The 144,179-nt window shown below is 39.1% G+C and overlaps 1 protein-coding gene across 1 annotated transcript; it reads left to right on the forward strand.

The window, feature by feature from the left end:
• The first annotated feature begins 38,888 nt into the window (after positions 1–38,888).
• On the forward strand, positions 38,889–106,531 carry CNOT11 (CCR4-NOT transcription complex subunit 11). The gene is made up of 7 exons (XM_053707647.1): positions 38,889–39,460; positions 45,857–46,021; positions 51,399–51,551; positions 57,425–57,627; positions 65,518–65,720; positions 88,698–88,794; positions 105,043–106,531. Exons 1-7 carry the CDS (start codon positions 39,139–39,141, stop codon positions 105,238–105,240), a joined length of 1,341 nt encoding a protein of 446 aa, XP_053563622.1. The 5' UTR covers positions 38,889–39,138; the 3' UTR covers positions 105,241–106,531.
• Positions 106,532–144,179: the final 37,648 nt, after the last annotated feature.

Genomic DNA, 144,179 nt, shown 5'->3' on the forward strand with positions numbered 1-144,179 from the left:
AAACCATAATCCATATTAAAAGTTGTCAGAAACATAAAAAAAATAAAAAAAATTATATATAAATCTGTATCTAGCCATTTCATCTAAGACATGCTACATATGCGTATTTCTCCTAAACCAAACCTTGTGTAAAATGCTAACTACATGTTTACATTGCATTCTCTATATGAACACTTAAGGTAAGACATGCTACATATCTGCATTTCAATAAAACTAGACATTAGCAGAAATAGACAATGACAGGGTTAAATTGCATGAGATAATATCTTGCTATTTCATCTAAGACATGCTACATATGCGTATTTCTCCTAAACCAAACCTTGTGTAAAATGCTAACTACATGTTTACATTGCATTCTCTATATGAACACTTAAGGTAAGACATGCTACATATCTGCATTTCAATAAAACTAGACATTAGCAGAAATAGACAATGACAGGGTTAAATTGCATGAGATAATATCTTGCTATTTCATCTAAGACATGCTACATATGCGTATTTCTCCTAAACCAAACCTTGTGTAAAATGCTAACTACATGTTTACATTGCATTCTCTATATGAACACTTAAGGTAAGACATGCTACATATCTGCATTTCAATAAAACTAGACATTAGCAGAAAAAGACAATGACAGGGTTAAATTGCATGAGATAATATCTTGCCATTTCATCTAAGACATGCTACATATGCGTATTTCTCCTAAACCAAACCTTGTGTAAAATGCTAACTACATGTTTACATTGCATTCTCTATCTGAACACTTAAGGTAAGACATGCTACATATCTGCATTTCAATAAAAATAGACATTAGCGTCGGTAAATAACAAATGGTTAAATTTAATCCTATAGCTGAACATGACGCTAACAGTTAAAAAATACAGGGGCAATTGTCAAAATAATTAACCATGTTGTGCACTAATACTCACCAACGAGATAACCAGGGGGCATTTGTCTTTCCTCAAACTGTCTCCACAGGGACGACAGAGAGAGGATGCGGGCATCATGACAAGCACCTCCAAAATTCGCATACACATGCATAATCCTCATCCGTGCGTCACAAACATACTGCACGTTGAGGCTATGAAAATGTTTGCGATTTCTGAAGGGCAAGTCATCAATTGGAGCACGCAGCGCAATGTGGGTACAATCAATGGCTCCCAAGACATTGGGCAATTGAGCAATATCAAAGAATTCCCGCTTCAGGCGCCTCCAATCACCATCATTCTGTGGGAATCCTATGTATTGCTTACTGATACGTACCATGGCGTTCAGAAAGTTATCAAACACCCCAGAGAATGTACCTTGAGACAGGCCATGCATGTACAGTTCTCCGGATTGAAAACTCCCGGAGGCCAGGACGTATAGACAGCTTAGCATCTTACTCATGGGGGGAACAGCAGTCCTTATTTGTATACGTGGCTCCAAATGAGGTTTAAGAAGATCGTAAAGGCCAATGAGCTGTTCGCGATCGAGCCGATACTTATCATAAACCTCAAAGTCACTCATGTTTTCCAAGGTGGGTCTCACCCTGTAGACACGAGGACCTCGAACCAGACGACCCCTTCGTCTCGGTCTGAGCCGCCGAGGCTGCCTGATTCGACCAACAGCTAGTTCGCCAATAGCACCACCAGCAGCGTCTACCATGTCATCGTCATCCATCTTTCAAAACAGCGTAACAAGGTAAGCACTTGATCTGATGTGGATCACAAGTGATGCATTGGCCATGTTGTTTGGGGGATTTATAGTACAATTAGTCCAATGGTAGTGAGTTTGTAATGATTGCTGATTGTATTCACCTGTTTGTATGTGAGCGGCGCGAATGCTTTGACAGTGGGCGTTTATTTGTTGTTTGCTGAAATGTTAGTTTCAAACAATGATTCTCAATGTGAAAGTGTCAAATATCACACATACAGTGCATGTTTGTAATGTTTGATCATATGCGTAATCAATATTTCCTAAACGCGATGTTATAGTAACAAGCACACGTCCAGGCTAACATGAATGAAAGTGCATAGTTGTGTATAATGTGCATCGAATGTGATCGATCAATGTTGCTGCAATATTGTTTGTAAATGATAAAGTAACATCTGTAGTATTGTATATATAAGTGATTTCAGAGCTGTCAATATTGTATGCGTCCCTTTAAAATCGCAATAATAATTCAGAACTTCCCGTCTGTCATCTGTAGTATTGTATATATAAGTGATTGCCGAGCTGTCAATATTGTACGCGTCCCTTTCAAATCGCAATAATAATTCCGAAATTCCCGTCTGCCATCTGTAGTATTGTATATATAAGTGATTGCCGAGCTGTCAATATTGTATGCGTCCCTTTCAAATCGCACTAATACTGAATAACTTCCGGCTGTCATCTGTAGTATTGTATATATAAGTGATTGCCGAGCTGTCAATATTGTACGCGTCCCTTTCAAATCGCAATAATAATTCCGAAATTCCCGTCTGCCATCTGTAGTATTGTATATATAAGTGATTGCCGAGCTGTCAATATTGTATGCGTCCCTTTCAAATCGCACTAATACTGAATAACTTCCCGTCTGCCATCTGTAGTATTGTATATATAAGTGATTGCTGAGATGTCAATATTGTATGCGTCCCTGTAAAATCGCAATAATACTGAAGAACTTCCGGCTGTCATCTGTAGTATTGTATATATAAGTGATTTCCGAGCAGTCAATATTGTATGCGTCCCTTTCAAATCGCACTAATACTGAATAACTTCCGGCTGTCATCTGTAGTATTGTATATATAAGTGATTGCCGAGATGTGAATATTGTACGCGTCCCTTTCAAATCGCACTAATACTGAATAACTTCCGGCTGTCATCTGTAGTATTATATATATAATTGATTTTCGATCTGACGATATTGTATGCGTCCCATAAAAATTGCACGAATACTGAATAACTTCCGGCTGTCATCTGTAGTATTATATATATAATTGATGTGCGATCTGACAATATTTCTGAATTGTCCCATTGAAATCTCCATAATAATGCTGTTCAAAAGTGTGTTTTACGTATATGTTGTATTGTAGTATTGAGTGTTAAAGTTCCTAAAGGGGCGGTACAGTGGTGAATCTGTGATGTGTATGGTTGAATCTTCTAATGACGTCATGATATTATTAACCTGCCTATGTAGTTGTGAAATCCTCATTGTGTTGTTGTATTGTGCTACATTGTTATTGTGTGCTGAATAAAATCTAAATGTGTGCTTTGTGGTTGCGTGATGGGTGATGCGTGTTATGTACATGTACGTATATATTGTGATTGTGTCCCACATATGCTGACTTCTATATAGCGGTCTGGCATTGTTGTTCCTTCCCATAAAGTGACATCTGTAATCTGGTGTAATGATGTTCTTGTTGTACGTAATTCCTAATGGTTTCTGGTGATGGAATCATGATGTTAAAAGTACAGTAAAATCCATATGTTGTGTTTTGTGATTCCTAGAGAGAATGTAATGTGTTTTTCCCCCATCATTTGAATGCACATGTATGAGTGAATGTTAAAAGTAATGTATGTGCATCCATGAGTGATCATGTGTTAAGCCTATGTAGATATGCAGTTGCTGCAAGCATATGAGTTGAATAACAGAAATGCAATAATAAAGGTAAATGAGAGATGTTTCCCATTGTGTAGTGTTTGTGAATCCAGAAATGTGTATTGAATTTTATTTTAATTGTAAATGTAATTTTATTGAAATAATAATGTGTTACTAGTGATGGGGATTTGTAGTTGATGTAATCTAAAAGTGTTAAAAATATTTATGGTGTGGTGAATATTTAATATTAAAAAACATAAGTCCACCATAGGGAAATAGTCATTTCTTTATCTATTTATCATAGCTGGGTCTAACGCATGAAATCATGTATTTTCTAGCGCTGGTATTTGGAGTTTTTCAGTCTACGCTATTTGCGTGCGTTAGGGAAATGAGGGTTTCGCGTGCACGAGCACGTCTTCCCAATAGAAGTCAATGGAGGCTCCAAAGATTTCTATATTTTTTTTTCTAAGACTGGTTTTCCTCGTAAAGTGAGTGACGTCATGAGCTTGTGTGAAAAAGTAACTAAATCGTGTTCTTTTTGTAATAAATAAATATTTTGTGTATGTAATGTGGTGTATATTGTTTGTATGCATCGATGAGTGTATGTTTGTGATAATGTTATTCGTTAGATGTAGGTATATGAGGGTCTTTTCCCGTATGTCCATGTAAGTCAATGGGAAAATGGATTTGTGTGGATTTTTTTCAAACACCCGAGATCTCGCAACTTTAATCCTTTGTATTTTAAAGAAAAAATAAAAAATACGAAAAATAAAGATAGTGTTGTGTTTGTATGAGTGTAAGTGTACTTTGTGTAATATTTGTTTTGTGATTCGTGGATGTTTTTTTGTGCGGTATATGTTTACTACTGGGTCTGAGGTGGCGGTAGAAAGTTGAGCGTTAGGTGTATTTTGAGTCGCGGTAAATAAACTCTAAATACCGGAGTGCGTAAAAAACCCGCGTTAGGAGCCTCTAACGCTGGTTTTGACGGCTACCGCCGAACTCTAAATCTAGGCCATATAGTTTAGTGCTGCACGCCACGCATTATGTTATGATAACTAATTGACCTAGTCAATTAACATTTCTATGGTCTTCCGCCCCCCCATTGCAGTTGACCATTGCTATTCTTTTTATTCTCATCATATAATTTCTTATTATTTTCATCACATAGCTCAAGTATAATAATATTGCTACATAGAAAAATTATCTATATAGCGGTGCTTACCCGCTGATATATCCCCAACTCCCCCCTTGCTTTATATTTTGCTCTTGGTATCAAGACCCTTTAATAACGAGTAGTTATTTAAGCTCTCAAGAAGTTCATAATAAATTGGGTCTGCTTAGTAGCTACAGTGCTCTTTCAGATCGTCTTTTACCACAATGGCCTGGAATAATAGCTACTACCATTATGATATAAAAAACATAAAAAAGGTTTTCAAATATATTTTGACGTATATTATATGTTTCCTTTTCTTTTGTCATATTGTTGTTGAGACAATCTCTGTTATGTTCTATAAAATGTGTATGTCATATTTTTATGATGTCATTATAAAAAATCCTCAATAAAAAATTATTAATAAAAAAAAAAACAAAAAAAACCTAATTTGTAAATATTAATGCCTTTCCCTTTTCTCAATAATAATTGACTTAGCGCTAATATATTTAATATATGAAATACACTGGTCTATGAGATATGAATTATAACTATAAATTACACATTTAAATACAGATTAAATTAAACTATGGCTATCAAGAATATATTTGCCATAAACTTTTAAAAGTATTAGACCGCAATACTATACCAGATACCAATAAGAGAGTTCAAGATCCCAGATTTTTCTTATGGTCATACGTGAAGGGATCACTATTTTGCAAAGGGAACAGGTCACAGTTATCTCTCTTGCCCAAAGAGAGTTTTCCAGCCAGGGTTCAGAGACTTTCCAAAAGAAGGCCCAAACGGTGTGTATCTCTGTTTACCAAAGTGAGTCTGTCCTCCTCTTGCATAGTGTAAAAGCCTATATCAGTGATATAGACTCCTCCTTCATTCTCTGAATCATTCCAATTAAATTCTGGGTACGCCCTTAGAGTCGGGGCTTAGCTCTCATTGGTTACTGGGAAATCCCACTTTGGGCTGTAATTCCCATATTGGACACTGGGGGCAACAGGAGTAGGAATGTAGTTTCATTTGTCAAAGATATTAACTGTTTAAAGATATATATATATTTGTATAGAAATGTACGTTTAATACATCTATAATTTCCTAGCTTTAATAAACTATTTGTTCAGTATATGGCCCATCTAATATAACTGAGTGTGTATTTTCAAAACCAAACATGGGTAAACTTAGAAAATATATATATATATATTAGTGTACACCATATTTCTATTAGGGTACTTAAAAGGATTTTAATAATTCTAGTACCATGTTAATAACTAATATTTTATGAAGTTTAATAATATTAAATATTCTGCTGTTATATCGCCACATTTTCCAGTAATTTTCATATTCCATACGTACCTGCACTTAGAATTATGTGGGAACCAATATCATTATATATATATATATATATATATATATATATATATATATATATATATAGTTGACTTCATTATTATTGACTATTTAATATATATATTTTATTTGAATCATTCCTTAATAAAATATAGGAGTATGGACTCATATCTATGATTATAGTCATAGGACAATTTATCTAGTATGTATCAGACATATTTGGAAACTCACTGGCATACCAGATTTCTGAAACAAAGAAAAATAAATGTAGTTTTATTCTGAAACAGTTTGCTAAACATTTTAAATTGACCAATACAATTATTTGTTTAATTATCAGACACTTATTTAATATAGGATATTAAGCATTTCTCTCATACTTATATATACATGGATATACATTTATATAGTATATCAACTTCTATGAAACTTTACAAATACCAGTTATACTTTAACATCTGAATTTTTATAAATATTTAATTTCCCCCCAGAGTATGAGGGTAATATCTCTGTTACACCCAGCACAGACACAGGTCTGGGTTTTGTATATTGAAACTCAGTGTGGAATAATTAACACTTAGATTATAAGGGCTACATCCCCTGAGAACTTGTGTTTATTCAAATATCTGTTCAGACGGAACGTCTGTTGTCCTTGGATGGGGTTATTATCTATTCGTACATTTATTAGGGCAATTATTTAAGTCATAGATTTTGATCTAAGGAAAGGCATATAACAAAGACCCTTTGAAGTTTGTATGTTTGAGACATCCTGTGAAGTGTATCTTACTTAGTAAGGGGGGGGGGGGGTTGTGTCACCCACCTCAGTTAGTTACAAATGGTCAGAGCACTTCATATAATGCTGAAATATTACATATATTATATGTTGATATATATATCAATTAAATATCACTCATCAATACCCTGACAGAGTGGATGGCTCATTGATGGATGGGGAGATAGAGGGTTCCCAAAACTACAGTAAATGATCACGGGAGAAGAGAGGGAGGGATGGGACCTATACTACAGACATTGTGTTCTCAGATGGAGGGGGGAAGTGGCCCTTACACTACAGAAAAATTATTATAAACTATATGATTGTTTGTAGGGGGAGGTGGGGGGGTTTAGGGGTTCCATATACTAAATGTGCTCCCTTACCATATGAAGCGCGATTGCATATCAATAAAGACAGTGACACAGCAGTAGGGAGGGGTGGGCGGTTAATAAATGAGGTGAGTGGACAGCTCATCGATGAAGGTGGGGGGCAGAGGGTTCCCTAAACTACAGCAAATGATGATGGGAGGAGAGAGGGGGGATGGGCCCTACACTACAGAAATTGTGTTCTCAGATGGAGGGGAGAAGTGGGCCCTACAATACAGAAACTGTATAAATTATATGATTGTTTGCAGGGTGATGTGGTGGTTCCCTAAACTAAAGAAAATAAAATAAAAAATGAAAGTTGGAAAATGTTACAGGCAGCAAGTCTGCAGGTAACAAAAATGGTGTTAACCATGGGAGGAAGGGGGAGGAAAGAAAGTTGTTAGGGAGGGATCAGGGAGGTGGTAGGGTGAAGATGGATCCCTACACTTCAGAAAATAATAATAAAAAAAATACTAATAATTAAAAAAAACCCTTAATTGTATACTGTCAGACTGGCTGCCAGTATCCAAGATGGTAGTGACCAGTGGGGGGGAAGAGACCTTTTTGGGAGGAATCAGGTACTGGTTAGGGTGTGGGAGGTGTCAGGTGGGAGGGTAATTCCTAAACTAGGGCAAATATAACCTTTACAAGCTCACTGACTAACCTCTTAACTGACGGTAATTGTAGAAGTTTGGTGTGTAGCTGCAATAAGCGGCCTTGTAATTGCCAAAAAAACAATGGCATGTCTGCTATTTCTGAACAAAGGGGATCCCAGAGAAGCTTTTACAATAATTTTTCTTATGATTACAGTAGTAATATAGTAGTAATCATGTGTAAATAATTTCAGTGAGAAAACCAAAGTTTGTGAAAAAGTTAACTTTTTTGTTTTATATGATTATATTTAGAGGCTCAGTAGTGGCATCAAGTATACCAAAATGGGCCTAGATCACTGGTTTTCAAATCTGTACTCAGGCCTTCCTAACAGGCCAGATTTTAAGGATATCTGAACAGGTGAAATAATCAGCAGATTAGTAAAAATGGTTATTTTACCTGCTCCCACCCAAGGTAATTCTGAAAATCTGGCCCTTTTGGGAGGCCTGAGGACAGGTTTGAAAAACAATGGCCTAGATCAATACCTTGGGTTGTCTACTTTAAAAATATATATAGTTTTAAAAGAGAAATAAAAAACAAAAACAAACAAACAAAGGCGCTATTTCTGTTTAAACTGAGTGATAGCAACAATGCTAAAAAATCTCTGGTACTTTGGGCAATTGTTTCTCGTAAATTCCCGATAGTGAAAGGCTTAAGCGCTATGATGAAACAGGCTTTCATGAGGAACACTAGTGCAGTAATTTTCAATATTGTTTTATTATAAATCATAACAATTTAAGTCCTTTTAATACAATTAAAAATATATACATTTGCTGGCCATTTGGCAAATTGTATAGACGGCATTTATCTCCCTTTCACATAATGCAAAGTTGTGTAAACAAAGGCAGGTTCAATACAAGGCATGGCCCTGCAGACCTGGGCTCTAAGGGATGCTACTTTATTTGGTAAGATTTTAGTTTTTGTATGAATGTCAATTTCAGTAAGTTTGTACACAAATAATGCTCACTGATACAGTTGTGATTTATAAAAGAAATAAAAAATTAAATTAATTTTGTTTTTTAAAGTGTGTTTTTATCCTGCATTTTGTAACTCATGACCAGTTGACTATTCAATGTAGAGCTGAAATTCAAATACCCCCTGCTACGGCTGCCATCTTTAAAAGGATTTTTTTTTTGTGATCTAATGGTTTGAAATGTTCTCCAATTGGCACGCTAGCTGTATGACACTCACACAATTTTTTTTTATAGCTAGAGAGAGCCGATTGGAAAACAGTTCAAACTGTTAGCTGAAATTGGCGGCTGGAGCATACAGTATTTTTGGTGGAATTATCTTAAAAAGGGGCAGTCACTGTGAGTGACGAAATGTCTCCTATTGAAAGTAATGGAGATCATTGAAATGGGACACTTCGCTCCGTAGAGCGTACTTATCAGTGAACAAGGGGCACACTTTAAAAATTAAATCCTGGAGCCAATATAAAACACATTATTCTGTTTTCTGCATATAGTATCTTAAAGTGCTCAACCAGGGAACAAACAATAACTAGATAGCTTGTTCTATGGCTAGGTACCACCCCAGAAGCAGACTCTTTGGCCCAGCATGTGTCTTTCACAGAGAAGAACTTTCCTGTAGTATAAAAGTCTGATCCTGACTAAACAGTACAGTCCAGCCCCGAAATACCAGGCAATCCCTCTCTAAACAAAAGACTTGGCAAATCCCAGACATACGATTTGGCCTAGTATGGGCCTAGTTAGTGAGGTTGCAGTCATATCTCTCTAGGCACATTGGGCAACCGGTCCACGTCTGGTTTCCCATCATCACCCTTAGGGAGACTTCCCCAAAGTTCATCATTTGAATACACAAAAATAGAGAAGCGCTCAACCAGGGAAGGAGCAATAACAATAATATCTTGTTCTATGGCTAGTTAACACCCCAGAAATAGCCTATGTTTGCCCAGCATATGCCTTTCACATAGAAGAACTTTCCTGTAGTATATCAGTTTAATCCTGACTAAACAGTACAGTCCAGCCCTAAAATACCAGGCAATTCCTCTCTGAACAAGAAACTTGGCAAGCCCCAGACATACGCTTCGGCCTAGTCTGGAGCCCATCAGTGAGTATTTTGAGTGTTTTGAGAAAAGCTCTCCACCTTTTAGAACAGCTTTACAGAATTATGTTGGGATTAGAGAGACAATTTCTTATACGCCCATGTTCTGCCCATTTTACGAAAAAACAACAATTAAGCTTTGTATTTTGTACTTATAAGTATGAATTTCTGTGTTTTTTTGTGCATCTAGTGCACTTATATTATGATTTCCGCTGTGCATATTTAATATGATTTATTCCTCTGTAGTTTACATACAAATTTCAAGTTTTTGATAAAATATGATTTTTGTTGAAGAATTTTGTTACAATTTTGATTGCACCTTAAAAATATTTTTTTGTGCATTTTTGTGGTTTATTTGTTTTGTAAGTTTTTTAAAATACAAATTTTATTGTGCACTTTTGTAATGTCTGCATCTCTTTCCAATTTGAAAATGTAATATACACCCCTTAGACCCCAAGGATCGAAAGTGCCACAAGGCGTCAAAATATTCTAAGGGATCTGCCACTATGTCGAGCGAGCTTGTTGGAATATTCCAAGCTCTCGACATAGCAGCATCGCCGAGAGGTGTTTACTATACATGCCATTGGTTGGCGATTCTGGCTTTAGACAACACCCAGCATTGCTGACCATATTGGCGATGTATAGTTAACGAGTCCTAGAATATAACTGCCGTTTTGTTTTGGTTGGGTTTTTTATTTTATGGATAAATCACAGTCAAACAGAAATCCAGGCCACTTGAGTATCAACTGCTCGCTGCCAGGGTTCCTGCAAACCCCTAAACAGATAAATGCAAAAAAGGCAGCAGCATGGATAATAACCAAGTTTTATTATGGCAATGAAAGTCCACAACGTTTCGGGGTGTTACCCCTTAATCATGTGAATACAGAGTGGCACACAGTCTTGTCCTTAAGTACTTACACACAGGTGTAATTAACAAACAATTAGCAAACAGCTAATTTCTTTAACTATTAAGCTTATACTACACCCTCTAGTGGTAGTCTCCTACAATTGCATCATAACATTTTATTATTTCCTAATCCTTCAACAAATGATATAAAAAGAACAAGGTGCACACAAATGACTTAAAAATTAAATTTAAAAACATGGAAAGCAGCCTATCAGTGTAATATCATCTATTTCACAAGAAAATAGACCAATCCAGGTCTCTATTCATACATTTTGGTTGTAAAGTCCCTAATTTGAAGATCCAAAAAGCTTCTCTTCTTTTTTAGTAAGTTCTCCCTATTGCCACCTCTCCTAGGTCTATGTACTTGCTCAATGATCTGAAACCTAAGTTGTGAAATATTATGTTTTGCCTTAATGAAGTGGTATGCTACAGGGGCATCTAAATCACCTCTCCTGATGCTAGACTTATGTTCATTCATTCTTTCACGTGCCTTACGTGTCGTCTCACCCACATAGAGGAGCCCACATGGGCATTTAATGAGATAAATTACATACTCGCTATTGCAATTGCAGTAGCCATTAATAAAAAACTTCTTTCCCATATGTGGGTGAAAAAACACTTCACCTTTAATCATGTTGCCACAGCTAAAACACCCCAAACATGGGTAACAACCTTTATTAGCACTAGTAATATACCTAGTGCCACCTGTTTTAGCTGTACCAACATAATTTCTGACCAGCTTATCCCTAAGAGAGGGAGCACGTCTGAAAGCAGGCATAAAATACTCCTTAAAGGCCTTTACATCAGGATTACATTCATGTAATATATGCCAATGCTTCCTCAAAATATTTACCACTTTGCTACTCTGTCTGTTGATTTCAGTGATAAAGGTTATCCTATCATCTGTCCCTTTATCCTTCTTAACTTTCTTGTTATATAGAATATCTTGTCTAGACCTCCCTTCAACCTTTTCCAAATTAGATTTAATTATTGTATCAGGGTAGCCACGTTCACTGAATAGTTGGCCCATTTCATTAAGTCTTTTATCAGACAAAACTGGATCAGATACAATTTTTTTAACTTTAAGGAACTGACTATAGGGAAGAGAATTCAGTAAAGCAGGAGGGTGAGCACTTTCATAACGCAAAAGGTTATTGCGATCAATACTTTTCCTATAGATATCTGCTCTCAAAGAATTCTGCTCCCTATATTAGGCCAATATATACATGAATATGTATGAATATGTATGAAGAACGTTTTGTTTTTGAAAATTTGTTATTTCAGCAATATGGCGCCACCTGGTGGCGCTATATTGATGACATTTTCGGCGTGTGGCGGGGCGACATTGGGACCCTGCTTAAATTTGTTAATGACCTAAACAGCTGCTCGAGGTACATACAGTTCACCCTTACTTGGAGTGAAGAACGTATAGAGTTTCTGGACACCTTTATCTATAGGGAGCAGAATTCTTTTAGAAGTTTTTTATTAATGGCTGCTGCAATTGCAATAGCGAGTATGTAATTTATCTCATTAAATGCCCATGTTGGCTCCTCTATGTGGGTGAGACGACACGTAAGGCACGTGAAAGAATGAACGAACATAAGTCTAGCATCAGGAGAGTTGATTTAGATGCCCCTGTAGCATACCACTTCATTAAGGCAAAACATAATATTTCACAACTTAGGTTTCAGATCATTGAGCAGGTACATAGACCTAGGAGAGGTGGCAATAGGGAGAACTTACTAAAAAGAAGAGAAGCTTTTTGGATCTTCAAATTAGGGACTTTACAACCAAAAGGTGTGAATAGAGACCTGGATTGGTCTATTTTCTTGTGAAATAGATGATATTACACTGATAGGCTGCTTTCCATGTTTTTAAATTTAATTTTTAAGTCATTTGTGTGCACCTTGTTCTTTTTGTATCATTTGTTGAAGGATTAGGAAATAATAAAATGTTATGATGCAATTGTAGGAGACTACCACTAGAGGGTGTAGTATGAGCTTAATAGTTAAAGAAATCAGCTGTTTGCTAATTGTTTGTTAATTACACCTGTGTGTAGGTACTTAAGGACAAGACTGTGTGCCACTCTGTATTTACATGATTAAGAGGTAACACCCCGAAACGTTGTGGACTTTCATTGCCATAATAAAACTTGGTTATTATCCATGCTGCTGCCTTTTTTGCATTTATCTGTTTAGGGGTTTGCAGGAACCCTGGCAACGAGCAGTTGATACTCAAGTGTGCTGGATTTCTGTTTGACTGTGATTTATCCGTTACCTGCATGATCCTTTGCACCTTGGTATCATGGAAGGTTATATGCCTGATCAAGAGACCAATGTATTTGGCTACAGTGAAATGGAAGCAGCCAGGATCACGACTCTGGTGAGGGGTTCAAGAGACTTTCTAAAGACTACCCCGGCAGAGATTTCTGGCAAAGAATATACCAATTTATCTAAGAAACATCTGGCTTATGAGCTACATTCCACAACTCTAGCTGAATATCATAGAGTTAGAAGAATACCCGGGGACTGAGGATGATGGCTCGTCCAACCTTGATGCTGACAAATAAAGATTACTGTGAGAAGTTTAAGCGCATCCTCAATAAATGTTCCCTGGATTTGATAACTCTTACGGTGGAATGTTTACAGAAAGAAATGGAGGAACAAGATAATACCTTAAAAGAGATGGAAAAGAACTTACAAGCTACATTACCAGCTGATGGGGCCGCTAAAGTGCTGACAGATACCAAAGAATTGGTTGATGAGCTACGGAAGCAGCTGGAACAGTGCAAGCGTAGCAAGTTCCTGAGAGACACAGAGGATTACCTGACAGGTCATGTGTATCGTTGGACACGTGACCCAGCAGCGAGAGACCGGAAGGAAGGGGTTCCTGGCGTAGATACGCACGCAGAGGTAACGGTAAAGAGAGTGGATCCTCTTCATCCGGTTCATTAGAAAGGCCGTCAGGGGACTCAGACAGCGATGCCGCCGTGCCGGCGTCAAACACCACCGGAGAAAAGGGAAAAACTGGGGTACGCCCCACTCGCCAAACCAGGTCGAAGGTAAAGAACTACCCTCACTAAATGTAAATACCTCACCTGTGACATTGGACCGAGATGAACTATTAATTCTTGAGAAAGGACTTTCTTATGTCCCTAATAAGGCATGTGATTATTTTGTACTTTATCAAGATCTATACCGTTTATTTCTAACATTGAAATTAAAAACATATTTTGCAAATATTGATGGTAGTAATGAAAAAATTGTACAGGATTCACTTAGTGTTAAAACATTGGGGCTCAGGAATAAAAGCACCTTTACCCCGGGTGCACAGAATCACAGTATTGAAACATTTTCTAAATTAGTCCTCCATGATATTGAGGCTTTACGTGATTCTAAGAAATGTCATAGTGAGAAGTATTGTCACAATTTTTCTAAAACTGAGTATGCTGCTGTGGGGTCATTAAAGGATAGGAAAGATATTATTTTAAGGCAGGCTGACAAGGGAGGTGCCACAGTTATACTTGACAAGAGATATTATATTGATGAGATCTTGGTTCAGTTAAGTGATCAGGAGGTTTATGGCAAATTAGACAGGGACCCTGTATTTCAGATTAAGAAGGAGATATGGCATGTGATTAAAAAAGCAGAAAGAAATGGGATTATTGATGATAAAACTTTAGAGTACCTTTGTGTGGATGATTGTAGTACACCTATTTTTTATACTTTGCCAAAGGTACATAAAGATGATAAAAGACCACCAGGTAGACCTATTGTGGCAAGTACCAACTCAATATTTTATAATATCGCCATATTTTTAGATAAGATACTAGGACCTTTTGTTATAACCTCACAATCATATATCAGAGATACTGATGATTTATTGGTCAAATTGGAGAATTTGCAATTAGAGGATGGGAAATTTATCCTTTATTCACTTGATGTGGTAAGTCTATACACCTCCATAACCCACTCTAGTGGGATGGGGGCGGTGATTAATGTTTTGAAATCTAGTGGCAAATACTCTGACCAACAATGTGAATTCCTTATGGAATTATTGGATATTATACTGAGATGTAATTATTTCTTATTTCAGGACCAATTTTTTATCCAAAAGCAAGGCACTGCCATGGGTTCCAATGTCGCCCCGAATTACGCCAATATATACATGAATATGTATGAAGAACGTTTTGTTTTTGAAAATTTGTTATTTCAGCATTATGGCGCCACATGGTGGCGCTATATTGATGACATTTTCGGCGTTTGGTGGGGCGACATTGGGACCCTGCTTAAATTTGTTAATGACCTTAACAGCTGCTCGAGGTACATACAGTTCACCCTGACTTGGAGTGAAGAACGTATAGAGTTTCTGGACACCTCTATCTATAGGGAGCAGAATTCTTTGAGAGCAGATATCTATAGGAAAAGTATTGATTGCAATAACCTTTTGCATTATGAAAGTGCTCACCCTCCTGCTTTACTGAATTCTCTTCCCTATAGTCAGTTCCTTAAAGTTAAAAAAAGTTAAAGTTAAAAAAATTGTATCTGATCCAGTTTTGTCTGATAAAAGACTTAATGAAATGGGCCAACTATTCAGTGAATATGGCTACCCTGATACGATAATTAAATCTAATTTGGAAAAGGTTGAAGGGAGGTCTAGACAAGATATTCTATATAACAAGAAAGTTAAGAAGGATAAGTGACTGTGCCTACTACAGATGATGACATCTGAATCCTAAATCAACTTTTAACCAATCTCTGAGGTAACCCGGGTTATTCTGCTACGTTCTGAATCATCAATATTTGAGTCTAATCTATCCCTGCGTGCATTGGCACTAGGTGCAGGGTGTAATATTAACTGGCATATAAAGAACTTATCTCCCAAATCATATCTGGATACAACATATATTACAGCTGAGAGTTTCTTCTTTTTTTGACAACCGGTAAATTTACCAGTGACGTCAGACGCCAAGATCCATGCGGCGTACTGACTCAGCTGAGAGATAGCCGACGGACACAGGCTCCAGAAGTTCTTCCAGGATTCAGAAAAAGTAAGCTTTACAATTTGACTTTACCACAATTGAAGGGAGTGTGTAATCACCCCTAGAAAACATACCTTTGTTTGTCAATATAACCTAACGGAACTTGTATAGAGACTCTGTATTATCTACCTGTAAATTTAAGGTGATAAAAAATTCACTCCGGACAACGAATTCACTATAACAATAGTCATCACGAGAATTAACAATATAAGATTTAACTGTGCTTACATGATATACAGTTTTTGACTATTTGCTGACAACTACAGAGATCGTTTTATTTAGAATTTTTAGGCTGTGCAATTGGGGAGACGTCCCCTTTCTAATTGTTATATTTTAAAACTTTTTATTCGATAATAAATATGTAAGATTTTTACATCTGTGTGCATCTATTGTATAAGGGCTATCTGATAGGTTCTTTGGAACCTGCTATTTTTCAGTTTTTAACCTATGAATATATAATCTCAAATATTGCTATTGATATTCCAATTTTTCTTTATCATCTAACTTTTTGACTACTTAGTCTCTAAGAATCTGTATCCCCCTATGCAAGGAGTTTTCACACATAAAGAAATTGTAAACACTGTTAACGATACATTTATTCACATGATCTTTTTTTTAGTAACATTTTTTAGTAACATTCTTATGACACCACTTAGATAAGTTTAAATCCACCTCTAATCTTAGCACATAAAATCTTAAGAACAACACTTTTTTTCTCGACTATTGTTTTATGCAACAAATTAACTAATTTTTACTTCAGCAATTCTAGCACATATATATTTCAAAAATCACATTTCATTTTTTCCATTTTCTAAACATAGCCAAGCATAAACAACCTTCAAATATTAATCTAACACTAATGACCACTAAGAAAAACAAAAAAAAAAACAAAAAACTTTGTTCTGATACCTTTAGCTTCTTTTAGCGCACTTACCCCAACCCCTTTACACTCAAGAAGGATAAAGGGACAGATGATAGGATAACCTTTATCACTGAATTCAACAGACAGAGTAGCAAAGTGGTAAATATTTTGAGGAAGCATTGGCATATATTACATGAATGTAATCCTGATGTAAAGGCCTTTAAGGAGTATTTTATGCCTGCTTTCAGACGTGCTCCCTCTCTTAGGGATAAGCTGGTCAGAAATGATGTTGGTACAGCTAAAACAGGTGGCACTAGGTATATTACTAGTGCTAATAAAGGTTGTTACCCATGTTTGGGGTGTTTTAGCTGTGGCAACATGATTAAAGGTGCAGTGGTTTTTCACCCACATACGGGAAAGAAGTTTTTTATTAATGGCTACTGCAATTGCAATAGCGAGTATGTAATTTATCTCATTAAATGCCCATGTGGGCTCCTCTATGTGGGTGAGACGACACGTAAGGCACGTGAAAGAATGAACGAACATAAGTCTAGCATCAGGAGAGGTGATTTAGATGCCCCTGTAGCATACCACTTCATTAAGGCAAAACATAATATTTCACAACTTAGGTTTCAGATCATTGAGCAGGTACATAGACCTAGGAGAGGTGGCAATAGGGAGAACTTACTAAAAAGAAGAGAAGCTTTTTGGATCTTCAAATTAGGGACTTTACAACCTAAAGGTATGAATAGAGACCTGGATTGGTCTATTTTCTTGTGAAATAGATGATCTAGAGAAATCAAAATAGAGGGCGCCACATGGTGCAGATCAGATGGTAAATGATATAACAGACTAGGAGCACAAAAGAATCCTACTCACGAGATGTGGAGCACAGATGTGCAAAAACAGCAGTCCGGAACCACTTGTCGTCCGATGGACCAAATGGATATGATCACAGGAGCGAATCCTCGTCTCACCAGGGAGAGTCCAGGGATGCCTTGGGGCAGGAGTCGGTCAGCAGATAAGAATCCAACAGTGTCCAGTCCCACACCTCAAATGACTAGAGAGGAGGCATTGTCAGCCTAAGGATTATAATATTCAATTGCAGCTTCTACGAAATATGGCGTCACTCCTGTCTCACAAATCTTTTTGCTTCTTCTAGTTGTCACCATACTGCTGATCTGAAAAATTGGCGTTCTAATTTGGGCAATTACTGTTTTTTTAAATTCAACAAATTTTGGGGCATATGTAGCTTTCCATGTTTTCAGTATAATATTACGGGCTAATATCAATAGTATATTGATAAGTTTATGATTTTTGCATGCCGGTGAATACTTGACTAAAAAAAAGATATCTTGTGGCCGAATTCTGAAACCTACCTCCATAATTCCATTCAACCAATAATTTATCCTGCCCCAAAATTGTACAATCTTGGGGCATGACCATAAACAATGAAAAAGATCTGCACGTCCACTATTACATTTTGTACACTGATGCAGTTTTTTTATACCAACTAGCCAATTTTTCGGGCTTAATATAGACATCATACAATAATTTTATATGCGATTCCCGCCAAGCCGTAGGGACCCAGGTGCCATTAATTATTTTAAGACTCTCCTGAAGATCTTGTAATTTGATATCTGGGAAATATCTTCGCCAAATCAATTGTATATACTTTATTTGTGTCAATTTGTTGTATGTGAGAATATATACATTTTAATTTATATATCCAATTCCTAAAATAATATGCATTATACATGACCATGCATTTTATTTCAAAGATTGTAGATATAATGTAGTCAGCTCTTGTATTGATAGTCAATATTTAAACAGTTATGTATGTATATTGCATAATGGTTTAAGTATTGCCTATACATTTAAATATATTTATGTTAGCTTGTTGTGTTTATTAGTGATAACATAGATATACTGTATATGTTAATATATATTTATGTTATAGAAGTCAGTATCATTGAATTATATTTTTACATAACAGGCATGCAGTTTTGTAGACCTATAATATTAATGATACTGTCTTTAATTACAAATAATAAACGCAACAAGCAACATTACTTACATTTCAATTTATATGCAAATATTTAAACATTATACATTCTACATAACAAATTAACAATGCATCATTTTAAATATTGAATATTTATGTATAGGGCCTTAGCTTCTACAGTTAGTTTTAGGTTATGGCAGATTAGGGGTCAATGTTTAAATAATATGCATAGTCATGCACAATGCATATTGTTTAAAGTATTGTAGATATCTTAAAAGGGATTTAATGGTTGCTTAATATTATTTGAAACATAAACATATATTTTCAAATTAAATCCATTGTAAGTTATTTCCAATACTTTAAATAATCCATATTTTTTCTAGGAGATGAGGTAAACACCGGAGAGCAATGGAAAACCTTGCCGGTCTTGCTGGGCTCCTGGAACTGAGCACTGGTCAGAATTGAGCCTTGGGCCACCACTTCTTAAAAGGGGTGTCAATCGAGTAGGGTGCAAGGGGTCTTTTAATATGTTGTCGGAAATTTGATAAGGCACCTAGAGTTACCACTTGTTTGGGGGTGCTACCTTCTGGGAGGAATGGGGGACTGGATTTGAAGTGCCCCCCCCCCCATTCTCCTAGATGGTAGCACCCTCCAACAAGTGGTATTCCTAGGTACCTCATCAAATTGCATATTATTTATTAGGTACAGCCCTGCTGTTTACACAAATAGTTTGTTCCACTGCATTGCATGTCGCATGGCCACAGTTTTGGTATAAATACAGCAGAACAAGCTTCCTACTATCAGTTAAGAGTACAAACCACAGTGAGAATGGGGAAGGGCAGTGATCTAATTGACTTTGAACATGGCATGATAGTAGGTGCAAGATGTGTTGGACGAAGCGTATCTGAAACGGCAGAACTCCTGAACTTTTCACGTACCACAATTTCAAGGGTGTATCGAGAATGGTGTAATGAGCAAAAAAACATCCAGTCAGCGGCAGTCCTGTGGAAGAGAAACGCTTGTTGATGAGCGAGATCGGAGAAGGATGGCTAGACTTGTGCAAGCAAACAGACAGGTCACAATTTCGTGAATCACATCAGAATTCATTCTTGGTGTGGAGATATCGCAATGCACCACTAGTCACATCTTGTCGCGGATGGGCTATAACAGCCGGCGGACACATTGGGTGCTGTTGTTATCAGAGAAGAACTAGAGAGCCTTCTGTAGGCACAACAACATCAGCACTGGACCATCGAAGACTGGAAAATATGTTATCTATCTTATCACATGGCAATGCTGTTTTTTGCAATACATTGGGATCACCACAAGACCCCTAAAGGAAATAATATGCCAACATATTTTATCATTAGATGAGGAAGAAGCTAAAACCCCAGTAGCTAAACACTTCAGATTACATAGTAGGGGTGCTAGATATGTCTCATTCGTAGGTATAGAGAACATAAAAAAATCCACCAGAGGAGGAGATAGACTAAATTTGTTACTAAGGAGAGAAGTATATTGTATAATAGAATTAAAAATTAGAGCACCAGATGGCTTGAACAAAAGACTAGATGTAGATTTATTTATTAAATGAACTGGATTGCTTTTTTAATGTCTCTCTTCCTTACCCTCCTTACCTCCTCAAACTCCACCATTCTACTATTTTTCTCTCATTTTTATAATCTCTCTCCTAATTACTTTATATCTCATCCACTAATATCCTTGCCATAGTGAAGAAACATACTTATAAATATATCCTCTCCTCTTTTGTGTATAGTTATCTTTTACTTTTTATTGCGTTGTACATATTCCTTATGTTCTTATTCCTATTATTAATTATTTTTTCCCCTTTTATATTTCATCATTTTGAAGACTTATACCTTTTAATATGAGGGGCATCAATATTATTGAGTTTAATAACAACACATTAGCATTGCCTCTCTTGATATAAAGAACTAAATCATATCTTCTAATACAATAATCATGACGCTCCGTAATACAATAATCATGACACTCCGTAAAATTAACATCACTGTCCATATACACATTGCTTAATACATACTGTAGGAGTGTTTATTGTATTTAAAGGGACATTATACACTCATTTTTTCTTTGCATAAATGTTTTGTAGATGATCTATCTATATAGCCCATAAAGTTTTTTTTTTTTTTAAATAAATGTATAGTTTTGCTTATTTTTATATAACATTGCTCTGATTTTCAGACTTCTAACCAAGCCCCAAAGTTTTATGTGAATACCGTCAGCTACCTTCTCCAGCTTGCTCCTGTTTGTGTAAAGGGTCTTTTCATATGTAAAAGAAGGGGGAGTGGGGGAGTGTCTTATTTGCCACTTGCAGTGGGCTTTCCAACTACCTTTTCAACAGAGCTAAACTGACAGCTTCTAAGTAAGTTTTTAAACAGTTTTATACAGGATTTTTATATCAGTATCTGTGCATCTTATTCTTTATAGTAGTGTCTATTACATGCAGTTATATGAAAATGTGTATACTGTCCCTTTAAGATTTGATTAACCTATTTTTTCCAAGTTGAAATTTATATATTTTATAAGTTGTATTATTATTCTTGATATATTTTATGTATGGAGGTCATATACTTTGTGGTTATACTGTACTAGTTTTCACTTTTAAATTATATTATAATACTTTACTTTATCTATAGATTTAAATTGATGATGAATGAATCCCAAACCTTCCCTCTATCTACAGGGAGTGCAGAATTATTAGGCAAGTTGTATTTTTGAGGATTAATTTTATTATTGAACAACAACCATGTTCTCAATGAACCCAACAAAACTCATTAATATCAAAGCTGAATAGTTTTGGAAGTAGTTTTTAGTTTGTTTTTAGTTATAGCTATTTTAGGGGGATATCTGTGTGTGCAGGTGACTATTACTGTGCATAATTATTAGGCAACTTAACAAAAAACAAATATATACCCATTTCAATTATTTATTTTTACCAGTGAAACCAATATAACATCTCAACATTCACAAATATACATTTCTGACATTCAAAAACAAAACAAAAACAAATCAGTGACCAATATAGCCACCTTTCTTTGCAAGGACACTCAAAAGCCTGCCATCCATGGATTCTGTCAGTGTTTTGATCTGTTCACCATCAACATTGCGTGCAGCAGCAACCACAGCCTCCCAGACACTGTTCAGAGAGGTGTACTGTTTTCCCTCCTTGTAAATCTCACATTTGATGATGGACCACAGGTTCTCAATGGGGTTCAGATCAGGTGAACAAGGAGGCCATGTCATTAGATTTTCTTCTTTTATACCCTTTCTTGCCAGCCACGCTGTGGAGTACTTGGACGCGTGTGATGGAGCATTGTCCTGCATGAAAATCATGTTTTTCTTGAAGGATGCAGACTTCTTCCTGTACCACTGCTTGAAGAAGGTGTCTTCCAGAAACTGGCAGTAGGACTGGGAGTTGAGCTTGACTCCATCCTTAACCCGAAAAGGCCCCACAAGCTCATCTTTGATGATACCAGCCCAAACCAGTACTCCACCTCCACCTTGCTGGCGTCTGAGTCGGACTGGAGCTCTCTGCCCTTTACCAATCCAGCCACGGGCCCATCCATCTGGCCCATTAAGACTCACTCTCATTTCATCAGTCCATAAAACCTTAGAAAAATCAGTCTTGAGATATTTCTTGGCCCAGTCTTGACGTTTCAGCTTGTGTGTCTTGTTCAGTGGTGGTCGTCTTTCAGCCTTTCTTACCTTGGCCATGTCTCTGAGTATTGCACACCTTGTGCTTTTGGGCACTCCAGTGATGTTGCAGCTCTGAAATATGGCCAAACTGGTGGCAAGTGGCATCTTGGCAGCTGCACGCTTGACTTTTCTCAGTTCATGGGCAGTTATTTTGCGCCTTGGTTTTTCCACACGCTTCTTGCGACCCTGTTGACTATTTTGAATGAAACGCTTGATTGTTCGATAATCACGCTTCAGAAGCTTTGCAATTTTAAGAGTGCTGCATCCCTCTGCAAGATATCTCACTATTTTTGACTTTTCTGAGCCTGTCAAGTCCTTCTTTTGACCCATTTTGCCAAAGGAAAGGAAGTTGCCTAATAATTATGCACACCTGATATAGGGTGTTGATGTCATTAGACCACACCCCTTCTCATTACAGAGATGCACATCACCTAATATGCTTAATTGGTAGTAGGCTTTCGAGCCTATACAGCTTGGAGTAAGACAACATGCATAAAGAGGATGATGTGGTCAAAATACTCATTTGCCTAATAATTCTGCACTCCCTGTATACCCCTTTACCTACGAAATGCATAGACACTTTCAGTGCCTACAAAAGGGGTTAACAGAGGAAAGTATGGAGACACCTTATTAAGCAAAAAGTGCTATTTGATTGGTCAACACAGCCTATATAATCCAGAATTAATCACCTCTGATGAAGCACAGGTGTGTCTGCGCGAAACATGAAGGTTTTCCAGTCTGTGATACCCCTTAGACTGTGGTTGAATAAACTTGGACTCCTTTAAGCACTAATGTTGTCTGGCAGCAGTATTTTCTTCTATGTCTTTCGTCTTATTCAACGGCTGAAGAGTGCCGTTTATACTGCTCCTACATACAACCTTAATTGCAGCCCTATTAACTGAATACTTTCAGTGGCACCTTGTATTACTTCACCTCCCGACCCATCTACATACACCTGCAGTGGCGTATTTTTTTTAGCCATAATACTTTTTGGTCAGGGTGTAACATGCCTTTTTTATTTTCCATGGCATTTTCAAACTCAATCAGAATAGAGGAGGGAGAGCAAGGAAGAGAAGGGAGGAGGTGGGAGGGAAGACAGATGAGGGAGAGCAGGGAGAGGAGATAACGCTGATTTCCATCAGTGGATTTTATCAGCAGCTTTATTAAAGGGACAGTCTAGTCCAAAATAAACTTTCATGATTCAGATAGGTCATGCAATTTTAAACAATTTTCCAATTTACTTTTATCACCAATTTTGCTTTGTTCTCTTGGTATTCTTAGTTGAAAGCTAAACCTAGGAGGTGCTAATTTCTAAGCCCTTGAAGGCCGCCTCTTCTCTCAGGGTATTTTGACAGTTTTTCATCACTAGAGGGTGTGAGTTCATGAGTGTCATATAGATAACAATGTGCTCACGCACGTAGAGTTCCTAGGAGCCAGCACTGATTGGCTAAAATGCATATCTGTCAAAAGAACTGAAATAAGGGGGCAGTTTGCAGGGGCTTAGATACAAGATAATCTATCTTTTAAAACAATACAAATTCTGGTGTAGACTGTACCTTTAACTGTTGTTCCCAGTAGTTCAGTGAGTCATAACTACTAGGTCATCAAATATACCAGTTAAATGTGACAACAGCCCATTTGACAAATAGAAATACACACAAGTACTATAACTCTCACAAACACTGACACTCTCACATACGGACACAAGATACTCACTTGCACACATAAAGACACTTTCACACACACAAAAGACACACAGATATAAAGACACTTTCACACACACACAAAGATACACAAAGAAACAGACATGTTCACACTCATAAATACACAGACATAGACACTTACACAGAAATAGACATCTTTACACTCACACAGACATAGACACTTTCACACTCACAAAGACACACACAGTGTTTGTGAGTGTGAACGTGTATTTTTGTCTGTGTGTGTCTTTGTGAGTGTGAAAGTATCTTTATGTCTGTGTCTTTGTGTGTGTGAGTATGTAAGTGTCTTATGTCTGTGTCTGTGTGCAAGTGTGTAAGTGTCTTTATGTTGTGTGTATGTGTAACTTTGTGTTTGAATATAAGTGTCTTTATGTCTGTGTGTCTTAGACAAAAATACACTCACACTCATACACACTAAGACACACAGACATAAAGACACTTACATTCACACACAAAGTTACACAGACATAAAGACACGTGCACACACACACACACACACACTTACAAACTCACACACACAAAGACACAGACATAAAGACACTTACACACTCACACACAAAAAGACACAGGCATAAAGACACTTTCACACTCACAAAGACACACACAGACAAAAATACGCTTTCACACTCACAAACACTGACACACAGACATAAAGACACTTACATTCACACACAAAGTTACACAGACATAAAGACACTAACACACATACACACAGACATAAAGACACTTACACACTCACACACACAAAGACACAGATATACAGACACTTACACACTCACAAAGACACAAACATAAAGACACTTTCACACTCACAAAGACACACACAGACAAAAATACGCTTTCACACTCACACACTCACACACAAAGTTACACAGACATAAAGACACTAACACACATACACACAGACATAAAGACACTTACACACTCACACACACAAAGACACAGATATACAGACACTTACACACTCACAAAGACACAAACATAAAGACACTTTCACACTCACAAAGACACACACAGACATAAATACACTTACACACACAAAGACACAAACTCTCTCCCAAACACACACTGGGCATTATCCATTATCCATTTGGCACCATCACAGTTCAACTTGTGTAACAGAGAAAGGAGCACAGTGCACACTTATCTGTCCTTTTAGCTTTCTGGTGAAATTAGTATCCAATTAAACTTACTGATAAGTCCTTTATGCTCCCCTTTCCCTGGTCTTTAAGAGCACACAGTATAATTTACCTGCAGTGGAGAAAGGCCATAAAAACAGGAGGGGGAAAAAATCAGATATTTTTTAAAGTCATAAACATACCTTGCCTCATGGTCTGGTCTTCTCTGTCCTGAAAGCCCCAACCGCCGCTGTCTTCACGGCTACATTCCAGCAGGGAAGTTAGACAGCGTGAGAAACTAGCCCAGCTGTCAAAGGTTCCACCGCACCGGTGTTCTATCAGATTCTGCTTCTTTGTCAGAATCTGCTCCCTCTGAGTGTGCATGCTCTGTATGACGTAATTGCACTCACATATGTTAATTAATAATGTGTGGAATGCGATTATGTCAATCAGCAACATGCGCACTCAGAGGGAGCAGACTCTGACAAGGAAGTTGTGTTGAAGTGTTGAATCTTGTTGCTGCTACGAAATGGGCGCATGCGCTGTTGAAATGTAATACTGTCAAGCAAATTAATAGTGCATAATATATATATTTATATATATATATATATATATATATATATATATATATATATATATATATATATATATATATACAATATATATACATACATACAGGACACAGTTCAATGAAATGTCATGGTGATAAAAAAAAAAACAATGAAAGCACATTGTCACATTTCTCATTACCCTGAGAAGTGATTGAACTTTGCCCTGTATATATATATATATATATATATATATATATATATATATATATATATAAAATATGCACTTTTAATTTGTTTGACAGTATTACATACATCCCGTAGTGCGGCAGCAAGATCCGACACAACTTCCTTGTCAGAATCTGCTCCCTCTGAGTGTGCATGTTGCTGATTGTCATAATCGCATTCCACACATTCCAAATTACATATGTGGAGTGCAATTATGTCATACAGAGCATGCGCAGAGGGATCAGAATCTGATAGAACACCGGCAGAAGTATCACTCTGATCCCTGCACTTAGTGCCTAAACTGTTATCACAGCTCATGGCACATGGGGCAGAATAAAAAAATACAACCTTTTTAATGTGCTCAGTTTGCGTGGCTAATATACTGCTGCAGTATATAACCCACACAAGCTGAGCACATTAAAAAGGCTGTATGTTTTATATTAGAGACAGCCAGGATGTTACCTCTCCTTATTTTCCTCTGCAGGTTGCGCTCCTTATGTAGCCCTTTTCCCCAGGCTAATGCCGGCTTGCCCGCCACTATAAGAGGCCCTGCTTTCAATACACACTCCCCTGGCCTCTAGGAGGCAATGAATTGCATGCAATATCACCTTTAGTAGTTAGCACGGCTGGATACGCAGCTGTTTGCTGTTACATAGCAAAATACAAAAATTTTTTGCTCACCGGTCCCCTGTTACCCTAAGATAGCGGCCTGGCTGGCAGCATGTCAAATAGTGCCACCCCTCAAAATGTGCCGCCCTAGGCACAGGCCTTGTGTACCAAGGCCATAATACGCCCCTGTACACCGGATACAGTGTGACCTTACACACCCACAGCCAGACTCGGAGCCAATCCTGGGCTGTCTTGGAGGACACCCCCCCCACGACGCAGGTCTTTTGGCATTGCATTGTCTACATGGTGGTTGGTACAGAGGATGGCGGGCTCCATACCTGACATCTTCGGTACCGATCAAGACTTGAGTAATTTACGCTGGAGATCGGGGTGAGTGGTCACATATCACAGGGAGAGACGTGACCGGGGAGGTGACAAAGGTGTTTACACAGGCAACATTGCCGCTTTTGGGAGACAGATTGTCGACGTACAGCACTGACGGCACATTTTTAACTAGGCTGCAATCTTTACATTGGCAATAACTGAGCGGAGTGTCCTATCCCCCTGCCTTTTCTTCATATATCTGGAAAAAGGTTGCTTGGTCTGACAAGTCGATGTTCCTAGTGCGTGATGTTGATGGAAGGCTCCGAATTTGACTAAAACAGCATGAATCCATGGACCCGCCATGTCTGATAAAAACTGTGCAAGATGGTGGGGGCGGTATTATGGCGTGGGGAATGTATTCATGGCACACGTTGGGTCCATTGTTACCCCTAGATTCACGTCTGAAGGCCACAGTGTACATAAAAATCATTGCCGTTGCTGACCAAGTGCATCCGTTCCCGTTGACAGTTTATCCTCAGGCAGATGGTTACTTCCAGCATGATAATGCGCAAAAACCCGCATTTACTATGGGATGGTTCCTGGAACATGAAAATGACTTTTCTTTGCTGCAGTGGCTCGCTCAGTGCTTGGTTCTCAATCCTATTGAACATCTTTGGGATGAGCTGGAAAGGACTATTCACTGCAGACCTACACCTTCGTTGAATCTCCAAGAGTTGCCTTACACACTCATGTCTGCGTGGTACACAATACCTCCACAACGTTTTCAGCATCTTGTTGAATCCATACCTAGACGAATTCAGGCTGTTTGGAAGGCTAAAGGAGGCTCAACACTCTACTAGATAGGTGGTCCTAATAAAGTGGCCGCAAAGTGTAGCTTAATAGTTATAATAAGGAGCTTTATTATTTATAGTATAGTGAGTTATTTTTTTAACAGTAGGCAGTTAGCTGGGCATTTCAGGGGAGTGTAGGTTAGACATGACGTACGTGTAGGCAGTATTAGTGACTTAGCTGGGCATCCAGGGGTGTGTAGGTTAGGTATGATGTAGGTGTAGGCGGACAGGGGAGTTAGCTGGGCAGTGCAAGGGGAGTGTAGGTTAGCTGTGATATAGGTGTAGGCAGTCGGTTGGAGGTAGCGAGGTGGAGCAGGTGGATTGTAGCTAGTGCTAGTGTGAGTAGCCTGCCCTTTGCATCTGACACATCGACACAAAATCGATATGTTCGAAGCAGCGAAGTTTATGTTACCAGAAAGGTAGTGACCATGTTTCTCTCTAGCTATCAGCTGCCAAGACTACATCGCCTGAGCTAGTTAGTGAGGGTGTATTTAAACTTAGTTCCCCACAGCAATATTTGAAGGATGCCTTCACAGAAACTAATTTTAGTTCCAGTGAGAGCACTGTCTGCGCTGTGTACGCACACTTTGAATAGGGCCCCCTCCATAGCAAAATGCTGATGAGCGATGACATCAGCAATGTGGGTGGTGATGTCAGGCTCCTATTGACTTCTATGAGAGAGACATCGCCGCTTGCCGGCATTGCTAGGAGGCGCCCGCTTTTCTTTGAAGTCAATTCTTTGAATATTGGGACCTTAGTGAGACACCCCACTTTCAGGGTAAAAAGCGGCTATATACCATTCCACCAGGGAAATAGAAGTACTGGTGAGCATTCTTTAATAATCTCGCCAGCCCAGAGACCTTAAGATCATCAGGCCCTTAGTGAGAGGTGTGTTTATTTACAGAGCAACCACACAACTAGGGGCAGGGGCCAGCTCAATGTTTGATCCACTTCCGGTCTTAGGAGATGTGGTAGGTAGCCCAACATAAATATACTACTTATACAGATCTAAAATATATATTTAAATAAGAAACTTTCATTAGTATTGATGTTATATTGGAACATACGGTAACATCTTTTTAAAGGGCGATTATTATGGAAAAATTAAATGCTCTAATTAATTAGAAAACCACAGTGACGGTCAACTTCCTAACACATGAGGGCTACAGATCAATATTTTAAAAGCCTTGAAGAAACATGAAACCTCCAAAAAAATAATTAATGGTTCAGATAGAACATGTGATTTTAAGCAACTTTCCAATTTACTTCTATTATCAAATGTGCTTCATTTTCTTGGTATTCTTTGTTGAAAGAGCAGCTATGCACTACTTGGAGCTAGCTCAACACATCTGGTGAACCAACCAAAAGAAGCATATATCTGCAGCCACCAATCAGCAGCTAGATCACAGTAATGCATTGCTGCTCCTTTGCCTTCTTATGTATACTTTTCTACTAAGGATAAGAAGAGAATGAAGAAAATTAGATAATACAAGTAAATTGGAAAGTTGTTTAAAACCGCATGCTCTTCTATTTGAATCATGAAATAAAAATAGTGGGTTTCATATCCCTTTAAGTGGCTATGAATAGGCTTACCATAATTTTTAGAGGTGAAACTGGGACCACCTGGTGTGGTGCCAGTGGGGGTGTGGTCAGGAGCGTGGTCAAGGGGGGTAGCTTTTATGTGTGTAATGTTTTGTGGATACTCTACCCTTCCTCAGTCAAACAAGTGAATCACACAGTTTAAATAAACCATAACACCACCCCCTAGTGAAAAAGGCACCATTACGTAGTCATGGAAAATAAATCATTAATCTAAATCTCAGATTCTAAATAATGCCAAACATCAAGCATAATTACCAATTTCATAAAATAGTGAATAGCATATACATCACACAATTTAATATCTGCAGTGTAATATGTGTTTTATGTGTCTAATTAAGGAACAGAGCCAAATACTGATAAGGCATAAATACAGGGATAGGCAAGGTGTCCTTCACTAAAAGTCTTTACCTTAGAAATTGTCCGCCACAGCCTTGGCTCGTGCCTATCCCTGCATAAATACAACATTGAATGAAAGTAAAAAAGAAACACGTACCTGCTAAAGCTGTTTAAGAGGCTGCTCTATACCATAATGCAGGAAGATTATAGCCAAAATGCTATTCTGCATGAAGTAAAGCAAGATCCAGGCCAAAAATCCTGCCTGTCTGTACTTCCTAGTCATACCCATATGTGGGTCGATCCGATAAAAATCGTTGCCCGCAAAAGTTGGCGACGCCAATATTTGCGCGGGTTTGGTATCCTATATACGGCGTAAGCTAGAAGTTACGCGCGTAGATTTCTGGCGTCGCCCTTAGTTTTTTGGCCCATAGACTGACATACAAAACAAGCGCAATTTGCTATCCAATATACGGCGTAAGGACTTACGCGCGCAGATTTCACAAAATCTACTCCATTCTCAGCTCGTCACAAATTGAAGGTGCAGGAACCCTTGCACTGACTTAGAAACCAACATAACTCTCTGAAGGCCTAACAAATGCATGCTTAACAATATACATAGCAGCAGCTTGTTCACAAATAGTTAACCTCTTAAAAGCATTTATTATTCCTGCCCCTGCAACTGTGTCAAACCAATCACAAACAGCACAACCTCTCACCTGCAGCCTTAAAACACCTGCAAATGCACACCCTCATTAGCCACCATGTTTCCCTTGCAGTATATTGCATTTAGAGTGAGACAGTGTCGTGGGGCACAAGGGGTGCTGGAACCCCTACAAGCCCCTGTTTTGGATGGTATCCCTGCTGCTGAGGTCCCTGGTCATGGTGCTGTAGCTGTCCCTGCTCCAGCTGCTGCTGCTGCCCTCCCTGCTCCTCCTGCTGTTGTCCCTGTTCCTGGTGCTCCCCATGCTGCTGTTGCTGCAGCTGCCCATAGGCCAGCAGGGCCTATAAGATGAAGGCATCAGCAGAGGGGAAGAGCACCAAGGGTACACAGGGTTAGGGTCACCCTGTTTGGGATGACAAAAGTGGAGGTCAGGGAAAAGTATTGCTTGACTTCTGCAAGCCTCATTAACCTATATGAGGTCTTGAAGGATGATATTGACCCTCAAGCGTATAGGAACCGAGCTCTGACTGGTATGCAGAAGCTGTTGTGTGTTGTACACTTCCTGGCAACTGGCTCATACCAGTCAACAGAGGGGCTTGTGTCTGGCCTAGCGCAGTCTACCTTCTCCAGGATTCTAGGGGAGGTTCTGACTGCTCTAGATAACCAGACACAACGATACATTCATTTCCCCCGTACCCCCCAGGAATGGAACCGTCTTAAACAAGGCTTCTATCGACTGGGGGGTATTCCCAATGTCATGGGGGCAATTGATTGCACACATGTGCGTATCGTGGCCCCACATGAGGAGACAATCCTCTATATTAACAGGAAAGGGTTTCACTCATTGAATTGCCAGATGGTCTGCGATACCAATCTGAAATTCTTACATGTGTATGCAGGCTTCCTGGGAAGTGCACATGATTCCTACATCCTGCGCCAGACCTCCTTATTCAATATGTTTGAAAATGGAACACTCTCGGGAGGATGGCTGCTTGGTGAGTACCTTCATTCTGTCTGTATATTTCTACTAAAGGGACACTAAACACAAATTTTAATCTCATGTTTCAGATTGAGAATACAATGTTAAACAGCATTACAATTCACTTCTATTATCTCATTGTATTTATTCTTTAGATATCTTATTTTTAAAAAATAGCAATTCACATATATGAGCCAATCATATGAGGCTTCTATGTGCAGCCACCAATCAGCAGCTATTGAGCATATCTAATATGCTTGTCATCAAAAGTTATCTATAGAATGGAGAAAATGATCTAATCTAAGTAAATTATAAAGCTGATAACAATTGCAGGTTCTTATTAAATGGACAGTCTAGTATAAATTGCACTTTCATTATTCAGACTTTTAATTTTAATAAACTCTCCAAATTACTTCCATTAACAAAATGTGCACAGTATTTGTATCTTTTATATTTTTGAGTCACCAGCTCCTACTGACCATGTGCAAGAATAAGTGTGTATGCATTTGTGAATGGCTGATGGATGTCACATGGTACAGGGGTAGTTTCAAAATACATAACACTTTAAATTGTCATAAAAAATAACTTTGATATTAGACTAAGTGCTATTGCATTGTCTTGTTATCTTGCATTTTTTGATAATGAAAATCTACTGTGTTGACTGGTCCTTTAAAATAGATTTTTGGTCTAGACTAATACTGGCATAAAAGTAGATTGCTTATAATGCACAAATTTAATGTTTTTATTAAATCTATCTTTTATATGAAATTCATGTTGTGTCCCTTTAAAGCACATGATGTACCTGTAGTAATCCAAACACATATGTTACATGACAGGTGACGCAGGGTACGGCTGCAGACCATGGCTATTAACCCCCTTGGTGCACCCCATTACAGAGCCACAACTCAGGTACCAGGAGGCACACATAAGAACAAGGAATGTCATTGAAAGGAGCTTTGGCCTATTAAAAACCAGGTTCAGGTGTCTGGATGTTACAGGCGGAGCACTACAGTATAACCCCAACAAGTGTGTTCCATTGTCAATGCTTGCTGTATTCTACACAACATTGCTGTGGACACACGTTTGTTGGGGGACATTGACCCAGAGCAGCAGCAGCAGCTGGTTCCTGTACCTGAGGATGTGGACAGGGGGACACTGAGGGGGAATGAAGTGAGGGATTATGTCATCCGGGAATACTTCACCTGTAAGTTACTTATTCATAAGTACAGTAAACCGTAACATTCACATGTATTATGATGTTTGACAGTACCTCACCAACCATTGCATGTGTATATATCATGTCTTGCAGAATTTCAAACTTTGGATTTCCACTGCATGTAAGTGAAACTGCTACATCCCAACCCCCTTCCCTTAAAGGGACACTATACCCAAACATATTCTTTCATGATTAAGGATAGAGAATATAATTTTAAAAAAACTTAAAATTTACTTCGATTACCTATTTTCAGTTATTCTTTAGATATACTTTAATGAAGACATAGCAATGCACACAGTGAAACAATCACAGGAGTCATCTATATACTGCTACTAATCAGCAGCTACCAAGCATATCTAGATATGCTTTTCAGCAAAGAATATCAATAGAATGAAGCAACATAAATAATAGAAGCAAATTATTAAGTTGTTTATAATTGTCTGCTCTTTACAAATCATGAAGGAAAACATTGTGCTTTCATGTCCCTTTAACAACCCTAATTACTGTATATTTCTCATTTTTTTCATTCATGTTTAGTTCACTATCATTAAGAATGAGGATAATGGATATTTATACCTTATGTTCACACCTTCTTTAAATACATTATTAGTTATATATACCAACGTGTCAATTTATATTGGATGTGAGAAACCTTGATTTTACTATATGTACCGTTCATACACAACTATGTGATGTGGTTTATCGAACAGGAATATGTCAGAAACATGATAATAATACCTTTTTTGCCCATTTCAACACAGGTATTATTATATGTTTTAACAATATTACTGTACTAAAACACACCTCACATGGATGTGGATGACAATTATATGGTAAATAACAGAGGACAAGATTTAGGATGAAATAGAACAAGATTTATTTTCTTTTAGGCCTCTTAGATGAGGGGGCTGAGGGGCCTGGAGTGGGTCTCCTGCCTCTCCTGGGTTGTGTGGATCCAGTAGGAGTGCTGGTCACAGATGAGATGCTTGAGGCGATGTCCTGCTGGTGGGTGAAATGCTCCACCAACACACCCAACAGTTGGTTCTATTCCCTCCATCTGTGGTCACTCTGGATTTGCATGTCCGAAATGACTCTCAGCATTTGTGATTGGTTTTGTACCATAGCAGTTACAGATGCTGCCATGTCCCTTTGCAGCTCAATGGAATGCTGTTGTAATCGCTGTTGGCTCCTATGGAACCTGCGTTGGTCCCAGGGGCGTATTAAGGCATAGGCCAACAAGGCCGGTGCCTAGGGCAGCAGATTTTTAAGGGGCAGCAGAATTTTGAGTCCCTAGGGCCACTCTACTGAACTCAGGGCCGGGTGTCTAAATCAACCAATTACTAATGACTTAAATGGCTGGCCCGGCTATTGCTATCCTATGGGATTGTATGTGGGTGCGCATGACGTGGTGACAGTGGAGGCGGAGCTCACTTGCGTATCCTGGCCTGGACTGAGAGGGAATGCGGTATTCTTCCTGGCTCCACTGTGTGATTGAGACTCACACAGACTACACAGTGCAGTATGCACTACAACGTGACCACTGTGAAACAGCATATGCCTTTCTCCCTTCAATACATCTTCATTAGGCATTAAAATACTTAAACAGATTAGTCACTAAATACTTGTACATTTACTGTTTGTCTATCTGTCATACATGCAAAGAATGAGTATTTATTGCTGAATCTATACAACTATGTGACTTAAAACACAACTGAAAATATGTTGTATGCATTTAATACATTCAGAAACAATACAAGTATATACGTTATTATGATTGTATCATGTGACTTTATCCCCTAGGATACAATTCCTAAACCTATCATAACTACTTTTAAAGGCCAGTTTGTATATTCATTACATATTTATCCAAGTAGATATTTCGCTTAAATAACTGTCAATCACTAAAGAAGATGTTTAAGGTTAAACAACTACCTACTGACAAACTATCATACAGTGAAGGATATTTTTTTCTGATATAAACACTTTATATATATATATATATATATATATATATATATATATGTATGTATGTATATATATATATATATATATATATATATATATGTGTGTGTGTGTGTGTGTGTGTGTGTGTGTGTGTTTGACCAGAGTGAATGCAAGCCCTGGTGAACATCTACTTAAAAAGACATTATTTTTTTAATTTTTTACACCCTGCCCCAAAAATATTATGTCTAAAAAAAGGCCTTAAACCTGGGGTGGGGGGCAGCAGAATTTTGAGTGCCTAGGGCAGCACAAAACCTAAATACGCCCCTGGTTGGTCCCTCTGCATTCTCTCGCAGGTTGACGTTAGACTCTCACAGGTCAATGTTTGCCTCCTCTGTAGGGAAATGTATTCATCACCCATGGCGGAAGTCAGTGGATCCATGGGCTCTTCCCCAGCAGGGACTATAGGCACTGGTTCCATTTCTTGATCCTCAGCTGGTGGTGCAGGCCCCGGAATCTCAGCTGGGGGTGCAGGGCGAGGAATTTCAGCTGGGGGTGCAGGCCCCGGAATCTCAGCTGGGGGTGCAGGGCGAGGAATTTCAGCTGGGGGTGCAGGCCCCGGAATCTCAGCTGGGGGTGCAGGGCGAGGAATTTCAGCTGGGGGTGCAGGCCCCGGAATTTCAGCTGGGGGTGCAGGCCCCGGAATCTCAGCTGGGGGTGCAGGGCAATGAATTTCAGTTGGTGGAGCTCTTCCAACTGCTGCCGATGGTGCAGATGTCCGGATGGACTGATAGGCCCATTGGCTGCTGGTGTGCATCCACTCAGCCTGCTGGTAGAATCCCTGAGTGGCATGATATTCTTGTGGGGGGGTAAAGACATCTACCCTTCGGGGCTGGCGTGGCTCCCCCTCCAAGCCAAAGGAATATTCCTCCGGCCAGGGCTCCTGCCAGGTATCCTCCTGTAATGCAGGCGGCATAACACTGGGATTCTCAATTGAGGCAGTCCAACCCATGTCATGCCTGGCATACTCCTGCTGGACTCTCTGGACCGGTGGTCGAGGTGGAGATATACTTTGATCCGGTGTTGGAGGGGGATGCATGGGCGTTGGCACCCTGGTGACTGGAGGTTCTGTGGAGGAGTCAAATGATGAGAGGGATTAGTACAGTCAGATATATATCCATGTGGGCATACAATGTACATGCTAGGGCCTATCCACATTCTCATGTCAAACTCTATAACATGCATGTGCACATTGAGATTTGTGATATGATGGGTTTTAATATGCAAAGTATACATGTATGTGCTTCATACAATAGTTCTGTGTACATGTCAGTGATGGAGAAAATGTGTTCTTTAAGTGACACTATGGTTGTGATGACTATAGTGTCCATTTACTGAAAAGTCTATATGTGGCTTGTGGCCTGTGTTACTCTGAGACATGTTAGTATTTCACTATTCCACCTAATATCATGATTTTCAATGTGTTAAGTAGCATTAAATGGACATGCAACCCATATTTATTCTTTCATGATTCAGCTAGCCAAGCATGGAATTTTAAACAACTTTGTAATTTACTTCCATTAGCTAATTTGCTTCATTCTCTTGATATTCTTAGCTGAAAAGCATTTCTAGATAGGCTCATAAGCTGATGATTGGTGGCTGCACATCAATGCCTCGTGTGATTGCCTCACCCATGTGCATTGATATTTAATAAACTAAGATTATGAAAATAATGATGAAAAATAGATAATAGAAGTAAATTGGGATGTTGCTGAAAACTGTATTCTCTATCTGAATAATGAAATAAAATTATTTGGGTTTCATGTCCCTTTAATGTTAAATCTCATTGTATATTTTGTTGTTAGTAAGCAAAATACAATGCTCATCATTGTGTACATGAATGTGTGACAATATAGGATGTTATAACTCAAATACATATAATACTGGTGTGTGGGATGTTACTCACCAGCATGCTGTGCTGATGTTGCAGCCCCTGAGTCACGAGCCCCTGGAAGTCCACCGACTGCTGTGACGCTCAGGGACCTACGAATCAGCTCCTGCCACTCGTTGTATCCCGCCTCATAGTGAGGCCCACCTCCTGTTGCCCTCTGGGACATTGCTTCCTGGCCCATCTTCTCCTTGACTCTCCTTTTACAATCATTCCATCTCTTCTTTAGGCCATCCACATTCCTCCTCTGTTGGGACACACCATTGACGGCCTCCACCACCTTCTGCCAAGCATCTTTACGCCTACGGGCAACTCCTTTGCCCTTCTCTTGTCCAAAGAGGGCATTATGGTTCTCCAGGACAGCCTGGACTAGAGCGAGGTTTTCTGCAAAACTGAAGTTAGGACACCTTATACGCTCCTCGTCCTGGGCCGCCTGGCTCCCTGCCTGGGATGTCCCTGGCGTGGGTTCCTCCCTATCCTCTCCCTCCTCCCCCCTTCTATCCCCATGTGCACCCTCTATCCCTCTTCTAAGTGTGCCTGGCCTTGGGGCAACCCCACTCCCATCCTCCCTTCTGGCTCTCCCTCTCCGCTCACTCCCTGACGGGGACCCTGCTGCTCCTCCTGTCCATAATCCTCTCCCTGCAACTCCCCTCCCCTCCTCCCCCCAGCCCTAGCTCTCCCTGACATCCTCACACTACACACACTCACACACTCACACTCACTCCCACTTCAATCACACACAATCACAACCAGACACTCAGCCTTTCAAACTGTAAAAGATAAATAAAATGTGTAAGGTGTTATAAAAAAAAGTGTTGTGTATTTTGTATATGTGTGTATGCAAAATGTGTGCAATATGTAAAAAAGTGACAGTAAATGTACAAGCTTATCAAATCCTCCAAATCCGACCTAACTAAATATTATGCAATGCGCCTCTCTCTCTACTCTAACGACTTTCTCCTACTCACTGTAGTGTGCTGTAGCTCCAAGAACCAACCAAACACACTAAAGAAAATGGCGGCTGCGCAGGGGTTTAAGTCTGAATTTTGAATCTCGTCATTACATGGCGCATCTCTTAGAACTGGCGTTATTTTTTACGAGTCGTAGGCTAATTTGCATAAAACTACACTTTATTGAGACTTTACGTGAACAAAATACAGGCGCAAGTACTTGCGACGACTGAAATGTGTATTTGCGCACATTTTGCCTGCTCGCCGGTTTTTCCTACTTACGCCAGTTTAGCATCTGACGGCGCTGAATTTTGGATAGCTAGAGTTGCGAGCTGAAACTGCGGGCGACGCGGGTTACCTCGCTTGCGCCGCAAACTACGATCTATATCGGATCGCGCCCCTGATTCCCATAAAGGTGTATTACCGGCAATGACACCAGGGGTCGGGGGGGGGGGGGTGTTAAATGCTTAGAAAAATAAACCAAGTAGTACTACAAAATTTAAAAAAACCCTATGCTGCTCACTCAGCCTGTATTACTAAATGTGAACTTTGAAGGACACAAACGTTAAGCTAAGCAGGGCTGTATGTAACAAAGTACCAGCATCCAACTATGCTGGAGAGCCACAGTCTGGTCATTTCTAATAATGTGTCTGGGTTTCAGGTGGTCTGAAACCAGGACACATGATTTGAAACCTGGAGGTGGCAACCCTACTGGGACAGAATGAACAACTGGGTGGGACACTGGGACAGCGCCTCCAAACCGGGACAATCCCAGTAAAAGTGGGACTTCTGGTAAGCCTAGCTATGAACCCCATTTTTTTCTATTAGGATGATAGAGCATACTATTTTAAACAACTTTACAATTAACTTAGATTTGCTTTGTTCTAATTGTTTACTTTTGTTGAAGAGCTAACCTAGGTAGGCTCAGGAGCTGAGCGCTAGCTGCTGATTGGTGGCTGTTGTTTACATATAACTTAGCATTTTGCAATTTGAATTTGCATGGATTGCTTTTTAGGTTAGATTGTGCCATTTTTTCTGTCCTAATTCTAGTTATTGAATAAATGTTGAGTATTTAGTGTAAAATTGTATGTTATTTTTTACTTTGAATTCCTTTAAAACAAACAATAAGTAATAAAATGTTAGTTCCCTATCATTAGCTTTTAACTATTATTTGAAAAATTATATATATATATATTTATATATATATATATATATATATAGATTAATGTAGATTTATACGTTCGGAGTCTAAAACACGTCGTGAATTACTAATGTATTTTGAAAAATAATACCAACATGCATTTATTACATACTACAAATCCCATAGGTCCAAACTGACAGCCCCGCGAGACTTGAGTAGTACGTCACACTCATCGCGCCACTTCCGGTAGTGCTGGTATCGCTGTCCTGTGTTACATACATAGAACAGGCTCCTGTTTCTGTTCAGATACTGGGTACCCGTTCTTCTCATGTCGCTTCCTCGCGGGGTTTTGGTGAATCGGTTAAATAAACTACCGAAAAAGAAAGAGTGCGTTGCAGCTTTGCTACATGTGGTAACCGGGGTTCACGCAACCTTTCGTTACGCTCTACCTTATTGATCAGTAGCCTGTAGAGGTCCAGGTCCGAGGAAAGATGAGCCTGTGCGGCAAAGAGTTGTCCAACTTGCTGGGCATCATGACAGAGGAGGCTTGTGGAAACACATTTGAGGGCCTCTCCTCCGCTTTCCACCACTACTTCTCTAAGACGGACCACTTCCGGGTAGGCTCGGTGTTAGTGATGCTACTGCAGCAGCCCGACCTGCTACCTACTTCTCCGCAGCGCATTACCGCTCTCTACTTGCTGTGGGAGATGTACCGCACTGAGCCGCTAGCCGCTAACCCTTTCGCTGCTATATTTGCACATTTACTAAACCCGCCACCGCCAGCTACAGAGGAGGCAGAGAGGCTGCTGTCAGGTAAGGTCTGGGTTTTTATCCTTTAGTCTGTTGTTAGACAGGCTTTTTTAAATTATGTAGTTGCTGAACAATTTTGTAGCATCACTGTCACAGCTGTCGTGGAGCATCAAATTGGAATTAGCTCAGGTTGTGTTAAATACAGGCTTTTATGGCTCCTAATTTTCAAAAAGTACTTGTGTGTGTATATATGTATATATATATATATATATATATATATATATATATATATATATATATTAATTTTAGTTTGTTACCCATGAGTTTAGGGTAGTCCGGAATATTGATGTGCATGTATATATAGTCCACAGCACAATCTGTTAAAATGTGTTCTTTATTAATCCACAGACACCATAAAACAATGCAACATTTTGAGACAAGCTCTTAAAGGGACAGTCTAGTCAAAATTAAACTTTCATGATTCAGATAGGGCATGCAATTTTAAACAACTTTCCAATTTACTTCTATTATCTAATTTGCTCAATGCTTTAGATATCCTTTGTTGAAGAAATAGCAATGCACATGTGTGAGCCAATCAAACAAGGCCTTTATGTACAGCAACCAATCAGCAGCTTTTGAGCACATCTAGATATGCTTTCAGCAAGTGATATCAAGACAATGAAGCAAATTAGATAATAGAAGTGAATTAGAAAGTTGTTTAAAATGACATGCTCTTTCTAAATCACTAAAGAAAAAAATTGGGTTTCATGTCCCTTTAATCATGCAGGATTAAAGGGACATGAAACAACTTTCTAATTTACTTCTATTATTTAATTTGCTTCATTCTCTTGATATCACTTGCTGAAAAGCATATATAGATATGCTCAGAAGCTGCTGATTGGTTGCAAATTAGATAATAGAAATACATTGGAAAGTTGTTTAAAATTGCATGCCCTATCTGAATCATGAAAGTTTAATTTTGACTAGACTGTCCCTTTAAGAGCTTGTCTCGTAACGTTTCATTGCTTTATGGTGTCTATGGATTAATAAAGAATAACACCTTTTAACAGTTTGTGCTGTGGACTATATTGTATGTAAATTCACATGCATTGTGGGGGGCATGGGCAGATACCCTAGTCTACAGCAGCACTTAAAAGTTACTGAGATAGAGCTGCTGTTGCAATATTGACTATGGAGACTAAGTCCTACATATTGATGTGAGAATGGTGTTGACAAAACTTTTGCTATGTGAATTTACAAAGTGATACGTTGCATGATTTTTAGTAAACCTGTCAATCATTAGTAGACTATTTCAACTAAAGGTTTCAAGATTAGTTATTCAAGATTCACAAAGCTCAGTATTTTAACATCGTTTTTGCTTTAACTGGCTAGCCCAAGGGATCCCATCTCGACAGGCGTTTAAGTAATCTGAATCAGAGTTCCACTCAGAATGTGGTGCTTCAAGAGTTTTTTTCTTGTTGTACATCAGCCTTTAAAGTAATAAAGGGTCCATAAACATAGCTTCACTGCAGTGCTGAAAAGGAAAACCTCCATTGCAATCAACGAGATGAGCATCTACATGATTAAAAACAGTGCAATTTATTTAATGTTCTTTTAAAGTGAACATTACCCTATTTGATTCCGAATAATATTTTGTGCCCTTCCCCCCTTTTTTTTTTACCCCACTAAAAGAAAGCCTAGAGTAGATCTCTGATGTATTGCCTTAATGTTTAATGCATTTTATAAAAACTTCAGACAGCTAGAGTATTTTTTATAGTCGGTGATATTTTAGATAAACTTTAATTGATCACTTCTAATGAATAAGCGCTTTTTAAACTTTTTAATCCAACTGTTTGAACTGTTCTCCAGTCAGTGCTCTATATCCCTATGGTAGTTTTATTGTAGCTAGAGCACTGATTGGATAACAGTTCAAACAATTAGCTCACAAAAAATATTACTTTTGAAGTGTACGACTGGAGCGAGCGGTATTAGATTGGCACGGCGATTGAAAATTAAGTTTTATAGCGCATCTTCATTAGAAGTGATAAATTAAAATCCATCTAAAATATCACTAACATTTAGGATCTGATTATAAAAATTGGACAGTTTACCATTGTTTTAAGGAGGAGACATACATTTTAGACACTAGGAAAGGAATTTATCAAAGTTAAAGGGACACTGTACACTATTTTCTGTATATGAACCATTTATATAACCCTTCTGGAAGTGTTTTTGTAACAAAGTATAGTTTTGCTTATTTTTTTAATAGCATTTTGCTGATTTCCAGACTCCTAACCAAGCCCCAAGTATCAGATCTTAATATATATGGGGGTGGTTGCTCTTCCTGATTTCTCAGCCTCTTTCAGTGGGTGTCCCAGCCTAACCTCATCAATATTGCTAAACTGGGAGCTTCTAAGTAAGTTTTTGAAAAAGGTTTTATACTGGATTTTTAGATCAGTATCTGTGCATATTCTTTATAGTAGTGCCTATTACATGCAGTAATATAAAAATGGGTAAACTGCCCCTTTTAAAGGGACATTCAACTTCTGAGTACTCCTACAGTGGCAGGGTTACTACTCACCAGGTTATTGTTTTGCCTCCTGTGTCTGTAGCTGTTTTTAGTTCTCTTATTTTAACCCCTTACAAGTATAAGTTAGTGGAGCTCTGCATCGTCGCACTGGGCGCCGCCATCTAGGAGCTTATATTTATGTGACTTTTAAACTGGTTTCTGTTAAGAGTTAAAATAAGAGAACAGCTTTAAAGAGAGCTGCATGTACAGTAAGAAAAACAATAACATGGTGAGAAGTAACCATCCTACTGTAGTTGTGCCCAGCAGTTTAAGAACACAGAGTATACTTTTAGGAACTGTAGTTTTATGGTCCTTGGAAAATGGCAGGTCAGCTTGTTACTAGATGTCAGTGTGCACTAAGATTATTTGGAAGATAGCTTCCTTTGGCTTTTATTCTTGCCATATAGTGAAGCTCTCTTCAGAAATATATGGGGAAATCACTGTTGCTTTTATGGTGACCTGGGATAAAATATGTCCACAATCGGCAAAGTTGTATTTTGATTGTGTGCATGTTATTAGTTGCCAGAAAATCATTGGAGAAGTCTTTCAGATACTAAACAAACCTGTTTGTGAAATACAAGCTCCTATACTGGGCAAGTCCTGCATCAGTGGTTTCCAAAGAAGACAATACAACCTAAATTTGAAGTATGTCCTTTTTTTTTTTTTTTTTTTTAATTTTTTTTTTTAATTCTTTATTAGAAAAATGGTATAAAATGTACAACAGAGAAAAAAAAAGATAAGATTGTGAGCAAAACTTCAAACACATAACAAGAAAAAAGTCATTTGGGATATTATTACATCTATAAAAATAGTTCACCATCACTGATTTATGGTATCCCACTGTTCCCCCTTCTTTCGCTTCACTCTCTTTCCACTATAATTCAACAATCTTTAATCAAGACGCTAAATATCTTCGTACTATTATCTTATCGGTTCAGACAAATATGGAACCTGTCCATTCCCCACTCATCCCTACCACCTCAAAGCATAAAAGAAAAGAGAAAAAAAAAAAAACGAAAAAGAAAAAAAAAGGGGCAAATTAACCCAATACTTCCTCGCTTCCCTCGGACAGTGGGATTATTTGTGATATACTTAACACAACATATTCCCCCATATACTTAATAAATCCTGGCCATGTTTTCTTGTAACTCAAAACATTTCCTTTGTTATAAAACTTAGTATCGTAGACCTCCGGGAACGCCTGTCTGAGTAGCGTTTTTTTTTTTTTTTTTTACTGTTTCTATGGAGGGAATCTTATCATTGACCCAATTTGCATAGAGTAAGGATCTCGTTAAAATTATGACCCACTGTATAAATTTAGTGTTTACCCCCCAGTTAACCTCCTTATTTTAACTTGATAGAATTTTCTCCCAATAAGTGAATCTTTGTAACCATAAGAAGGAAATATTCAATTTTACCCCACATCTGTGTAACCTTGGGACATGAAAACACCATGTGGATTATAGATGGATCTACCTCCCCACATTTTACACATTTATTTACATTTAATTTGAAGTATGTCATTGTTAGTACTGGATTGCTTGTCCATGTCTGTCTCCTAAAAAAATACAACAAATACATGATTAGAGTATGTATACAACAAAGTAAGCTCTCAAATGGTACAGCAACATACCACATTAAGACACCCACTTTACCTTGAAATTGAAATAACATGTCTATTATGAAACGATTTATAAATTTAAAAGGGCATGAAACCCCCCAAAAATCTTCCATGATTCAGATAGAGCATACAATTTTAAATAACTTTCCAATTTACCTCTTATATAATTTGCTTTGTTCTTTTGATAGACTTGGTTGAAAAACATACCTAGGTAGGCTTAGGCACAGCAATGCACTATTGCGAGCTAGCTGCTGGCTAGAGACTGCACATATATGCCTTTTGCCATTGGCACACCTGCTGTGTTCAGCTAGCTCCTAGTATTGCATTCATTCAACAAAAGGTTACCAAGGGAATTATGCTAATTTGATAATAAAAGAAAATTAAAATTTCATGATTCAGATAGAACATGCAATTTTAAACGACTTTCCAATTTACTTTATTCTCAAATTTGCTCTGTTCTCTTTGTACTATTGGTTAAAAGCTAAATCTATGTAGGCTCATAAACTGATTCCTAAGCCGTTGAAGGGCTACCTCTTATCTTAGTGCATTTTGACAGTTTTCAACAGTTAAATAGCACTATTTCATGTGTGCGAGTAGATAACATTGTGCTCTCTCCTACAGAGTTATTTATAAGTCAGCACTGATTGGCTAAAATGCAAGTCAGTCAAAAGCACTGAGATAAGGGGGCAGAGGTTTTGATACAAGTTAATCACAAAGGTAAAAAGTGTATTAATATAACAATGCAGGTTACGCAAAACTGGGAAATGGGTAATAAAGGGATTATCTATCTTTTTAAACAATAATACATTTCAAGTAGACTCACCCATACATAAACAGACAAACAGGCCTTTCTAGTGATACCCTCTATGGGTATATAAATTAACAATAAATAGAAAGTTAATACTGAAAAATGGAGGGGAATGGAAAAACAGCATTGTTTTTTGTAGTTTTCTTTATAACGATTTCTACAAAACTAGTATAGCTAAAGATAAATATAGCCAAGCAGCTTCATTAGGTTGTGCTTTATTTTAGGAATACCCCATATGGCTATGCTTACAAGTAGTTTATAGCAAATAGAGCCCAAATACTACAAAGAAGGAATTATTGGTTTAACTCTAAAATTTGCTATGCTTTGACTGTAAGATAAATAGTTGTCAGCCAATTCAAAATTGCTACACAAAAGTGTATATTTATATAATTTAGACATCCAGGGTATTTATCTAGAGGTTTTTTGACGCATTATGTTTAACCCTTTTATCTCCAAAGGCAGAAAATAAAATTTAGGGTTAAAAAAAACACACAAAAACTCCACTTTATAAAAATAAAATTATAAAAAAATAAACTTTATTAAAATAAAATGTATTAAAAAAAAAAAAATATATATATATAAAAACACTTCATTAAAATAAGTTTTACACTTGGAGGGGCAAAGACAAGCTATTGTTAACAAACAATGGCTTGTCATCTTTGACATGTGATCACTGTAACTGGCTGTCCCAGTGATCACATGACCATGGGTCACATTTTATGTGCATCACTGGACTTCACTCACCTCCTAAGCCATCCAGTGATTTGCCACTGAGCCTGATACCAGCATGCATTGCAGCATGCTAGTATCTTGGCTAATTTTTAAGTATACTCTATACCAGGGGTCAGCATCCTTGGCACCCTATGTTTTGGAACTACATTTCCCATGATGCTCAGACACACTCTAGGCTGGCTGAGTATCATGGAAAATGTAGTTCTGAAACATCTGGGGTGCCAAGGTTGCTGACACCTGCTCTATACAATCACTGGCTGTCACAGTGATTGAATTAACAGTATCTGTCACTCTTGACTACTGCTGCTGGCTCGCTTCACATGCAGGCTTCCAGCAGAATCATGAAGTACACGCTGATCACAGCGTGTATCTCATGAAAGGAGGCACCCCACTGACAGGCATGGGACCACAGTGACACCCTGTCCCTGCAATCGCTAGCCTGGGCTTTTCTCCATTAACCTATTTATGCTCTGCCTCACTCCCGAGGCCTGCAGAAATATCGCAATCGTGCCAGCAAGGCAAAGAAAGGCATGTCAGCAACACAGGGTACAGCGCTGGTCCTTAAGGGCTAATCTACCAGTGCCGTACTGTGTATGGCGCTGGTTAAGGGCCTAAAGGGAGACGGGTACATTCCTGAATTTTGATGAAAGGGGGACATGATAGCTGAAACAATTGTTGTTTTATTTTTTGTCTAAAAATGTAGACTTTTTTTTATGTTCATTTTAATAGGGTTTTTACCACCTATAACACCTCCCGAAAAATTCTTCCTTTCTCAACTGATGCTGGCACCACCAAGGGAACTGTTTAAAAAGACACCTCGTCAGATCGCTGTAATTGATGTAACCAACCTTGCTCAACCAGTGGACATCAGTGGGCTCCAGTTAGCCCTTGCTGGTAAGGCCTAAAATGTCGTAATATAAGTGCTAAACATATCCAGCATCTAAAGGTTACATTTAAAGGGATACAAAAGTGCAAAAATAAAATGCTGTATTTTGTTGAAACATTTTATTATTGCACTGTTGCTTGCATTTAAAGTGATGGTAATTCCTAGCGTTTGTGAAACGCTAGGATTCCCCTTTGGTACAAATAAAGGGGACTTTCAGTCATGAAGTATAAATTACTTTATGCTGAAAATTCCTTTATTTGTTTGAAGCTTTCGCCACACTGAGCTCCTCAAGCAGCCCACGGCAGAATGCTATTTTGCTGTGAGGTGATGTTTTCACCTCTTAGACAATAGCCATGTGGGCCAGCTGGTGCCAAGCCAGATAGCCTGCACGGCTATTGGCTAAGAGGTGGAAACGGAGCCTATCAGCGAAATAGTGTTCTGCCATGGGCTGCCTGACTGAAAGTCCCCTTTTTTTTGTTCCACTGGTATATCCTAGCGTCTCACACACGCTAAGATTTACTATCACTTTAACTATGGGGTTGATTCCAATCTTTCTGATTCAATTTATTTGTTTTTTTCAGTTATCAGTCTGGATTGTGATCATTATAATTTAAAAAAACAAAACATGTGTAAACATTTCAGATTTGGGAAAAGTTCAGATTGTATCTGAGCAGAGTGCAGAAAAATCACCCATACAATGCATGAACAGCAACTACTTTGGTGATCAGAATCCTCCCAACCACAGTTTTTGCACTTTATATTGGCTACATAAACGTATAAATTCAACACATTGATAAAGTGCAAGACTGGACTGAAACGCAAAAAAACATAATTTATGTAAGAACTTACCTGATAAATTCATTTCTTTCATATTAGCAAGAGTCCATGAGCTAGTGACGTATGGGATATACATTCCTACCAGGAGGGGCAAAGTTTCCCAAACCTCAAAATGCCTATAAATACACCCCTCACCACACCCACAATTCAGTTTAACGAATAGCCAAGAAGTGGGGTGATAAGAAAGGAGCGAAAGCATCAAATAAGGAATTGGAATAATTGTGCTTTATACAAAAAAATCCTAACCACCATAAAAAGGGTGGGCCTCATGGACTCTTGCTAATATGAAAGAAATGAATTTATCAGGTAAGTTCTTACATAAATTATGTTTTCTTTCATGTAATTAGCAAGAGTCTAGTGACGTATGGGATAACAAATACCCAAGATGTGGAACTTCCACGCAAGAGTCACTAGAGAGGGAGGGATAAAATAAAGACAGCCAATTCCGCTGAAAAATTAATCCACTACCTCAATCAAAAAAAGTTTCAATTTTTATAATGAAAAAAACTGAAATTATAAGCAGAAGAATCAAACTGAAACAGCTGCCTGAAGTACCATTCTACCAAAACTGCTTCTAAAGAAGAGAAAACATCAAAATGGTAGAACATAGTAAAAGTATGCAAAGAAGACCAAGTCATTGCTTTGCAAATCTCATCAACAGAAGCTTCATTCTTAAAAAGCCCAGGAAGTAGAAACTTGCCTAGTAGAATGAGCCGTAATCCTCCGAGGCGGGAATCCACCCGACTCCAAATAAGTATGATGAATCAAAAGTTTAAGCAAGATGCCAAAATAAATGGCAGAATCCTTTTGAACTTCCTAAAACCAGAAAAGATAACAAATAGACTAGAAGTCTATCTGAAATCTGAATAGCTTCAACATAGAATTTCAAAAACTCTTACCATAAAAGAAAATAAGAATCTCATCAAAGAAGTCTTAGGAAAACAATAATTCCTCCCTAATGTTGTTAGAATTTACAACTTAATTAAGAATTGAAATGAGGACAGCAAAAACCACCTTATCCTGATGAAAAAATCAGAAAAAAGAGATTCACAAGAAAGAACAGATAATTCAAAAACTGTTCTAGCTGAAGAGATGTCCAAAAAGAACAATACTTTCCATGAAAGTAATTAATGTCCAGAGCAAGCATATGCTCAAATAGAAGAGCCTGAAAAGCCTTCAGAACCAAATTAAGACTCCAAGGAGGAGAAATTGGCTTAATGACAGGTTTGATACGAATCAAAACCAAAAATGATGAATATCAGGAAGTAATACTGCCTTATCCTGATGAAAAAATCAGAAAAGGATATTCACAAAAAAGAGCAGATAACTCAAAAACTCTTCTAGCAGAAGAAATAACCAAAGGAACAATACTTTTCCAAGAAAGAAATTTAATGTTCAGAAAATGCATAGTTTCAAACGGAGGAGCCTGTAAAGCCCTCGGCACCAAATTGAAACTCCAAAGAGGAGAGATTGAATTAATGACAGGCTTGATACGGACCAAAGCCTGTACAAAACAATGAATATCAGGATGATTAGCAATCTTTCTGTGAAAAAAGAACAGAAAGAGTAGAGATTTGTCCTATCAAAGAACTGAAGACAAAACCTTATCCAAACCAACCTGAAAAAATTACAAAATTCTATGAATTTTAAAAGAATGCCAAGAAAAGTAGGTCTTCCAGACTCGACAAACAAATCTTTCTAGAGACAGATTTACGAGCCTGAAACATAGTATTAATCAATGAGTCAGAGAAAACAACTTCCGGCGCCAACTACGGCGCCGGAAATGACAACATTTTTTGTGCCAAAAAAGTCAGCGCCAAGAATGACGCAATAAAAAGAAACATTTTCTGCCCCCGCGAGCCTAACAGCACGCAGAGAAAATGGTCAATTGAAAATTTTCAAGGTAATGAAAAATAAATTTGAATTAAAATGCATTATCCCAAATAATGAAACTGACAGTCTGAATTATAAAGGAATACTGATTATCCTGAATCATGGCAAATATAAGTTTAAAGACATATATTTAGAACTTTACATATAAAGTGCCCAACCATGGCTTAGAGTGTCACAAAAAATAAGATTTTACTTACCCCAGGACACTCATCTACATATAGTAGATAGTCAAACCAGTACTGAAACGAGAATCAGTAGAGGTAATGGTATATAAGAGTATATCGTCGATCTGAAAAGGGAGGTAAGAGATGAATCTCTACGACCGATAACAGAGAACCTATGAAATAGATCCCGTAGAAGGAGACCATGGTATTCAAATAGGCAATACTCTCTTCACATCCCTCTGACATTCACTGCACTCTGAGAGGAAAACCGGGCTCCAGCCTGCTGCGAAGCGCATATCAATGTAGAATCTAGCACAAACTTACTTCACCACCTCCACGGGAGGCAAAGTTTGTAAAACTGAATTGTGGGTGTGGTGAGGGGTGTATTTATAGGCATTTTGAGGTTTGGGAAACTTTGCCCCTCCTGGTAGGAATGTATATCCCATACGTCACTAGCTCATGGACTCTTGCTAATTACATGAAAGAAAATTGAAATCACAATGGTGTTTAGCAATCACGCTCTTAATGTCCGTTTTTATTTCATACTCAAAATTTTGGGATTGGAAGTACAGTATTCTCAACTTTATGAAAAAGGTTTTTCTCAGCAATTTCATCTTTGTGATCAGAATGAAGTATTTGCCACTCAGTCTTGTTTGTTTAAAACCAATGTCATCCTTACAGTTATAGAAATAAAGAGAAACCTGTACAGTGAGAAGTGAGGTTTGGAAATTGCAGTCTGTACACTGAGTTCTTCAACAAGAACATTGGACCATCTTTAAAAGCTTGTCACTTAGTAGTTTCCTGATTTTTTTTTTTTGATTTTTTTTTTCAGTGTGAGAACTGTTAAAATCCCATTGTAGATGATGTCATAAGTTGCGGTAACTTTCTTATGGAAATTAATATCCAGCACTGTTCTTTATTTTAGACAAATATCTATCCAAAATGCAAAACAAGGTTTACTTAATGAATTTAAAAAAATATATAATTTTAACCGTTTTCAATACATCATTGAATAAACATGCCTAGTGTATACCCATCATGCCCACATATAAATTACTTTCATGTTGTTAAACACTTATCATAAAGAAAACGCTATCCAATTGCTAAACACACAGAGAGACCTAACTAACCCCTTTAACCCAAATATTATTTACTAGTCTCATTGTGAGAAAATTGAGATTAAATCTTGTGTTAGCAGTGTTTGACTTGTTAAGATTGTGATCGCTTTGTTAATGGGAGGAGGTGGAGTGACACTTCCCATTTTTCCAGCATTGGAAGAAAAAAATCATACAAATTTGATCAACCCTTTTATGTTTAATCCCTGCAAATGGGTTAGGACCAATTTTGAGTGCTGTATTTATATTCAGGGGTTCAATCCCAGAAGCATATAAACAAACACTTGTTTTAAGAAGACACGCAACCTTTATTTACAACAAACTTAAAATGGCTTTTTTTTTTTTTTAGTTGTCACATTTATTTTCTGCACTTCCACTTCAACTAATGATTCAATGTAACTACATTAGAATCCCAAACACTTACTATTCACATTAGAGCATGACATGAAAAGATTTTACAGGTGGATTTTAAAAACCTACCATGGACTAGCATAAAGGAGTTAAGAAAATGTATTCACTATTTTTAATGGTCATCCTAATTCTTCTGTTACATACAATTCATATTCTAACTTTTAAGACCACTTTGTTTACTTAAAGGGACACTGTACCCAAAAAAATTCTTTCGTGATTCAGATTGAGCATGAAATTTTAAGCAACTTTCTAATTTACTCCTATTATCAAATTTTCTTAATTCTCTTGGTATCTTTATTTGAAATGCAAGAATGTAAGTTTAGATGCCGGCCCATTTTTGGTGAACAACCTGGGTTGTCCTTGCTGATTGGTGGATAAATTCATCCACCAATAAAAAAGTGCTGTCCAGAGTACTGAAACCAAAAAAAAGCTTAGATGCCTTCTTTTTCAAATAATGATAGCAAGAGAACGAAGAAAAATTGATAATAGGAGTAAATTAAAAAATTGCATGCTCTTTCTGAATTACAAAATAAAAAAATTGGGTACAGTGTCCCTTTAAGGCATATCATAAAATGAACACGTTTTTTTATGCTACATACAATTGTGAAACATATCTCTGTTACAGACAGAATGCAGCACTTAAATTAAAACTAAATGGAGAACACTATTGCCTGATTACTTTAGCTTTTGGGATACAATCATGTTGTTAAATGAAAAGTAATCTGGATAAACGATTGATCCTGTATATCAGTTTCCCAACAAGGATTTCTGCATTCTATCATAGAATAGCTCCCTCTCCTTATGACTGAGGCATCTAACAACCAAAGCAAAATAGCTTTATACTTTGGCCTTTTAGGGTATACTATAGTTATGACCTTCTGCAGATTATTGATGTACTATTCCTAAAATTCAATGTGTGTAACTTTTGTGATTGTCAAATTTCCTTAATATTTTTTATTTTCCAGAGCGCCAGTCTGAGCTCCCCACACAAAGCAAAGCCAGTTTCCCCAGCATCCTAAGTGACCCAGATCCAGATTCCTCAAACTCAGGCTTTGACAGCTCTGTTGCCTCTCAGATCATAGAAGCTTTGGTCAGTGGCCCAAAACCACCAATTGAAAGTATGTCATAGGTATTAGTTTGGGTTTTATATTTAAAACTGGCTTTTGTTGCTCTATAATCATACCCTTTTATTTTGTCATTTTGTTTCATGTAATTTATTTGTTCTGCTTTTGGTGTGGTAATTTTAATTTATTTCCTATGCTTTTTGTATAGTAGCAAATTTGCAAACCTTTATGCACCAGGGAGATGATGTCTGCCTCTCATAGAAAGTAATGAAGCTCTCTGGGATAGAAAATCTTAGGGTAGAGTAATGTTAAAGGGACAGTCTTCTCCAGAATTGTTGTTTAAAAAGATAGCTAATTCCTTTATTATTCATTCCCCAGTTTTGCATAATCAACACAGATATATTTATACACTTTTTACCTCTGTGATTACCTTGTATCTCAGCCTCTGCAGAATGCCCCCTTATCGCAGTACTTTTGATAGACATTCATTTTAGCCAATCAGTGCTGACTCATAAATAACTCTGTGAGAGTGATCACAATGGTATCTATATGGAACTAGCACTATCTAGAGATAAAAAAAACCTGTCAAAATGCACTGAGATGAGGCGGCCTTCAAGGGCTTAGCTATTGGCATATGAACCTACGTAGGTTAACTTTCAACAAAGAATACCAAGAGAACAAAACAAATTTGATGATACAAGTAAATTAGTTTAGTTTAATTTTGGCTAGACTGTCCCTTTAACAGGGGAGCACCTACAAATTATATAAATTCTCTAACTCTAGAACTAGTGCATGGATGAGATAGAGAGGGGAGGTTAAGAAAATATAAAATGGCTAAACCCAATGCTGACATTGTTAATGGTATTTTTATTTGTATGTTTCACCACATATTCTATTTGTATATGGAACCAGTAATTTAATTTTTGTATATGCCCTGCGTGGCATAAAATCAGACAAAGTATGTAATCAGCATTGGAAATAAATAAAGTTTAATAAAAATTGATATAAATTCTCAGCTTATAGTAAATACAAATTAAACTGAAAATGTTTTCACTACTTTAACGTAATTTTGCCTCTAGTTTATTATGTATTTCTTTTCTTTCAGTTTAGTAAGTGTATTGTGATTATTTGTTAAAATTACACAAACATTCAAAGCACAATTATAATTTGTGAAATCATAATCCTAAATACACTGCTATATACAAAATCTAAACGCATGAAAGGCAAAATTGAAATGTCCTCAGTTTTAAATGACAACCTTTAAAAAGTTTAATATAAAATACAATGCACAAAGTGAAAATGTAACAGAACTCTCATGCAGTGCTATATTGCAATTGGTTTGTCTCTTCTTCACATGAAAAAGGCGGCGAACGCCCATAGGAGAGAGAGCACAACATTTACTTTTCCATGTACTAAGCAGCGTAAGCTGCTTTGGAGCCATTGCGGGGTAGGATTGCACATTAGAGCCTGCTTCCCACAAAGCAAGAAGCAGTGCTCATGTGTCCGCTGATTCTTACACTTTCTGCAACTTTTGTTTTGACAGAAAGCAATCACCACGAACAACTTAACTCGGGATGGTTGACAGTACCTTCTCTTGCGAGATGAGGTGGCATTACACCCTCGTCAGAGTGTGTACTAATACACGTGGCCGGTGGACAAACAGGGTCCATTGCCTGTATGCCAAGAAGGTGTGCAGACAAGTTCAAGAGTTGAGAACCTTATCCACGGCCCAATCTCATCTAACAGGGAGCTTTTAGACAATTATCCCCCTAGTGTGGGATGTAGAGCCATATTGATTTGATGGCGGTGTTACAAAAATGAATAGGTAACTAAAACAAACATCCTTTAATAATGTGTAATTTAGGATGTGATCTCAAAAATATTCCTGTAACACTTAAAAGGACATGAAACCCAAAATGTTCTTTCTCGATTCAGATAGAGATGTGTATTCAGGAGCTTTGTTCACTGCCGAATGCAGTAGTAGGAGGTTATTTTCGATATTCCGCTCTTTTCGGAGCCAAATATCCTCTGTGCAAGTGAAACACACTAATGTCTGATTTTGCACAGATGATATTCGCCTCTAAAAAAAAGTTGAATATTAAAAATAGCCTTATACTTGGGGGGCGTGTCCGACCAGCGACCAAGATGGCAGCCTTTTAGGTACGGTGGGAAATTGGAGCTGATAAATCTGCTGTTTATCCCTCCTTAGCTCAGCAAATCTTATTTCTACTTAAGGGATATATGAAAAGAAACACTCGTGAAACAGATGTATGAGACTTAATGTGCCAACGTACACAGGCAGACCTTATTAGAGGAGGTGCGCAGCAGAGGCCTAGCTACGGCCTGGACCTTTCTCTACCCCCCCCATTTATTCTGATTAGTCAGTATAGCCAGCCATTTGTGCTGGAGACAGTTCAAAAAGTTTAGAGCACTCTGAGAGACAACTGCATTGAGAGGATGACGGAGCTGCTTTTACAAAAGATCAGCGATATGCTTGACACTTGTGAAAAGGCATTCACTGAAGCCATACACGCGGCCTTTTGCCCTGAGCCGCTAGATGAGGAGTTTACATGTGCGGCCAATAGATGTGAGGTTGGCGGTGATATGGGACCCTGGCGTCGGCCATCTCCTTCCCAGTGTGTGGACAGCACCGCAGACACAAGTTGCCTGGTTTGCGATGTGGGTGTGGAGCCGGAGCTGAGGGACGCCAGCGGAGCTAATATGCCTACGGGGAAGGGGTCTGTGGTGTTAAGCCCCGATGTGGTAGGGAGACCTACCAGAGACATACATGAAACCCCAATTGCATTAGATCAGCGGAGGGGTAATACCCCATCGCGGACAAGGATACAGTCTATTGGAACACGGGTCCTATGGAGCTTAGAAGGGCTGCAGAGATTGTACTTAGAAGGAACTGTGCGATCAGCGTCAGGAAGTTTTTTCAATTCGACCCCTGACGTGAACATCAAGTTGGAGTCCCTACTGTTACAAACGCAGAGCCATAACACCCCGGGGACTTTATATGCTGGTGTGGGGGACATTTTCTATGTTGCTCCCTTTTTTGCATACCTCCTCCGGTTTACCGACTTGTTCTCTCCCACTAGCGCTAGATACCGATTCCTGCCAGATAGAACTGGAGTGGGGTAATTTTATGAAAATATGTGGATAGATCCTTGGACATTTAACCACAATGCTTTCCTTTTCTTTACCCTGCATCTACTGAAGTGGATATTCCTCATAAAAGACTGAGTTTAACCCTCATCTTGCTGGCTCTGGTTTGAAGATCGCAATTAGGGCCAAGCTCTACCCACGTATAACTGCCTGATGCTAGTAGTCACAAAATTTATTATATAAGTAAAAGTTTGCCCATTCTATATATACCATATATGTTAGAAGTTTATGCTAGTCCCATAACTGATGTTTTTCACTAACATATTAAAGGTCCAAAAGTAGCCTTCTACTAATTTAACCTTCCTACTAATCCTTCTACTACATATGTTGGGGGTCCAAGAGAGGCCTCATTGGTGTTATGGAAGTAGTACTCTTATGTTTGATGTCATTAGCACACTAAAGATCCAAGAGTGGCTTGATATTTAAGCTATCCTCCTGTTACTCTTCATAATCTATATGTTGGAGGCCCATTTGGCCTCAGTTATGGTATGGAGGCAGAAAACTGGAGATTTTATTTTATTACTTTCTATTTCACAATACAGGCAGTATTTTTGCATTGAGTTGACTTGCTGTATCACATTATGATTTGTATGTCCTATTTAGGTTTTTTATGCTCTCTTACTGTGAAATATGTTATCGCACATAATGTAATTTGATTCTGTGCCTGTAAACTGTTTTTCTTTTCTCCTCAAAAATATAATAAATAAAAAAAAAAATTGCTGCTCCTTCAATAAGTGATACTAAGAGAATGAAGGAAAAATTGTAATTATAAAGTTGTTTAAAACTGTATGTTCTATCTGAATCATAAAAGAAAAATATAGATTTTATGTAATTTTAATAACTATCTGGTACCAGGGGTTTTGTGTTATTTTCTACCTCTTCTGTTCCATAGTTTTCCTGAAGGAAAACAGCATCCCTGATTATATATAAAAGACAAAACAAAGGAGCACCTCATGTGTAGTATCATCAAATAAGCATAAAGCCACAGAAAAAAAGCCAAATGGGTACTCACAAGGCTCTGGAGCACACCTATGTGCTTGTAGGGACAGGCTGCAGATTTTATCAGGTGTGACAGCTCACCCACAGAGGATATCAGTCATTAACTGTAGTAGGAAAATAAAACACAGGAAAAGCACCAAATTGTGCAGATCACAAAGGATATGGTGTTTGACTTAGCACAAAGGAAGATTGGGTACTCACATATTAGATGAGCATACTTATGTGCTAGTAGGAGCAAGCTGGCATATTAGGGTAAGGTGTGTCAGCTCACCACCAAGGGACTTTTCCTTATGATGCAATATTCTAAAGTGGCAGACTTCAGTGTGTTAGGTTCCACTCCAAGCAGGTGCAGGCAGGTAAAATCACTCAGACGAGTATTTTTTAAAAATTAAAAAGTTCTATTTATTATAAACAAATTAAAATACATATACAAAGGAGTGAACTAGGGGCATACAGTCAAGCCCCCTGTAAATGCAACGCGTTTCTCGGCCCATACGCTGTTTCCTCAGGCATATGCCTTCTAATCCTGAATGGAATTCCTCAAAAAGAATTTATTTTAATAATAAAAAAAAATACTGTTAAAGTTTTTTTTTTTTTTTTTTTAAACATGATTATTTATTTTGGGGGAAAAAAAACATTTTTTTTTTCATCCACAATGCCTGGTAAAGTAAAATTCTCCTAACTACAGTTTAAAACGTGATTGAATTCTGCTTATTAACATCATTACCCACATTATTTCAGACACATTTAATATCTGATATTATAGCTTAAAGTGCAGTACACTTCAGTTAAATTATAAGACCTTTTTGAAAACACATCACTCCAGTAACAATGTGAATAACCATAAAAAATTTAGTAATATCATTGAAAATATAAATGGTGCTTGTTAAATTATATCTACAATATATAGGAGAATACGGACGTATACCTACTCCTGCTTGCTTCTGTTTGTGTAAAGGGTCTTTTCATATGCAAAGCGAGGGGGAGTGTCTGATATTTCCCACTTGCATTGGGTGTTCTAGTAACCTTTTAAACAGAGCTAAACTGGAAGCTTCTAAGTAAGTTTTCAAATGGTTTTATGCTGGATTTTTATATCGGTATCTGTACATATTATTCTTTATAGTAGTGTCTATTACATGCATTTATATGAAAATTGGTGTATACTGTCCCTTTAAGTAGTTTCAGAACTTGGATAAATAGTAGTAGGTTTTCCAGCTGTGTGTATTATTTTAGGATGCTTTGCCAATAAATGTTAAGGTGCTTGTACAGTACTTCACAGATAGGTGCTGCCTTTTAGCCTTCATGCAATGTGAGCCTGTCATTATATGAACTCACATAATCAGTGGCAAACTACCTTTTGTAAGTGAGTGTAAGTCTTATGCACAGCCACATGCTCTCACTCAAAGATGCTGACATCACAGGCAATGTGCATGCTAACCGTTTCTACATTATCCATATGGAAGTGGTGGTGGTAAACTTCATTATTATTATTAACATAACTATTTTAAAATATGAAGCTTTTCCTTTTTAAGGACCTTGCTATTTTAGTTTAACATGTATTAATGAGAATGAGATTCTTTTATACATTTATTTTCCAACATGAAATAAAAAAAGGCAAACTTTCACTGTCCAGAAATACAGACTACTTTAAATGTAGCAAATGTGATGTGCTGATACAGACATATGAAAGTGACTATAACTAGCCTTGTATAAGTAGTGCTGTTTTTTTGTTTGTTTTTTAAATTTTTGCTTTCTTTTAGGCCATTTTCGTCCAGAGTTTATCCGGCCCCCTCCACCTCTTCATGTTTGTGAGGATGAGCTGGCCTGGCTGAATCCTATAGAACCTGATCATGCCGTCAAATGGGACAGATCCATGTGTGTTAAGAACAGTACCGGTGTAGAGATCAAGCGTATCATGGCCAAAGCTTTTAAAAGCCCGTTGTCCTCCCCTCAGCAGACACAGGTAGAGATCTCTTGCACTGTGTAATAGCAGTATAGTTTATTTGTACTGAGCAGTATTTAAGATTTATACTAATATGAAATAGAGATTGAAACATAAAGCTTTTAGTGCTTTATTATAGTAATGACAATGGGTACTTCCTAGACCTGACAGTAGGTGGTGCAGAGCTATAGAGACTTCCAAGGAGCATAACTGCAATTTATACTGATGTGTTTCTATAGAAGAACTGATTTTACTGCAAAATGCTCACTTATTTCTTCAGTCTTTCATGTTTTATCAAATTCATCCAAAACAAAACAATAGTTGTGGTATTTTTTATTTATAATTATATTTTAGACTCATGTTCCCAACACAAAGTAAATCTTGGAGTAGAGAATGCAAAAACACTGTCATCAAAGTGCTTTTTATTATTTCACTTGGATTATAACTTGTAATAACTGGGGTCAGTAATATACTTCAGTGCACTTGGTTAGTTGCATATTTAGATGGCATCTAAAAGGATTGTGTATGTATAAATAGACATACCATCTGCACTACTTGGAGATTGCTTAAAAGAAGACTTTTCTAAATAAAGACAAATTAGGTTGGATATGGATGTTTCAAAAGGAATGTTCAGTCGACTGGTTTGCCTACTCTAAGGCATGCAGGGACGCTTTGTATCACTCCTTTACTTTTAATCTGCTGCTCCCCACAGCTCCATCCCACACCCCTCCTACACTATTGATTTTATAATACATGATGTCTGTTCTGTACGCATTTTATGTATGTGTTTTTCTATATGTAGGCAAAGATTTAGCAGTTATCTTGCTATATAGTTGCATCAGTATTTTTGTATAGAAAAGAATGCGTGGGCTGTCTCACATGTAAGGTGCCATAGATCTTTTTCTTTCTAATGACACGATCAGTTCACGGATCATCTAATTACAATTGGGAATATCACTCCTGCCCTGCAGGAGGCGGCAAAGAGCACCACAGCAAAGCTGTTAAATATCACCTCCCTTCCCTCCAACCCCAGTCATTCTCTTTGCCTACGTTAGAGCAAGGAAGTGGTAAAGTTAGGTGTTGGAAAAAATTCTTCAATCAAAAGTTTATTTTATTTTTTTAACACAAGCTTCTTGTGTTTGTTCTGCTAGGGTGTAGCCGTAGTCCACATCAGTCTCTTCAGTAGAGCAGTGGTGGCTTTCAATCAATGGGAACTTGTGGGACATTAATTCTCACTGCACCTCCCATATATTTACTGCTGCCCTAATACTGAAAGCCTGAGTAAGATTACTCAGACTCTATCTTTTTTTTCCCACAGGTCCATGTGAGGGAGAGGACCTCTCAAACCTGGTGAGCTGCCTTACTGCCGGGCAGATTTCTTAAGGTAAGTGCTAAGGTTATTTTTCTGGGGACACAGGAAAATTGGCACTTTATTTATAATAATGGACACAAAAGGTGACATTATCCTTGGGAGTTGAGGATTACGTTATAAGGGCAGTAATGTCAGGAGCTGGGGACGAGGAGATGTGGCTCATGTGTTAGGTGCGTTTTCATAACTCCCGACGGCTTTATTTTAACAAGTAATTTGCCGACTGGGAGGTTTACTTTGATACGCCCATGGGCGAACTAGCGGCATTGTTTTGCACGCTCTTTTTGTCTCACTTAATTTCCGGTGTTACGGAGAGTGGTGACAAGCGGTTAAGAAGTATTTCTATGCTACGTTATGGTGACGCAGCAGAACAGCCTCAGATACGTTGGTAAAGAGTTTTAGATTGAGTTTGGACGTCTATCTGTGAAATATACGCTCTGGTGGCAGGTAGGCTTAGCTGAGGTGTGGAGATTGTCTGCTGTTTATTGTAAAAAAAATTTACATTTTTCTTGTAAAGCAAAATAAAAACGTTTACATTTAATATTTAAAGACACAGTAACATGTTTTTTTTTAGGTAATTTCAAGTTAAGATATAGGTTTATCCAATTTTAATTTGCTCAAATTGTGAATAAAGATGGACCAAGAGGCCCTGCAAGACTTTACATGTACTTTGTTTTGATGCTAATGTGGAACCACCGATCCCTTTTTGTTCCTCATGTATTGAGAGAACTTTACAGTTCAGGGATAGACTTTTTCTGAGCCAACATTGTCTGGGGCGGGTGCTGTTGAGGAGCCTTCTGACAATGTTCAATATATGACGCAGCTTTCTCCTCAAGTGTCCCAAAACTTAGCGTCCATACAGCCAGTGCCCTGCGCTTCCTCCACTACTCCACCTGGAGTTACCTTGCAAGACATCGCTTCCCTCAAATCCTTTGCGGTTTCTGATGTGTTGTCTGCTTTTCCCATGCTGCAGGGAAAGCTCAAGAGGAAAAGTAAACAATCAGTGAGTGAGGTTAATGACGCAGTTGTTGCTATTTCAAATACCCCCTCCCAGAAGCCTGAGGAGGAGGATACTTCGGTAGCATCTGAGGGTGAAATCTCAGACAGTGTAATTTCTCCTGCTGATACTGAAGTTGTATCCTTCAGGTTTAAGCTAGTACATCTCCGTCTGTTACTCAAGGAGATTTTAGCTTCTCTGGACGACAGCGACACCATGGTCGTTGTCAATCCTAAAAAATCCAGTAAGCTAAATAAATATTTTGATGTACCTTCCATGGTGGAAGTTTTTCCTGTACCAGATCGAGCTACTGAGATAATTGTTAAGGAATGGGCGAGACCGGGTATCCCTTTTTCTCCATCCCCTGTATTTAAAAAGATATTTCCTATAGCTGATTCTATCAAGGATTCTTGGCAGACGGTACCCAAAGTGGAAGGGGCAATTTCCACGCTAGCCAAGAGAACTACTATTCCTATAGAGGATAGTTGTTCCTTTAAGGATCCTATGGATAAGAAGTTAGAGGGGTTACTCAAGAAAATGTATGTACACCAGGGTTTACAATTGCAACCTGCGGTTTGTATTGCTACTTTCACTAGTGCAACAGCATACTGGTTTGATGCATTGTCTGAATCTATTCGGACACTCCCCTCGAAGAAATCCAGGATAGGATAAAGGCCCTTAAGTTGGCCAACTCCTTTATCACAGATGCTTCACTTAAGGTTATTAAGCTGGGAGCTAAGATTTCCAGTTTTGCCTTTCTGGCCCGCAGAGCTTTATGGTTAAAATCTTGGTCTATAAGTCTTAACTTTTGGCGATTCCTTACAAAGGAAAGACTTTGTTTGGGCCGGGGATGACGGAAATAATTTCTAACATCACGAGAGGAAAGGGACAATTCCTCCCTCAGGATAAGAGAAAAAAACAAATGGGACGTCAGACTAATTTTCGTTCCTTTTGAAATTTCAAGGGAAATCCTTCCACTTCCTCCTCCAAGCAGGAGCAGTCCAAGCCTTCCTGGAGACCCAATTAGTCTTGGAACAAGGGAAAACAATCCAAAAAGCCTGCTATTGAATCAAAAGCAGCATGAAGGGTCTGCCCCCGATCCGGGACCGGATCTTGTGGGGGGCAGACTTTCGTTTTTCGCTCAGGCTTCGGTTTGAGACGTTCAGGATCCCTGGGCGGTGGACTTCGTGTCCCAGGGATACAAACTAGAGTTCAAAGCCCTTCCTCCCAGGGGCAGGTTTCTGCTTTCGGGACCTCTCCCACCTGGGAGTGATAGTTCCTGTTCAAATGCAGGAACGGGGTCAGCGGTTCTATTCCAATCTCAGATTGCGGGGCATTGCAGTGGCACCTAATTTGGACGACATTCTAGTTCATGCTCCTACCTTTCAACGAGCAAGATCTCATACGGAAATGTTATCTTTCCTGCGGTCTCACGGATGGAAGGTGAATTTGGAAAAGAGTTCCTTGGTTCCAAATACAAGGGAAATTTTCTTGGGAACCATAATAGATTCCTTGTCAGTGAAGATTTTTCTGACAGAAGTCAGGAAATCAAAGATTTTCGATTCTTGCCTAGCACTTCAGTCCTCTCCTCGGCCATCAGTGGCTCAGTGCATGGAGGTAATCGGACTGATTGTAGCAGCAATGGACATCATCCCGTTCGCCCGTTTCCACCTCAGACCTCTGCAGTTAAGCATGCACAGGGAGTGGAACTGAGATTATGCGGATCTGTCTCCGCGATTACAGCTGGAGCAGGAGACGGGATTCCCTACTTTGGTGGTTATCTCTGGATCATCTCTCCCAGGGAACCTGCTTTCGCAGACCCTCTTGGGTGATTGTGACAACAGATGCCAGCCTTCTAAGATGGGGAGCAGTCTGGGGCTCTCTAAAGGCTCAGGGAACATGGACTCGATTGGAGTCTGTTCTACCCATACACATTCTGGAACTGAGAGCGATCTTCAATGCTTGCCAGGCCTGGCCTCAGTTAGCTTCGGCCCAGTTCATCAGGTTCCAGTCGGACAATATATCCTCAGTGGCTTACATCAACCATCAGGGAGGAACTCTTGAGTTCCTTGGCCATGACAGAGGTAGCCAAGATCATTCAGTGGGCGGTGATCCACATTCCAGGAGTGGACAACTGGGAGGCGGACTTCCTGAGCAGGCAGACCTTTCACCCGGGGGAGTGGGAGCTCCATCCGGAAGTGTTTTCCAGCCTGATTCTCAAATGGGGTCAGCCGGAATTGGATCTCACGGCATCTCAGCAGAATGCCAAGCTCCCGAGGTACGGGTCGAGGTCAAGGGACCCTCGGGCTGTACTGATGGACGCTCTGGCGGTACTTTGGAATTTCAGTCTCGCATACCTATTTCCTCAGTTTGCTCTTCTACCTCGGGTCATTGCTCGAATCAAGCAGGAAAGGGTGTTGGTGATCCTCATTGCACCGGCATGGCTTCGCAGGATTTGGTATGCAGACATGGTGGACATGTCATCTCTTCCACCTTGGAGACTTCCGTTGAGGAATTACCTTCTACTTAAAGGGTCCTTCCTTCATCCAAATCTTGTTTCTCTGAAGCTGACTGCTTGGAGACTGAACGTTTAATTTTATCCATGCGTGGATTTTCGGAATCGGTCATTGAGACCATGATTCAGGCTTGTAAACCTGTGACTAGAAAGTTTTACCATAAAATATGGCGTAAATATCTATATTGGTGTGAATCCAAGGGCTTCTCTTAGAGTAGAGTTAGGATTCCTAGAATTCTGTCCTTTGTCCAAGAAGGTTTGGAGAAGGGTTTATCGGCAAGTTCCCTAAGGGGTCAAATATCTGCCTTGTCTATTTTGTTACATAAGCGCCTGGCGGACGTCCCAGACGTGCAAGCGTTTTGTCAGGCCTTGGTCAGGATCAGGCCTGTGTTCAAACCAGTTACTCCTCCCTGGAGTCTTAATTTAGTTCTTGGAAAGTTTTGTTTCTTGTTGCTATTTCATCTGCTCGTAGAGTGTCAGAGCTCTTGGCATTACAGTATGACTCTCCTTACCTTATTTTTCATTCGGATAAGCTGGTTTTACGTACCAAATTAGGGTTTCTCCCTAAAGTAGTTTCAGACCGGAACATTTAATCGGGAGATTGTTGTTCTTTCCTTGTGTCCTAATCCTCCTCCTCGGAAGGAACGGCTTCTGCACAATCTGGACGTGGTACGTGCACTATAATTCTATTTACAGGCAACTAAGGATTTTCGTCAGTCTTCTGCTCTGTGGTATTCTCTGGAAAACGTAAGGGACAGAAAGCGATGGCTACTTCTTTCTTTGTTGCTGAAGAATGTTATTCGCTTTGCCTATGAAACTGCTGGACAGCAGCCTCCTGAGAGAGTTACGGCTCATTCTACGAGGGCTGTTTCCTCTTCCTGGGCATTCAAAAATGAAGCTTCTGTGGAACAGATTTGCAAGGCTGCAACTTGGTCCTCTCTTCACACTTTTTTTCTAAATTCTATAAATTTGACACTTTTGCCTTTCGGCTGAGGCCGCTTTTGGGAGAAAGGTTCTTCAAGCAGTGATGCCTTCCGTTTAGGTTCCTCCCTTATCTCTGTACTCTAGCTTGGCTATTGATTCCCAATAGTAATTAGATGATCCGTGGACTCATCGTGTCATTAGAAAGAAAAACAAAATGTATGCTTACCTGATAAATTTCTTTCTTTCTTGACACAATGAGTCCACGTCCCGCCCTGTTCTTTAGACAGGTTGTTGGTATGTTATAAACTTCAGACACCTCTGCACCTTGTTGCTTCCTTTCTCTCCTTTACTTTGGTCGAATGACTGGGGTTGGAGGGAAGGGAGGTGATATTTAACAGCTTTGCTGTGGTGCTCTTTGCTGCCTCCTGCTTGGCAGGAGTGATATTCCCAATAGTAATTAGATGTTCCGTGGACTCGTGTCAAGAAAGAAAGAAAGAAAGTAATTTATCAGGTAAGCAATACATTTTGTTTTTCTAGTCTCACGTGGAAATGTGTGTGCCAAGCCTTAGGAAATCTTTGCCTCTATCTGAATCTTGATATAATTGTTACTAAACATCTGATTATTCTGAACTAAGGACAGTATAGCAGCTAATAATTGCCAAAGCCATAAAACCATATCAATCTTTTAATGATATTTTTATTGTTAAAATTAAGTTTAAACGGAAAATGCGTTTTTTTTTGTTTTTTTTTTAATCAAAATTATTATTATTATTTTTTTGTAAATCACTTTCTGTATTGTATGACCCTAGCAAGGGATTAAACACAAAGCTATGTGCCATTAAGGATTTGGACACAACTAATAATTGTATGATGTAATGTTGATTGTATTGCTTGCAGAATCGAAAAAATATATTAATTTTTCATTTTTCTCCCAAAATTGGTCTTAAAATACTAGTAGTTTTCCCCTCATCATGACTTAATTGCTAGAATAGATTTAATAGTACTTACAATATTAAATTGCTGTTCATTTAAAACAGATTTTTAATCTTGGGGAAAACAATATCTGTACTTAGAAATTCCACAGACTATAATAGGAAGATTAAAGAGCAGTGACTTAGTCTTCCTTATCATCATGGCATATGTGTCTACATAACAAATACCTTTTTTAGTTTGGCATTTTTTAAAATGTCATGTTATGCACCAATTATTTATTTATTTTACCTTTTTCTTCTTCAAGCAAAGCACTTTTTTTATTTTGTGTGTGTGTGTAGATCATCCCATGCTTAACTTGTACATCTTTCACAACATTCTCCTTTGAAGACATATCTTGTTGCTTTGGCAGTAACATCTTGTGAGTAAGCAAGAGGAATCGTGTAGAAAACCTTTGCTAGGAATATTCTTGTTGAAGAAAAGCAAATAATGGGCTACAGGGAGCAAGTGGGCTGAAAGAGAGGGTTGAGGGTGAAATCAGAGGACAAGGCAAGAGTTGAGGATACAGATAAGTGCATTAGACACACGGAAACATTGGAATGGTTTTATCAGTTTAAAGTGATGGTAAACTCTCCCCTTTATAGAAACAGATCCGGAAAGTTAGTGATATTTCAGATGAAGTTTAATTCATCAGTTGTAATGAAGTTGCGCTATAACTTTTTAATTTAGATATAAAATTCAAATACCCCTCGCTCTGCCTCCCACTTCAAAAGTCAATTTTTCTGTGAGCTAACGGTTTGAATTGTTCTCTCCCCATATGGCACTTTTATTGTTGCTGGAACGCTAATTGAAGAACAATTCAAACCGTTGGCTCACAGAAAACTGTACTTTTAAAGTGGGTGGCGTAGCATGGGGTATTTGAATTTCATATCTACATTAAAAAGTAGCACATCTTCATAACAACTGATGAATTAAACTCCATCTAAAATATCATTAACATTCCGGATCTGTTTTTATAAAGGGGAGAGATTACCATCACTTTAAGGTTCAGTCCATGAAATACTTTACTACTTTGACTGTGATATGTTGCACAAATTCTTGATACATTTTGCAGCACCCTCATGTGAAATAAATATATATATCTTTATATAATATTCTGCATCTTGTTTTCTGCAGCTCCTTGGAGAATTGGAAAAAGACCCAAAGCTAGTTTATCACATTGGCCTTACTCCTGCTAAACTTCCAGACCTGGTGGAGAACAATCCGTTAGTGGCTATTGAGATGCTGCTCAAATTAATGCAATCAAGTCAAATTACTGAGTATTTTTCTGTACTGGTCAATATGGACATGTCTTTGCATTCCATGGAAGTTGTAAATCGGTAAGTTTTTAATTTACTTCATTTTACTTGTTAAAGTGAATGTAAATTTTGATGCTAAAGTGCCCGGTTTTTAAAAATTCGATTAAAAACAGGGGCATTTTAATTAATCAAAATTGACATTCCATTCGTGTTGTGAAAAAATACTTACCTTTTAAACTTGACGGCTGCTCCAGCTTCCTCCGGTCATCGCAAGCCATTTCTGATGTCAGAAATGATGAATGGGTCATCCTCCAATCACGGCTTTCCCCCCCAGGGGAAATCAGTGTCTGATTCAATGCTGTGATTGGAGGAAGCCGGATTCCTCATTTTCGACCCAGCAAGAGGCTTTGCGACGGATGGAGGAAGCTGGAGCTTCTGTCAAGATTAAAAGGTAAGTTGTTTTTGTTTTTTTTGTTTTTTACAACAGGAGTGAAATGTAAATTTTGATGAATTAAAGTGCCCCTGTTTTTAATCAAATTTTTAAAAACCGGGCACTTTAGCATCAAAATTTACATTCACTTTACCTTAATATTTTAACTTTAATGTTTGAGTAATTAATATTTATGCAGTTTCTTCTTAAGTAGTGTTATAATTTCACTAAACTCTTGTCCAGTTTTGCATATTTGTCTCTTTCTAAATTTATATTATAATACAAAAATGAAAATGTAATTGAAAATTATTTTTTAATTATTTTTCTATTATTGTGATGTATTTCTCTGTCATCAAGACATTGTTATATTTCTTGTACCTGTTGTGTTGTTGTAACTATTTTAGAATTGACTTGTATTGATTTTTAATAGGCAATTTCTCTACATTTCACTTACTTATTCTTATCTTAAAATATCTTAATTTCTTTCATAAGGTGGTGAGAGTCCACAATATTTTACTCATGGGGTTCACTTCCTGGCCACTATGAGGAGGCAAAAATTCCCTAAACCTTTCAAGAGCACTTCATTCCTTCCCCCTCACTAGTATGCCATTCTAAATTGTGCCTTCTAGGAGGTGGGTGAAGAATTGTGGTTCTCGAGATGCCTAATTGAGAGGGGTCCTCATACTGATTTGAGGCCTATTGTCCCTCTCCAAGCGCTGCTACTAAGAGAAAGTGGGGAGTACGGAGCATGTGACATAATCACTTCTAGTTTGAAGTTTTAGTCACAACCCTGCCACTGGTGTCATGGAGAGTAGTCCCTACTGTTGGGTCATCAATACATTCTTCACTTAAATCCTCTGCTGTAATGTTCTCGGCGCTGGATGGGCTATCTACTGAAAACAGTCCTTTCTTTCATGTAATTAGCAAGAGTCCATGAGCTAGTGACGTATGGGATATACATTCCTACCAGGAGGGGCAAAGTTTCCCAAACCTCAAAATGCCTATAAATACACCCCTCACCACACCCACAAATCAGTTTTACAAACTTTGCCTCCTGTGGAGGTGGTGAAGTAAGTTTGTGCTAGATTCTACGTTGATATGCGCTCCGCAGCAGGTTGGAGCCCGGTTTTCCTCTCAGCGTGCAGTGAATGTCAGAGGGATGTGAAGAGAGTATTGCCTATTTGAATTCAATGATCTCCTTCTACGGGGTCTATTTCATAGGTTCTCTGTTATCGGTCGTAGAGATTCATCTCTTACCTCCCTTTTCAGATCGACGATATACTCTTATATATACCATTACCTCTACTGATTCTCGTTTCAGTACTGGTTTGGCTTTCTACTACATGTAGATGAGTGTCCTGGGGTAAGTAAGTTTTATTTTTGTGACACTCTAAGCTATGGTTGGGCACTTTTTATATAAAGTTCTAAATATTTGTGTTTAAACATTTATTTGCCTTGATTCAGGATGTTCAATATTCCTTATTTCAGACAGTCAGTTTCATTATTTGGGATAATGCATTTGAATAATCAATTTTTTTCTTACCTTAAGATTTGACTTTTTTCCCTGTGGGCTGTTAGGCTCACGGGGGCTGAAAATGTTTCATTTTATTGCGTCATTCTTGGCGCGGACTTTTTTGGCGCGAAAAATTCTTTGTTATTTCCGGCGTCGCTCTTGTCACCGGAAGTTGCGTAATTTTTTGACGTTTTTGCGCCAAAAGTGTCGGCGTTACCGGATGTGGCGTCATTTTTGCCGCTAAAAGCATTTAGGCGCCAAATAATGTGGGCGTCTTTTTTTTTGGCGCTAAAAAATGTCTCCACATTATTTACGTTTCATTGTTTATTTGCTTCTGGTTGCTAGAAGCTTGTTCACTGGCATTTTTTCCCATTCCTGAAACTGTCATTTAAGGAATTTGATCAATTTTGCTTTATATGTTGTTTTTTCTATTACATATTGCAAGATGTCTCAGATTGACCCTGAATCAGAAGATACTTCTGGAAAATCGCTGCCTGATGTTGGATCTACCAAAGTTAAGTGTATTTGCTGTAAACTTGTGGTATCTGTTCCTCCAGCTGTTGTTTGTAATGAATGTCATGACAAACTTGTTAATGCAGATAATATTTCCTTTAGTAATGTTACATTACCTGTTGCTGTTCCATCAACATCTAATACTCAGAGTGTTCCTGTTAACATAAGAGATTTTGTTTCTAAATCCATTAAGAAAGCTATGTCTGTTATTCCTCCTTCTAGTAAGCGTAAAAGGTCTTTTAAAACTTCTCATTTTTCAGATGAATTTTTAAATGAACATCATCATTCTGATAATGTTTCCTCTGGTTCAGAGGATTCAGTTTCAGAGGTTGATGCTGATAAATCTTCATATTTATTCAAAATGGAATTTATTCGTTCTTTACTTAAAGAAGTCTTAATTGCATTAGAGAGAGAGGAATCTGGTCCTCTTGATACTAAATCTAAACGTTTAAATAAGGTTTTTATATTTCCTGTAGTTATTCCAGAAGTTTTTCCTGTCCCTGATGCTATTTCTGAAGTAATTTCCAGGGAATGGAATAATTTGGGTAATTCATTTACTCCTTCTAAACGTTTTAAGCAATTATATCCTGTGCCATCTGACAGATTAGAGTTTTGGGACAAAATCCCTAAGGTTGATGGGGCTATCTCGACTCTTGCTAAACGTACTACTATTCCTACGGCAGATAGTACTTCCTTTAAGGATCCTTTAGATAGGAAAATTGAATCCTTTCTAAGAAAAGCTTACTTATGTTCAGGTAATCTTCTTAGACCTGCTATATCTTTAGCGGATGTTGCTGCAGCTTCAACTTTTTGGTTGGAAGCCTTAGCGCAACAAGTAACAGATCATAATTCTCATAGCATTGTTAATCTTCTTCAACATGCTAATAACTTTATTTGTGATGCCATCTTTGATATCATTAGGGTTGATGTCAGGTATATGTCTCTAGCTATTTTAGCTAGAAGAGCTTTATGGCTTAAAACTTGGAATGCTGATATGTCTTCTAAGTCTACTCTGCTTTCCCTTTCTTTCCAGGGTAATAAATTATTTGGTTCACAGTTGGATTCTATTATTTCAACTGTTACTGGGGGGAAAGGAACTTTTTTACCACAGGATAAAAAATCTAAAGGTAAATTTAGGTCTACTAATCGTTTTCGTTCCTTTCGTCACAATAAGGAACAAAAGCCTGATCCTTCCCCTACAGGAGCAGTATCAGTTTGGAAACCATCTCCAGTCTGGAATAAATCCAAGCCTTTTAGAAAGCCAAAGCCAGCTCCCAAGTCAACATGAAGGTGTGGCCCTCATTCCAGCTCAGCTGGTAGGGGGCAGATTACGATTTTTCAAAGAAATTTGGATCAATTCGATTCACAATCTTTGGATTCAGAACATTGTTTCACAAGGGTACAGAATAGGCTTCAAGATAAGGCCTCCTGCAAGAAGATTTTTTCTTTCCCGTGTCCCAGTAAATCCAGTGAAGGCTCAAGCATTTCTGAAATGTGTTTCAGATCTAGAGTTGGCTGGAGTAATTATGCCAGTTCCAGTTCTGGAACAGGGGCTGGGGTTTTACTCAAATCTTTTCATTGTACCAAAGAAGGAGAATTCCTTCAGACCAGTTCTGGATTTAAAAATATTGAATCATTATGTAAGGATACCAACATTCAAAATGGTAACTATAAGGACTATTCTGCCTTTTGTTCAGCAAGGGCATTATATGTCCACAATAGATTTACAGGATGCATATCTGCATATTCCGATTCATCCAGATCACTATCAGTTTCTGAGATTCTCTTTCCTAGACAAGCATTACCAGTTTGTGGCTCTGCCGTTTGGCCTAGCAACAGCTCCAAGGATTTTTACAAAGGTTCTCGGTACCCTTCTCTCGGTAATCAGAGAACAGGGTATTGTGGTATTTCCTTATTTGGATGATATCTTGGTACTTGCTCAGTCTTCACATTTAGCAGAATCGACTTGTATTGTTTCTTCGAGAACATGGTTGGATGATCAATTTACCAAAAAGTTCATTGATTCCTCAGACAAGGGTAACCTTTTTAGGTTTCCAGATAGATTCAGTATCCATGACTCTGTCTCTGACAGACAAGAGACGTCTAAAATTGGTTTCAGCTTGTCGAAACCTTCGGTCTCAATCATTCCCTTCGGTAGCCTTATGCATGGAAATTCTAGGTCTTATGACTGCTGCATCGGACGCGATCCCCTTTGCTCGTTTTCACATGCGACCTTTTCAGCTCTGTATGCTGAACCAGTGGTGCAGGGATTATACAAAGATATCTCAATTAATATCTTTAAAACCGATTGTACGACACTCTCTGACGTGGTGGACAGACCACCATCGTTTAGTTCAGGGGGCTTCTTTTGTTCTTTCTACCTGGACTGTGATTTCAACAGATGCAAGTCTGACAGGTTGGGGAGCTGTTTGGGGGTCTCTGACAGCATAAGGGGTTTGGGATTCTCAGGAGGTGAGATTGCCAATCAACATTTTGGAACTCCGTGCAATTTTCAGAGCTCTTCAGTCATGGCCTCTTCTAAAGAGAGAGTCGTTCATTTGTTTTCAGACGGACAATGTCACAACCGTGGTATATGTCAATCATCAAGGAGGGACTCACAGTCCTCTGGCTATGAAAGAAGTATCTCGAATACTGGTATGGCCGGAATCCAGCTCCTGTCTAATTTCTGCGGTTCATATCCCAGGTATAGACAATTGGGAAGCGGATTATCTCAGTCGCCAAATGTTACATCCGGGCGAATGGTCTCTTCACCCAGAGGTATTTCTTCAGATTGTTCAAATGTGGGGACTTCCAGAAATAGATCTGATGGCTTCTCATCTAAACAAGAAGCTTCCCAGGTATCTGTCCAGATCCAGGGATCCTCAAGCGGAGGCAGTGGATGCATTGTCACTTCCTTGGAAGTATCATCCTGCCTATATCTTTCCGCCTCTAGTTCTTCTTCCAAGAGTGATTTCCAAGATTCTAAAGGAGTGCTCGTTTGTTCTGCTGGTGGCTCCAGCATGGCCTCACAGATTTTGGTATGCGGATCTTGTCCGGATGGCCACTTGCCAACCGTGGACTCTTCCGTTAAGACCAGACCTTCTATCGCAAGGTCCTTTTTTTCCATCAGGATCTCAAATCCTTAAATTTGAAGGTATGGAGATTGAACGCTTGATTCTCAGTCATAGAGGTTTCTCTGACTCTGTGATTAATACTATGTTACAGGCTGGTAAAACTGTATCTAGGAAGATATATTATCGAGTCTGGAAGATTTACATTTCTTGGTGTTTTTCTCATCATTTTTCTTGGTATTCTTTTAGAATTCCTAGAATTTTACAGTTTCTTCAGGATGGTTTGGATAAAGGTTTGTCTGCAAGTTCCTTGAAAGGACAAATCTCTGCTCTTTCTGTTCTTTTTCACAGAAAGATTGCTAGTCTTCCTGATATTCATTGTTTTGTACAAGTTTTGGTTCATATAAAACCTGTTATTAAGTCAATTTCTCCTCCTTGGAGTTTGAATTTGGTTCTGGGGGCTCTTCAAGCTCCTCCGTTTGAACCTATGCATTCGCTGGACATTAAATTACTTTCTTGGAAAGTTTTGTTTCTTTTGGCCATCTCTTCTGCTAGAAGAGTTTCTGAATTATCTGCTTTTTCTTGTGAGTCTCCTTTTCTGATTTTTCATCAGGATAAGGCGGTGTTGCGAACTTCTTTTAAATTTTTACCTAAGGTTGTGAATTCTAACAACATTAGTAGAGAAATTGTGGTTCCTTCATTGTGTCCTAATCCTAAGAATTCTAAGGAGAGATCATTGCATTCTTTGGATGTAGTTAGAGCTTTGAAATATTATGTTGAAGCTACTAAGAATTTCCGAAAGACTTCTAGTCTATTTGTTATCTTTTCCGGTTCTAGGAAAGGTCAGAAGGCCTCTGCCATTTCTTTGGCATCTTGGTTGAAATCTTTAATTCATCATGCTTATGTCGAGTCGGGTAAAACTCCGCCTCAAAGGATTACAGCTCATTCTACTAGGTCAGTTTCTACTTCCTGGGCGTTTAGGAATGAAGCTTAAGTTGATCAGATTTGCAAAGCTGCTACTTGGTCTTCTTTGCATACTTTTACTAAATTCTACCATTTTGATGTGTTTTCTTCTTCTGAAGCAGTTTTTGGTAGAAAAGTACTTCAGGCAGCTGTTTCAGTCTGATTCTTCTGCTTATAATTTCAGTTTTTTTCATTATAAGATTTAAACTTTGTTTTGGGTGTGGATTATTTTCAGCGGAATTGGCTGTCTTTATTTTATCCCTCCCTCTCTAGTGACTCTTGCGTGGAAGATCCACATCTTGGGTAGTCATTATCCCATACGTCACTAGCTCATGGACTCTTGCTAATTACATGAAAGAAAACATAATTTATGTAAGAACTTACCTGATAAATTAATTTCTTTCATATTGGCAAGAGTCCATGAGGCCCACCCTTTTTTGTGGTGGTTATGATTTTTTTGTATAAAGCACAATTATTCCAATTCCTTATTTTTTATGCTTTCGCACTTTTTTCTTATCACCCCACTTCTTGGCTATACGTTAAACTGATTTGTGGGTGTGGTGAGGGGTGTATTTATAGGCATTTTGAGGTTTGGGAAACTTTGCCCCTCCTGGTAGGAATGTATATCCCATACGTCACTAGCTCATGGACTCTTGCTAATATGAAAGAAATGAATTTATCAGGTAAGTTCTTACATAAATTATGTTTTTCTCTTGTTAGGTGTATCCAGTCCACGGATCATCCATTACTTGTGGGATATTCTCCTTCCCAACAGGAAGTTTCAAGAGGATCACCCACAGCAGAGCTGCTATATAGCTCCTCCCCTAACTGCCATACCCAGTCATTCTCCTGCAAGCTCTCAACATAGCTGGAGGTAGTTAGAGGAAAGTGGTAAAATATAGTTAGTTTTTTCTTCAATCAAAAGTTTATTGTTTTTAAATGGTACCGGAGTGTACTATTTTATCTCAGGCATTATTTAGAAGAAGAATCGGCCTGCGTTTTTCTATGATCTTAGCAGAAGTAACTAAGATCCACTGCCGTTCTCACATATGTCTGAGGAGTGAGGTAACTTCAGAGGGAGAATGGCGTGCAGGTTATCCTGCAATAAGGTATGTGCAGTTAAGTTTTTCTAGGGATGGAATTTGCTAGAAAATGCTGCTGATACCGGATTAATGTAAGTTAAAGCCTAAATACAGTGATTTAATAGCGACTATTATCAGGCTTGCTATAAGAGGTATATACTCTGATTAATGTGCAATATAAAACGTTTGCTGGCATGTTTAATCGTTTTTATATATGCTTTGGTGATAAAACTTATTGGGGCCTAGTTTTTTCCACATGGCTGGCTTTATTTTTGCCTAGAAACAGTTTCCTGAGGCTTTCCACTGTTATAGTATAAAAGTTACTGTTGCTGCAGTTAAAATTACAAACTGTGACATTCAGCTTCCCTCAGCAGTCCCCTGCATGCTATAGGACATCTCTGAAGGGCTCAAAAGGCTTCAAAAGTAGGAGCTGTGGCAGTTGTTATGACTGTTTAAAAAAACATTTTTCGTTTTGTTAATCTGTTTTTTGTATTAAGGGGTTAATCATCCATTTGCAAGTGGGTGCAATGCTCTGCTAACTTGTTACATACACTGTAAAAATTTCGTTAGTTTAACTGCCTTTTTTCACTGTTATTTCAAATTTTGGCAAAATTTGTTTCTCTTAAAGGCACAGTAACGTTTTTTTATATTGCTTGTTAACTTGATTTAAAGTGTTTTCCAAGCTTGCTAGTCTCATTGCTAGTCTGTATAAACATGTCTGACATAGAGGAAACTCCTTGTTCATTATGTTTAAAAGCCATGGTGGAACCCCATAGGAGAATGTGTACTAAATGTATTGATTTCACTTTAAACAATAAAGATCAGCTGTTATCTTTAAAAGAATTATCACCAGAGGATTCTGACGAGGGGGAAGTTAAGCCGACTAACTCTCCCCACGTGTCGGACCCTTTTGACTCCCGCTCAAGGGACTCACGCTAAAATGGCCCCAAGTACATCAAAGACGCCCATAGCGATTACTTTGCAGGATATGGCGGCAATCATGGATAATACCCTGTCAGCGGTATTAGCCAGACTGCCTGAATTCAGAGGAAAGCGCGATAGCTCTGGGGTTAGACATAATACAGAGCGCGCAGATGTTTTAAGGCCCATGTCTGATACTGCCTCACAATATGCAGAAGCTGAGGAAGAGCTTCAGTCTGTGGGTGATGTCTCTGACTCGGGGAAACCTGATTCAGATATGTCTACTTTTAAATTTAAGCTTGAGAACCTCCGGGTGTTGCTTGGAGAGGTTTTAGCTGCTCTGAATGACTGTGACACAATTGCAGTGCCAGAGAAATTGTGTAGACTGGATAAATACTACGCGGTGCCGGTGTGTACTGACGTTTTTCCAATACCTAAAAGATTTACAGAAATTATTACTAAGGAGTGGGACAGACCTGGTGTGCCGTTTTTCTCCCCCTCCTATTTTTAGAAAAATGTTTCCAATAGACGCCACCACACAGGACTTATGGCAGAAGGTCCCTTAGGTGGAGGGAGCAGTTTCTACTTTAGCAAAGCGTACCACTATCCCTGTCGAGGACAGTTGTGCTTTTTCAGATCCAATGGATAAAAAATTAGGTTACCTTAAGAAAATGTTTATTCAACAAGATTTTATCCTGCAGCCCCTTGCATGCATTGCTCCTGTCACTGCTGCTGCAGCGTTCTGGTTTGAGTCTCTGGAAGAGGCCTTTCAGACATCTACTCCATTGACTGAAATACTTGACAAGCTTAGAACACTTAAGCTAGCTAATTCTTTTGTTTCTGATGCCATTGTTCATTTGACTAAACTAACGGCTAAGAATTCTGGATTCGCCATCCAGGCGCGTAGGGCGCTATGGCTTAAATCATGGTCAGCTGACGTGACTTCAAAGTCTAAATTACTTAACATTCCCTTCAAAGGGCAGACCCTATTCGGGCCTGGTTTGAAGGAAATTATTGCTGCATTACTGGAGGTAAGGGTCATACCCTTCCTCAGGACAGGGCCAAATCAAGGGCCAAACAGTCTAATTTTCGTGCCTTTCGAAACTTCAAGGCAGGTGCAGCATCACCTTCCTCTGCTACAAAACAAGAGGGAACTTTTGCGCAATCCAAGCCGGCCTGGAAATCTAACCAGGCCTGGAGCAAAGGCAAGCAGGCCAGAAAGCCTGCTGCTGCCTCTAAGACAGCATGAAGGAACGGCCCCCTATCCGGCAACGGATCTAGTAGGGGGCAGACTTTCTCTCTTCGCCCAGGCGTGGGCAAGAGATGTTCAGGATCCCTGGGCGTTGGAGATCATATCTCAGGGATATCTTCTGGACTTCAAAGCTTCCCCCCCACAAGGGAGATTTCACCTTTCGAGATTATCTGTAAACCAGATAAAGAAAGAGGCATTCTTACGCTGTGTGCAAGACCTCCTAATAATGGGAGTGATCCATCCAGTTCCACAGATGGAACAAGGACAGGGATTTTATTCAAATCTGTTTGTGGTTCCCAAAAAAGAGGGAACCTTCAGACCAATTTTGGATCTAAAGATCTTAAACAAATTCCTCAGAGTTCCATCATTCAAGATGGAAACTATTCGGACAATCCTACCTATGATCCAGGAGGGTCAGTACATGACCACAGTGGATTTGAAGGATGCTTACCTTCACATACCGATTCACAAAGATCATCATCGGTTCCTAAGGTTTGCCTTTCTAGACAGGCATTACCAGTTTGTGGCTCTTCCCTTCAGGTTAGCTACAGCCCCAAGAGTTTTTACAAAGGTTCTGGGGTCTCTTCTGGTGGTCCTAAGACCACGGGGCATAGCAGTGGCCCCTTATCTAGACGACATCCTGATACAGGTGTCAAACTTCCAAATTGCCAAATCTCATACGGAGATAGTGTTGGCATTTCTGAGGTTGCATGGGTGGAAAGTGAACGAGGGAAAGAGTTTGCTATCACCCCTCACAAGGGTTTCCTTCCTAGGAACTCTGATGGATTCTGTAGAAATGAAAATTTACCTGACGGAGTCCAGGTTATCAAAGCTTCTAAATTCCTGCCGTGTTCTTCACTACATTCCGCGCCCTTTGGTGGCTCAGTGAATGGAAGTTATCGGCTTAATGGTAGCGGCGATGGACATAGTGCCATTTGCGCGCCTACATCTCAGACCGCTGCAATTATGCATGCTCAGTCAGTGGAATGGGGATTACACAGATTTGTCCCCTCTGCTAAATCTGGATCAAGAGACCAGAGATTCTCTTCTCTGGTGGCTATCTCGGGTCCATCTGTCCAAAGGTATGACCTTTCGCAGGCCAGATTGGACAATTGTAACAGATGCCAGCCTTCTAGGTTGGGGTGCAGTTTGGAATTCCCTTAAGGCTCAGGGATCGTGGACTCAGGAGGAGAAACTCCTCCCAATAAATATTCTGGAGTTAAGAGCAATATTCAATGCTCTTCTAGCTTGGCCTCAGTTAGCAACCCTGAGGTTCATCAGATTTCAGTCGGACAACATCACGACTGTGGCTTACATCAACCATCAAGGGGGGACCAGGAGCTCCCTAGCGATGTTAGAAGTCTCCAAGATAATTCCCTGGGCAGATACTCACTCTTGCCATCTATCAGCGATCCATATCCCAGGTGTAGAGAACTGGGAGGCGGATTTTCTAAGTCGTCAGACTTTTCATCCGGGGGAGTGGGAACTCCATCCGGAGGTGTTTGCTCAATTGGTTCATCGTTGGGGCACACCAGTATTGGATCTCATGGCGTCTCGCCAGAACGCCAAGCTTCCTTGTTACGGATCCAGGTCCAGGGACCCAGAAGCGACGCTGATAGATGCTCTAGCAGCACCGTGGTTCTTCAACCTGGCTTATGTGTTTCCACCGTTTCCTCTGCTCCCTCGACTGATTGCCAAAATCAAACAGGAGAGAGCATCGGTGATCTTGATCGCACCTGCGTGGCCACGCAGGACCTGGTATCAGACCTGGTGGACATGTCATCCTTTCCACCTTGGCCTCTGCCTCTGAGACAAGACCTTCTACTACAAGGTCCTTTCAATCATCCAAATCTAATTTCTCTGAGACTGACTGCCTGGAGATTGAACGCTTGATTTTTTCAAGGTGTGGCTTCTCCGAGTCAGTCATTGATACCTTAATACAGGCACGAAAGCCTGTAACCAGGAAAATCTACCATAAGATATGGCGCAAATATCTTCATTGGTGTGAATCCAAGAATTACTCATGGAGTAAGGTTAGGATTCCTAGGATATTGTCCTTTTTCCAAGAGGGTTTGGATAAAGGATTATCAGCTAGTTCTTTAAAGGGACAGATTTCTGCTCTGTCTATCTTTTTGCACAAGCGTCTGGCAGAGGTTCCAGACGTCCAGGCATTTTGTCAGGCTTTGGTTAGAATTAAGCCTGTGTTTAAACCTGTTGCTCCTCCATGGAGCTTAAACTTGGTTCTTAAGGTTCTTCAAGGAGTTCCGTTTGAACCCCTTCATTCCATTGATATCAAACTTTTTTTTTTTTGCATTGTCGTTTTTTTTTTTTTTTTTTTTTATATAACGTTTTTATTGAGATTATTCAAAAATACAACTTTATGCATACATTCAGAAGTTGGGACATCTAATACTTGATATGGTACAATTATGTCAAACAGTAGATTACATAGACAAGTAAATAACAACCTATTACTCACACCCAACTACTGAACTCCAGCAATGAACCTCCTTTTATATTTCTATGTGTGAGTGTCCCCAAAACTGCAACAGGTCACTCTTGGACCTATGATTATAGAAGTAGCTCAATAAGGGGGCTCTAATGATAAATACGGCCACTTTTGGACCTTAAGTAGTCAATTAAACATAACAAGAAACAAATGTTCTATGATTTGCTCTGCCAGTTAACAAATAGGGAAGCCACATTATGGGAGTGCACAACTACTACACAGAACACCGGGAAAGATATAGGCTAAGATCAGCCATTGCCCTAAGCTGTGGGGTCTTGATAGGTGTACTCTGACCCTTGAATGGTATTATATAGAATATTAGGAGTGAGTTGCTAGCATTACCTTCGCTAGTATAGCTATCTACTACAGAACTAACCCTCCCAAACCACATTTGAACTCTCCGTCTCCCTCAAAGAGCATTAAAGGCACTTTAGAACCCCACAATCTCTAGAAGACTATAGTGCTAAACTTTTTATAGCATGCAGGGAGAGAGCATAGGAAAACACACATACAGGAGTAAACCATAGAAAATCAGGCTATGTACAATTAAACTAAGCAACATTAATTAGTGTATTGCCATTTTCTCTATTGTCGCTATAATAAACAGAATAATAAGCACTCGTGACCAAAGATAAGGTACCTAAACGTTGATCTTGGCAGGTTAATTTAAAGTCCTGTGTAATAAAATGTTCCTGCATTATATCTAACTGCGGTTGTAAAGCTCTGTACGTGCTCTCAGAGTAGGTAAGGGAGATTAAGAAGGAAAAAGGTTGCACGACAGAGCAGTGTGTTCCGGATCGCAATTGGCAGTGACAAAGAGTCTCCGTGTATAGCGTTGTAACGAGGGGAGCGTTCCACAAGACAGGTACCCCTGAGAGTTGAAGTGTATCTTGTAAGTGTTTGCCATCCACTATGGAAAAGGTAGCAACACAACTCGGCCCCATATCCTTGTACCTGAGCAATCGCCATTTTGTTTTCCGGTAGCTCCGCTGTGATCCAAAATCATTACCCCAGGTGCTATCCCTCCTTAGCCGCGAAGTCATCTTGTGGGCTGTGGGAAGTGAGGGAGCAGTGCACAGTGACTTGGCCTGAGGGCCCGACAGCTCCGCTGTGTCATCTGATGCGTTGGTCTGTGCATCAGGTTCCCCACGGCCCTGTGGCGCAATTGAGCTCTGATCGTGAGGGCGCCTGCTCTTGTTAAGATCCAGCTCCAAACTATCTTCCATGTCGGGGCACACATTGTCCAGAGTGGTAAATTGCTCCATATTCCCCTTAGGTGAAGTGTCCCTAAAAGCAGTCTCTGGGAAAAGCAATGATATTGGGTCCCTTTCAAGCTGTTTGTAGGACAGCCTGATCGCAGTTGTTATTGCGTGTTCCAATGCTGTAACGGCTTCTAAAGCATCTCTCCTGTGCTCCATTATTCTACACATATACGAACACACAATAGATTGACTTTATGCAGCTCCTCAGGAAAGGGCAGATTAAGAGCAAGTTGCAAATGAAAAGTTTTTAAATGTTATCACAGTTTTCAGTGTCTACGCACTGCATACCCGGCTTACAAGGTACCGGGGGGGGGGGGGTGTTGAGAGCCTCTCACTGAAGTGACTGCCTTAGGCCTCAACTCTCCGGATCAGTTATTAAGTGTGGTAGTCCCAATGTTGTGGTATCATTTGATTCCTCTTTGTAAGCAGAGCCTAATCATCAGGGAGAGGTAGATGGGAGATCCTCATAAACATCAATAGAAGGCAAAATATTAATGTCTCACACAGAGCAACTGATATTGCGTCCATTCAAGGAGCTGCCCAGAGTCACGCCCCCGATATCAAACTTTTATCTTGGAAAGTTCTGTTTTTGATGGCTATTTCCTCGGCTCGTAGAGTCTCTGAGTTATCAGCTTTACAATGTGATTCTCCTTATCTGATTTTCCATACAGATAAAGTAGTTCTGCGTACAAAACCTGGGTTTTTACCTAAGGTAGTTTCCAACAAGAATATCAATCAAGAGATTGTTGTTCCATCATTGTGTCCTAATCCTTCTTCAAAGAAGGAACGTCTTTTACATAATTTGGACGTAGTCCGTGCTTTAAAGTTTTACTTACAAGCGACTAAAGATTTTCGTCAAACATCTTCCCTGTTTGTTGTTTACTCTGGACAGAGGAGAGGTCAAAAGGCTTCGGCAACCTCTCTTTTTGGCTTCGGAGCGTAATACGCTTAGCCTATGAGACTGCTGGACAGCAGCCCCCTGAAAGGATTACAGCTCATTCTACTAGAGCTTTGGCTTCCACCTGTGCCTTTAAAAATGAGGCTTCTGTTGAACAGATTTGCAAAGCGGCGACTTGGTCTTCGCTTCATACCTTTTCAAAATTTTACAAATTTTATACTTTTGCTTCTTCGGAGTCTATTTTTGGGAGACAGGTTCTACAGGCAGTGGTCCCTTCCGTTTAAGTACCTGCCTTGTCCCTCCCTTCATCCGTGTACTTTAGCTTTGGTATTGGTATCCCACAAGTAATGGATGATCCGTGGACTGGATACACCTAACAAGAGAAAACATAATTTATGCTTACCTGATAAATTTATTTCTCTTGTGGTGTATCCAGTCCATAATGGATGATCCGTGGACTGGATACACCACAAGAGAAATAAATTTATCAGGTAAGCATAAATTATGTTTTTTTCTGGGTGGTTAGCACACAGGAGTTGGTGCTTGTCAGGTAAGTATGATTTCCCATAGCCCAAAGGCTATTAGCAGGTACATTTATACATCATAGCCAGGGGACTTTACTTATTTCAGACATTACCACTTTCACATTAGACTTTTAATGGATGGAAAGGTCAAAAATGAAATGTATAGGTGCATTTAAATTTAAAATGGAAGCATGTTTGCAATATACCTTCATTGGCAAAAACGTTTCTAGTAAAAGTTATTACTGTCTGGATTTAAAGACTCTTAACAAATTTTTCAGGGTTCCTAGTTTCAAAATGGAAACAATTCAAACTATTCTTCCCCTTGTCAACAATGGCAATTTATGTCCACAATCGATTTGAAGGATGCTTACTTTCATATACCTTTTCACAAAGATCATCCGTTCCTTCATTTTGTCTTCCAGAACAAACATTTTCAGTTTATTGCTCTTCCATTTGGTCTGGCTACTGCTCCCAGAATTTTTACGAAAGTTCTAGCAACGTGTTTGTCTGTAATTCAAGCCCAAGGTGTTTCAGTTTCTTTTTATGTGGACAATATCTTGGTACAGGCTTCATGTTTTTCCTTTAGCAGTATCTCATACTAACAGATTTTTGGTGTTTATTCACAATCATGGCTGGAGAATCAACGCTCTATATACTCAAACAAGTCTCCTATTTAGGAGTCGTCATAGATTCGATGACAATGATATTTTCCTTGATAGATCAAAAAAGGACAAACTTGCAGTCAACTTTTATGAAACTACAGTTTATATCCAGTCATACTGTAGCTTTATGCATGGATGCATGGAAGTTCTAGGTCCGATGATTGCTGCATCAGATTCAATTCCATTTGCTTTGTTTCACATGAGAACTGTTCAGTTATGCATTCTACATCGGCTTTCTCTAAGGATCCTTTTGGATCCAGCAACAAGGAATTCTAGTCCATTCCTTAGGCAGCATATTTTAAAAGTCCAACCTGGACAATAAAGACTGATGGAAGTCTTTCGGGTTGGGTTCAGTATGCGGGTCTAGGAGAGAACAGGGAGTTTGGTCTCTTAGGAGGCGAGGTTACCAATAATCATAAAACTCTGGGCTATCATCTCTGAAAGAAGAGACTTTTCACTTCTTAACAGACAATGTCAACGGTGGCATACATCAATCACCAAGGGGGAACTCGCAGATCTCTATCAATTAAAGATATCTCGCGTATTCTATGTTGGGCAGAGAAGAATCTTTTCTCTCTTTCTGCCATTCATATCCCAGGGGTAAACAATTGGGAAGCGGATTATTTGTCTCTTCACCCAGGGGAATGGTATTTACATCAAGAAGTGTTCGGTCAGATAGTCGAATAATGGGGGTCTTCTATAGATAGACCTAATAGCTTCTCCTTTGAATATATATAAATTATCTCTGTAGATTGCATTGTAGTAAGTGCTGTCAAAAGAGTAGGTGAAAAGAGGCTAATTATATCTTCCAGGGCCTGGGGACAACCTTCTCTGACCCTGTAATACTACATAATGTCAGTTTTTAAATCTAAAAGAAAAGTTGATGCTGACTAGAGGAATTTTCAAGAGAGGCGGACAAGTGATTATTTTTTTGTGGAGTTTAATAAGACTGCTACTTGCCTGATCAGCAATAAGAGTTGCTGTTCTTAAAGATTGTAACCTTAAGTGGCATTATACTACTAAACATGCTGATCAGTATGAGGCAGAAAAAAGGAGGCGGCAAATTGCTTAACTTTAGAAAGGCCTGTGCATGCAGCAAAATCTCTTCAAGCATGTAACCTAGGAATGTGATGCAGCAGTTGAGGCTAGCTATGTGGTGTGTGAGCAGATTGCAAAAGCAGGGAAGCCATTTACTGAAGGAACGTTTCTTAAAGATTGCATGGTAAGCATGCACTAACTAGTAATGAATATAGTTAAAACATAGTTTGACATTTTGCCAGTGGCCCCCATAGGAGAAGAACACTTGTCCAGTGGCCCCCAGGTAATTTGACTTTGAGACCCCTGCTTTACAAGTTTTATGTTTTACAATATCAAACCATGTAGCGCTGAAATTCTACCCTGCTCATCAGCCGCCCATTTTAAAAAGTATTTTTTTTTTTTTTTGTGAGCTAATGTTTTTAACTGTACTCCAATCAGCGCTCTAGCCGTATGGCACTCTCACAGTAGCTAGAACACTGATTTGAGAAAAGTTCAAACTGTTAGCTCACCAAAAAAAAAAAATACTTTTGAAGTGGGCGGCTGCAGCATAGGGTATTTGGATTTCAGTGTTACATTAAAAAGTAAGTTATACCACATTACAACTGATGAATTAAATTCCATCTAAAATATCACTAACATTTCTGATCTGTTTATTCAAAGAGTTTACCATCACTTTTTTTTTTTTTTTTTTAATAATTTGTATAGAGGTTTTGCACAGTTAACACAGAACATTGTTCGCCTTTTTTCAATAAAAAAGAAAAACAAACAATAACACAAATAGCAATATAATAGAGGAAAATATGCCAACAATTATAGAATATACAATAGATAGGCTAATGAAACCTCGATTTTACATTACACTAGAATAACTGGCTGACTAGTTAGGAGCCAAATTTATAGGCCAAATGGTCTAGGAATGTAAGATATAGCTGATAGTCAGATGGGCAGCTCTTTGTGAGCTTCAAAGAAGAAATGAATGAATACATAGTAAAGGGGGGGGGGCGGAATTTCGATGTAGTCAATAACAATCAGTGGGTTAGCACCGCTTAAAATGCAAGTTATTGAGATAGTAAATGGAAGAAAAGGTAGAGGGGGGGGGCGCGAAGCCATATATGAGAGTTTTAAGAGGGATGCTGTTAAATCCGTAAAGTAGTTATTGAGGGGGGGTGATTATAGGGTAGAATTTATGAATATATGTATGGAAATATTGCATGAGGGGATTTATGCTGGGTATATATATTAAAGTAACTTAGAGGGGATATACATCAAAACATTGGCATTACGGGAGATCCAGGGCGTAATTTAGTATTAAATACATGGGGTATATAGGCCATTGGATCAACATATGCCTCAAAGCTTGGAGGGGGAGTATGACTGTTTTGCAATTATTTATATTAAATTAGAGCGAGATAGACGGTGTGAGGAATAACTAAGAAATATATATGTATAGACACAGTGAAGAGTCAGGGGAGATAAGCAACCAGTAAATGAGAGATTATCACATAGCATAGTATCTCCTACTAAATCTAAGCTAGCCTACGTCTCTCCTATGCAATGCTTTCAAAGATTTTAGAATGTCATATGTAACTTGCGCTATCCTCTAGGCCCCTGAGCTTAAAAAGTGGATATTTGTGATATATACCTGACATCCAAGTCAACCTACAGTAATAACAATAGTTAATAATCTATTGGATGATAATAAATACATATTATGCTAGCTACTAAACTTAGAGGAGAGAGGTAGCTTTGATTAAATGCTTTGTCTAAAGTTAAAGTGGGATGATATGAGGGGTAGGCGAGAGGTAACTGCTATAGAATACAGTAAGATAAAATATTGGCTTTAAGCAGTATCTATACAGTATAAAGTATACTCATAGAATGGTAAAATAGCTTAAGAAATAGCTATTTTAATGGTATACAATGACACTATTAAGTATAATAGTAATGGCATGTAAAGGTCACCCAAACCTAGCATACATTAAGTATAGAACTATTTTGATTAACCTGGAATGAAAATAATTAGATTATAGATTAATACATTTACTTCAAGTTGCCCTAGTTCAGAATAGGTCTTAGGGAGGTATAAAGCTTAAAAACGAATTGTGTGTTTTGACATGTGAGATAGAGGGCATCTATAAATATCCATATAATGAACATAGTGAGGATAGATAGATAGATCCATCATCCTCAATATAGAATCAAGTTTAACGGGTATAAATGTAAGATAAAACCCCTTATAGGGAGATTTCCCTGTATGTACTGAAGAGGTAATGTCATGAAAAAACTATGTATTCCTCACGTACCAACTTATAATAAGCTATAACTTAGACATACAATATATAACTGTGATTAAGGTGGATTGTAGTAAGTGTTGCCCTTATAGCGCTATGGGGTTGTTATATTCATACTAAATATAAAACGTTGATAAATGCGCAGAAAACACAAACAGTAACAACCAACAGGATAGCCCAAAATAAACAACAAGGTGGGGCAAATGTCTGAGTCTAAATTGCTAGAACAGGCTAAAAACCAATCCAGGTATGACATCATATATATCTAAACAGAAGTACTTTTAATAATATTAGAATATGTGAGCATTGAAGCTCTAGAAAGAGTAGAGATGCTAATATTTCAAATCGGATATCGTCATAGAAAATATAGAAATTGTTCCTTAAGGGAGCACATATTTTGTATACCCACAGTAACGAGTTAAGTCACAGAAATAACTAGTGAAAGATAAGAAAAACTACAGGAGGGAGCTGTGTAGATGCACTAACAGTGATAGGGCATACACCTTAGTCAAATACATAGTTCTAAAATAACATTTCAGATATTGTAAATGTCTTTGAGAGGAAAATATGCATCTATATCTAAGAACATCAGTCTTTTAATCCAATGGCAATCAGATCTCCTGTAGACAGTTGAAAGTATATCAAGCACTCATCTAGCTTTAATGGGTGTATTATGCCTGATCCTTATCGCCATGTAACGGCAGGGATGAAGAACCCATCTGTGTGATAAAACCTCAGTCCGCCTGGGTCCCACAACCATAGCCATAGGAATATCTGCTGTCTGCTTTTCTGTTGATGGTAGGGTGAATGGAACAGATAAGAGTAATTAAGTGGTCTGACCTTCCGCTCAACGTTCCCATTCACGAAGTGCCTCTTATATATGAAACGGAAGCTCAAAGTAAGGATAGTCTCCTTTAAAACATAAGCTATCTGACGTCCCACTGCGGCCTCCATCTTGTCTCTGAGGGTGTGAGAGATTTGTGTTGGGGTTATAAGGAGGAATTCCACATTTCGTCCGATCGTCCCACAGTGAGACCTATTTCCTTGCTGTGCGAGTTGCTCCACCTCGTATATGGTCGTAGCCTCTAAAGAGTTATCAGGCTTTGCTGCAGACACCAAGGGTGCAGGATAGGAGAATGCAGACTTAATGTCTTCGATGAGCTCCCTTGTTTGGCGATCTAGCTGGTCCGTCAAGGCTAGAAGTAAGGAACTTAACTGAAGTTCCATTTCAGGTCGAGTAGTGGTAGGTTTCCCTCAGCGGATATCAGTGATGTACAGTGAGGTCAGAGGCTGGTGAGGCACTAGATATGATACGCCGGAGAAACACATGTACAAAGGGCAGCAAGTACCCCCCAACAGGGCAGGTTTAAATGATAGCTGAACCAGTGCACAGGTGACATAATCGGGTGATGGGTGAGAGCAAGTTAGTAACCACTGAGTTACTGATCAGCTGATTACTTCACCTGTGCACTGATTTGACTATAATGAAAACCTGGCCTGTTGGGGGTACTTGAGGACCATTGTTGAGAAACACTGCACTAAAGCACCAGCTCATCGGAAATGTATTGATTACCTGGAGAGTAAAGCACACATACTCTGCTTACTGACACCCACACACACTCTGCTCACATACACACAATTCTGTGGCACAGTGCCAGTTACTAAGCAATTAGAATGATACAGAATCTCTTCTCTACTCACTACTGTATTGTAAAAATAGAAATAATTTACCATGCAAGTTTTACACAAAGTTATCAATACTGCCAACACAGCTGCTGCAATATGGTGTTCATATGCACGTGCACATCCCACTTAGGTATGCTCTTCAACAAAGGACACCAAAGGATACCAAAAGAATGAAGTACATAATAAAAGTAAAATAGAAAGTTTTTTTTTTTTTTGTGTGCAATTTCTATCTGAATGATGGAAATGTAATTATGACTTTCATGTTCCTTTCAAAAACTAATTTGATTTGCTGACATGGGACCAGTAACAGTTGATGCTAATTCTCAAAATATAAATAACTAGAAAAGTCTATTAAAATAGCATGCTCTACCTCAATCATGAAAGTTTAATTTTAAATGTCTCCCTTTGACTATGTGTTTAACCAGTTACTTTACAGTGGCATTATTTCTAAAAACATTTAACTGCAATAATTACATATATTTTTTAAATGACTCATTATCTCCTTTTTATTAATATAAACTTGTATAAAAGCAGCACATATTAAAAACACAATGCAACAGCTTTCAATTGATTTGTGAATTACAAGTTAACAGCAGTCTTTAAATAAATGGAGACACAGAGAAAAATAAAAATAGATACTGCATCCTCTGACTGAACAGACATAACATATATGGAGTTTGTACCTAATTAAATCAAATAACCATGAAAAAGGGAGGCTTAGCAATATTCAATGTCAAAAACTTTAATTTAAATAATGTGGACACTGCACACTTAACTTCAAACTCTGGGTTTTAAATTATGGATTTAAATTTGAATTGACCCTTTGACTTCCTGTAAGTATTGTGTTATGCTCACTTACTGTACCCCCTGTTAAATGAGCTGTATCTGAACACAATTCAACAAAAACACTAAACCACATTCATTAAATTATCATTTTCACTAACAGAATCCATTTCAGTAAAATCTACGGCTGCAGCACTTACTACAATAAAATGTGGCTGAAACACTGCTCTCTCTGCCTCTCTCCCTTTCCTGCTCTGTAAGGATTCAGGAAGTGACAGTGGAACATTCCACTGCACTTAGAGGGGAAGAACAGAACTCTCTTTTTCACTTTAACAAAGCTGTCAGCTTCACAGGACAGCAATAAAATAAATGAAAGTTGTTTTTTTTCCGTTTTTGTTTTGTTTTTATATGATTTAACATCCAGCACCAACCCTAAATTCCACTTACTAATGCCTCTCACTAGATTGGGTCAGCCCAAATGGGACTGCCTCAAATAAGCAGATAATGGGCCATGCAATGATCTTAACGACTTTCATCCAGTAGATGGCGCAGCATGTTGTGTAATGGTGGGCAGACCTGCTTGTGCCTCTCCATTGCACAACATGTAGCTGTGAAAAAAAAAAAAAAAAATTTTTTTATTGGCTTTAAAAAAATAAAAAAATTGCTATTTTTGCCCATATGAGAGGTGAAGCACTGCCTCTAGTGACTGCACATCACTGGCGGCTATGTTCTGGAGTATTCTATTAGATGTTGCGGCAGCACTTGTTCTCTTTCCGGCCTATAGATCCACATATGGTTTGAAAAATGGCTGCAGCCGCTTAGCTCCCGTTCTGAGTGAAACCAAATATCGAATGCCTATCTCCTCAGGCTGAATATAAAGGTTCAAAACTTTGTAGCGACAGTCTTTGTTATTAGTTGCATCTCATTGAAATATATTAGTAAAGCAGATTTGTCCATAAATTGATATTTTAATGATCAAGCTTCAGGAGCTCTGCAATGGCACGTCTTGTTGCTTTGTCAGTTGGCTCCGCCCCCAACTGTACTTAATTTTAATGTATTTAGTGTGCCACTGGTAATCGGCGTGAGGCACCCTCCACCCGTCCAGGCTGCTGGCACTTCTAGTTCTATTAGGCTCAGGCTGAGCAGATCCTCTTCATCTTCTTCACCTGAGTCATCTGGACTCTGCCTTGAGACTGGCAATTGGCAATGGTTATGGCACTGACAGCTCCGCTCCACACCACAAGTCCGTTAGTCCGCGATTGGTCTGGCACCCTCTTGCTCTCTTCTGCCTGCAACACCTGGTGACCGACTCTCACGGACGTCGATGACACACATTGTCACTCACATGCGACGGCAGCAGCTCCCTCCTGTTGTTCCCGCCAGCGCGGCCAGTATCAGTCCGACAGCCGGCTCTGACTCCAACGTCATCACGACACTCCGAGTTTACCATCACTTTAATTATGTAGCTTGATTGTTGAGTATTTCAGTGACACCTTACAGGTTTATGTGTATTTCAGCGTAAATGTTGGCTTGAAATTTTGGGGGAAGATGGGGAAGGTGTCAGCAGGAAATCATGTGTCCATGTCCGTCAGTCTGTATGCTTCTATATAATTTATTACATTATCTTTATTCTTTGCTTATAATCTGTTTACATTTTTAGGCTCACAACTGCAGTTGACCTTCCACCTGAATTTATTCATCTCTATATTTCCAATTGCATATCTACATGTGAGCAGATTAAGGATAAGTATATGCAGGTAATTATCCTGTGTGTCTAACAAGCTAACCCTTAATACATTTTCTTGTGCTCCCTGCACTATATGCTGAAGCCTTTATTATTCTGATTATATTATTATTCTGGTTAATTATGGCTAAAAGTTAAAGAAACAGTAAACTGTTTGAGGTAGTAATATAAAATGCTTTTTTGTGCATTGTAAACTTTGCAAAACTTGAATGATTTATTTCTTTCCTGTAATTGGCAAGAGTCCATGAGCTAGTGACGTATGGGATATACATTCCTACCAGGAGGGGCAAAGTTTCCCAAACCTCAAAATGCCTATAAATATTCAGTTTTACAAACTTTGCCTCCCATGGAGGTGGTGAAGTAAGTTTGTGCTAGATTTCTACGTTGATATGCGCTTCGCAGCAGGCTGAAGCCCGGTTTTCCTCTCAGAGTGCAGTGAATGTCAGAGGGATGTGAAGAGAGTATTGCCTATTTGAATACCATGCTCTTTCTCTAGGGGATCTATTTCATAGGTTCTCTGTTACCCGTCGTAGAGATTTCTTCTCCTACCTCCCTTTTCAGATCGACGATATACTCTTATATACCATTACCTCTACTGATTCTCGTTTCAGTACTGGTTTGACTATTTACTTTATGTAGATGAGTGTCTTTGGGTAAGTAAGTCTTATTTTATTTGACACACTCAGCTATGGTTTGGCACTTTATATGTAAAGTTCTAAATATATGTTTTATACTTATATTTGTAATGATTCAGGTCAATCAGTTTATTTTCCTTCTTTCAGACTGTCAGTTTCATTTTTTGGGAAAATGCATATGAATTACCTAAAATTTTCAATTGACTTTTTTTCCTTTAAACTGCGGGCTGTTAGGCTCGCGGGTGCAAAAAATACTAGAATTTATTGCGTTATTTTTGGCGCGAGACTTTTTTGGCACGAGATTGACGTTTATATGACGTCAATGACGTCATTTCCGGCGTCTTAGTTGAAGCCGGAAGTTTTCACGTAGTTGCGTCATTTTTGACTCGTGTTTGTTACAGACGTTTTTGGCGCCAAAAAATATGTGGGCGTCATACTTGGCGCCAGTTTTTTTTTACATTATTTAAGTCTCACTTTTTAGTTGCTTCTGGTTTCTTGAGGCTTGTTCTGTTTGCATTTTTTTCCATTCCTGAAACTGTCATTTAAGGAATTTGATAATTTTGCTTTATATGTTGTTTTTCTATTACATATTGAAAGATATTCCAAAAACTGTTCCTGTATCAGAAAATACTCTGATGACTGATATCAGTCCTACCAAAGCTAAGTTCATTTATTTTAATGTTATGAATTTTATCTTTAGCTATGGTTTGTAATAAGTTATCATGATAAAGTTTTGCATGCAGAGTCCATTAGTATTTATGCATTATCTATTGCTATTCTTTTTACATCTAATGTACAAGATATACCTAGGAATCCTATGAGAATGTTTTTTTTCTGATTCTATCCTAAAGGCTTTGTCTGATATCCCGCCTTCTAATAAAATTTATAGGTCTTTTTTAAACTTCTCATTTAGTTGATGAATTTTCAAATGACCGACAACATACTAAATTATCCTTCTCTGATAATCTTTTTTCTCATTTAAAATATACTTCATCAGCATCTGGTGGAGCTGCCCACACTTGAAGGGTTTCTGGAGTGGGGTATTCCAGGCCATGTCGGATATATTGGGCGTAACGGTCTCGTTAGTGCCCGAAACATTACTATTCTGCTCCATGCCCCAGCTTTCAGGAAGGGGTAAACAAGCACTGTTCCTGCTGATGTTGACAGCAGCTAAAAAGATTATTCCAAAATATTGGAAATCACAAACGACCCCCTCTGAACAAGAATGGCGCAATCAGGTGGAAGATCTGCTACTACTCGAGAGATATCACTACCTGAAAAGTCATAAATTAGAAACTTATGAACTTATAATTGCTTACTGGAACAAAACCATATAGTGCCTTTGGCTGGTTTTTTTTTTTTTTTTTTTTTTTTTTTTTCTCCCTCCCTCCCCTCTCTCCCTTTCTTTCTTCTTCTTCTCCCCTTTTTCTTTCCGCCAGAACCTTCTGGCACGTATACCTATCAGTATAAAAAATGTTTTGCATTTGTTTTGAAGGGAAAAAAAAAAAAAATGGAAAATTGGGTTCTATCTTTGAAAAGATGCCCGATAAAGGACCATTCATTCTCTATAACCTTCCTAAATGACTGGAGATTATAAGAGTTTTAAGATTAGCTTTCATTATGTATAGTTAGTTTACCGATCACCCTAATCTAGTACCACTGATTATGTAATTATCACTGTCATTGGAAACTCTGTGTCTTTGTTGTGTATTGATGGATGTTCCATTCTCTTTGTAATGTTTGATGAACCTTAATAAAAAATATATTAAAAAAAAAAAAATATATACTTCATCAGATATTTGACACTAACGAATCTACTTTTTTATTTTTAAATAGAGTACATTCGTTGTTGAAAAAGGTGTTGATTATATTGGATATTGAGGAGTCTATTTCTTTTGATTTAAGACTAGCTAACATCTAAATTCTGCTCATTAACCTCCTGTGGTTTCTTCAGAGGTTTTTTTCCCAGTTCATGATACTAGGGAATGGAATAGGCCTGGGACTTCTTTTATTCCTTCTTTAAGGTTTTTAAATTGTATCCTTTGCTGGCAGTTAGTTTAAAAGTTTTGAGGAAAGATCCCCAAAGTTAAAGGACCAGTCAACACAGTAGATTTGCATAATCAACAAATGCAAGATAACAAGACAATGCAATAGCACTTAGTCTGAACTTCAAATGAGTATTAGATTTTTTTTCTGACAATTTTAAAAGTTATGTCTTTTTCCACTCCCCCTGTACCATGTGACAGCCATCAGCCAATCACAAATGCATACACGTACCATGTGACAGCCATCAGCCATTCACAAATGCATACACACTTATTCTTGCACATGCTCAGTAGGAGCTGGTGACTGAAAAAGTTTAAATATAAAAAGACTGCACATTTAGTTAATGGAAGTAAATTGGAAAGTTGTTTAAAATGGCATGCTCTATCTGAATAATGAAAGTTTAATTTTGATTGCGTGTCCCTTTAATGGGGCTATCTCTACTCTTGCTAAAACATACTACTATTCCTATAGAAAATAGTATTTATTTTTTTCCTTCAGATGGGAAACTTGTATCTTATTTAAAGAAAAATATTTTTTCAGGTCCTTTTCTTAGGCCTGCAATTTATTTGGCTGATGTTGCAAATGCTTCAACTTTCTGGTTGGGTACTTTAGTGCAACAAGTATCGGATTATGATTTGTTTTAGCATTGTTAAGTTGATCAACATGCTAATTTCATTTGTGTCGTCATTTTTTTTTTATATTTTCACAATTGAGGTTAAATCTACGTCTTTAGCTATTTTTAGCTAGAAGAACTTTGTGACTTAATCTTGAAATGCTAATTTGATTTCTAAAATCCATATTTCTTTTTTTCCAAGGTAATCAATTATTTGGTTCACAATTGGATTCAATTTTTTTCAAAATGTTACTCTGGGGAAGGGAGTTTTTTTTTTTTTTTGTTGCTTCAAGATTGAGTTCTAAGAGTAAATCTTAAGCTTATATTAGTTTGTTCTTAATAGGGAACGGAATCCTAATTCTTCCCCAAGTAACAATGTTTATAATTGGAAGCTTTCTTCAACATGGAATGAATTTAAGCTATTTAAAAGATCAAAGTCAGCCCCCCAAATTTGCATGTAGGTGCGTTTTTTTATTCCAGCTTATCTGGTAAGGGGCAGGTTAAGACTTTTTTAAATTTGTTTGGTTTAATTCAGTCCAAACTTCTTAGATTGGGGTACTGAATAGGATTCAGAGTAAAACCGCCTGAGAAGTTTTTTTCTCTCTAGCATGTTCCAGCTATTCCAGTAAAGGCTCACACTTTTCTGAAGTATGTTTCAGACCTGTATGCGTTGGGTACTTGTGAGGCGCAGCTGGTTACCCGTTGGGGTCTCAAGGCGCTGCTCAGACCTGGAGTTATCTGGGTTATTCATACCAGTTCCATTTCAGGAACAGAGTTTGGGGTTTTGTTCAGAACTATTCATTGTCCCAAAGATAGAAAATCTTTTTGATTTGTCATATAAGAGTTCCTTCTTTCAGAATGGTGTTTATATGGTCTATTCTGTCTTTTTGGTCAGTAAGGGCATTATTTGTTTACAATAGATGCATATCTTCTTCTGTTTTCATTCATATTATTTTCATTTTCTGAGATTCTCTTTTTTGACAAGCATTACCAATTTGTTGCTTTTCCTTCTGGTCTAGCGACAGCTCTGAGAATCTTTTCAAGGTTCTCAGTGTTTCCTTATTTGGATGATCTTGTGGTACTGGCTCAGTCTTTTCGTTCTCCAGAATTTCATACGATTTAACTTTTGTTGTTTCTTCTAAGACATGGTTGGAGGATCTTTTTATCAAAATATCCTTGATTGCTCAGACAAGGGTCACCTTTTTTAGGTTTCCAGATAGATTGTGTCAATGTCTTTGTCTCTAACAGACAGGAGACAATTATTTTGGGTTCAGTTTTTCGGAACCTTCAGTCTCTATTATTTCCTTCAGTAGCTATATGAATGGAAGTTTTAGGTCTCATGGCTGCAGCATTGGATTCGATTCCCTTTGCTCATTTTCATATGAAACCTTTCCAGTTTTTTATGCTGAATTAATGGTACAGAGATTCTAGGATATAATTTTTAATATCTTTGAATTCCAATGTTCAACTATCTTTCTCTTGTTAAGTGTATCCAGTCCACGGATCATCCATTACTTGTGGGATATTCTCCTTCCCAACAGGAAGTTGCAAGAGGATCACCCACAGCAGAGCTGCCATATAGCTCCTCCCCTCACTGCCATATCCAGTCATTCTCTTGCAACTCTCAACTAAGATGGAGGTCGTAAGAGGACTGTGGTGTTTTATACTTAGTTTATTTCTTCAATCAAAAGTTTATTTTTAAATGGTACCGGAGTGTACTGTTTATCTCAGGCAGTATTTAGAAGAAGAATCTGCCTGCGTTTTCTATGATCTTAGCAGAAGTAACTAAGATCCTTTGCTGTTCTCACATATTCTGAGGAGTGAGGTAACTTCAGAGGGGGAATGGCGTGCAGGTTTTCCTGCAATAAGGTATGTGCAGTTAATATTTTTCTAGGGATGGAATTTGCTAGTAAATGCTGCTGATACCGAAGTAATGTAAGTAAAGCCTTAAATGCAGTGATAGCGACTGGTATCAGGCTTATTAATAGAGATACATACTCTTATAAAAGTGTATTTTAAAACGTTTGCTGGCATGTTTAATCGTTTTTTACATATGTTTGGTGATAAAACTTATTGGGGCCTAGTTTTTTCCACATGGCTGGCTTGAATTTTGCCTAGAAACAGTTCCCTTAGGCTTCCCACTGTTGTAATATGAGTGGGAGGGGCCTATTTTGGCGTTTTTTTTTGCACAGCAAAAATTACAGACACAGACATCCAGCTTCTTCCTGCATGATCCAGGACTTCTCTGAAGGGCTCAAAAGGCTTCAAAAGTCGTATTGAGGGAGGTAAAAAGCCACAGTAGAGCTGTGGCAGTTGTTGTGACTGTTTAAAAAAACGTTTTTGTCATTTGTTATTCCGTTTTTGGTATTAAGGGGTTAATCATCCATTTGCAAGTGGGTGCAATGCTCTGCTAACTTATTACATACACTGTAAAAATTTAGTTAGTGTAACTGCATTTTTTCACTGTTATTTCAAAATTTGGGAAAATTTGTGTTTCTTAAAGGCGCAGTAACGTTTTTTTATATTGCTTGTAAACTTGTTTTAAAGTGTTTTCCAAGCTTGCTAGTCTCATTGCTAGTCTGTTTAAACATGTCTGACACAGAGGAACCTACTTGTTCATTATGTTTGAAAGCCATGGTGGAGCCCCATAGGAGAATGTGTACTAAATGTATTGATTTCACCTTAAACAGTAAAGATCAGTCTTTATCTATAAAAGAATTGTCACCAGAGGGTTCTGTCGAGGGGGAAGTTATGCCGACTAACTCTCCCCACGTGTTAGACCCTTCGCCTCCAGCTCAGGGGACGCACGCTAATATGGCGCCAATTACATCAGGGACGCCCATAGCGATTACCTTGCAGGACATGGCTGCAATCATGAATAATACCCTGTCAGAGGTATTATCTAGATTGCCTGAATTAAGAGGCAAGCGCAATAGCTCTGGGGTTAGGAAAGATACAGAGCGCGCAAATGCTGTTAGACCCATGTCTGATACTGCGTCACAGTATGCAGAACATGAGGACGGAGAGCTTCAGTCTGTGGGTGACATCTCTGACTCGGGGAAACCTGATTCAGAGACTTCTCATTTTAAATTTAAGCTTGAGAACCTCTGTGTATTGCTTGGGGAGGTATTAGCTGCTCTGAATGACTGTAACACAGTTGCAATTCCAGAGAAATTGTGTAGGCTGGATAGATACTATGCGGTGCCGGTGTGTACTGACGTTTTTCCTATACCTAAAAGGCTTACAGAAATTATTAGCAAGGAGTGGGATAGACCCGGTGTGCCCTTTTCCCCACCTCCTATATATAGAAAAATGTTTCCAATAGACGCCACTACACAGGACTTATGGCAGACGGTCCCTAAGGTGGAGGGAGCAGTTTCTACTTTAGCAAAGCGTACCACTATCCCGGTTGAGGACAGTTGTGCTTTTTCACATCCAATGGATAAAAAAATTGGAGGGTTACCTTAAGAAAATGTTTATTCAACAAGGTTTTATTTTACAGCCCCTTGCATGCATTGCGCCTGTCACTGCTGCGGCGGCATTCTGTTTTGAGGCCCTGGAAGAGCCCATCCAGACAGCTCCATTGGATGAAATTATTGACAAGCTTAGAACGCTTAAGCTAGCTAACTCATTTGTTTCTGATGCCATTGTTCATTTGACTAAACTAACGGCTAAGAATTCCGGATTCGCCATCCAGGCGCGTAGGGCGCTATGGCTTAAATCCTGGTCAGCTGACGTGACTTCAAAGTCTAAATTACTCAACATTCCTTTCAAGGGGCAGACCTTATTCAGGCCTGGCTTGAAGGAAATTATTGCTGACATTACTGGAGGTAAGGGTCATACCCTTCCTCAGGACAGGGCCAAATCAAAGGCCAAACAGTCTAATTTTCGTGCCTTTCAAAATTTCAAGACAGGAGCAGCATCAACTTCCTCCGCTTCAAAACAAGAGGGAACTGTTGCTCATTCCAGAGAGGCCTGGAAACCTAACCAGTCCTGGAACAAGGGCAAGCAGGCCAGAAAGCCTGCTGCTGCCCCCAAGACAGCATGAAGGAACGGCCCCCTATCCGGAAACGGATCTAGTGGGGGGCAGACTTTCTCTCTTCGCCCAGGCGTGGGCAAGAGATGTTCAGGATCCCTGGGCGTTGGAGATCATATCTCAGGGATATCTTCTGGACTTCAAAGCTTCTCCTCCACAAGGGAGATTTCATCTTTCAAGGTTATCAGCAAACCAGATAAAGAAAGAGGCATTCCTAAGCTGTGTGCAAGACCTCCAAGTAATGGGAGTGATCCATCCAGTTCCGCGGACGGAACAAGGACAGGGATTTTATTCAAATCTGTTTGTGGTTCCCAAGAAAGAGGGAACCTTCAGACCAATTTTGGATCTAAAGATCTTAAACAAATTCCTCAGAGTTCCATCATTCAAAATGGAAACTATTCGGACCATCCTACCCATGATCCAAGAGGGTCAGTACATGACCACAGTGGACTTAAAGGATGCCTACCTTCACATACCGATTCACAAAGATCATCATCGGTTCCTAAGGTTTGCCTTTCTAGACAGGCATTACCAATTTGTAGCTCTTCCCTTCGGGTTGGCCACTGCCCCGAGAATTTTTACAAAGGTTCTGGGCTCACTTCTGGCGGTTCTAAGACCGCGAGGCATAGCGGTGGCTCCGTATCTAGACGACATCCTGATACAGGCGTCAAGCTTTCAAATTGCCAAGTCTCATACAGAGATAGTTCTGGCATTTCTGAGGTCGCATGGGTGGAAAGTGAACGTGGAAAAGTTCTCTATCACCACTCATAAGAGTCTCCTTCCTAGGGACTCTTATAGATTCTGTAGAGATGAAAATTTACCTGACTGAGTCCAGGTTATCAAAACTTCTAAATGCTTGCCGTGTCCTTCATTCCATTCCACGCCCGTCAGTGGCTCAGTGCATGGAAGTAATCGGCTTAATGGTAGCGGCAATGGACATAGTGCCATTTGCGCGCCTGCATCTCAGACCGCTGCAATTATGCATGCTAAGTCAGTGGAATGGGGATTACTCAGATTTGTCCCCTCTACTAAATCTGGATCAAGAGACCAGAGATTCTCTTCTCTGGTGGCTTTCTCGGGTCCATCTGTCCAAGGGTATGACCTTTCGCAGGCCAGATTGGACGATTGTAACAACAGATGCCACCTTCTAGGTTGGGGCGCAGTCTGGAACTCCCTGAAGGCTCAGGGATCGTGGACTCAGGAGGAGAAACTCCTCCCAATAAATATTCTGGAGTTAAGAGCAATATTTAATGCTCTTCTAGCTTGGCCTCAGTTAGCAACACTGAGGTTCATCAGATTTCAGTCGGACAACACCACAACTCTGGCTTACATCAACCATCAAGGGGGAACCAGGAGTTCCCTAGCGATGTTAGAAGTCTCAAAGATAATTCGCTGGGCAGAGTCTCACTCTTGCCACCTGTCAGCGATCCACATCTCGGGCGTAGAGAACTGGGAGGCGGATTTTCTAAGTCGTCAGACTTTTCATCCGGGGGAGTGGGAACTCCATCCGGAGGTGTTTGCTCAACTGGTCCATCGTTGGGGCAAACCAGAACTGGATCTCATGGCGTCTCGCCAGAACGCCAAGCTTCCTTGTTACGGATCCAGGTCCAGGGACCAGGGAGCAACACTGATAGATGCTCTAGCAGCTCCTTGGTTCTTCAACCTGGCCTATGTGTTTCCACCGTTTCCTCTGCTCCCTCGACTGATTGCCAAAATCAATCAGGAGAGAGCATCAGTGATTCTGATAGCGCCTGCGTGGCCACGCAGGACCTGGTATGCAGACCTAGTGGACATGTCATCTCTTCCACCATGGACTCTGCCTCTGAGGCAGGACCTTCTAATACAAGGTCCTTTCAATCATCCAAATCTAATTTCTCTGAGACTGACTGCATGGAGATTGAACGCTTGATTCTATCAAGGCGTGGCTTCTCCGAGTCAGTCATTGATACCTTAATACAGGCTTGGAAGCCTGTCATCAGGAAAATCTACCATAAGATATGGCGTAAATATCTTTATTGGTGTGAATCCAAGAGTTACTCATGGAGTAAGGTTAGGATTCCTAGGATATTGTCCTTTCTCCAAGAGGGTTTGGACAAAGGCTTATCAGCTAGTTCTTTAAAAGGACAGATCTCTGCTCTGTCTATTCTTTTGCACAAGCGTCTGGCAGAAGTTCCAGACGTCCAGGCATTTTGTCAGGCTTTGGTTAGGATTAAGCCTGTGTTTAAAACTGTTGCTCCCCCGTGGAGCTTAAACTTGGTTCTTAAAGTTCTTCAGGGAGTTCCGTTTGAACCCCTTCATTCCATTGATATTAAACTTTTATCTTGGAAAGTTCTGTTTTTGATGGCTATTTCCTCGGCTCGAAGAGTCTCTGAGTTATCTGCCTTACATTGTGATTCTCCTTATCTGATTTTTCATTCAGACAAGGTAGTTATGCGTACCAAACCTGGGTTTTTACCTAAGGTGGTTTCTAACAGGAATATCAATCAAGAGATTGTTGTTCCATCATTGTGTCCTAATCCTTCTTCAAAGAAGGAACGTCTTTTGCATAATCTGGACGTAGTCCGTGCCTTGAAGTTTTACTTACAGGCTACTAAAGATTTTCGTCAAACATCTGCCCTGTTTGTCGTTTACTCTGGACAGAGGAGAGGTCAAAAAGCTTAGACAACCTCTCTCTCCTTTTGGCTTCGGAGCATAATACGCTTAGCCTATGAGACTGCTGGACAGCAGCCCCCTGAAAGGATTACAGCTCATTCTACTAGAGCTGTGGCTTCCACCTGGGCCTTTAAAAATGAGGCCTCTGTTGAACAGATTTGCAAGGCTGCGACTTGGTCTTCGCTTCACACCTTTTGAAAATTTTACAAATTTGACCCACTTTTGCTTCTTCGTAGGCTGTTTTTGGGAGAGAGGTTCTACAGGCAGTGGTTCCTTCCGTTTAAGTTCCTGCCTTGTCCCTCCCATCATCCGTGTACTTTAGCTTTGGTATTGGTATCCCACAAGTAATGGATGATCCGTGGACTGGATACACTTAACAAGAGAAAACATAATTTATGCTTACCTGATAAATTTATTTCTCTTGTAGTGTATCCAGTCCACGGCCCGCCCTGTCCTTTTAAGGCAGGTTTAAATTTTAATTAAACTACAGTCACCACTGCACCCTATGGTTTCTCCTTTCTCGTCTTGTTTCGGTGGAATGACTGGATATGGCAGTGAGGGGAGGAGCTATATGGCAGCTCTGCTGTGGGTGATCCTCTTGCAACTTCCTGTTGGGAAGGAGAATATCCCACAAGTAATGGATGATCCGTGGACTGGATACACTACAAGAGAAATAAATTTATCAGGTAAGCATAAATTATGTTTTTGACTTGGTGGTTAGATCACCATCATATAGTTCTACGGGTCTCTTTGATTCATCCAACCTGGACCTTGATCACTACAGGTGTGAGTCTTTTAGGTTGGGAGGCTGTCTGGGGATCTCTGTCAGCACAAGGGGTTTGGAAATCTCAGGAGGAGAGATTACCATTCAATATTTTGGAACTCAGTGCATTCTCAGAGTTCGTCAGTTTTGGCTTCTTTTTGAAGAGAGAGACGTTATTGTTTTACAGACAGACAATGTCACAACTGTGGCGTATGTCAATCATCAGGGTGGGACTCTCAGTCCTTAGGCTGTGAAAGAAGTATCTCTGATACTTGCTTGGGCTAAATCCAGCTCCTGTCTAATTTCTGTGGTCCATATCCCAGGTTTAGACAATTGGGAAGCGGATTATCTCTGTCAATCAAGCTTTACATCCGGGAGAATGGTCTCTTTACCCAGATGTGTTTTTTCAAATTGTTCAGATGTGAGGGTTTCCAGTAATAGTTCTGATGGCATCTCATCTAAACAAGAAAAACTTCCCAGGTACCTATTCAGGTCCGGGGATCATCAGGCGGAAGCAGTGTATGCATTGACACTTCCTTGGAGTTATCAATCTGCGTATATTTTTGCTCCTTCTGGTTCTTCTTTTTAAGAGTGATTTTTCAAAATCATTATGGAGCAATCGTTTGTGCTGCTGGTGGCTCCAGCATGGCCGCTCAGGTTTTGGTATATGGTTCTTGTTCGGATTTCCAGTTGCCAACCTTGGTCACTTCCATTTAGGCCAGACCTTAAGATTCGTTTTTTTCCTTCAGGAAATCAAATTATTAAATTTGATGGTATGGAAATTAAAACGCTTAGTGTTTAGTCATAGAGGTTTCTCTGACTCAGTGATTAATACTATGTTGCAGGTTAGTAAATCTGTGTCTAGAAAGATTTATTATCGAGTTTGGAAGACTTACATCTTATGATGCTCTTCTCATTATTTCTCTTGGCATTCTTTTAGAATTCCTAGGATTTTATAGTTTCTTCATAAGGTTTTGTCTGCAAGTTCCTTGAAAGGACAAATCTCTGCTCTTTCTGTGCTGTTTCACAGAAAAAATTGCTAATCTTTCTGATATTCATTGTTTTGTTCAGGCTTTGGTTCGTATCAAGCCTGTCATTAAGCCAATTTCTCCTCCTTGGAGTCTTAATTTGGTTCTGAGTGCTTAACAGGCTCTTCCGTTTGAGCATATGCATTCTTTGGACATTAAATTACTTTCTTGGAAAGTATTGTTCTTTTTGGCCATCTCTTCTGCTAGAAGAGTTTTTGAATTATCTGCTCTTTCTTGTGAGTCTCCTTTTCTGATTTTTCATCAGGATAAGACGGTTTTTGCTGTCTTTATTTATTTTTTTACCTCAAGTTGTGAATTCTAACAACATTAATAGAGGAATTATTGTTCCTTCCTTGTGTCCTAAATCCTAAGAATTCTTTGGAAATATCCTTACTAAGATTTCAGTAACACTTCTAGTCTATTTGTTATCTTTTCTGGTTTTAGGAAAGGTCAGAAGGCTTCTGCCATTTCTTTGGCATCTTGGTTAAAGCTTTCGATTCATCATGCTTATGTGGAGTCGGGTAAATCCCCGCCTCAAAGGATTACGGCTCATTCTACTAGGTCAGTTTCTACTTCCTGGGCTTTTAAGAATGATGCTTCTGTTGATCAGATTTGCAAAGCAGCAACTTGGGGCTCCATGTACTAAGCAGTCAATTCATCCGTCATTGTAGACGCGGATAAACTCGCCGTTACTCGCCGCGGGCGAAATGGTGTCCGCTGTCGCTATGTACTAATATTCCCCCAATAAATAGACAAGTCTAGCCCGCCGCGAGCAGTTGCGGATTGTTGATAAATTTGACGCCTCGCTCGCCGCGACTAAGCTGATGTACTTAACTTTCAGTTGAATTGTCTGGCCAATTATTAACACGTGACATGCAAGGTGTCACGAACATCATAGTAGCCGCGGGAATAGAATTTTGCTCCTATAAAAGTTCAACTTATCTAAACAACTTTATTATTGTTCAAAATTTTTTGAAGAGTGATAACAGAGCGTTATTTTTGTAATATTTATTTACAATTTGGATATGGCTTCATCTGGATCTGATAATATATAAATATTAATATAAAAATAATTATAAAGATTGACAACTATACAATACAAATTTAAATAGATTACTCTTTAATTACAGTCGACAAATTGGGCGCAATTTATGTACATGGAAATGAGAGACAAATTAGACGCCAGTTATGCTGTAAGTACAATGCTGATATTACTGCCTTTTATATATGTCTAGACTGGCGTCTAGATTGACTTTCCTATTGTTTTGTACCTTGCCCGCCACCTAAAAGGTGGCGAGGCAAAAATAACGAGGTGGGAGCGGAAATTGTAGCGAGCGGACAAATAGATTTTTTAGTACATTCGTTTTTGGCGAGTTGGTGGTCAAATGTGTCTAATTACAGTGAAAAATGGAGCGGTAGCGAGGTTTGGCGGATAAGTACGCTCGCAATTTTAAAGATGCGAGTTTTAACATAATTGACGGCTTTGTACATATCAGTTTGCGAATTTTGACGCGAGATTTGTTGCGGGTAGCTCGCTGACTGCTTAGTACATGGAGCCCATGTACTAAGCAGTCAATTCATCCGTCATTGTAGACGCGGATAAACTCGCCGTTACTCGCCGCGGGCAAAATGGTGTCCGCTGTCGCTATGTACTAATATTCCCCCAATAAATAGACAAGTCTAGCCCGCCGCGAGCAGTTGCGGATTGTTGATAAATTTGACGCCTCGCTCGCCGCGACTAAGCTGATGTACTTAACTTTCAGTTGAATTGTCTGGCCAATTATTAACACGTGACATGCAAGGTGTCACGAACATCATAGTAGTCGCGGGAATAGAATTTTGCTCCTATAAAAGTTCAACTTATCTAAACAACTTTATTATTGTTCAAAATTTTTTGAAGAGTGATAACAGAGCGTTATTTTTGTAATATTTATTTACAATTTGGATATGGCTTCATCTGGATCTGATAATATATAAATATTAATATAAAAATAATTATAAAGATTGACAACTATACAATACAAATTTAAATAGATTACTCTTTAATTACAGTCGACAAATTGGGCGCAATTTATGTACATGGAAATGAGAGACAAATTAGACGCCAGTTATGCTGTAAGTACAATGCTGATATTACTGCCTTTTATATATGTCTAGACTGGCGTCTAGATTGACTTTCCTATTGTTTTGTACCTTGCCCGCCACCTAAAAGGTGGCGAGGCAAAAATAACGAGGTGGGAGCGGAAATTGTAGCGAGCGGACAAATAGATTTTTTAGTACATTCGTTTTTGACGAGTTGGTGGTCAAATGTGTCTAATTACAGTGAAAAATGGAGCGGTAGCGAGGTTTGGCGGATAAGTACGCTCGCAATTTTAAAGATGCGAGTTTTAACATAATTGACGGCTTTGTACATATCAGTTTGCGAATTTTGACGCGAGATTTGTTGCGGGTAGCTCGCTGACTGCTTAGTACATGGAGCCTTTGGTCTTCTTTGCATACTTTTACTAAATTCTACCATTTTGATGTTTTTTCTTCAGAAGCAGTTTTTGGTAGAAAAGTACTTCAGGCAGCTGTTTCAGTCTGATTCTTCTGCTTATAATTTCAGTTTTTTTCATTATAAAGATTAAAACTTTTGATTTGGGTTGTGGATTGTTTTTTCAGCGGAATTGGATGTCTTTATTTTATCCCTCCCCCTCTAGTGACTCTTGCGTGGAGTTCCACATCTTGGGTATTTGCTATCCCATATGTCACTAGCTCATGGACTCTTGCCAATTACATGAAAGAAAACATAATTTATGTAAGAACTTACCTGATAAATTAATTTCTTTCATATTGGCAAGAGTCCATGAGACCCACCCTTTTTTGTGGTGGTTATGATTTTTTGTATAAAGCACAATTATTCCAATTCCTTGTTGATGCTTTCGCTCCTTTCTTATCACCCCACTTCTTGGCTATTCGTTAAACTGAATTGTGGGTGTGGTGAGGGGTGTAATTATAGGCATTTTGAGGTTTGGGAAACTTTGCCCCTCCTGGTAGGAATGTATATCCCATACGTCACTAGCTCATGGACTCTTGCCAATATGAAAGAATTGAATTTATCAGGTAAGTTCTTACATAAATTATGTTTTTGTCTACTTTTCCTGTAATTGTGTGAAAATTGTGCATTTTCCAGTGCTGAAAACTGATAGTGTACGTGGCAGGCATCACAAGCCTAACTGTGCCCCTTATCTATCACTAGTTTGCAGTTTATCTTATGGTTTTCACCAAAGCCAAACAAAGGGGATTTTGTTAACACATTGAGTGGCAAGCTCTGTCTCTTTCAGACTACAGTCCAGATTGGCTTTTCCAAATAAGGAAAGGGGTGGGGTTTGACTATTGAAAAACAGTAGCAGCAAACATTTTAATCTATTAGAAGATGGCAGAAAAATGTAATTACAAGTTGTTTATTGTCACTAGTGCCATAGTTACTTTGTCATCAGTCTGGCACATGTTGTTAATCCTCAGGAAGTAAACATTTTTTTTAATTATCTGATTTTGTAGAAATGCTTGGCACTAATTGAGTTTTTCACCTCAGAGCCTTCTATGTTTTATGTAAAATGGTTTTTATATGTGTGTTTGTGTAGTCTGACGTCCACTTACATGCTGCAGGTTAAAAAAATGCAACATGCGTATAAAACCAAATGAATTGTAATGCTCAGCAGCATGTTTCTTAGCCTTAAAGAGACAGTCTACACCAGAATTTATTGTTTTAAAAGATAGATAATCCCTTTATTACCCATTCCCCAGTTTTGTACAACCAACACCATTATACTAATACACTTTTTATCTCTGTGATTACCTTGTATCTAAGCATCTTCTGACAGCCCCCTGATCTCGTTATTTTTTTTTTTTATCTATTGACTTGCATTTAGTGCTGTGTTGTGCTAAATCTTAAATAACCCCTCGGGTGTGAGCACAATGTTATCTATATGGCCCACATGAACTAGCTGTATCCTGTTGTGATGAAGGGCTGTCTCTAGTGGCTTAGAAACAGGCAGACATTTAGAGGTTTAAATGTTATAAAATATAATATAACAATGTTGGTTGTGCATAACTGGGGAATGGGTAGTAAAGGCATGGTCTATCTTTTTAAACAATAACAATTTTGGTGTAGGCTGTCCCTTTAAGTGCTAGATGGTGGTTTCCTTCTCTTGGTAACCTTTTAAACTTAAGTACTTCTTGTGAGAGCATACTGAGGTAGACTCAGAAGAGCATGTGTATTAGGAACTGTATGTATAACATTGTTACAAACATTGCTGTCATGTACTGCTCAGTACTTTGGAAAAAGTTGTCTGGTTTCTTTAGTTTTTTTGTTTGTTTGTTTTTTAACCCTTATTTGCCCAAGGGTGTCACCTTAATGTCTCTAAAGCATCCGTATTTAGCCTTGTATTGCATTATGCCTTCCATTTTGAATGACAGAAAAATGCTGCTTTCCTTTTTCTATTACAGAATCGGTTGGTGCGATTAGTTTGTGTCTTCCTTCAGTCATTGATTAGAAACAAAATCATAAATGTACAAGACTTGTTTATAGAAGTGCAGGCTTTTTGCATAGAATTCAGCAGGATACGAGAAGCTGCTGGCTTGTTCAGATTATTGAAGACTCTGGATACAGGAGAGACACCATCAGAAGTAAAACCTGCAAAATAAGTGACTTGTTGCTCTGATTACCGTGACAGTTCAAATGCTAATAGTGTCTTGTAAATGACTCTGTTGTGTTTCTTTTTAAAGATTTATTGGAGTCTGCTAAATAGTTTTTCACCTCTACATTTTCAAGCAGCATTTTGTCCACCAAAAATATTCCCTTTTCAAAAATCTTTCAAGACTAATTTGAGAGAAATGTATACTTCAGAAAGTAAGATTTTTTTTTTTTTTTTATCACACAGCATTATTTGGAAGCTGCATAGCATTTTGCAGACTCATTTTTTTTTTGACAGACCAGTCAATGCATAGAGTTTGTTTCTAGTGTGAGGAATTATGGTCAAGCCAACTAAATTGTGCTCAAAGGACTAGTTTGTATTACCATTGTCAGTCTTTCAGTGCTAACTGACATATTTTTTTGATTCCAATTAAAATTGTACGTTTAATTTAAAATTCATTTATTATTTAACTCTTTTTTTTTTTTTTTAATTTAAACTCATTTGGGAGTTGAATGAAATTCTAGAAAACTTCAACAAGGAAATGCACAGTGTACATATTTTAGCTTTATATGTTAAACTCTTAATTGATGTCATTTTTCTGCTTCTAAATATAATTGGACGTCTGACATATGAAGCATCTTTATTTTAGGCATAATAGATTTGTATACTCAAATCCATTGTTATATTAACAATGAAACTAGCAAAGCTAATGTTATTTTCTAGCAACTATGATTACTTTTAGTAATCCAAAGGGTTACTCTCTCCAATGGAGCCTGCCCTTGCCAGTACAAAACCTCAAACAGTATTGAGAACTCAATCTTTGTGCAAGTAATTTTTATTCTGGCACAACCTAGTTTGGATAGTTCTGAACCTCCTGAGGCCACGAAAGAGTAGGATCACATTAAATTCTGCGCTTACAGTCTTGTGTTGATTAATTCATTTGCACAAAATACTAATTGCTGCAGGATTATGTTTCATTCTCCATGGTAGCTGCGCTCTAAACTAATATGAGTTGGTATGTATGGTATCACTTAACAAACTATTGAAGATATTGAAACATGAACATATCTTAAATTATTTTGGTGGTGTTATTAGGTAGAACAAGTCTTACAAAAATTATAACCTATACCATCAGGTTTCTCCTTTCTAGTATTGAAAACATACTAAGTAAAAGTTTGTGCAAAACTGCAGATAACCGTGTGTGTGTTTATGTACAGTTATAATGTAAATTACATCTGATCCTGACATTACTTTTCTGTTTCCGTATATATATATATATATTAAAAAAAACAAAAAAATTACTGGTATTGGTTTTTGTTTTTTTTACTTAATGTGTGAATTATTACTAAACATTACGTACATGGATACAGATCCCACAAATTAGCATTTTTAAACCATATATAAAACCTTATAGCATTTTTATGCATGTAAAAAAAGTTCCAAAAACATGACATCTTATACATGAAACAAATCTTTATTGAATACTACAAATCATATTAAAAATGATAACCTGTACGATCTGAAGAGTTTCATCTCGTCTGGACCTAATCCTAGATCATAACATACCCTTTATTATGGAGATTTAAAATCCACCCCTAGCTGATTGGTTTTAGCTGAAAGCAATCAAAGTAGTTAACAGGTTTTGTAAACCAGCATGGAGTTGAGTTTAATTGCTATGCTAACATAGCTTATCTTCTATTAAAGGGCCATAATACCCAAATGTTTAAACACTTGAAAGTGATGCAGTATAGCTGTAAAATGCTGACTAGAAAATATCTACTGAACATCGCTATGTAAAAAAGAAAGATTTTTTTTTTACCTCAAAAGTTCCCCAGTAGCCACATCCCATTGTAAAGGATTTCTAAGCAGCATTTTAGTGTGTCTGTCCTGGGACATCTTAGGGGATGAGCCTCGTGAACTCTCATATTATTTCACCAATCGGGTAAAGGAAGCTTACTATGAAATCTCATGAGAGTTAAGTCAAATCTCATGAGATCACAGTAAGAGTTCATGACCTCTGCACTGCTGATGCTGATTGGCTGCTGTTCATTTCTTCATTTTTTATTTTATTTTTACCTGCAGCTGGGAGCAGGTGAAGTATAACTTTTTACACAGAACTTACTCTGCTGAGCTGAGGAGATTGTGAGGTAAAATATCTTCCTTTTTTATATAGAGATGCTCAGGTGATATTTTCCTGTCAGCTTTTTACAGTTATACTGCATCAGTTTCAAGTGATTTAGCATTAGAGTATTATGTACCTTTAATAGTATGAAGTACTGGTGGAAGGAATTTCTTAAACTGAATTTAAAGGGACAGTCTAGGCCAAAATAAACTTTTGTGATTCAGATAGAGAATGTAACTTTAAACAATTTTGCAATTTACTTTTATCACCAATTTTGCTTTGTTTTCTTGTTATTCTTAGTTGAAAGCTTAACCTAGGAGGTTCATATGCTAATTTCTTAGACCTTGAAGGCCACTTCTTTTCAGAATGCATATTAACAGTTTTTCACCACTAGAGGGTGTTAATTCACGTATTTCATATAGATAACACTGTGCTCGTGCACGTGAAGTTATCTGGGAGCAGGCACTGATTGGCTAAGATACAAGATAATCACAAAGGTTAAAAGTATATTATTATAACTGTGTTGGTTATGCAAAACTGGGGAATGGGTAATAAAGGGATTATCTATCTTTTAAAACAATAAAAATTCGGTTGTAGACTGTCCGTTTAATGAGTAATTTAACCCTTTAAGGACACAGCTTTCTGTTTGCTCAATTGTTTTATGACGGAAAAATTCCGTCATATGTCCTTAAGAGGTTAATGGGCTGCTATGAACAATAAATGTTTAAAAAAAAAAAAATGTAAGCTATGAGTTAAATGTGAGTTGTGTGTTTAGAAGTAATTTTCTGACAATCAGTATAACTTAACAGGAGATGGTTATTTGCTTTCTTGAAGGATTGTTGTCCCTTTACATAACATTTACTCTCACCTTCTTCCAAAGTAAAGAAATTTCTTTTTCAAGATACAATGAGTCCACGGATTTCATCCTTACTTGTAGGATATCGCCTCCTGGTCAGCAGGAGGAGGCAAAGAGCACCACAGCAAAGCTGTATAAATAGCTCCTCCCGGGGGGCGGAGCCAACTACCGCACTGATCAGACGCCATTCCAAAGAGCTCCTGCATAAAAAGTTTAACTTTTAGCTTCTAAAGTCTATATAGGGGACCCCTTTCACCTTTACTGGTGCCCAGCTATTTTGGTGACAGCCTCCTAACTAATTTACTGACAGCTGCTGTTTTTTCTGGGACTTTAATAGGAGGCTCCGGGCAACTTACACCTGACCACCTATCACAGCCGCCTCAACCCACGTAAACGGCATTGTCTGCAGAACTGGGCTGATATAGGTGAACAACTCTGCTCCGGAGGGTCGGGGATCCGCTCCAGAGCTCAACAGGACTCATTTCAACACCGGATCATAGAGCAGACAAGGAGCTCACACGCCGGAACTGTCCGGGGGAAATTTGTAAGTAGCGGTTGGCAACCGCTTGTAGACAGCGCTACACAAGTTCAGCACAACCACCTATACATATAGCTGGGGCTAGAGACTCACCCGAGGCGGCTAAAAACTCCAGGGCTCACTTTCAGAAGGGACACAGTAGTTTTGGCGTGAAGCGCCATCTTTCATATCCTCCCCGCTAACAAGGTGTGACACAATATACTGGCTTACGTTGATTCACACTGTGGATGCAGCACTAACAGGGGCTTGTTAATAAGGGACTTTATACCTCAAAAGAGACACACAATTATACCCTGAATTTCATTTTAAAGTATAATACAGCTCCACTACAGCCTGTGGTTCTGCTTCCCACGTGGAGGATCACCCTTATAAAAGTTTGCTCTCTAACACTGCCGGGTGCGCTGTGACTGTAGTTGCAATTATTAGACTATCAGGGAGGCTTTGCAACTCAATTTGTTTTTTTGGAAAAACTACCTATTTACTTGGGTCACACACGATTCTCATTGCGGCCCAACACTGAGAGGCTGGGCTGAAAAATAGTTATAAAATACATCAATAGACTGGGAAAGGAACTTTACACAATCATTATATTTGTTCTCTCCTACTCACAACAGTGATATAATTTTTGGTGAAATAAACACAGCCTGATCCTGGAATACAGCTTAATACTACTCGAACTGAGGAAGCTCTCAGTGCCTTCTCCCCTTCCTTTTCCTGTCATCCCTTAGGGGAGACAGGTCATATCCCCTATACCCTTTCCCGTGATCGACCTGTGAGGACAACTGCCCTGGGGAGAAGGGCACTCTCAGAAAGCTGGGCCCTCTGGGTGGTGAAAAAAAGGAAAAGTAAGACTGGTTAAAAAGCCTTTGCTCATTTGACATATTAACCCCACAAACAGTAAATACAAAAGCAGCACTTTACTCACTCCTCCGTTCTATAAAGACTGACATGTAGTCTACATGGCAGAACCACAAGGGGGCAACCATCTAGTAGAATAATGCATAGGGAAGGCTGAGCCCTTTGAATCTATGGGACATTAACATCCACTTGTCCTCCAGAACACTGCAGCAACGCCACATGTAAAGGTCCAGACGATCAAGATACTAACTACGACCTCTCACAGATGGAGCCCTACTATACAATACAATAGAACTGTACATACCTCTTAATAATAGAATGTCTTCAAGGAGAGTAATGAAGGGTGATAAGTCAATTACTAAACCTTCTACAGTATCCTCCTTCTTTAAGTCTTCGCAATCTACCAAACCCAATAAAGACATGGAGGAGGAAGAAGATTCGGATCGCGACTCCGCACAACAACCGGAGAATAACACCACACAAACTAAGGCTGACCTACAGACCCTGGTCTCAAAAAAAGACATTGCCGACAACTTTGAGAAACTTTGGGAGAAAATTGATTCCATTCATTCATCGGTTACCAGTAGCCTATCGGAGATTAAATCCGACCTATCAGATATGGGAAATAGGATAGATACTTGAGGACCAAAAGGATGCCATGGTTGAGAATGTGGATGAAATATCTCAGACGGTCTCAACACAGCAACAACTACTACAGGTGTGGAACTTCCGGCATATCTAACACAACTTTTCACCCAGATCACAAACTCACCTTCAGACTACACCTTCCATGTAGAAAGAGCCCATAGAGAATTAAAAGCCAAACCAAAAGCGGGCCTCCCTCCAAGAGATGTCGTGATTAAAATGACTTTCTCTTGTAAGGTGTATCCAGTCCATTACTTGTGGGATATTCTCATTCCCAACAGGAAGTTGCAAGAGGACACCCACAGCAGAGCTGTAATATAGCTCCTCCCCTAACTGTCATAGCCAGTCATTCTCTTGCAACTCTCAACAAGCTAGGATGTTGTAGGAGAGAGTGGTTAAATATAGTTAGTTTATTTTCTTCAATCAAAAGTTTGTTATTTTTAAATAGTACCGGAGTTGTGCTATTTTATCTCAGGCAGTAAATAGAAGAAGAATCTGCCTGAGGTTTCTATGATCTTAGCAGGTTGTAACTAAGATCCATTGCTATTCTCACATATGTCTGAGGGGATTACACAGATGAGGTAACTTCAGCGAGAGAATGGCGTGCAGTTTATTCTGCTATCATGTATGTGCAGTTATAATTTTTTCTAGAGATGGAAAACACTAGAAAATGCTGCTGATACCGGATTTATGTAAGTTAAGCCTGAATACAGTGATTTAATAACGACTGGTATCATGCTTACTCCCAGGGGTAATACCCTTATGATATTGCAATATAAACGTTTGCTGGCATGTTTAATCGTTTTTATATATGCATTGGTGATAAAACTTTATTGGGGCCTAGTTTTTTCCACATGGCTGGCTTAAATTTTGACTAGAAACAGTTTTACTGAGGCTTTCCACTGTTATAGTATAAAAGTTACAGTTGGTGCAGTTAAAATTACAAACTGTGACATCCAGCTTCCCTCAGGAGTCCCCTGTATGCTATAGGACATCTCTAAAGGGCTCAAAGGCTTTCCAAAGTCGTTTATTGGGGAAGGTAGGACCACAGCTTGCTGTGGCAGTTGGTTGTGACTGTAAAAAAAAAGAAAAAAGTCTATTTCTCCAACATAGGTGTGTCCGGTCCACGGCGTCATCCTTACTTGTGGGATATTCTCTTCCCCAACAGGAAATGGCAAAGAGCCCAGCAAAGCTGGTCACATGATCCCTCCTAGGCTCCGCCTACCCCAGTCATTCTCTTTGCCGTTGTACAGGCAACATCTCCACGGAGATGGCTTAGAGTTTTTTAGTGTTTAACTGTAGTTTTTATTATTCAATCAAGAGTTTGTTATTTTGAAATAGTGCTGGTATGTACTATTTACTCAGAAACAGAAAAGAGATGAAGATTTCTGTTTGTATGAGGAAAATGATTTTAGCAACCGTCACTAAAATCCATGGCTGTTCCACACAGGACTGTTGAGAGCAATTAACTTCAGTTGGGGGAACAGTGAGCAGTCTCTTGCTGCTTGAGGTATGACACATTCTAACAAGACGATGTAATGCTGGAAGCTGTCATTTTCCCTATGGGATCCGGTAAGCCATGTTTATTACGATCGTAAATAAGGGCTTCAAAAAGGGCTTATTAAGACTGTAGACTTTTCTGGGCTAAATCGATTGATTATTAACACATATTTAGCCTTGAGGAATCATTTTATCTGGGTATTTTGATATAATAATATCGGCAGGCACTGTTTTAGACACCTTATTCTTTAGGGGCTTTCCCAAAGCATAGGCAGAGCCTCATTTTCGCGCCGGTGTTGCGCACTTGTTTTTGAGAGGCATGGCATGCAGTCGCATGTGAGAGGAGCTCTGATACTTAGAAAAGACTTTCTGAAGGCGTCATTTGGTATCGTATTCCCCTTGGGGCTTGGTTGGGTCTCAGCAAAGCAGATACCAGGGACTGTAAAGGGGTTAAAGTTCAAAACGGCTCCGGTTCCGTTATTTTAAGGGTTAAAGCTTCCAAATTTGGTGTGCAATACTTTTAAGGCTTTAAGACACTGTGGTGAAAATTTGGTGAATTTTGAACAATTCCTTCATGTTTTTTCGCAATTGCAGTAATAAAGTGTGTTCAGTTTAAAATTTAAAGTGACAGTAACGGTTTTATTTTAAAACGTTTTTTGTACTTTGTTATCAAGTTTATGCCTGTTTAACATGTCTGAACTACCAGATAGACTGTGTTCTGAATGTGGGGAAGCCAGAATTCCTATTCATTTAAATAAATGTGATTTATGTGACAATGACAATGATGCCCAAGATGATTCCTCAAGTGAGGGGAGTAAGCATGGTACTGCATCATTCCCTCCTTCGTCTACACGAGTCTTGCCCACTCAGGAGGCCCCTAGTACATCTAGCGCGCCAATACTCCTTACTATGCAACAATTAACGGCTGTAATGGATAATTCTGTCAAAAACATTTTAGCCAAAATGAACACTTATCAGCGTAAGCGCGACTGCTCTGTTTTAGATACTGAAGAGCATGACGACGCTGATAATAATATTTCTGAAGGGCCCCTAACCCAGTCTGATGGGGCCAGGGAGGTTTTGTCTGAGGGAGAAATTACTGATTCAGGGAACATTTCTCAACAAGCTGAACCTGATGTGATTGCATTTAAATTTAAGTTGGAACATCTCCGCATTCTGCTTAAGGAGGTATTATCCACTCTGGATGATTGTGACAAGTTGGTCATCCCAGAGAAACTATGTAAAATGGACAAGTTCCTAGAGGTGCCGGGGCTCCCAGAAGCTTTTCCTATACCCAAGCGGGTGGCGGACATTGTTAATAAAGAATGGGAAAGGCCCGGTATTCCTTTCGTCCCTCCCCCCATATTTAAAAAAATTGTTTCCTATGGTCGACCCCAGAAAGGACTTATGGCAGACAGTCCCCAAGGTCGAGGGAGCGGTTTCCACTTTAAACAAACGCACCACTATACCCATAGAGGATAGTTGTGCTTTCAAAGATCCTATGGATAAAAAATTAGAAGGTTTGCTTAAAAAGATGTTTGTTCAGCAGGGTTACCTTCTACAACCAATTTCATGCATTGTCCCTGTCGCTACAGCCGCATGTTTCTGGTTCGATGAGCTGATAAAGGCGGTCGATAGTGATTCTCCTCCTTTTGAGGAGATTATGGACAGAATCAATGCTCTCAAATTGGCTAATTCTTTCACCCTAGACGCCACTTTGCAATTGGCTAGGTTAGCGGCTAAGAATTCTGGGTTTGCTATTGTGGCGCGCAGAGCGCTTTGGTTGAAATCTTGGTCGGCTGATGCGTCTTCCAAGAACAAGCTACTTAACATTCCTTTCAAGGGGAAAACGCTGTTTGGCCCTGACTTGAAAGAGATTATCTCTGATATCACTGGGGGTAAGGGCCACGCCCTTCCTCAGGATCGGCCTTTCAAGGCAAAAAATAAACCTAATTTTCGTCCCTTTCGTAGAAACGGACCAGCCCAAGGTGCTACGTCCTCTAAGCAAGAGGGTAATTCTTCTCAAGCCAAGCCAGCTTGGAGACCAATGCAAGGCTGGAACAAGGGAAAGCAGGCCAAGAAACCTGCCACTGCTACCAAGACAGCATGAAATGTTGGCCCCCGATCCGGGACCGGATCTGGTGGGGGGCAGACTCTCTCTCTTCGCTCAGGCTTGGGCAAGAGATGTTCTGGATCCTTGGGCGCTAGAAATAGTCTCCCAAGGTTATCTTCTGGAATTCAAGGGACTTCCCCCAAGGGGGAGGTTCCACAGGTCTCAGTTGTCTTCAGACCACATAAAAAGACAGGCATTCTTACATTGTGTAGAAGACCTGTTAAAAATGGGAGTGATTCATCCTGTTCCATTAAGAGAACAAGGGATGGGGTTCTACTCCAATCTGTTTATAGTTCCCAAGAAAGAGGGAACGTTCAGACCAATCTTAGATCTCAAGATCTTAAACAAGTTTCTCAAGGTTCCATCGTTCAAGATGGAAACCATTCGAACAATTCTTCCTTCCATCCAGGAAGGTCAATTCATGACCACGGTGGATTTAAAGGATGCGTATCTACATATTCCTATCCACAAGGAACATCATCGGTTCCTGAGGTTCGCATTCCTGGACAAACATTACCAGTTCGTGGCGCTTCCTTTCGGATTAGCCACTGCTCCAAGGATTTTCACAAAGGTACTAGGGTCCCTTCTAGCTGTGCTAAGACCAAGGGGCATTGCTGTAGTACCTTACTTGGACGACATTCTGATTCAAGCGTCGTCCCTTCCTCAAGCAAAGGCTCACACGGACATTGTCCTGGCCTTTCTCAGATCTCACGGATGGAAAGTGAACGTGGAAAAGAGTTCTCTATCTCCGTCAACAAGGGTTCCCTTCTTGGGAACCATAATAGACTCCTTAGAAATGAGGATTTTTCTGACAGAGGCCAGAAAAGCAAAACTTCTAGACTCTTGTCGGATACTTCATTCCGTTCCTCTTCCTTCCATAGCTCAGTGCATGGAAGTGATCGGGTTGATGGTAGCGGCAATGGACATAGTTCCTTTTGCACGCATTCATCTAAGACCATTACAACTGTGCATGCTCAGTCAGTGGAATGGGGACTATACAGACTTGTCTCCGAAGATACAAGTAAATCAGAGGACCAGAGACTCACTCCGTTGGTGGCTGTCCCTGGACAACCTGTCACGAGGGATGACATTCCGCAGACCAGAGTGGGTCATTGTCACGACCGACGCCAGTCTGATGGGCTGGGGCGCGGTCTGGGGATCCCTGAAAGCTCAGGGTCTTTGGTCTCGGGAAGAATCTCTTCTACCGATAAATATTCTGGAACTGAGAGCGATATTCAATGCTCTCAAGGCTTGGCCTCAGCTAGCGAGGGCCAAGTTCATACGGTTTCAATCAGACAACATGACAACTGTTGCGTACATCAACCATCAGGGGGGAACAAGGAGTTCCCTGGCGATGGAAGAAGTGACCAAAATCATTCTATGGGCGGAGTTTCACTCCTGCCACCTGTCTGCTATCCACATCCCAGGAGTGGAAAATTGGGAAGCGGATTTTCTGAGTCGTCAGACATTGCATCCGGGGGAGTGGGAACTCCATCCGGAAATCTTTGCCCAAGTCACTCAGCTGTGGGGCATTCCAGACATGGATCTGATGGCCTCTCGTCAGAACTTCAAAGTTCCTTGCTACGGGTCCAGATCCAGGGATCCCAAGGCGGCTCTAGTGGATGCACTAGTAGCACCTTGGACCTTCAAACTAGCTTATGTGTTCCCGCCGTTTCCTCTCATCCCCAGGCTGGTAGCCAGGATCAATCAGGAGAGGGCGTCGGTGATCTTGATAGCTCCTGCGTGGCCACGCAGGACTTGGTATGCAGATCTGGTGAATATGTCATCGGCTCCACCTTGGAAGCTACCTTTGAGACGAGACCTTCTTGTTCAGGGTCCGTTCGAACATCCGAATCTGGTTTCACTCCAGCTGACTGCTTGGAGATTGAACGCTTGATCTTATCGAAGCGAGGGTTCTCAGATCCTGTTATCGATACTCTTGTTCAGGCCAGAAAGCCTGTAACTAGAAAGATTTACCACAAAATTTGGAAAAAATATATCTGTTGGTGTGAATCTAAAGGATTCCCTTGGGACAAGGTTAAGATTCCTAGGATTCTATCCTTCCTTCAAGAAGGATTGGAAAAAGATATATCTGCAAGTTCCCTGAAGGGACAGATTTCTGCCTTGTCTGTGTTACTTCACAAAAAGCTGGCCGCTGTGCCAGATGTTCAAGCTTTTGTTCAGGCTCTGGTTAGAATTAAGCCTGTTTACAAACCTTTGACTCCTCCTTGGAGTCTCAATTTAGTTCTTTCAGTTCTTCAGGGGGTTCCGTTTGAACCCTTGCATTCCGTTGATATTAAGTTATTATCTTGGAAAGTTTTGTTTTTAGTTGCAATTTCTTCTGCTAGAAGAGTTTCAGAATTATCTGCTCTGCAGTGTTCTCCTCCTTATCTGGTGTTCCATGCAGATAAGGTGGTTTTACGTACTAAACCTGGTTTTCTTCCAAAAGTTGTTTCTAACAAAAACATTAACCAGGAGATTATCGTACCTTCTCTGTGTCCGAAACCAGTTTCGAAGAAGGAACGTTTGTTGCACAATTTGGATGTTGTTCGCGCTCTAAAATTCTATTTAGATGCTACAAAGGATTTTAGACAAACATCTTCCTTGTTTGTTGTTTATTCAGGTAAAAGGAGAGGTCAAAAAGCAACTTCTACCTCTCTCTCTTTTTGGATTAAAAGCATCATCAGATTGGCTTACGAGACTGCCGGACGGCAGCCTCCCGAAAGAATCACAGCTCATTCCACTAGGGCTGTGGCTTCCACATGGGCCTTCAAGAACGAGGCTTCTGTTGATCAGATATGTAGGGCAGCGACTTGGTCTTCACTGCACACTTTTACCAAATTTTACAAGTTTGATACTTTTGCTTCTTCTGAGGCTATTTTTGGGAGAAAGGTTTTGCAAGCCGTGGTGCCTTCCATTTAGGTGACCTGATTTGCTCCCTCCCTTCATCCGTGTCCTAAAGCTTTGGTATTGGTTCCCACAAGTAAGGATGACGCCGTGGACCGGACACACCGATGTTGGAGAAAACAGAATTTATGTTTACCTGATAAATTACTTTCTCCAACGGTGTGTCCGGTCCACGGCCCGCCCTGGTTTTTTTAATCAGGTCTGATAATTTATTTTCTTTAACTACAGTCACCACGGTACCATATGGTTTCTCCTATGCAAATATTCCTCCTTAACGTCGGTCGAATGACTGGGGTAGGCGGAGCCTAGGAGGGATCATGTGACCAGCTTTGCTGGGCTCTTTGCCATTTCCTGTTGGGGAAGAGAATATCCCACAAGTAAGGATGACGCCGTGGACCGGACACACCGTTGGAGAAAGTAATTTATCAGGTAAACATAAATTCTGTTTTCGTTTTTTTGATCCGTTTTTTGAACTAAGGGGTTAATCATCCATTTGCAAGTGGATGCAATGCTCTGCTAGCCTATTACATACACTGTAAAAATTTCGTTTGATTAACTGCATTTTTTCACTGTTTTTCAAATTCTGACAAAACTTGTTTCTCTTAAAGGCACAGTACCGTTTTTTATATTTGCTTGTTAACTTGATTTAAAGTGTTTTCCAAGCTTGCTAGTCTCATAAACATGTCTGACATAGAAGAAACTCCTTGTTCATTATGTTTAAAAGCCATGGTGGAACCCCCTCTTAGAATGTGTACCAAATGTACTAATTTAATTTTATGCAATAAAGATCATATTCTGTTTTTAAAAAAATTATCACCAGAGGAATCTGACGAGGGGAAAGTTATGCCGACTAACTCTCCCCACATGTCAGACCCTTTGACTCCCGCCCAAGGGACTCACGCTCAAATGGCGCCAAGTACATCTAGGGCGCCCATATCGTTTACTTTACAAGACATGGCGGCAGTCATGGATAATACACTGTCAGCGGTATTAGCCAGACTACCTGAACTTAGAGGTTAGCGAGATAGCTCTGGGGTGAGACAAAATGCAGAGCATACTGATGCTTTAAGAACCATGTCTGATACTGCCTCACAATATGCAGAAGCTGAGGAAGGAGAGCTTCAGTCAGTGGGTGATGTTGATGACTCAGGAAAGATACCTGATTCTAATATTTCTACATTTAAATTTAAGCTTGAACACCTCCGCGTGTTACTTAGGGAGGTTTTAGCTGCTCTGAATGACTCTGATACCATTGCAGTGCCAGAGAAATTTTGTAGACTGGATAAATGCTTTGCAGTGCTGGTGTGTACTGATGTTTTTCCAATACCTAAAAGGTTTACAGAAATTATTAATAAGGAATGGGATAGACCAGGTGTGCCGTTCTCTTCCCCTCCTATTTTTAGAAAAATGTTTTCCAATAGACGCCACCACACGGGACTTATGGCAGACAGTCCCTAAGGTGGAGGGAGCAGTTTCTACTCTAGCAAAGCGTACTACTATCCCTGTCGAGGACAGTTGTGCTTTTTTAGAGCCAATGGATAAAAAATTAGGTTACCTTAAGAAAATATTTATTCAACAAGGTTTTATCCTACAGCCCATTGCATGCATTGCCCCTGTCACTGCTGCTGCGGCGTACTGGTTTGAGTCTCTGGAAGAGGCTTTACAGGTAGAGACTCCATTGGATGACATACTTGGCAAACTTAGAGCACTTAAGCTAGCCAATTTATTTTATTTCTGATGCCATTGTTCATTTGAATAAACTAACGGCTAAGAATTCTGGTTTTGCTATACAGGCCTATTCGGGCCTGGTTTGAAGGAGATTATTGCTGATATCACGGGAGGAAAAGGTTGTGCCCTTCCTCAGGACAGGTCCAAATCTAGGGCCAAACAGTCTAATTTTCGTGCCTTTCGAAACTTCAAGGCAGGTGCGGCATCAACTTCCTCTAATAATAAACAAGAGGGAACTTTTGCTCAATCCAAAAGGTCTGGAGACCAAACCAGACCTGGAAAAAAGGTAAGCAGGTCAAAAAGCCTGCTGCTGCCTCTAAGACAGCATGAAGGAATGACCCCCTATCCGGTAACGTATCTAGTAGGGGGCAGACTTTCACTCTTCGCCCAGGCGTGGGCAAGAGATGTTCAGGATCCCTGGGCGTTGGAAATTATATCCCAGGGATATCTTCTGGACTTCAAAGCTTCCCCCCCAAAAGGGAGATTTCACCTTTCACAATTATCTGCAAACCAGATAAAGAGTGAGGCATTCTTACACTGTGTACGAGACCTCCTAGTTATGGGAGTGATCCATCCAGTTCCAAAGGAGGAACAGGAACAGGGTTTTTACTCAAATCTGTTTGTGGTTCCCAAAAAAGAGGGAACCTTCAGACCGATTTTGGATCTAAAGATCTTAAACAAATTCCTCAAAGTTCCGTCGTTCAAGATGGAAACTATTCGTACCATCCTACCACTGATCCAGGAGGGTCAATATATGACTACAGTGGATCTAAAGGATGCTTATCTTCACATTCCGATACACAAAGATCATCATCGGTTTCTCAGGTTTGCCTTTCAAGACAGGCATTACCAGTTGTAGCTCTTCCCTTTGGATTAGCTACAGCCCCAAGAATCTTTACAAAGGTTCTAGGGTTGCTTTTGGCGGTCCTAAGGCCGCGGGGCATAGCAGTAGCCCCTTATTTAGACGACATCCTGATACAGGCGTCAAACTTCCAAATTGTCAAGTCTCATACGGACGTAGTACTGGCATTTCTGAGGTCGCATGGGTGGAAAGTGAACAAGAAAAAGTGTTCTCTATCCCCACTCACAAGAGTTTCCTTTCTAGGGACTCTGATAGATTCTGTAGAAATGAAAATTTACCTTGACGGAGTCCAGGTTATCAAAGCTTCTAAATTCCTGTCAGGTTCTTCATTCCATTCCGCGCCCTTTGGTGGCTCAGTGTATGGAAGTAATCGGCTTAATGGTAGCGGCAATGGACATTGTGCCGTTTGCACACTTACATCTCAGACCGCTGCAACTATGCAGGCTCAGTCAGTGGAGCGGGGATTACACAGATTTGGCCCCTCAACTGAATCTGGACCAAGAGACCAGGGATCCTCTTCCCTGGTGGCTATCTCGGGTCCATCTGTCCAAAGGTATGATCTTCGCAGGCCAGATTGGACTATTGTAACAACAAATGCCAGCCTTCTAGGTTGGGGTGCAGTCTGGAACTCCCTGAAGGCTCAGGGATAGTGGACTCAGGAGGAGTCTCTCCTTCCAATAAATATTCTGGAACTAAGAGCGATATTCAAGGCTCTTCAGGTTTGGCCTCAGTTAGCAACTCTGAGGTACATCAGATTTCAGTCGGTCAACATCACGACTGTAGCTTACATCAACCATCGAGGGGGAACAAAAAGTTCCCTAGAGATGTTAGAAGTTTCAAAAATAATTCACTGGGCAGAGATTCACTCTTGCCACCTATCAGCTATCCATATCCCAGGTGTAGAGCACTGGGAGGCGGATTTTCTAAGTCGTCAGACTTTTCATCCGGGAGAGTGGGAACTCCATCCGGAGGTATTTGCACAACTGATTCTCCGTTGGGGCAAACCAGAACTGGATCTCATGGCGTCTCGCCAGAACGCCAAGCTTCCGTGTTACGGATCCAGGTCCAGGGATCCCAAGGCGACACTGATAGATACTCTAGCAGCGCCCTGGTCTTTCAACCTGGCTTATGTGTTTCCACCGTTTCCTCTGCTCCCTCGACTGATTGCCAAGATCAAGCAGCAGAGAGCATCAGTGATTCTGATAGCACCTGCGTGGCCACGCAGGACCTGGTATGCAGATCTAGTGGACATTTCATCCTTTCCACCATGGTCTCTGCCTCTGAGACAGGACCTTCTACTTCAGGGTCCTTTCAACCATCCAAATCTAATTTCTCTGAGGCTGACTGCCTGGAGATTGAATGCTTGATTTTATCAAAGCGTGGCTTCTCAGAGTCAGTTATTGATACCTTAATACAGGCACGAAAGCCTGTCACCAGGAAAATTTACCATAAGGTATGGCGTAGATATCTTTATTGGTGTGAATCCAAGGGTTACTCATGGAGTAAGGTCAGGATTCCTAGGATTTTATCTTTTCTCCAAGAAGGTTTGGAAAAAGGATTGTCAGCTAGTTTCTTAAAGGGACAGATTTTTGCTCTGTCTATTCTTTTGCACTAGCGTCTGGCAGATGTTCCAGACGTTCAGGCATTTTGTCAGGCTTTAGTTTGAATCAAGCCTGTGTTTAAACCTGTTGCTCCACCATGGAGCTTAAACTTGGTTCTTAAGGTTCTTCAAGGAGTTCCGTTTGAACCTCTTCATTCCATAGATATCAAACTTTTATCTTGGAAAGTTCTTTTTTTTTTTTTTTTTTTTTTGGTAGCTATTTCCTCGGCTCGTAGAGTCTCTGAGCTATCTGCCTTACAATGTGATTCTCCTTATCTGATTTTTCATACAGATAAGGTAGTCCTGCGTACCAAACCTGGGTTCTTCCCTAAGGTGGTATCTAACAAGAATATCAATCAAGAGATTGTGGTTCCATCCTTGTGTTACACAATCTGGACGTGATCTGTGCTTTAAAGTTTTACTTACAAGCTACTGAAGATTTTCGTCAAACATCTGCTTTGTTTGTTGTCTACTCTGGACAGAGGAGAGGTCAAAAGGCTTTGGCAACCTCTTTTTCTTTTTGGCTAAGAAGCTTAATCCGCTTAGCCTATGAGACTGCTGGACAGCAGCCTCCTGAAAGGATTACAGCTCATTCCACTAGAGCTGTGGCTTCCACTTGGGCCTTTAAAAATGAGGCTTCTGTTGAACAGATTTGCAAGGCGGCGATTTGGTCTTAGCTTCATACTTTTTCAAAATTTTACAAATTTGATACTTTTGCTTCTTCGGAGGCTATATTTGGGAGAGAGGTTTTACAGGCAGTGGTTCCTTCCATTTAAGTTCCTGCCTTGTCCCTCCCTTCATCCGTGTACTTTAGCTTTGGTATTGGTATCCCACAAGTAATGGATGATCCGTGGACTGGATACACCTTACAAGAGAAAACACAATTTATGCTTACCTGATAAATTTATTTCTCTTGTGGTGTATCCAGTCCACGGCCCGCCCTGTCATTTTAAGGCAGGTAATTTTTAAATTTAAACTACAGTAACCACTACACCCTATGGTTCCTCCTTTCTCGGCTTGTTTTCGGTCGAATGACTGGCTATGACAGTTAGGGGAGGAGCTATATTACAGCTCTGCTGTGGGTGTCCTCTTGCAACTTCCTGTTGGGAATGAGAATATCCCACAAGTAATGGATGATCCGTGGACTGGATACACCACAAGAGAAATACATTTATCAGGTAAGCATAATTTGTGTTTTCTTTCCAGACAAAGAGAAGATTCTCCAGGCTGCTAGAAAACAACCCACCTTCAAATGTCAAGGCAATGTGATCCAATTTTATCAAGACTTGAGCCTTCGCACTTTGCAGAGGCGAAGTGCCCTACGTCCCCTTACCTCTTTGCTGAGACAAAAGCAGATACAATACAGATGGAGCTTCCCTTTTGCATTAATTATAACAAAGGACACTAAAGTCATAACTATTAAGGAACCAGAAGACATCCCCGAAGTGTGTGAGGCGTTAGGACTAGAAACCCCTTCGCTACCTGAGAGAGAATCAACCTCAGCATCTAGGCCATCATCTATGCGTACAGAGGACCAATCAAAGTGGCACACATCGAGATATAAGAAACGGAAGACAAAGGAACAAAGAGATAAAGAACTTTAATTATAATTTCCTCCTTCTGCCTCTGGAGAATAGGGGCTTTGAAACAAAACAACAAAAAAACAATAAAAAGAGAGACTTCTTTTGGGGTCCCCATTGCCGAGATACTTAAGTGGAAGAAGGAGCTGAAAAGAATGACACAGGCTATGTATAACTCATAATTGACATTTTAAAGTCACAGGCAAAGTTTTATACAGTTATGTGACCTACTAGAGGCGAGGTTTATGCTTACATTATTGTTATATGTCCATTGTTTTGCAATACCTTCCTTTTCTTTTATTAGGACAATGTTGATATGTCTAGATGGGCCCTCCCAGCCCTCCCCTTTAATAAAGGGATAAATAGGGAACATGCAACAGTTAACAGGTTATTTTTCTCAAAAGTTCAATCCCAAAGTTGGAGATAAAGTTTTGGTTATAACTCCCACTAGTGGGACATGTTTTCCCTCCCCAATTGTTTTTTTTCCTCCTAGTGACATCTCTGAAGGTAAACATTGACACGTACCACACATTTAGAGCACAGATAGGAGATAGAGAAAATCACTATGCCTACTAACATACATGTAGTATCACACAACGTCAGAGGACTCAACACTGATACCAAACGGAAGGTAGCTATGTCCCAATATACACGTCTAAATACCAATATCCTGTTTCTTCAGGAGACACACTTCCTTAAAACCAACATTCCAAAATACTGGACAAAACATTTCTGCACACACTACCATGCCACCGCGGACACAGAAAAGAGGGGAGTTTCAATTCTTATACATTCCTCCATTAACTTCACCCTTGAAAGCACCTTAGCAGATCCGGAGGGCCGATACTTAATAGTCAGAGGAAGGATGTTAGATACTGATGTTACCTTATGTAATATCTATGCCCCCAATGAAAACCAACATGATTTCTTCAGACACATTTCCCTTCTCTTAACTCAATGGTCCCAAACCAAAATTATACTAGCGGGAGACTTTAATATAACTATGGCCCCACAGGTAGTGACTAAGTATATCTCCTTATCCAATAAACAACACAGACATAATAGATTGGTTAAGTCGATACAAGATTCTCTAACACCACATTCCTTGATGGATTCTTGGCACACGCTATACGGGGCAACAAATGACACCACGTTTTATTCTACGGCTCATAAAACCTACACACGATTGGATTACATCTATGTTAGCCAGGTGCTTCACCCGTTGCTGCAGAGCTCAACTATACACACGTGTGTGTGGTCAGACCACTCTATTCTATTATTAGAGTTGAGTGGGATGCAAGATACCAAAAGAAAAAGGTCATGGACTTTTGATCCAACTCTTATGAAAAACCCACAAAGACATGACAAGATTCTGCAGTCGCTGGTGGAGTACAGGGGGCTAAATATAGATACCACAACTAACCCTATAAACACATGGGCAGCACATAAAGTGGTGGTCAGGGGACAGCTGATACAAGAGAAAGCCAGATTAAATCGCCAAAATAGACATCTATTAGAACAGTTACACGGGGTGATAGAAACTCTAGAGAGACAACATAAGTTAACAGGAAGAGGGAGGATATTGCAGACCCTTCAAGTCAAGAAAAACATGTTAGCAAAAATTTTAAATTCTCAGGCTGCAAGAGCAATTAAAAAATTAAAGGCACACTATTTCATCTATGCTAACAAACCCGATAAATTTATGGCACACAAAATTAGGGAAAGGGGCAAGGCCTCATTTATTCCTATGATAGAAACAGAACAAGGGACACTAACTTCAGATCCACAAGAGATAGTGGACACATTCGCTACCTTCAATAGCAAATTATATGACGGACAAAAAGTCTTACACAGTACAGAGACAGATAAACGCACCGAAGAATTCCTTGCAAATTGCCCATTAAAAGTTCTCAATAAAGAACAAAGAGATAGTTTAAATGCCCCAATTACTACCCTGGAAGTGGTGAAAGCAGTAAAAGACCTTAAGCCTGGTAAAGCAGCAGATCCTGACGGCTTCACGGGAGAATATTATAAATTGTTTCGCGGCACCTTAATCCCACATTTGACCAAATTCTGCAATTATATCTTAGAAGGGGATTCTATCCCGAGTGAATTGCAGCTTGCAAAAATAGTGGTGATCCCCAAACCCGAAAGAGATAAAAAAAGATGTAAAAACTATCGCCCAATTTCATTAATAAACCGGGATTTGAAACTGTTTACTAAAGTATTAGCAAATCGACTTAAGGAAATTCTCCCTAGTTTAGTTCACCCAGATCAGGTATGATTTATTAAGGATAGGGAAGCCCCAGATAACATACGCAGAATCACTAACATTATTTACCATCTAGAAAGACAGAGGATGCCTTCTCTATTATCGCTGGACGCGGAGAAGGCGTTCGACAGAATTGACTGGAAATACATGACCAAGGTTTTAGTGAGAATGGGCTTTGAGGGTACCTTCATGACAGCTATTCGAGCAATCTACTCGAAGCCCCAGGCTCAGGTGACTGCGGGAGGCTATAGATCTGCCATCTTCCCCATACTTAACGGCACGAGACAGGGATGTCCCCTGTCACCCTTACTATTCGCGCTCTGCATTGAACCTTTGGCAGCTAGAATAAGAACGCACCCAGACATAGAGGGAGTTAAGATAGCACACTCAGAATACAAACTGGCCCTATTCGCAGATGATATCCTATTGACCATTACAAAACTTCTCATCGCCTTACCCAATTTATATGCAGTATTAGCATCCTTCTCGACCATCTCAGGCTACAAAATTAATTCGGATAAATGTGAGGTTCTCCCTATTGCTATCCCTCACCAGACTAAGAAATTATTGGAGCTAAACTTTGAGTTTAGGTGGGTCAAGCACACACTTTAATACTTAGGGATTAATCTCTCACAACAGATACAACACCTATACAAATACAACTACCCACCTCTATTTCAAAAAATTAGACGGGATATGGCAAAATGGCGCAAATATAATTTCTCCTGGATGGGAAGATTGGCTGCAGTCAAAATGACCGTTCTACCTTGATTGCTATATGTATTTAGAGCACTGCCAATAAAGATTGTCACTGCAGATATTGAAAGGCTACAGACAGATCTCTCAGCTTTCATAAGAGGTACAAAAATAGCGAGGATTTCTAAACACTTAGTACATAGACATAGATCACTAGGAGGGGTCAGAGGCCCTAACTTAATAGATTATTATAGAGCAGCCAGAACTGCACAATATTTCAATCGGGAGATAAAGGCTTATTAAGCGTTGATTTAAAAGAGAACACACTGAAAACAGCCTTTAGGTGGTATTTAACCCCAGTTAGATCTGCACACATTAAACCCCAGGGAAGTAACCTGTGCTATAGGGGGTGTGGACAGAGAGGCACACACAAGCATATGTGGTGGGATTGCGCGGCTGTACAGGAACTGTGGAGAAAGCTATCTTCATTTATAGGCCAGCTGATAGATGAGGAGGTTACTCTCACCATACAACAGGCACTACTACATGAACCCATAGAAATCTACCATAGGCACTTGAACACCTTCATTAGAATTCTATGTACAGTCACAAGAATCTGTATTGCAAGATACTGGAAGATAGGAGCACCAACATGGACGGAGATATATAATAAAATACAATTTACATACACCATGTATGAGGAAGCAGCAGGAATCCTAAATAATAGGGAGACGGTGCAAAGGGTATGGTTTTACTGGATAGGTAGACAAGAACAAACATCTAAAGTCTGAACTTAACATGAGCCGATACGGGGTTGGCGGGGGTGCGCCGTGGGAAGAAGTGTCTCTACTTTTCAGGTATTGTACTATTCTCAAAAAGAGTCACTGTTTTATATGAAAATGGGGGGAGATGTTGGTTTATTTACAGTTGTTATTCTGATAATTCACTTTATTATGTTTGATCTGATTACTACTCATCCCACAACTACGTAGCCCATTTTTCTGGATTTACGAGACTGGTTAAGATTAAATGGAAAACATGCTAAGGAGCGATAGCTCCATTCTGTAATATGTATTCTGATATATGAGAAGGTATACATGCGGGAGGACTGATTATTGATATGTCTCGGATACCTGTATCTCAGAAGGGATGAGAATGTAATAATAAAAGTACTTTTTTCTTTTTTATGTATATTGCAAAAATTTTCAATAAAAAGTATTTTAAAATAAATAGCTCCTCCCTTCCAACCCAGTCATTCTCTTTGCCTGTGTTAGTGATAGTAAGAGGTAAAGTGAGGTATTAGTTTTAGTTTCTTCAATCAAGAGTTTATTATTTTTAAAGTAGTGCCAAAGAGTGCTACTTTGTGCTTGGGTGTAGCCTAGACCAGATCAGTCTCTACAGTAAAAAGAGAAGCATTTGGTGGCTTTAAAGCAATGGGAACTGGTGGGACATTATCTTACTGCGCCTCCCATATACTGTTGCTACCCTATTCGGGGAAAAATCTGAGGGATCTTACTAAGTGTTTCCTTGTTATCCTCAGGTCCATGTGAGCAGTAGGACTTCACATGCCTGGGAACTGCCTTTGCTGTTGGCAGCTGGGAGGTAAGTGCCATTTTTTATTCCTGGGCTTAAGAAGATAGAAAAGGGCTCAGAAGACATTGGCCACTCAACTTGTGAATAATAGCCCTTATAGAGAAAGAGAAGGGGCTCTTTTTTTAGGTATGTTTTTTCTCCTTTCATGGGAGGCAATTCTAGACAGCTCATGTAATAGACAGTAAGGCATTCTACTTATGGGATCTGTAGAAAGACCTTATCTTCCGGCAGTTACATAATGCCGCCCGGGAGATGTCTGTGTTAATGTTTTCCCTAGGGGTTACTTGCAATTAAGGGGGTAAAACACAATAACACACTGAAATAGTTTCAGATTCCCCTTGTCAAAATCATCTCCCGGCGGATTTATAAAACAAGAGCATGCCGACCGGGAGATGACTGTGTTAAAACTACTCTTTCCCTATGCTTCTGGATTAAGAAACTAAGGGGTTAATCGAGCACCTTTTTATTTATTTGGCAAAAGGAACAGTCAGTTATACAGCTCGCTTCTGGGGCATTTTGTTATATCTCCCGGCAGTTAAACATGGCGACCGGGAGATGACTGTATGATTGATGGCTGTTAGGAGTACATATGCCCACGAAGGGCGGTCCTTTGGGAAGCACCTTGCATTTGCCTTATTTATCTCCCGGCTTTTCAATACATCATAGCTGGAAGAATTGATATTCTAACGGTTTCTCCATGTTACTGAGAATTTCAGTTTCAGATGGAATTGGTGCCTTGGGTATTCTTTATATGTACGAGTCGGTTTCCCTTGGCTGTATCAGCTAAGTGGCTGGATGGCATTCCTTAGGGGGGAAGGAGTAGTTTCGATCACTACGTGAACTTCTATACCCTTAAAGGATAGTCCTAATGGGCTGAATTTAGTTGTGGGACGCACACCAGGGTTTACAATGGCAACCATCTGTGTACTTTGCTACCGTCAATGGTGTTGCGGCATATTGGCTAATTCTTTTATTTCACTTTCTTCCCTTCCAGTTATCAAACTGGGAACGTAGGTGGCTCTGTTCCGGGTCTTAGCCATAAAAACAAGGCTCTAACCATAAAGGTACTATGTGTTCTATGAAATGAGCAGCGCCTTGTGACACTTAAATTTATGTTTGTTTGTTCCACCTCAGACCTATGCGGTTGAGCATACTCAGGCAATGGAACGGAGACTATGCAAACTTATCTCCTCCATTAACTCTGACACAGGAGACAAGGGACTCTTTTCTATGGTGGTTGTCTCTGGATCACCTGTCCCAGGGTCCTTGATTTAGCGGAGTGAGGACTCCAGCGGAGTCTGTTCTTCGTTTTCCTACAACTGAGAGCGAGCTTCAAGTCTTTTCTGTTCTGGTCTCAGTTGGTTTCGGCCCAGTTTCATTCTTACTATCTGTCAGCGATCCTTATCCCAGGGGTGGACACTTGGGAAGCGGATTTTCTGAATAGACCGTCTTTTTCCTCCGAGTGAGAGGGATTTACATCTGGGAGTATCTCCTTCATGATTATCAAATGGGGTCGGCCGGAGTTGGATATCATGGCATCTTGTCAGAATGCCTCATTTTCGGGATGCGGGTCCAGGTCCGAGGGCCCGAGTCCGAGCTGATAACTGCCTTGGCGGTTATTCGGTCTTTCAGCCTAGGTTCTCATTTCCCCCGTTTGTGTTTTTTTGCCGGGGGCTTGTTTCTGATCAAATAGGAGAAGGCATCGGTGCTTCTCGCTTCTGCGTGGTCTCGCAGGATTTGTTATGCTAAACTGCTGACCATGTCATCTCTGTACCCTTGGAATCTTCCGTTGAGGAGGAATCTCTTCTTCAGGGTTCCTTTTTTCACCCTACTCTAGTTTCTTTGAAGCTGATTGTTTGGGGATTGGATGTTTGACCTATGCAAGCGAGGTTTCTTTGCTTTGGTCATTTATACCTTAATCCAGGCATGTAAGCCTGTTCTAGGAATTTTTACCATAAGATATGACGTACATATCTTTATTGGTGGGGATCCATGGGTTACTCATGGAGTAGAGTAAGGCTTACCAGAGTTTTGTCCTTTCTCCAAGAAGAATTGGAGATGGGGTTATCCGTTAGTTCCCTGAAGGGATAGATTTCTGCTTTGTCTATTTTGTTACACAAACGTCTGGCAGATTTTCCAGATGTACAATCCTTTGGTCAGGCTCTGACTGGAATACGGCCTGTATTTAGACCTATTACTTCTCCTTGGAGTTTGAATTTAGTTCTTAGAGTTCTTCAAGGGGTTCCGTTTGAACCTATGTTTTCCGTTGATATTCGGTGTGGTTCGTGCTTTAAAGTTCTACTTGCAAGCTACTAAGGACTTTCGTCAATCACCTTCTCTGTATGTGTTTTTTTTCTGGGAAACGTAGGGGTCAGAAAGCTACCTTTCTTTCTTTACGGCTGAAGAGTTTCATCCATTTTGCATATGAGACTGCTGGACAGCAGTCTCCTGAGTGAATTTCGGCTCATTCCACTAGAGCTGTGGCTTCCTCATGGGCATTCCAACATGATGCTTCTGTTGCACAGATTTGCAAGGCTGCGACTTGGTCGTTTCTTCACACTTTTTCCAAATTTTACAAGTTTGATACCTTTGCCTCGAATGAGGCTGTTTTTGGGAGAAAAGTTCTTCAAGCAGTGGTGCCTTCCGTTTGGGTTCCCTGTCTTGTCTCTCCCGTTTCATCCGTGTACTATAGCTTTGGTATTGTATCCCACAAGTATGGATGAAATCCGTGGACTCATCGTATCTTGAAAAAGAAAAGGAAATTTATGCTTACCTGATAAATGTATTTCTTTTTCAGAAATATTAGGCAGCAAGTTAAATCTGCATAAGATAAGGCTGACAGAAAAGAGGTTAAAATTCTCCAGCAGTAAAGGGAGTGGAAGCTTTAGAGGATAAGTGTTGCACATAAGTCTGGTGAATGAATTGAGAGCGGAAAATATACCTGATCCCAGTGAAGTTGCACACATTACGGAAATAAACTAACACAACCCTCCCCAAAGACTGACGCATAAAGCCGCTCTGGTATTCTTCCCTGCACACTAATAAACTGAGCTAATGGGCTGAACTGGGTTTTCATATACTGTAGTGGAGATTTAAAGATCCCAGCTACACTGAACAGTATATAGCTCTTAAAAAGTCCCAGTGAAGAGGCCTACATTGACTTGGTGGTGGATACCATCCTTTTCCTCATATTATTTGGGTCCAAATAAGGGAAGTAAAGTAAGAAGAGAAGACTACAGGAAATCCTTATAGATCTATTAATAAGACTGTTAAAGGAACGTTTACACCTGGAAATGCCAGTTTTGTTCTGCATATAATCATAAAGAGAGGAAAGAAGGAAGGGAAGGGAAAGGGAGTAGAGAGGAGAAGAAAAAAAAAAAAAAAGGGGGGACGAAAAACACTTTAATATTAAAGAAAGTGTCTAGTTGCTCAGGCCTGAACTCTTCCTGGGTCTGATTAAATTCAGTGAGCAACTGTAGACATTAATACTACTATAGGCCTGTTTGTCGCAGGAAATATCAAAAGATGCTACTAATATAGAAGCTGCTGAAGGCACAGCAAAGATAGAAAGCACACAAAAAAAAAGGGGATAGTGCATTGCAGTTTAAAAATTTCTTTGGAAGAAGCCTAAAGCTATTTATATAGTATGCATAGAAATGTATTATCTTGTTGCTAGATGTGTAAAGTGCTGTAATCGACGAAGGTCAATTGTAATAGCAACACGGGGATATTAAAAAAAAAATTGTGCTTTTGTGGTCTGCTAACCAGATTATATACACTATCCTATTTCTGTATTTGAACATAGGTTTCTGATCTAAAGGTTATATATATATATATATATATATATATATATATATATATATATATATATATATATATATATATATTGTCTTGCGACTCTGTGTTCATATTTAAGGAAAAGTGGTTCTAGACTGGATATGCTAGGGTAATATTGCTATGTAGGTATCTAGTCATACATTGAACTATTGTATACTGTTGAAATGTATTAATACTCTCTTTTTTTCTGCAATATTTGTCATACAATCTGCTATGCACTCTTGAGTCTATATATTGTATTGAAATAGTGTTATTCATCTGAAAGAGACTACACAGACTCAGTTAAATACCCTACTTTGATTATACATAGACTTAGACTTCTAGGATAAATTCCAACTGTAAGAGGATTCTGCTATATGCTTGCAGGGAAATAAGGGTCTAGATTACTAGAGCCAGGCTAGATATCAGTAGGTTCTCCTACCTAGATAACTCTCTGTTGTAAGGATATAATATAAATTGGTGTTAAAGACACAAATATGTCCTCTTCACGGTAATAGTATTTACACATTGCCTTTTTTTTTTTTCCCCACGGTTTGTTTTCTTCACTCACACACATTATATATTTTTTTGATATTGTAAATTTTTCACCATCTATAGGCACAGACACTCACTGGTCAGAGGTTGCTGGCTGACCCTTAACTAATTTTCACCCTTGTGTTTTTTTTTTTTTTGCAATCTTTGTCTTTCACTCTTTCACCTACACAGATAAGCCCCATTCTAGGGGAGTTCTTTGAATCAAATGGACAGATTTGTCCATAATTTAAAAGATAAATCACCAATAACTATGGCAGCTAAAAATAGAGAGAGAAATAGGAATAAAAACGCTAATGAACAAGCTCAAGATAACATGGAAAGCCTGAGCTCGACACATGTCAATATAGATACACAACTGCTAATAAACCAGATATCAGCATTAATGATGCCGCAGTTTGATACATTAAGATTAGAACTGTCTGCAGTCTCTAACGAAGTAAAACAATTTAACTCAAGATTAGGCGAGGCAGAAAACAGAATCTCTGATTTAGAAGACCAATTGAGTATTAAGAGCAATATAATTGAGACTCTAACAGTACAAATTACAAGAAAGAGCTGATATTGCTGAAGATAGATCAAGAAGGAACAATTTAAGATTCATTGGCATACCAGAAAAAATTGCAAAACTAGACCTAGAAGTATTAATTACAAAGGAAATTCCAAAACAGCTAGGAATGTTAAGTGATGGTTCAGAAATTATTGCAGAAAGAGTCCATAGAATAGGAGCTATTAAGCAGCCTGAGACAGAAGATCGGCCAAATTAATTTTTCTCCAGACCCGTAATAGTTAAATTTTTAAATTATAAAGATAAACTAGACATTATAAAGCATTTCAAACAACTTTCAGAACCCCTAATGCTCGAAGGTAGGAAGATCCTTATTTTCCAGGATTTTTCCGTAGAAACCTCTAATAAAAGGAAAGTGATGTCTCAATTGTGCTCCCAATTCCTTCAAAAAGGAATACAAGCTTTTGTAGTATATCCTGCGATATTAAAGATAGGAGACAAGGAAGGTTTTAGATCCTTCCAGAATAGTGAAGAGGCTAAACAGTATCTGGCTAAAAAACTCTGAAAAAACACATGATGATATATACCCAGGCGGTGCTAAGTGATTTTTATTTTTCTTTGGTTGTGTTTTTGTGTTGTTGTGTTCTTGTTTTTTTGTTTTTTTCTCGTCCTCAGCCTCCTCTACATATATAGGTCCTATAAAGTTAGGGGAGAAATCAAGGTGGCTATACCTCTATTGAACACTAGATCAATAACATGGCTTCAGGTTTAAAGCAGATGTTGCATTTTACTTCATGGAATGTTGGGGGAATTGTTTCACCAATTAAAAGGAAGTCAATTCTCAAGCATCTTAAAAAACTTAATACAGACATTGCATTTTTGCAAGAGGTTAGATTATCCTCAGTAGAACTGGCTAAATTAAAAGTTAATTGGGTAAAAGAAGTACTGGCCACGCCCTATATGGAAAGGAAGAAAGGTATTGTTATTTTGTTGAGTAAAAGTTTGGATTATAAGATTTTAGAGGTCAAATTAGATGAAAATGTACGATATCTCATAACGCAAATAGAAATTAGGGGAAAGATATACACATTATGTAATGTATATGGACCAAATAACTTGGATATGGAATTCTGGGGGAAACTACAGGCTCTCTTGTTGAACTATGCAGAGACAAATTTAATAATAGCTGGAGATTTCAATCTAACGCCCAAATTTCCAATAGACAGGAAAAGTACAAAAGGTAGAGGGAAGGACTATAGAATAACAAAGGAAATGAGAATTTTACATACATTTAAAAAAACTCTTAAAATATCTGATATTTGGCGCCTACAGTACCCAGATGCTAAAGGTTTTACTTGTTTATCCAAATCATTATCATCACTTTCCAGAATTGACTATTTTTTAGTAGCCGATTCCATTCTTAGAATGGATTCTAAAGCTGATATAAAGGACTTTGTAATCTCTGATCACGCCCCCATTACACTTGAATTGTTTTTAGATGATATAAATACTAGAAACTATAAAAGAAATTCTTTTTATTTTCCCAAATATATGCTTAAAAATTCATCCTTTGTATCCATGCTAAAAGAAAAATGGCATATATTTTTAAATTTAAATAGAGAATATGAAGATAAATTAGAAATTCTATGGGAAACAGCTAAAGCTGTACTAAGGGGAGAAGTAATAAGCTTTATGGCCACATTTAAGAAAAAAAAGAAAGGAGAGAGAGGAACAACTTACTAACCAACTAACTAATATGTTTAATAGATATCTTCAATGTGCCTCAAAGAATAATTGGTCTAAGTACGTTCAAGTGAAACAGGAGAGAGATCAATTTTATCTACGAGAAACGATAAGAGATGATATTAAAAAGAAAGCAAAATTATATGAAATCTGGGAATAAAACAGGCAGTTTTCTAGCTAGACTAGTGAAGTCTGAAAAGAAAAAACATAATTTATGTAAGAACTTACCTGATAAATTCATTTCTTTCATATTAGCAAGAGTCCATGAGCTAGTGACGTATGGGATATACATTCCTACCAGGAGGGGCAAAGTTTCCCAAACCTCAAAATGCCTATAAATACACCCCTCACCACACCCACAATTCAGTTTAACGAATAGCCAAGAAGTGGGGTGATAAAAAAGTGCAAAAGCATATAAAATAAGGAATTGGAATAATTGTGCTTTATACAAAATCATAACCACCACAAAAAAAGGGCGGGCCTCATGGACTCTTGCTAATATGAAAGAAATGAATTTATCAGGTAAGTTCTTACATAAATTATGTTTTCTTTCATGTAATTAGCAAGAGTCCATGAGCTAGTGACGTATGGGATAATGACTACCCAAGAAGTGGATCTTTCCACACAAGAGTCACTAGAGAGGGAGGGATAAAATAAAGACAGCCAATTCCTGCTGAAAATAATCCACACCCAAAATAAAGTTTAACGAAAAACAAAAGCAGAAGATTCAAACTGAAACCGCTGCCTGAAGTACTTTTCTACCAAAAACTGCTTCAGAAGAAGAAAATACATCAAAATGGTAGAATTTAGTAAAAGTATGCAAAGAGGACCAAGTCGCTGCTTTGCAGATCTGGTCAACCGAAGCTTCATTCCTAAACGCCCAGGAAGTAGAAACTGACCTAGTAGAATGAGCTGTAATCCTCTGAGGCGGAGTTTTACCCGACTCAAAATAGATTTTTTGCGCCAAAAAAGTCCGCGCCAAGAATGACGCAATAAAATGAAGCATTTTCAGCCCCCGCGAGCCTAACAGCCCACAGGGAAAAAGTCAAATTTTAAGGTAAGAAAAATGTTAAATTAAAATGCATTATCCCAAATATGAAACTGACTGTCTGAAAAATAAGGAAAGTTGAACAATCTGAGTCAAGGCAAATAAATGTTTGAATACATATATTTAGAACTTTATAAACAAAGTGCCCAACCATAGCTAGGAGTGTCACAAAAAATAAGACTTACTTACCCCAGGACACTCATCTACATATAGTAGATAGCCAAACCAGTACTGAAACGAGAATCAGCAGAGGTAATGGTATATATAAGAGTATATCGTCGATCTGAAAAGGGAGGTAAGAGATGAATCTCTACGACCGATAACAGAGAACCTATGAAATAGACCCCTTAGAAGGAGATCACTGCATTCAAATAGGCAATACTCCTCACATCCCTCTGACATTCACTGCACGCTGAGAGGAAAACCGGGCTCCAACTTGCTGCGGAGCGCATATCAACGTAGAATCTAGCACAAACTTACTTCACCACCTCCATCGGAGGCAAAGTTTGTAAAACTGAATTGTGGGTGTGGTGAGGGGTGTATTTATAGGCATTTTGAGGTTTGGGAAACTTTGCCCCTCCTGGTAGGAATGTATATCCCATACGTCACTAGCTCATGGACTCTTGCTAATTACATGAAAGAAATAACATAATACCTACTATAAGAGTAGCTGACATACCCATACATAATTCAACAGAGATTAATGAGGTTTTTTATCAAACTTATCAAAAGTTCTATAGTGCATGTAAGTTAGATACTATTAGGAAGGAATCATTCTGGGAAACTATTACTGTCCCTAAGCTGTCAGTAGAGGAAATCGAAAAAAATAATCGACCAATTACAGAGGAGGAAGTAGAGAGAACAATAAATAAAATCCAATTAAATAAAGCCCCCGGACCGGACCAGATCCCAGCCGAATTTTATAAAATATTAAACAAAGAAATTGTTGCACACTTGACCCGTTTATTCAATTATTATTATATAGAGAATGGCGCGATGTCTAAGAATTTTACTAAAGCAGTCACAATTATGATTTTAAAAAAAGGAAGGGATCCTGAAAAGGTGGACTCATATAGGCCAATCTCCCTACTTAATGTAGACTATAAGATATTGACCACTGTAATCGCAGAAAGATTAAAAAATATCATGGGAAATATCATACATCCTAATCAGGTGGGTTTCATGAGTGGTAGAAGTTCGGTAGTAAATATTCGAAAAGCATGTATTATTATTGAATACTTTAAAGAAATTATGAGTCAACCTGAAAAATTGCATAGATTGAACTACGACGCAGCAATAATAGCTTTAGATGCTGAAAAAGCTTTCGATGCAGTGCAATGGGACCACCTTCTCACGTCCCTGTCTAAATTAGTTTTTTCAGGACCATTCACGAAATTCATTAAAACAATTTACAAGAATCCGGTATCTATAATTTCGGTGAATGGGGTGGAATCTGCAGAAATAATATTGGAGAGAGGCACTAGACAGGGCTGCCCCTTATCTCCCTTTCTATTTAATCTATCTATTGAACCTTTAGCGATTAAAATCCGTCATGTGTTGCAGGGGGTCTTATGTAAAAATATAGAAGACATTTTTTTATTATATGCGGATGACATATTGATTTTTGTTAGAAATAGTAAACACAATATCCCAAAATTAATGGAAATAATAGAAATGTATAGCGCATTTTCAGGATACAAAGTTAATGTCAATAAGTCAGAACTCCTATGGTTAAATAACTATAAGGACACGATTATAAGTCCATTTAAAGTCATAGACCAATTTACATATCTAGGCATTATTTTAAGTAAGAATCCAAAATTATGGTATGATTTAAATATAATACCAATTTTACAGAAAATATTTGATCAGCTCAATGCATGGAAACATCTACCATTAGCACTATCAGGAAATATTAGTCTAATTCAAATGATTATCTTCCCCAAAATCCTTTATAAACTGCAGAATCTACCTCTTTTACTGAAAAAGGCTGATATCTCACTTTTTAATAAAAATATAACGGAATTTCTCTGGGGAAAGAAAAGGAGACAAATCTCATTAAAAATATTATCATATTCAAAAGAATATGGGGGCTACGTACTCCCGGATATTGTGAATTATAATCTGGCATGCTTGGTTAAGATAGCGGCCGAATGGCTGACAGATAAAGAATACTTTACAGATAAATCACTAGAAGAAGAGATTGTTAAACCATATATATTAAAAGCACTACTACATACACAAACAAAAGATATGCCACAAAAGATCAAACATTTTAGTACATTTATCTGTATTATAAAAGCATGGCAACAATATTGTAAGAAACTTAAAATTAATTACACAGTGTCTAATTTTTTTTAACAATAACTAGATACCCCTCGTTCCCCGAAGCACTAAAATCTGCAGTATTCCATAGGTGGAAAAGAAAGGGGCTATTACATATTAGTCAAATGATTAACTTTACGCCAGATACAACACAGGTTAAAACATTTGAAGAGTTAAGGTGTGAATTTGACCTCCCTAGCAAAGATTTATTTGCTTATTTACAATCAAGAAATTTGGCTAATAAATTACTACAAAATCAGAATAAAGAATGGGGTTGGCCTTCACTCATGCACAATTTAGACCTATGTAAGTTGGATAATTTTTATATAAAAAAATGGTATAAGGAATCACTAAGACAGGAGGGTAATTTAAATCTACAACTGATTGTTAAGAAATGGCACTTAAAGGGGTTAACAGAATGTAACGAAGAATACATACAAAATAGTATCACTAGAATTAATAAGATCTTTACTTCTACGAACTTTAGAGAAGCACATATTAATATACTAAATTAAACGTATCTTACTCCCGCGGCTATGGCAAGGTGGAATAGTAAAACTCAAGATAAATGCGCCAAATGCGGCAGCAGAGGGGCGGACATTGTGCACTATTTCTGGGAATGTACATTAATTAGACAATTCTGGAATAAAATTAGCTTTTGGTTATCTAGGATACTAAAAACAGAGATGAAAATCTATCGAGATCTAGTATTCTTTTTATTCCCCCCGGAAAAAAAAAAGAACAACAATAAAGAATTTATTGAACTGGTTATTGGGGTGACCAGGTTCCTACTGCTGAAAACCTGGATTGCAAGAAAATTACCTACTATAGCTGAAGTAAACAATCAGATATTTAAACAAATGACGGTAGAACAATGCCTGATAGAAAAAGATAAAAATAAGGAAATTGAAAGATTCTTTAAAAAATGGGAGATATTTATACACTCACAGCCAAATGAGCTGCAAAAGAGAATCATCTATCCACTTAGATCAACAGACTATGTAATGAATGCCATACTAAGAAATTAATTACCCCAAGTCCACTGAGTTTGGAATTGGGGAAGGCTGAGGACAGGGTTTTTTTTTTTTTTTTTCTTTCTTTTCCTTTTTTTTCTTTTTTGTCTGTTATGCTGTTCTGATATGGAAAAAGGTACCCAGTCAGGGAGGAATTAAGTGCTATATGTGCTGAAAGAAAGGAAGGGATTTGGGGGACAGAAATGTAAACAATTATTATTTTTGAGTTTGTTTTGAATGGATTGACTTTTTACCATTTTTGATTAACTCTCCAACGTGTATTTATAACCCCCAATTATGTAAATGTATTATTATTCGTTAACTGTTTACCCTTCCCTTTTAATTCTCTGTACCCCTGACGGATACTCAATAAAAAATAAAAATAAATAAAAATAAATACATTTCTTTTTCGATACGATGAGTCCACGGCCCGCCCTGTTCTATGAGACAGGTTATTAATTTCTTTCATGTAATTGGCAAGAGTCCATGAGCTAGTGACGTATGGGATATACATTCCTACCAGGAGGGGCAAAGTTTTCCAAACCTCAAAATGCCTATAAATACACCCCTCACCACACCCACAATTCCGTTTTACAAACTTTGCCTCCCATGGACGTGGTGAAGTAAGTTTGTGCTAGATTTCTACGTTGATATGCGCTTTGCAGCAGGCTGAAGCCCGGTTTTCCTCTCAGAGTGCAGTGAATGTCAGAGGGATGTGAAGAGAGTATTGCCTATTTGAATACCATGGTCTTCCTCTAGGGGATCTATTTCATAGGTTCTCTGTTATCGGTCGTAGAGATTTCTTCTCCTACCTCCCTTTTCAGATCGACGATATACTCTTATATACCATTACCTTTACTGATTCTCGTTTCAGTACTGGTTTGGCTATCTACTATATGTAGATGAGTGTCTTAGGGTAAGTAAGTCTTATTTTATTCATGACACTCTAACCTATGGTTGGGCACTTTATACGTAAAGTTCTAAATATATGTGTTAAACTTATATTTGCCATAATTCAGGATAATCAGTATTCCTTCCTTCAGACTGTCAGTTTAATTTTTTTGGGAAAATGCATATGAATTTATATTTTTCTAAATTGCAGGCTGTTAGGCTCGCGGGTGCAGAAAATGCTTCAATTTATTGCGTCATTTTTGGCACAAAAATGTTGTCATTTCCGGCGTCATAGTTGACGCCAGAAGTTTTCACGTAGTTGCGTAATTTTTTACGTATGTGTGTGTTGCGGACGTTTTTGGCGCCAAAAAATATGGGCGTCATAAAATGTGGGCGTTATACTTGGCGCCAGTTTTTTTTCACATTATTTAGTCTCACTTTTTAGTTGCTTCTGGTTTCTAGAGGCTTGTTTTGTTTTGCATTTTTTCCCATTCCTGAAACTGTCATTTAAGGAATTTGATAATTTTGCTTTATATGTTGTTTTTTCTATTACATATTGCAAGATGTCACTACCTGACCCTGGATCAGAATCTACTTCTGGAAAGACGCTGCCTGATGTCGATTCTACCAAAGCTAAGTGCATTTGTTGTAAACTTTTGGTAACTGTTCCTCCAGCTGTAGTTTGTGTTAGTTGTCATGATAAACTATTAAACGCAGATAATATTTCCATTAGTAATAATCCATTACCTGTTGTTGTTCCTTCAACATCTAATGTTCAGGATGTTCCTGTTAATGTAATAGAATTTGTTTCTAATTCTGTTCGGAAGGCTCTGTCTGTTTTTCCTCCTTCTAGTAAATGTAAGAGGTCTTTTAAAACTTCTCATATTTCAGATGAATTTTTAAATGACCGCCATCATTCTGGCATTGTTAAACTTCTTCAACATGCTAATAACTTTGTTTGTGATGCCATTTTTTATATCATTAGAATTGATGTCAGGTATATGTCTTTAGCTATTTTAGCTAGAAGAGCTTTATGGCTTAAGTCTTGGAATGCAGATATGACTTCTAAGTCAACGTTGCTTTCTCTTTCTTTCCAAGGTAATAAATTATTTGGTCCTCAGTTGGATTCAATAATTTCAACTGTTACTGGGGGGAAGGGAGCCTTTTTGCCTCAGGACAAAAAATCTAAAGGTAAATATAGGGCTGCTAATCGTTTTCGTTCCTTTCGTCAGAATAAGGAACAAAAGCCTGACCCTTCCCCTAAAGGAACAGTTTCCGTTTGGAAATCTTCTCCAGTCTGGAATAAATCCAAGCCTTTTAGAAAGTCAAAACCAGCTCCCAAATCCGCATGAAGGTGCAGCCCTCATTCCAGCACAGCTGGTAGGGGGTAGGTTACGATTTTTCAAAGATGTTTGGATCAATTCGATTCAAAGTCTTTGGATTCAGCACATTGTTTCACAAGGATACAGAATAGGTTTCAAGGTAAGACCACCTGTGAGAAGATTTTTTTCTCTTACGCATTCCAGAAAACCCAGTAAAGGCTCAGGCGTTTCTGAAATGTGTTTCAGACCTAGAGTCGACTGGGGTAATTGTGACAGTTCCAGTTCTGGAACAGGGTCTGGGGTTTTACTCAAATCTGTTCAATGTACCAAAGAAGGAGAATTCCTTCAGACCAGTTCTGGATCTAAAAATATTGAATCGTTATGTAAGGATACCAACATTCAAAATGGTGACTATAAGGACTATTCTGCCTTTTGTTCAGCAAGGGCATTATATGTCTACAATAGACTTACAGGATGCATATCTTCATATTCCAATCCATCCAGATCACTATCAGTTTCTGAGATTCTCTTTTCTAGACAAGCATTACCAGTTTGTTGCTCTTCCGTTTGGCCTAGCAACAGCTCCAAGGATCTTTTCAAAGGTTCTCGGTGCCCTTCTCTCTGTAATCAGAGAACAGGGTATTGCGGTATTTCCTTATTTGGACGATATCTTGGTACTTGCTCAGTCTTTACATTCTGCAGAATCTCATACGAATCAACTTGTGTTGTTTCTTCAAAGACATGGTTGGAGGATCAATTTACCAAAGAGTTCCTTGATTCCTCAGACAAGGGTAACCTTTTTGGGTTTCCAAATAGATTCAGTGTCCATGACTTTGTCTCTAACAGAAAAGAGACATCTGAAATTGGTTTCAGCTTGTCGAAACCTTCAGTCTCAATCATTCCCTTCGGTAGCTTTGTGCATGGAAATTCTAGGTCTCATGACCTAGACCTCTCCAGCTTTGTATGCTGAACCAATAGTGCAGGGATTATACAAAGATATCACAATTAATATCCTTAAATCCCAATGTTCAATCTTCTCTGACTTGGTGGTTGGATCACCATAGTTTAATTCAAGGGGCCTCTTTTGTTCGTCCAACCTGGACTGTGATCTCAACAGATGCGAGTCTTTCAGGTTGGGGAGCTGTATGGGGATCTCTGAAAGCGCAGGGGGTTTGGGAATCTCAGGAGGCGAGATTACCAATCAACATTTTGGAACTCTTCAGTTCTGGCCTCTTCTGAAGAATCGTTTATTTGTTTTCAGACAGACAATGTCACAACCGTGGCATATGTCAATCATCAAGGTGGGACTCACAGTCCTCAGGCTATGAAAGAAGTATCTCGGATACTTGTATGGGCGGAATCCAGCTCCTGTCTAATTTCTGTGGTCCACATCCCAGGTATAGACAATTGGGAAGCAGATTATCTCAGTCGCCAGACGTTAAATCCGGGCGAATGGTCTCTTCACCCAGAGGTATTTCTTCAGATTGTTCAAATCTGGGGACTTCCAGAAATAGATCTAATGGCCTCTCATCTAAACAAGAAACTTCCCAGGTATCTGTCCAGATCCAGGGATCCTCAGGCGGAAGAGGTGGACGCGTTGTCACTTCCTTGGAATTATCAACCTGCTTATATCTTTCCACCTCTAGTTCTTCTTCCAAAAGTGATTTCCAAAATCCTAATGGAGCATTCGTTTGTACTGCTGGTGGCTCGAGCATGGCCACACAGGTTTTGGTATGCGGATCTTGTTCGGATGGCCAGTTGCCAACCTTGGACACTTCCGTTAAGGCCAGACCTTCTATCTCAAGGCCCATTTTTCCATCAGGATCTTAAATCATTAAATTTGAAGGTATGAAGATTGAACGCTTAATACTTAGTCATAGAGGTTTCTCTGACTCTGAAATCTGTGTCTAGAAAGATTTATTACCGAGTTTGGAAGACTTACATTTCTTGGTGTTCCTCTCATAAATTCTCTTGGCATTCTTTTAGAATTCCTAGAATTTTACAGTTTCTTCAGGATGGTTTGGATAATGGTTTGGATAAGGGTTTGTCTGCAAGTTCCTTGAAAGGACAAATCTCTGCTCTTTCTTTTCCTTTTCACAGAAAGATTGCTAATCATCCTGATATTCATTGTTTTGTACAGGCTTTGGTTCGTATCAAGCCTGTCATCAAGTCAATCTCTCCTCCTTGGAGTCTTAATTTGGTTCTGAGGGCTTTACAGGCTCCTCCGTTTGAACCTATGCATTCTCTGGATATTAAATTACTTTCCTGGAAAGTTTTGTTCCTTTTGGACATCTCTTCTGCTAGAAGAGTTTCTGAGTTATCTGCTCTTTCTTGTGAATCTCCTTTTCTGATTTTTCATCAGGATAAGGCGGTGTTGCGGACTTCATTTAATTTTTTACCTAAAGTTGTGAATTCTAACAACATTAGTAGAGAAATTGTTGTCCCTTCATTGTGTCCTAATCCTAAGAATTCTCTGGAGAGATCTTTACATTCTTTGGATGTAGTAAGAGCTTTGAAATATTATGTTGAAGCTACTAAAGATTTCAGAAAGACTTCTAGTCTATTTGTTATTTTTTCTGGTTCTAGGAAAGGTCAGAAGGCTTCTGCCATTTCTTTGGCGTCTTGGTTAAAGTCTTTGATTCATCATGCTTATGTGGAGTCCGGTAAATCCCTGCCTCAAAGGATTACGGCTCATTCTACTAGGTCAGTTTCTATTTCCTGGACTTTTAGGAATGAAGCTTCTGTTGATCAGATTTGCAAAGCAGCAACTTGGTCTTCTTTGCATACTTTTACTAAATTCTACCATTTTGATGTTTTTTCTTCTTCTGAAGCAGTTTTTGGTAGAAAAGTACTTCAGGCAGCTGTTTCAGTTTAATTCTTCTGCTTATAATTTCAGTTTTTTTCACTATAAGATTAAAACTTTTTGATTTGGGTTGTGGATTATTTATTCAGCGGAATTGGCTGTCTTTATTTTATCCCTCCCTCTCTAGTGACTCTTGCGTGGAAGTTCCACATCTTGGGTATCTGCTATCCCATACGTCACTAGCTCATGGACTCTTGCCAATTACATGAAAGAAAACATAATTTATGTAAGAACTTACCTGATAAATTAATTTCTTTCATATTGGCAAGAGTCCATGAGGCCCACCCTTTTTGTGGTGGTTATGATTTTTTTGTATAAAGCAGAATTATTCCAATTCCTTATTTGATGCTTTCGCTCCTTTCTAATCACCCCACTTCTTGGCTATTCGTTAAACTGAATTGTGGGTGTGATGAGGGGTGTATTTATAGGCATTTTGAGTTTTGGGAAACTTTTCCCCACCTGGTAGGAATGTATATCCCATATGTCACTAGCTCATGGACTCTTGCCAATATGAAATAAATGAATTTATCAGGTAAGTTCTTACATAAATTATGTTTTTTTGTTAAACTTCATACACCTCTGCACCTTGGCTTTTCCTTTCTCTTCCTAACTTCGGTCGAATGACTGGGTTGGGAGGGAAGGGAGGAGCTATTTATACAGCTTTGCCTCCTCCTGCTGCTGACCAGGAGGCGATATCCCTCAAGTAAGGATGAAATCCGTGGACTCGTATCGAAAAAGAAATAAATTTATCAGGTAAGCATAAATTTCCTTTTTTCTTTTGTAAAATAATGATGGTCCACATTCCTCCATAACATATGGGATATATTTCCTGCCACTAGGAGGTCAAGAACTCATATCAGAAATTAAAATCCCTCCCACCTCTCTCTGTTTTGTTCTTGGCCTCGTAGGAGATTGTTGAGAATAGAGGTTGTTCCAGCTACTTGCTTATGGATTGCAAACAAGGACCTTAGACCTATATGAGACCCAGAGTCCCTAGG

The sequence above is a fragment of the Bombina bombina genome, chromosome 3 (genome assembly GCF_027579735.1).
Source record: "Bombina bombina isolate aBomBom1 chromosome 3, aBomBom1.pri, whole genome shotgun sequence".
Taxonomy (NCBI): domain Eukaryota; kingdom Metazoa; phylum Chordata; class Amphibia; order Anura; family Bombinatoridae; genus Bombina; species Bombina bombina.

Excerpts from the sequence above, each read along its gene's own strand:
- CNOT11 (XM_053707647.1), top strand. The coding sequence starts at position 39,139 with ATGAGCCTGTGCGGCAAAGAGTTGTCCAACTTGCTGGGCATCATGACA. Across the intron at positions 51,552-57,424 it reads CCCAAAACCACCAATTGAAA|GCCATTTTCGTCCAGAGTTT; the intron begins GTATGTCATAGG and ends GCTTTCTTTTAG. Across the intron at positions 88,795-105,042 it reads TTAAGGATAAGTATATGCAG|AATCGGTTGGTGCGATTAGT; the intron begins GTAATTATCCTG and ends TTTCTATTACAG.